At 39.5% G+C, this 144,179-nt stretch overlaps 3 protein-coding genes and 1 long non-coding RNA gene across 9 annotated transcripts in view; 2 read left to right on the forward strand and 2 right to left on the reverse strand.

Annotated features, from left to right (window-relative positions):
* Positions 1-6,828: 6,828 nt before the first annotated feature.
* Positions 6,829-27,793, forward strand: TGIF2 (TGFB induced factor homeobox 2). Of its 3 annotated transcripts, none has more exons than XM_007436602.4 (3): positions 6,829-7,113; positions 10,043-10,281; positions 24,444-27,793. In XM_007436602.4, exons 1-3 carry the CDS (start codon positions 7,095-7,097, stop codon positions 25,026-25,028), a joined length of 843 nt encoding a protein of 280 aa, XP_007436664.1. In that variant the 5' UTR covers positions 6,829-7,094; the 3' UTR covers positions 25,029-27,793. The 3 variants fall into 3 exon arrangements, with proteins under 3 accessions (XP_007436664.1, XP_007436663.1, XP_088009858.1); XM_007436601.4 differs by lacking the exon at positions 6,829-7,113 and adding an exon at positions 7,982-8,163; XM_088153732.1 differs by lacking the exons at positions 6,829-7,113; positions 10,043-10,281 and adding an exon at positions 17,417-17,643.
* A 429-nt stretch (positions 27,794-28,222) lies between these two features.
* On the reverse strand, positions 28,223-90,575 carry LOC103054262 (disks large-associated protein 4). 3 transcript variants are annotated; one of them, XM_088153731.1, is made up of 7 exons: positions 90,224-90,575; positions 47,855-48,213; positions 44,751-44,842; positions 43,881-44,290; positions 42,773-42,864; positions 38,607-38,759; positions 28,223-36,530 (listed from the first exon to the last, which is right to left on the reverse strand). In XM_088153731.1, exons 1-7 carry the CDS (start codon positions 90,558-90,560, stop codon positions 36,312-36,314), a joined length of 1,662 nt encoding a protein of 553 aa, XP_088009857.1. In that variant the 5' UTR covers positions 90,561-90,575; the 3' UTR covers positions 28,223-36,311. The 3 variants fall into 3 exon arrangements, with proteins under 3 accessions (XP_088009857.1, XP_007436662.2, XP_025027918.2); XM_007436600.4 differs by lacking the exon at positions 90,224-90,575 and adding an exon at positions 89,762-90,096; XM_025172150.2 differs by lacking the exons at positions 44,751-44,842; positions 90,224-90,575 and having other exon boundaries at positions 47,855-47,994.
* A 7-nt stretch (positions 90,576-90,582) lies between these two features.
* LOC148214261 (uncharacterized) lies at positions 90,583-117,606 on the forward strand. Of its 2 annotated transcripts, none has more exons than XR_015798416.1 (5): positions 90,583-90,721; positions 101,878-101,967; positions 104,746-104,834; positions 106,299-106,404; positions 114,830-117,606. It is a non-coding gene; the product is annotated as an uncharacterized LOC148214261 (long non-coding RNA). The 2 variants fall into 2 exon arrangements; XR_015798417.1 differs by having other exon boundaries at positions 90,707-90,785.
* Positions 117,607-123,676: 6,070 nt separating this feature from the next.
* LOC103051092 (disks large-associated protein 4-like) overlaps positions 123,677-144,179 on the reverse strand; it is a 308,223-nt gene continuing 287,720 nt past the window's right edge. The window contains exons 6-7 of the mRNA XM_088154030.1: positions 128,939-129,156; positions 123,677-123,887 (exon numbers count right to left, since the gene is read on the reverse strand). Coding sequence (XP_088010156.1) covers positions 123,677-123,887; positions 128,939-129,156 — 429 coding nt within the window. The remainder of the gene's footprint in view (positions 123,888-128,938; positions 129,157-144,179) is intronic.

The following is a 144,179-nucleotide window of genomic DNA, read 5'->3' on the forward strand; positions in this document are numbered from 1 at the left end:
TGATTTAATTTTTTTGTTTTTAGTATTGTTTAATTTTTTTAATATGCTAAAAGATTTTTTGTTTCTTTTCTGGGGAAGGGCAGTTTTTTCTCCTTTGTCTTTTTTCCTCCCTAGTTTTAGCATAAAGGGTTTTTTTCCTTAAAAAAATCCATTCCATTTTTTTCACTGTACAGTGTTCTATATAATTGGTTAGGGTGTTTTTCAAAGGACATAGTTTTTGATACAATACTTCAGTGTTTCTCAACCTCAGCAACTTTAAGATGTGTGGACATCAACTCCCAGAATTCCCCCAGCCAGTATAAGGTAATAACTAAGACTTTAAAAGAAATGTTATTTGTAATATTTTTAAGATAATACACATACAGAGAGAAGAGTGGAATCCTAAGTTAGAAGGGGACAATTTAGGCCATGAAATCAGAAATTGTTCAGTGCAGAAATCCAAAATGAAGCTATGGTGACAGATGGCTGCTATGCTTCTCTTGAAGGAGAATCTTCCACTGCTTTTCTGGATAACTAGTTCTACTGTTAAACATTTTTAACAACATTAAACATTTTAAACATTTTTAACAACATTTTCTAACATTTTTCTAAGTTTTTGCCAGACTTTTGTGCTGAAACTGAAATCCATTAATTTGTGTCCTGTGCACTCCAGTAAGAAAGCAGGTCTTGAACTTCTATGGGATAGATATCCGTCAGGTATTTGAACTGTGCCACTGTACTCCCTCTTAGCTTTCATTTCTCAAGGCTAAATATTGTCAACTTAGTTCTTAGTCTCTAGATCAGTGTTTCTCAACCTCGGCAACTTGAAGATCTGTGGACTTCAATTCCCAGAATTCCCCAGGCAGTACTTTGTTTGTTGACCTTCTCTGAATCCTTCTTAAAATATGGTGCCCAGAACTGGACACAGAATTCAAGGACGGGCCTGACCAAAGTAAAACAATGTGGAACATTGCATCCTGGCTTAAAATTGCATTTGCTTCCTTTGCAGCCCCATTACATCGCTGGCTCATATTCACTTTGCAATTCATTATCTTCCAAAGTCTTTTTCACAATAACAGCTGTCAAGCCAGGCATTTCCTCATTCTATACATGTGCATTTGATTTCTGTTTCTTAAGTGAAGATCTTTACTCTGTAAAAAAATATTGTTTTTTGTTTATTTTTAGCCCATTTTCCCAGCCTATTAGGAAGTTTATTTCTGTCTTCTAGGGTATTAGCTGCCTTCTGAATTTTGTATAATGTACAATTGTGATAAGCACTCCCTTTACCTTTTCATCTAAATAGTGAAACTATTTATGATTAGAGAACATAGGATCAAGCCTTGTGGCATTCCACTGATGAAATACCATGGATAAATACTATTTGAATACCTCTCTCTCACACCCACACACCCACAAACATACACAGACTTTTATAGGACAAGCTTTATATTTACAATCCAATTTATTGGAATCTGGATTTTGTGTGTGTCTGATCTGTCCTTCAGAACAGGAGAGTCTTAAGAGCAGTTCCTTCAAATGATGAAAGTACTTGCAATTGTGTTGGGATGCTGTTCTATGTCAGACCTTGATGCAGAGGGAAGTCTATAATCCAATGCCCTTCAGATGTGTCAAAATATTACTGTGATTGTAGCACTGGGACTTGGTATCTCTTACATGGTGGAAAAGTTTTTCTGTGCCTATAGTACAACTGGCAGTTTAGCCATTGGTTTAAGAATTCCTCCAGAAGAGAGGTGTCTCTCCAGCATGTTGTTGTCCTATCAGGCGGTGATTAAAGGAGAGAGGTGTATTCCTGCTCACACTAATGTTAACAAGATACTTACTCCAAAAGGGTAGCAACAACAAATTCTTACTATTTTTTCGTCCACGATAGTTGGTATAAGCCATTTCTCATGGTCACTGACACTGCTGACACAAACTAAAAGCTGGCAGTAATTGCTGTTATAAGCAAATTGTATTACCAGTGCCACTACGTTAGCTTTTTAGCCCCATTCTTAGAATGTTGAGGATAGTTTTCTCCAACCAAGTACCTTCCATTTATATTTGGACTAAACTTTCATGAATTTCCTCATTATGACAAACTGATGGGAATTGTGGAATTTACAAGCCAACACTTGGAAGAGCACCATATTGGAAAAGACTGAGTTCAGACAACATGTTACACTACAGTATGGTTTGTTTCTTTGACAGTATGTTGGGTTCATCCATGGTTGTTTAAACTCTCCCAGTTGTGGTTTTTTGAATAAACCTTGTTTAATCAAACTGATTTGGTAAGTGTGAAAATAGTTAGTGGTATTTCAGTGGGCCTAATGTAGCAAGAGAGATTGCAAATCAAATAAACCAACTTTATATTCCCTTTGCTTTTAACAATCTTGATCTTTACTCTCTTTAAAGAGTATCCCAAAACTTGATTTCTTTTCATTTTCTCTTTGTTTCTTCTCAGAAGCTCCTTCAAAACTTTAATATGTCTCCTCTGTAAATCCAAAATAAGAAAGTTATCCAAGTCACTCTTCTAGTTTGTTATTTGTATATCTCTTTTAATAAGACAACAGCCAGTTTCATTTGTAAATCCAGTGTGGCATCTTTTTCCATATCATTCTTGTAACCTGTCATTTTTAAATCCATATTTAAATCAGCCTCAACCTCTGTTTTGTCCAGTAAAATCTGTTTCTCTTCTATAACCTCTTTTAAATTCATTTTTATAATAGCAGACAATTTTAAGAGTAATTTCTGGGTGCATTGTTCCCAAATATCCTTGAATTCTTCCCAAATTAGATTATTTTGCTCTATTCTGTATTAGTGTGTCTCTTCTCCTTTAATTATAATCTTTAGTTCTTTCTAGTTCCCTCTAGTGTCCAACCTTCAAAGTCCCATCTTAACATGTTTTCTTCTAAACAACAGCATTTTCCCACATGAAGGTTTCTTATACTTAATTTCAAAATCTTCATATATATTTTTTTATAAAATTCTAAACAATCCACGGGAAGGATTCCTGTAATTAATTTCAAAATCTTATTTCAAATCCATCTGGCCCCCTAGTCCTTTTATAACTTTCCAAAATCAATGTTCTAATCATCCTTTTGCTGTTTATTCCAAAGTAAGAATTTTTTAAGTCCTTAAACTTGCATAAAACTTCTTTCACCAAGGATTGAAGGAAACTCACCCTGTGTAATGAGACTTGTCTTTCTGAAGGTTTTTAATATAACCCCCTCCCCTTAACAAACAATTTCCTGAAGTAATTAAGAAAGGAAGTATGCTAACCCAGCATCCTTTTGAAGGCTCCAAACCACAGCTTGGGCAGAGATGGCTTTCCCTCAGCTTCCAGAGCTCTAAACCCACCAGAGACTGCTGTCTTACAGTCTCCTCATGAGGAGCTGCTGTATCGGGCACATGTGGGCAATCCCAAATCCACCCCTTGTCTGGAGAGGAATTCTGAGGAGCCAATCTGCTGCAGTCGTTGGCTCTGCTGTTTGCCATTGCCTCCCTGGAAGTCCTGGGAAAACATTAAATTTTAAAGGATGCTTTGGTAGCATTCTTGCTTAGTAGGGAAATTAAGCAAAACTGTGTTTGTTCTATAAATACTATTCTAAAAGTATACTGTGTACTATTTTATGGAAATGAGTGAACAGTTTAATTGTGGATAAAGTTGTTACCTTTTTCATGGATAAAGGGAGCATGCCTGATTATTATTATTATTTTTCCTATTACAGGATTTCCACATTAGACATAGGTCTACAGGCTTTCAGTCAAAAGGGGAATAACTGAAAGTCTTTTTTTTTTCAAAAAAAAAAACCCGTTGATGTAATTCCAAATGTATATATTTCAATCAATGTCCTGTTCTCTGCCCTTGAGGATATCCTGGATAGCTTTCCACAACATGCTAAGCCAAAACCAAACAACTCATGTTATAGTTTAATATGACGTGTTAACTCATCTGATTATGGATTATTCAGTAAATTGTGCTTAAACAAACAATGGCTCAGTATGTTATGTGAATCTAAGCACTTTATGGATGGTGTCTATCCAGGCTTTTAAACAGCCACTCCTCTAATCTCCCAGCCACAAGTAGAACCACAGATTGGGCTGGTAGCTGCATTTACTGGCCCTTATGAACTGTACAGACTTCATTAATTTGTAGCCTAGCCTAAAAAAAGGCTTGTATCAAAAATCAAACAGGCAGATCTCAGGTTCTTGAAAAAAAGTTGAGATAAAATTTAAGAACTAATACAGGGCCTACCCTACAACTTATAAATATAGACCCTCCCCAATCTTGTCCTTACATAAACTCAGTTTTATGCATATATTTCATAAGTACCTCTACATTTTTAAAGGTGTGAATGCAAAGTGTGCACTCATGAATACCCATCTTATGCAAACATTGGTTATTCAAGGCTGTTCAGAACAAAACAAGTACATAAGTTCTGAGGTGCCAGTCAGAGAATTTCTGCATTTTAACCAGTTTTCATAGTTAATTTGATGAAAGAGAATTTGTCTTAGTCATTTTCTTTCCAAATTAAAAAAAAATATTTCAGAGAAATTATTTTGGGTGGAATATGGCAGTCTTGTTCTTGTCTAGCTAAGAGGCAGCTAAGGAGTATGTCTGTCTCGCCTTTCATTACACAACAGTCTTTCTAGCAACCTCACTAGGCTACCACAGTTCAATTAAATCTAAGGAAAGTTAAAGCCAGGAAACTTCTCATCAGCCTGTTCAGTAGTAGGCACTGCTAAGTAGGCAAGGGTGTGTGTCCTGGCCTTGATAAATTGGTGCAGAAATTCTGAGAAACTTTCTACCAGAGTCCTCTGCCCCAAATTTGGTAAAGAATTTCAAAAAGTCACTTGTCCCAGCTCTAGTTATATACATGGCAACAGTTCAAGAGCAATTTTTAAAAAGGAAAAGCCTTCATAAAAACAGTTGTGCTGAAAACCTTTCCTACTCTGCTGTCTTCAGATATTTTGCATTACACTCCTTGGTCTGTTGGTTCTAGTCTATCACTCCTGGAGGGTATCAGAGTGGAGAAAGCTGGCTTTTTTAAAAAATCCAGGGTTTTGGACAACTATATTCCTCTGGAAGGTGGACAGATAGAGTAGCATCTCTGGCTCAGGTTCCCCACCAACTGATAGTCAAAGGTCTTCTTTGATAGTATCAGATTACTTCTGATACTGGAAGTAATATATTGCCATTAATGAGCAGTAGCCATTAACAGCCTTTTCCTCCATGACTTTATGTAATTTCTTTATGGCTGTCCAGGTTGGTAGACACCACTACTTCTTGTAATAACAAACTCCACAGGATAACTGTTCACACTATGAAGACCTGGTTCCTTTCTTTGTTCAGAGCCTTCCATTTTTCAATTTCATTTGAATACTATGAAAGAGATGTTTTCCACCAATCTTTGCTTAACATTTTTCAGAATTAGGAAGCTCAAAATGTAATCATCTTTGTAGGCCACATAGTTTCCAATGAAGATTTAAAGCCTGGTGTATGAGCTCAACTTTTTTGCCATATTTTTTGCTTGAAATGGCAATATTACTTCGAAATTATACCCACTGCAATAGTCCAGCCATGGAAGCCTGAGTTCGAATGACTGGAGGATAGTTTAGAGTAAAGAAAGGGTTATGACTTTGCTAACATATACACATTTGATCAGTTTAATTCTAAAGCAAGGTTGTCCATATAAGTAGGCCTGCTACTCAATAAATAAATTCCTAGACCCTTTCTAAGATGCCAGGATAGAAAAAGCTCCTAATAGAAGAGAATGTAGCTCAGGGTTGAACTGTGGAGTCCTTGGTGCTCTGTGAGCTGTTTCTTGGTCTCTCCTTTGTGGAGACACACCAACTCTCCTTTGATGCTGGGACCTGGAGGAAGAACTCACTGGAGTATTGTTTAAATATTTTGTTAAAAGCACACACCTATAGCAACCTCATAAAACTTTAATTCACATATTTGATTCATACAAAGACTCCTTGATCTAGTACAGAAATAATGTTAACAACACTTAAGGCTGCAGTCCCAAATCACTTAGTCTGAATACAATGCCATCAAGTTTAATGGGACCTATTAATGAATACATCAAGAATTAACATTACTGTGCATTCAGTTATGACCACGGGCAAGATTTGTACTGTAGGAGTTTTCCATTGCTGCTGCTGCTGCGGTTAGATCTTTATGATTTGGGACTTCATCTTAATTGAAAGAGAATTTTAAAATCCCCTCTATGCAATATTCCTTTATACATTGTTTGTTTATTTCAATTTATTCATTTTACCATTATTTCTGAGGAATCACAATTTATCCGTCCTTCTCCGCTAGGCTAAAATGTGGTTAGCGTGTGGTTCAGTGTGTCAGTCTTGAGTGGGTTCTGCACAGGACTACAACCTTGGCGAACAGGACAGGAAGTTATTCTATTTCTTACATGATGAAGAAAGAGCAGCTTTTAAAGAAACCCTGGACCGATGAGGAAAAATCAGTGGGAGGAAACTTACAGGCAAATTTTCTTTTTGATTATATGACGAAAATCCTCGTGTTGTCATACGCTTTTGATCAGCAATCTGCATATCATTCTCGAAAAGCAGGCAGCGGGGGTGCGTGTGTGTTTAAAATGCAAACTTAGTTTGAATAAAAGTTTTTCAGGCGTGCAACTTGCACCTCCTACTCCAGGAGTTGCAGCTTCTGTTTTTGTTTCTTCCCTGCCGAGTCCCACCTTCCGCCTGCGCCCCCTCCCCCGCATTTCAGATTATCCTGGGGAGGGGGAGGAGACCCGCGCCCTCCTTAAACGGGCTGCCCCCGCGCTGCACTCTGGATGCGCGGAGCCGAGCAGTCACTGGAAGAGGCGATCTGACGTCAGCCGGAGAGGTAGTTTCCAGACTGAGCTGTCAGACCGTGTAGCAGGTTAGGTATTAAAGGCACATCTAAGAGCCCCGAGACCCCTCCTCTTGAGCGGCCTGCGCCCACACAAAGAAGCCCCATCTCCTCGTCCAGCGAGGATCAGCAGCATCAACAACTAGTGCTCGCGTCGGTCAAGCCTCGGAGACAAACACTGCCGGGAGCGCGGCCGGGAGGGGAAGGGGGGGGAGTGGGAGGCAGCGCAAGGAGGAAAATGAAACCGTCGAGGAAAAGTAAGTGGCCGAGAAGTTTCTCGAGTGTTGGGTTTTCTCCCTCTCCTCCTCTCCTTTGGCTGGATGAAACCCATTTTTGTTTTGATCGCCAAAGCGTGGCGGGAGCGCACGCAGGCTGAAAGCACCGGGCAGAGAGTTCGGGGGCGTGCAGCGCGCCTCTGTTTTGCCAAAGGCACGCGGGGGAAGTTTCGCGTGCGTGTGGGCGTAGAGAATGGAGCACGTCCTGGAGAGACCGGGTGTGTTTTTGTGTGCGCGACCGTCTCCGGCGCTTGCAAAAGCTACTCAAGTTTGCCAAAAGTGGCCCTGGGGAAGAAGCGGAGATTGAAAAGCACGAGGGAAGAGGGGAGGAGGAGGAGGGCGACGGAAAAATGCCTTCCAAGCACTCAACTGTGCCGGGGGGCGAGGGAGCGAGGAAGGGAGTCTTTTGTTCGGCCCCATTTAGGACAACGGTGAGGGAGGAAAAGCAAACCAGATCCAACTTTGTACGCGCAGAAAGAAAGGCAAGATCCTGCGACCACCTGAACCTCATTGATTTCTTTAAAATACTTTAAGAGGTTCTTTTTCTTTACTTTTGCGTGTTTTTCTTTTCTCCCAATCCCAAAATGGCAACTTTCCCAATTTTCTCTTTGGCAAACTCCTCCTCCTCCCCCCCACATTCGTATATTGCTCCCTCCCAACTCACGAGGTTTTGGATGTAATTTTATTTTCCAGAAAATTTGTTTTTTTCGCCCCCTCGCTGATTTGCGGAGCTTGTAAAATGACAGCTAGGGGGGGAGATGTGTTTGGTGTAAAACCGGGGTAACGCGTGCGGGGGGAGGGGGTGCAAGTTCCTGTTTCTTTTGGAACAAAGAGAACTCTGTCTCGGCATCTGTCACTCAGGGCAAGAGACACCGAAGGAAACTTTTTGTGTGCGCCTTCCTCAGTCCGCTCTTCGCCGCCAGTCCTTGGGGGCCCGGGAACCCTTTTATCCGGGAGGGGAAGGTCTCGGCCAACCCCCAGCCTTACCCCTTGGTCCCTCCATGGAAGGGCTTCGGAGGAGGAGAGTCGGGGGTAAGAGCGGCGATGTAACAGGCAGAAAACATGGAGTCCCGGTTGTGTGTGTGTGCGTGCGTGGTGGGTAGGGATTTAAAGAAAGAGTTGGGGGCAGGGTCGAGCTGAGGTTATCTTTGCCCTCCACTTTACTTTCTTTTCCTTTTTGGAAACTCCTGCGCCTAATCCCTGTTCGAGCCACTGCTAGTGCAAGGAATTCGGGGAGTTCGATCGTGTTTGGAAAGCGTGCGCTTCTTACTCTGTAGCAAACTTCTGACATCTTGAATTCAAACGGAAGAAAAAAGTGTTATCGGTCTCCCCCCTCCCCCCCCCCACCCCCCGTCCCTTTCCGCCCCTCTTCGGGGCTGGTTTCAGTGGCATTCCCTTTGTGTAGGAATGGACACGGCGACTGCCGCTTGTTGCCTTTTCAACTTCCTTTCTGCTAGCTTTTGGCATTGGTGGGTTGTCCTGTTTTGTTTTGTTTTTGGTTGAAAGTAGGCGGTTTGGCGGAAATATAAGCCGATCAAAAAACGAGGCTTTCGACCCGAGTCTCCTCTGTCCTTCCTGTATTGTTTGCATTTTTAATGGTTCCCCCCCCGCGCTTTTTTTCTTTCTGTGGGTTGGATTGTGCCGTTCCCATGTGCAGCTGGTGGTGGGTAGCTCAGGGCTAGGAGGAAACGGCAGCAAAAAAGAAAAGAAAAGGCTCCTCCTCCTCCTCCTCCTCCTCCATCCCTGATGAGTTACAGACTTAAAACAGAAGGGAGAATGCCTCCCTCACGTACCCAGCCACTCCTCTAAGCCCCGTGGCGCTCGGTTGCCTGCAGGAATAGGACGAGGATCCATTTGCTTTTTTAATTAGGCACAAAGTCTTGCCATTTTATCTTGTTGTGGCGGGGGGGGGGGCGCAGAGAGAGAGAGAGGAAGAACGAGAGGGAATCGGGTTTGCATTTCAATGGACTTGAATTTGCCTGCTGTTTGTATGCCCGCTTGCTGGGGCTGGATCCCTACGTGTTGATCTTTGAATGCCTTCCTCCAAACAAACTCGACCACATGTCTGGAAAAGGGCAGTAAGCTAGCCTTGAGCAAACTGAAAGTCGATTGTTTCTGCGGACCATTCCTCCCCCCCCCCAACATAGGTTCTCTCTGTCCTTCCCTCCCTTTTTTTCCCTTTTGAAGTGGTGGAGAATGCTGGTAAATGTAACAATCTGTACTTAAGGGAAGAAACTTTAAGAACAGGATGTGTTCAGTCTTCAGCACCCTCCCAAAGCAACGTGCACTTTAATAATATCTTAGTATTTGGGCTCTGTTTCATCTGAGTAGCTGAAAATTCCAGTCCATGTGGGGCTGTTTGTCTTTCCTTGAAAGGTTTTAATGAATGCATTTTAGTTTTATATAGCAACTCCAGTGATACATACGCACATACACACAGAAGAATGAGGGGAAAAACTCCTGAGGGATAAATGCTTCTTCCTGAAGACTATGCCATAAAAGGATCCAGTCATCTCACTGTGGAGAGATGGTTAGCTGGGTCAAGAGTTTGCTATAAAAGAAATGGGCCATATTTTGAAAAAAAAAGTTATTAACTTGCTGTAAAACTTTAATCTCTAAGCAAAGAAATTGCTGCCGCTGCCTCTTAAGAGTGTTCTTTATAACAGAGAAGGTGAGATTCTTAGCATTTCAAAACTGAGGAACACAGCATTCTGTCTGTTTGATAGAGAGTGATTGGATAGATCTAGTCATGATGGCTTCCTTGACCTCATTAATGTGAGATTTTACATCCTATTTTATTAGAATGCAAGGCTGTCAAGAAAAAATATGGGATTGCTCCCTACACCTTCAGAAACTGGTCACACAAGGATGCCATATTTTTGCATGTAACATACACTTCTGTTGCTTCCAGGTTTGAACCAAGACAAATCTGCCAACAGTTCCACAATGTCTGACAGTGACTTTGGGGAAGATGATGGGAGCATTTCTCAGGACCCATCCCAGCCTGGCAAGAGGAAACGAAGGGGCAATCTCCCCAAAGAGTCTGTCAAGATTCTGCGGGAATGGCTGTACGAACACCGGTTCAACGCATACCCTTCGGAGCAAGAGAAACTCAGTCTTTCAGGGCAAACAAGCCTCTCTGTTCTACAAGTAAGAAACTTCCCAGAAGGTTGCCCTGAAATTAAGGCGGGGGGGGGGGGGGAATGAGGAGGAGGAGAAAGCTGGTACAATGGAAAAGTTCCCAAATAACAGCCCTGGTTATATGCTTTCAGATTCCTGATACTAGTTGGCTTCTATTTACAGAATTTAGCACCAAAAGTTAAACTTCAGGATTCCCATGCAGATTTTTTTTGTCCTGCTTTCTTCCTTAAAAGGTATATAGCCTCTTATTACTAGCATCAGGTCTGCAAAATGCCTACATTTTGTGTATTCCGAGGAGGAAAAGCAATAATATTTTTCTGCCTCAGTAATGTTTGGTACATCCTGAAATGTGTTCTCTATCCAGCTTGATCTTTCCTAATTAAAGTAGAAGGTTTTCATTACTATTGATAAATATTCAGTGTAAACTTACTTAGGATATAAATGTTAGAAGAGAAGGATGTGTTTACAGTAGTTGGTGCTTAGGTCTAGTACTTAATAGCTTTCCCTCATTGAATTGATTAGTTTGCTGTCCAAAAGAAATCTAAGTATGGCGTTGGTAATGAATTTATGATTGGGATGGTAGAATATCTAAGATTCATTAGCAGTCCTGTGCTGCAGCATTAGTGTCGCTGGTGGAATTAACTCCCGTCCTATGCTTGTAGCTTAGTTGTGATGGGATGCTAATACAGAATGTGGTTGAATATTCAGTGATATTTCAGAAGTTAGCTTCTACAGCCAAACTATTCAGTGACTCATTAAATAATCAAACATCTGAGGCCCAGTACTCCATGAGGTGGGATATTTCAAGCAAATGTTGAGATCTGGTATGTAAGATGCATCCATTCTTTAACCCTGGCTAGGATTTCAGTGGCACAGTCGTCCATCACAGAACCTCTACTAGACTAGAAGAGGGTAAAGTGCTACAGGGCAAAATCATAGGCATTGATTGAGCTGTCTTTGCAGAACCAGAGGCATTATTAAACTCTCCTGTTAACGTTGCCTTTAAAAATGACTTTTTATGATCTTTGTGACTGGAATACAAAATAGTGGGGAGAGTAGATGTCTGTGATGAGATTTTTTTGACCAGCAAGTAATTACAAGGAATTTTTGGAACCTATAAGCGGATTTCATTTTATATCTAACTGTATTTAAGGTGTGACTTGGCCAGCCAAAGCCATATTAATTAAGGCTGTACAACGCTTCAGTTTTGAAGGCAAAAAGGAGTGTGAACGTAGCACCTGCCTGCAACATGTGCAGGGCTGTGTGGCAGCTGCAGAGAGCAGATGTGCAATCCATGAAAAAGGATGTCTGCTTTAAGGAATTGTGGAAAGGTGCTGAGTGTGTGCCTTTGCAAGCTCTGAACAACAACTTTTTCTTCACATCTGAAGGGACAGCCTTACTTTTTGTGTGCTTTCAAGTCAGTCTTGATTCCTGGTGACTGGACCGATCCATGCAGTTTTCTTGGCCATATTTTTGGAAGTGGGTTGCCATTACCTTCTCCCTAGGACTGAGGGAGAGTGGCTGGTCCAAAGCTGCTCAGCTGGGTTCATGACTAAGGCAGGACTGGCACTCACAGTCTCTTGGTTTCTAGCCCAGTGCTTTCAGCACCAACCTGGCTTTCAGAGCCTGAGTATCAGGATACAATGAATTGAAAACCAAATAAAATGGCAGTCTTGCCCTTTTAAGTGGCTGTTTTTGTGCTTGTTCTCTTCCTTTTCTCTTTCAGCTACATTGTGGCCTGAGATTTAGGGTGGCAGGATGTGGGCCTAAACAAATTGTGGGCTCAGTTCTGGGAACCAAGTGGTCCAAAGATAATTCCTTTTATTTCCTCATCATAAATTTTTCTCTATGTGTCTGTGGTTATGCTGGGGGAGGAAGGTATGTAACTTAGAAATTAAGGGAGAATGCTCTTATCAAATCCAACCCAGATGCAAGCAGTTTCAGCTGAAATGCAGGCAGTGACACCCCCTGAACACCTGATCTTAATTTAGCTACTTCTTTTTCTGAAGACTTGCATCCTGCGACAGTTCCTAATATGCCTCCTCCTTTCCTTGTCACCTTACATTTTAGCAACTATGTGCTGATCTTCACTCTCTGCAAAATAAACCTCAAAATAAGCCTAACTTTCTTGTGTAATAAGACCCTTTCAAGGCTGTCCTAAGATTGTTTTTAAAGAGTTGGCCAACATAATAAACAGCAAATACTGTGGCGGCTTCAGTCTAGTGATATGGGGATAAGAAGGCATGAATTCTACCTTGTAGGATAGGTGGGAGCTGGCAAAATAATAAGTGTACAGTTAAATGTTCTCTGCTGTGGTACAGCTTTTTAAAAATAAAGCTAAAGAAGTACATCTACATTTTGAGCACACGCCCTAGAAATTATTTTAAAGGCATTTTTCCAGATACCTGGACATTTTAATTTTCTGGGTTTGCACCAATGAATATTGGTTTGAGCCAACAAAGTAGAGACTGCCCCAAACTAATTTGATGCCTAATGGTTATGTGGATGCGTCCATGTAGATTTCTTGGCAACAGTGCAGAAGTGGTTTCTGATTGCCTTCTTCCAAGTGGTTTTGTTTTGTATTTTTTTTTAACTTCTCAGCCTAGTCCTGGGATTTTCAGCTGATCCTTGGTCTATTTTTGTGCTTGACTGGTTCAGAATCCAATGTTGTTGCAAGAAATAATTATTTCACTTCTTGTTTTATGCTCCAAAGCAGTAATTTTATGTTTTCCAGAATGGAGTGGACAGTAACTTGGTTTTCTTTCTCTGAGCAGAATCTAATGGTGTGGAAAAGCAGGTTCCATTGATGGAGGAAGAAGGGGGCAATTTCTGCTCTTCCCTAAAACACTCTTATCCTCAGGATGTGCTGTATAAAATAAATTTGCTGTTACTAAACTTTACAGAGTAGACTTCGAGAGTACAGTGAGGACTTGCTAGGAGGAACAGAAGTGAAAATCCTGTTATGTGAGCAGATTTAGGATTCTTCAGCATTGGATTCAGTCTTTGGTGCTTAACAAACATGTTACCATTTTGTAATGTAGGTGAAATGGCGGAATCTTGAGTTGGTCCATAATTCTTGTGAGCCATCCAGCCAACAACTGTATTTACTTTAATTTGTACCCTGTCTTTCTATTGTTAAGGGGCCAACATGGCTGAAAGAGGAAATGAATTGAGCTGAAACCTTCAATCCAGTTTAAACATTGCTGAACAGAAAGGTTCAGCCTCCTTTCTTAAAAAGGGAGAGAGTGGGAGGCTAAGTGAAACTCCTAAGGGAGTGCATTCCAAAGATTGGGAGTGATAGAAGGGAAAGACTGCTCCTTCAATGCCCCCAGAATGGCCTCTGAAATCTGGACAGATTCATACCAAGATAGGAGACCTGTCAGTTAGTCAGGTCCTAAGCTTCGGAGGACTTCAGAGGTTAAAGCCAGCATCTTGAATTGTGCCTTGAAAGCACTCATCAAATAGAAAGGTCTCTCCATAGGGGTATAATGTGATCCCCAACTCATGCAATCTGTTAGCAACCTGGCACCTGAATTTTGTACCCATTGAAGTTTCTGGACACTTTTCAAGGTAACTCATTGCAGGCACTGAAAATTACTTGATAGAGCCACACAAACTAAAATGCTTCAGGCACAGACTGGTATATTACCAGGGCAAAAGCCACATTTTATTTCTTACTCTGCAGTAAAACCTCCCCCCCCCAACTGAAAAGAAACTGATTAGATCATGGTTTAAAGTGCTAGCACTTCCTGATGGGTTATTGCAGGAATCCAATACTTTAATCTTGTTCTTCCAGTATTAGTCATATTATACTGGATTACAGAAACTTATGATTGTATAAAATAAAGGGTGGCCTAATTTGTTCATGATACAGATTTTTAGTCTGGCCATCTTTATAAGTCACAGTAAGTTTCAGGCCTGACTTAATAAATGAAAGTGGGTACAAGCATGCTAGTAGGATATCTGTGGCAGTGCATGGAACATTCTCCCTTGTTATGTAAATGGGAAAAAAGACTCTATTGATTATAGTATCCTATAGGTTCCCAAAGTGTAGGCTATGGTCAATTGCTACTAAATAAATTGGAATCTCTTTGCCAACTTTTAAACTCTGATTTAAATTGGCTTTCTGTAATGACACTCCTGGAAGCTGTTAGCCACAGCCTGCAATTTGGATTTCATATGACTATAAAACTTATGAAGATTTTCTCTAGCTTTTGCCATTTTGTGATGAAGAACCTTTAGAATGAAGCTTTTTAAAGCTGTTATCCTCTCTGCTAGTTGGCAAGTGAAATCTTAGTCTTTGGTGCTTGTGTGAGTTGGGTGGCTATATAAATGTGACAAATAAATACATAAATAAATTTGCATTCTCATCCTCTGGTTCTATGAAAAGGATCTATTGGGACTATAAATAAATAAAGATAGAATTAAGGTTAGGTATACATAATCATGCTATAATTTGGTTTATTTGGGTTTGACTTCACAAAATGTATGAAGCCAGCTATTGAATTTTGCAAATTATATTTCATGACAAATGTTTTATATGATCCCAACCAATTGTAACCTGTTTCATAAACCATGGTTAAGCCACAGCTTAGAATAATGTGCAGTTAGGGTTAAATTAGCTGTTTCGTGATGTGCAAGTTTATATTGGAAGACTTAAAAATGGGCAGTGTTTGAGCTACTTATGCAAACTATATGACAAAATTCTTAGCTTTTAGAAAGATAAGCAAGAGCTAGCATTGTATTATGTATAACTTGTATACAATGTATAACTTGTATTGTATTATTCTAGACTAAACTAGTAAATCAATACAGGTAGTCCCCAGGTTAAGAAAGCCCAGTTTACAGATGGCACATAGTTAGGAACGGAGCCTATTGTAGCAAAATTCAAGTTAAATACACGATGGTTCGAGTTAATTACACAATACTACTTATACAATATTATACAATAATACTGTTCTGGCTTACGTATAAATTCGACTTAAGGACAGACCTTGGGAACGGAACTCGTTCTTAAACTGGGGACTACCTGTACCATTAATGGTTTATGCTGCTTGATTTGCTAGGAAAAAATAAAGGCTGTCATCTCAAGGAGCTTACAGTTCCTCAGTCAACAATAAGAAAAAGCACAAGGTACAGATGAGGAGAAGACATGTGAATGTGGGCAGATTCTGTTACGTTTATTTAAAATTTAGCTACTGTCGAGAATATGAAATAAAAAGAGCAAGACAAAGGTTACACGAACAAGGTATGTTTTGAGATGAGACTTGAAAGGAAAGTGGGGTAATATATGACTCCTTGTAAAATCTTGCTGTATCGATTCAACTTTTAGCTTCCATTCTGCCTGGCAAATCTTTCTGTGATCTCTGTATTCCTTCACTTGCTTTCTGTTTAATTTAGATCAGGTTTTAGAATAGCTTTGGAGCTGTGATAAGAAAAATGAGCTGGCCATCAAGATTATGTACCTCCAGTAAAAGCAGTCATTTTGTGTAGGATATAAACTCAGATTCAGAGTACTGTATGATAAAACTTGGTTCTGGTTGGCCTACCTTGTTTAAAATCTCTTCTAAGATGGAAGAGATGCTCTGTGGACCTCCTTCTCCTGGTCATGTCCCAGCCACCACTATTTTGTAAATATACAAGGCTGTCGGACAAGAAGGTCCCCACTTTTTTACTCATTCGCACCTATCTGGGTAAACGCTGACAATAAGCTACTTCTTCTGTCAAGTCATGGACTGTTTCCATTGGCCAGAAGGGGAGCAGCAGTCAGTCAAATCATCCTGGTTGAACAGCATAAAAAAGATGCCATTTGTTCTTGTTAATCTTACTCCATTTCTGGAGTCTCCCATTAACCCACTGGACCAAATTAAATCAATCCATAAGATGCTTTTCAGTCAAGAATCATAATAAAGTTCATTGGATGACAGTATTACCTATATATAAATCTAACAAGACCAAATTTTGGATACAGAAAAAAAAATGTTTATCCAGTAAACCTTTGCTCATAATTGGACTAATGGGCTGATGTGATGTGCATTTTGTGTCTCTTCATGTGCTAACTTTGGCAAAGGAAGAGGGGGAAAAGGGAATGCCTTTTGCTTTTGGAATGAGAAAGAAATCTTGGAGTTGGGATGAAGCAGGCATTCCTACCAATGGGAAGTCATACTGCAGCTTCAGTGGGATGCTACTATTAATGCAGAGCTTTATCTGAGCAAGAATCCAACCAGTTAACTTGTAGAGTTAAGAGTTAATTGGCTTGACTTTCCAAGATAGCCAGGAGCCCCACAATGTTAGTGCACACAAGGGTAGTGCAGATCTCAGAGACTCATCCTAGCTGTTGTGTGTATTTAACTAACTTTGCCTCCTTGTCTCCGAGCAACTTGGTATCTCATAGTCTTGGAGACTTCCCCAGTCTGGGAATGGGAAGAAAGGGGTTGAAGCCATATCTGAATATCTAAATCCTGCACTTATTGACAAATAGTGCAAGATGAATGGATGGAGGAGAAACATTCTTTTTCTTTTAAGACAGTTTTTCTAAATGTTAATGGGTATCAAGGTGATTTTCTAAAGCTTGTGTTCTATTCTCCATGGCCAAAATTTTAGGGGCCTGACAGGCTGTCTTTCATGTAAATCTCATTGTGTCTATTTCTTTGGTTCAAAACATTTTTTTTAATACATTGCTACTGACAATCCTGTTGGATTTCAGATACTTGTTAGCCTTAATTGTTTTTAATGCTGAATGCTAAACAAAATACATTTCTGCTTAGGAGGGAGCACAAAGAAAGAGGTGTGAAGGCCAGAGGAAAAAGTGGAAAACATAATTTCCATTTTTTTTCCATCCCAGGGGAAAAAGTGTTTCATTTCTCCCCATTTTTTTCCACCTTTGTCTTCACGACTAGAGAAAATGAAAAAAAGGCAAAGAATGTTGTGATTGAATGAAGAGAGATACTCAGATTGTTTTCTGTTGCTGAGCCTTGTGAAAAGCACACAGTGCCCCTTAAAACTGCTTACGATCTGCATCTTCACGCACTCTCTCTTTTATAGCAGACCGCTCTCCCCATATAACTGGGGTCACTTGGGTGTCTGACTTGCTAAGTCGCCAGTAGCACTCCTGATGATGTTCTGAGCTTCCTTTGACAGTTTGTTCCCATCTCTCCCCACTGACCAAGTCTAGCCCTCTCAGCTGGATCTGACTGCACAAGAATGCTTACTCTGTTCTGCTCGGCATGCTGGGAGTACAAATACTCTGATAACAAGTTGCAGCTCTTACTTGTAGGCAGAAAAAGAGTTTGCTTGCTGCAAACTGTTGAGATAGTCAAGGTCACTTTTTGTAATTCTAAAAGCAGCGTAACTGGATCTCTCTCTCTCTCGGTACGGTAGATGTGTGTGGGTGGGATTGAGCATAACAGTAAGTAAAAATTCCATGTCGTGGGATGATCCCCTTGTTTCATGCAGCGGAGTTTGCATTTCAAGAATATCCCATCTTGCAATTTGTTTAGCTAGGTGGATTGAGAAATTGGTCTCCAGATTTGCCGTTACTGCTGAGACTTGAAAGTAAAATAACTCCTCTTTATTTTGGAAACCTTGTGACTTGAGAGTGCTTATAATAGGAGAATTGGGCAGGGGTGCTTTTAATATATTAGAAAAAAAGTATAGTGGGTGGTGTGGGAAGATTCCACCTTAGCGTAACATTTCGTTGGCACTGCCATCGTAGCAACTTCTTCCATAGTCACCTTCCATGAAATACTGATCTAATGCTATGGGAAGGGGTAAAATATATAGGCAATTGGCCACTTATATTATATTGTACTATCAGCCTTTAATTTCCTGCCAAATGTTGCTGGTTCATTGTCTCATAAGTGCAATGCCTCAAGAGCCAAATTTACAGGAATCTAGATTTGAGATTTAAAGCACATTTGGTAGATGTTTCTTTGGGGAAAGCTTGAGCATGTGTATGCTAGTGTCCTGATTTCTCTAAATCATTTTTTTAAGACTGCGGGAAATAAGTTTTGTTTCTCTGTAGCAAGTGTAGGCGTTTGCGCTTGTGGTATATGTGAAGTAAGGGGGAGAATCAACAGTGGGGAGCTGATGACTGCATTGATGGCTTCTTGACAGTAAAGGAAGAGGGACCCGGGATGAGAGTTCAATTTAGTTACCATAAAAGTTGTGGCATTTTCTAAAAACGTAAGCACATATTTGTAACATAGAAGAAATGAGCTGACAGCCAATTTCTTATTTTGAGTATTGGCCACATTTGCCAGGGTTGTGGATGCTTTAAAAATGATTTAGAAAGTTTATATTTTATATCAGTAAAGCACCTTTCTGCTGCCCATAAAGTAGCCTGATTTTTTTCAAGCTTCTGTGGAAAAAGAGATACTTTTGCTTTAAGAATTAAGAGTATTTTAATGAGTGGATTCTTTGTGAAGAAGCTTGAAAAAAATGGGCTGCTTCAGTGAATAGCAGAGAGGCACTGCGCTTGTCAAGCCACGTGCCTGGAAACTCAGAATGACCAGTTCATCTTCAAAACTGCATAGTTTTGAAGGTTTATGTCTTTGTGGCTGCATAATATAACGATACAAGAAGTGAAAGGGAATTTTGTGGTAACGTGTGCCCCTGAGGGAATATTTTACAGAGCTGTTGATTTGCAAAAGATATGTCAGTCTGCTTGATTTATATTTCCATAATTGTTTTCTTTGAAGCATGCATGCATTTCCATTCTGCTTTCAAGAGGAGAAAAATTTTATTGCACCCTAATATATGTATGAAACAAATTGCATAACTAGCTGCTCTGCCTCCCAAGATACTGTAATTTGCTTCTTATGGCATTACATAGGAATTCCTGCTGACTTATTGGCAGTTGATCCATAATATCACTAGCTGGCTAGATTGAAATATGATTGATTGTTTCAAAGGATGCAATTGTGCATGCTTCTGCTGTTCAAATTTGTATGTTGGTGGTTTACCACTGTAAGCAAATATAGGGATTCTGTAGGAGTTGTTCAAATTTGAGATAGCTTTGGGAGTACATAAGGAGCTGTACCATGGTTATTGGTACAGTTAGGTTTAGTATGTTGGAAGAAATAGAAAATCATAACAATTCTCATAGAAATGATATCATGCCTTTTCATATTTGCAGCCTAGGAGCTGCAGTCTCAATACATTTGGAGAATGCGAGGGTTAAAAAGAGTCTGAGCTTCAATTTGGTGGACTGATATCCTGTATCTAGGCTAGCTTTTCCTCTGACTTCTTTTTTTATTATTTTTTGCAGAAGCAACTCAGATTCTTGAAAAAAAAAAAAGTCCATTGTTCATATTGTAAATATTCATGACTCTGAAAGAAATAGTCTGAAAACTAACTTTCCATCTCATAAGGGAGTTGATGTTTGTGTTTCACTCCTTGCTTTTGGAGAGTCTTGGCCTTTTATCCATTTACTGTCCACTTGGGTGGGTTTAGTGGATTGATGTCCTGCCATCTGCCATTGGTTGGTACTCAGGTGGCTCAGAATTCTATGATGTGAAAGCAGCTTTGAGCTGGGAATATATTTGTAATTTCAGGAGCCTGTGGTGAGCACTCTCACAAAATGGCTGCCATGGAAGACTTGGCTGTTCACAAAATGGTGGCATGATGGCAGGCCAGTCACAAACAATGCATTTACTAGGTGAAATACCTCTGAGGCCAAGTGCACTATATTCATATAAAATAAACATGAAATCAAAGTGAGGAGAGTTCTCAACTCAGGATTTTCGAATATATATAGAAAACTTGCATAAGCACACTGAGAGTAAAACTAGTACATAATACAGTACAGCAAATTCAACATAATCTACTGACAAGAGAAGGGAAGAAGTTGACTCAGCTCAGACATATAATAAGATTCTGTGTGTAGGGACTGTTCCTTTGCTTTGCAGCCTGCCAGCTTCCTCTTTGATGGAAATTAAAGGAACCCTTTTAAAAAGTTAGATGGGCAGAGAATATGGTGAGAACTTAAGGGAAGGTGTTTGGGGGCATGTTGATGATCCGGATAAAATGTGTGATGAGTAATGTTGAAGTCTTCCAGAAAGTAATACCATTGATTTATATCAGCCAGTTAGCATGCTCTAACCCTCTTTTGTCTCCCTGTAATAATTTAAATTGGCTTTACTTACATCAAATTACCCTCTTGGGAGGGAAACCACCCAGATGTCATGTAGGGAAACCACTACATGATGTCTGTAGCCTTCCTCAGTCTATCTTTGAGAACTTGGGGAATGGAGATCCCATTGCATGAGGAGGGACCCATCATGGGGAATCCTGGTCTTACATACATAATATACAGAAATAACCTGCTTTGAGTGGGTGGGTGTAAAATATTTCTGTTCTATGCCAGAATAAGAACTATTCTAGTCCATACAGTGTGGTAAGAATAAACTTTGCTCCAACCAGAGGCAATTGTAGTTTTATAGTACAGGGCTCTTTCTATCAAATGAAAACTGGGCTTTACTCGTATGTATCTTAGTGGATCTGCAAATGGTACACTCGTCTAAGTATTCTGTGTCCCACAGTGACCAGTTAGATGTCTTCAGAAAGTTCATTGGTCTGGACTGGAGGATAGTAGCACTTTTTCACTATTGCTACCTAGCAGTTGGCATTTAAGATACGCAAGAGTTAGTTTTGCTGGCTGTGTTTACCATTGGTAAATTGTGTTAGCCATTGGTAGCCAGATTCTTTCCTGTATTTGTATAGTCCCTGTTTAAAATACCTAAATTGGTGTCTATCACCCCTTCTGATGTTATGTCACACAGTTTGTTTATTTATTTATAAATCAAATTTATATGCCGCCCATCTCACTACATAGGTGACTCTAGGCGACTTACAAATAACCATAAAAACAGTAAAAAAAACCTTACAAAAACTAAGTTAAAAGACGGAAAGAGTATCCTCAAGTCACCAGCCACCCTAGTGCTGCGAGCCCCCATTGGATCCCCAAGCTAGTCAGCAGAGCCAGGTCTTGTGCTCTTCCAGAAGGCCAAAAGAATGGGGGCCAATCTCATCTTGTGGGGGGGGGGGAGAATATTCCACAGGGCAGAGATGATGGCAGAAAAGGCTCTCCTTCTAGGCCCCGCCAGTCGAAATTCTTTAGCCAATGGGGTCCATAACATGCTCTTCCTGCCAGACTGGTAGCTTCATGTAAGAGTGTGTTGCAATAGCCCATATGGGAGATGGCCAGGGCATGAGTGACCAAGAGAAGGGCTTCCTGATCCAGGAGAGGGTGCAACTGGCACACAACACAAAGTTGAACAAAGGCCCTCCTAGCCACGACTGCCACCTGCTTCTTGAGCAGGAGTTGTGAGTCCAGGAGGACCCTCAGATTATATACCAGCTCTGTCTGGGGCAGTGCAACCCCATCCAGAACCAGAGATGGTAAAACCCCAGATATGGAAAAGCCCCAAACCCACAACCACCCTGTCTTACCACAGTTCAGTTGAAGCCTGTTTTTCCCCATCCAGACGCCCACAGCCTCCAGACACCATGAAAGAACATCCGTAGCATCACTTAATTCACCTGGGGCAGAGATGTATAATTGAGTATCATCAGCATACTGATGATACCTCATCCTATGGTGATGGATGAAGCCAGCAGCTTCATGTAGATGTTAAAAAGGAGTGGAGAGAACACCAAGCCCTGCGGCATGCCACAAAGCAGGGGCTGCAGGCTAGACCTCTTGCTCACTATCAACACCGATGGGGACTGGCCTTGGAGGAAGGAGGTGAACCAGCATAAAACTGTGCCACCCACCCCCAACTCCCGTAGCTGACCCAAAAGGATAACATGGTTGATGGTATTGAAAGCCGCCGAGAGGTCAAGAAGAGGCAGGATGGATGCACTACCCCCATCCCAGTCTCACCAGAGATCATCTAAAAGTGTGACCAATGCCATTTCCATCCCATATCTGGGCCTAAAATCTGATTGGAAGGGGTCCAGATAATCTGTTTCATCCAGGATCCTCTGGAGCTGCAGTCCCACCACCTTCTCTAGCTCCTTCCCCAAAAAGGGGAGGTGAGAAACTTGACAGAAATTGTCCAGAACAATGGGGTCTGCATTCTGTAACCAAGGACATTGTCTTATGAGTCCTGAATTACCCCAGGTTTAGTTGCACTGAATGAACACGAATTCTACAAAAACCTTTCCGCTATCTAAACTTTCCGCACCATTCGCAATCTTATATAATTCTAATATATCCCCTTACCCACTCTTATTCCAAGGTCAAACCCCCTAATTTCTGTAGTCTTTCACATCAAGTTGACCTTGGCTGATCTCAACAGCTTAGCAAGGAAATGCCAAGGATGTTGGCTAGATTGGCTAGATGGAAACAGTAACCTGGAAGTAGAGGAGACATCTGAAAATTGCTTAGATGTGTCCATGAAGTCACCTGGTGTTGAGCTTGATTTGAAGAAGGCTTTACTGTTGAATAAAGGAATTGCCTTATAAGTTTCTTTGATCTTGAACCAGTTAAGGAATGATAATCTCTTTGTAGATAAATTTTATGAAGCAAACTTTCTGTAGACAGTTTTTGTTTTTACAAAACCAGCCTTTGTTTGAAAGTAATAAAAAAGTTGCCAGATTGGAACTGAAGAGAAGTAGACTGGAACTTTGAAGGTGTGTGATCATAAGGTAGAATGTTCTGGCCAATACAAAGGAAACCACCAACATACTTTCTATTCACTTTTGAACATATCTGGCATGAAAAAAGGTATGCCAGGAATCTTGGAAGAAATCTTCTGTGCTTTACCCTGTGCTGGTTGGGCAGATCCCAGCTTGTAACACAGAAAAAGAGAAATTCAAATGACAACTGAATAGCCCTATTCTTGCCCCTCAAAGTAAAGACAGGTGGAAGGAATGCAGGATGTTTTAAAACCTGCACTGTTTGTCTTATAATCATGATGTTATAAACATACAGCCTATTTCTCTTCTGAGCTTCACCTGAACTGAAGTGTTTTGCATTTTCTTTTGCAAAACTTCTGTCTGTTACGAGCAATCATGAAACCATTTTCAGAGTTCTTAAAGCTTTCTTGGGTGCACAATAAATTGTAAATGGCTCTTGTTAGTTAAATGTCTTCTTTGGAACTGGTGGAGTTTTATATATCCTTGCTTTGAATGTACGCATTTCAATGTTCTTTGCCACTTTTTGAAAGCGCCTTGAAAATGTTCAGTAGCAGTCCCTTTTTGGGGTATGATGAAGGGAGAATAGTATGTATGAAATAGGGAACACTAATCACCAAGTGATAGTTGACCACAGTGTCTCTATGATGGTTTTGGAAATGATCTTTTGTATAGTCCTGCCCAGAATAGATTGGCAGGAAGGGGAGGGATGTGTGTTTGAGAGGGAGAAGGACCCTGCTATGCCTGTATACAAGCAGATAGTTTTTAAACAAAATTTGATTTACTTTTAATTAAAAATTGCATGAATTTAATACAGTTAAGTTGATTGTTTCATATAGATTTAATAAGTTCCCAATGTTTATCACAATAAAACATTTCTAGGCTGAAAATGGTTGCATGTCAAAAATAATGGATGGGTCCAGGGCAAAAATGAATAGGGTTTAACTTACCTGTTCTTATAAACAGATAATACTAAATAATTTTCCATTTATCTCCCAATCTAACCTGCCTCAGAGAGCTGTTGTAATACAGGTAGTCCCCAGTTTAAGAACGAGTTCCATTCCCAAGGTCTGTCTTTAAGTCAAATTAATATGTAATTACCAATTCTGGATCAGTATTAATGTATAATGCTGTTTAAGTAGTATTGTGTCATTAACTCAAACCAGTGTGTATTTAACTCGAATCATTGGGTATTTAACTCAGATTTAAACTGTGTTCTTAACTGTGGATCATCCATAAACTGGGCATTCTTAACCTGGGGACTACCTGTACAAGAAAGAAAAACAACGCAGTGCTGCTGAATTCTCTCCACCCTTTCCCTTAATTTTTAAATTTTTCTCTCAGCTATAGTTGTTAAATGTTCTATTCAATTTCTCTGTACAGCCGGTAATGTTTGCTCCCATTCTACTGGTAGAAAGTGGGGAGAGAGAGAGGTAATCTCCCCACCACCACCACCCGGGATTTGAGTTCACAAGGGTCTTCATCCAGCCTCAGGTACATCTAATGCCATCCTTTTGATATTTCTCTTCCAGATCTGCAATTGGTTCATCAATGCCAGGCGCAGACTTCTCCCTGATATGCTGCTAAAGGATGGCAAAGACCCAAACCAGTTCACTATTTCTCGCCGAGGCACCAAAGCCAGTGATGTGGCACTTTCCCGTGGAGCGGCTGCAGGTTCTGGACTCTTGATGGTGCCTCCTGCTGCTGCAGCCACTACATCCAAGGTGCTCTCCATGTCTGTGTGCCCCCCTGTGATCTGCCAGACTGCTCGGCCTTTGGCTGGCAATTTGACTGTGATGACCAGTGACCTGGAGAAACGGCCCATGCTCCAGCGGGTTGAGCTGGAATCCCATCCCAAGCAATCACAGATGAGTGCAACAGGCAACACGCTGGCTCTTCTCACCCGGGCAGATGCAGCCAGTCCCACCAGCGGACTCTTCAACACACCCCCTCCAACACCACCTGAGCTCTTTGGAGAGGACTTCAGCAGCTTCCAGTTGCTGGTAGAAGTGGCTCTGCAAAGGGCAGCTGAGCTTGACTCACAGAAGCTGAGTGGGCAGCTGCCTCCATCACCACAGAGAGAATCTTCTCCTGCTCTTTCCAGAAAAAACAAGTAGCTTCCTGCAGCCTCTGGTTTCCTCTCGGAGGCAGTCATTTCTTTTTTCCAGGATTTTTTTTCTGTTGGCCTTTGCAGCAAGAGCTCCCCTGTTAGAAGTTAATGCTGTGATACAGTTTCTTCTCAACCAGGAACCATAATGGTGGAAGCCTCCATTGTTTTGGCTTTATGCTGCCAGCTCACCTTGGAAACAAGGCACCCCCAACTTTATCTAAACACACTCTTCCCTCAAAGGAGGGCACACTACATCATCCTTTGTGTTAGCATCATGCTATGGAGCCAGTCAGCATCTCTCTTAAGCCACCTGGAGGAGGTTGTCTGCTCAGGGGTTCTTGACTCCAGGCCGCTCTTGAAAGGACCCAAAACTTGAACATCTTCTGAGAAGATGTAGTTGCTGGTTGATACTTTTATGACACTTGACTCTTTTTTAAAAAAATACTGTGGAGGATTTAGGCAGTAGTTTGGACTTACTTCCCCTCCCCTCCCCCCAAATTTTCAAAGCTCACTGACATGGACTAGGACAAGAAAGATGTCCAAGGCAATTTATCAAAAACAAATACTTTTTTTTTTCCTTTTGGTAACTGAAGACAAGCAAAAAGTGATTTCAACACCCTTGGCTTTCTGATGTATTTTTAATTTTCTTGGAGGGGGCAGGGAAATGCCCCCCACCCATTTTTTAAGTTGTACCATGTTGTAGCATATTGTTGATCTGGTGTGAATAAGTGGCTGGTCCTTGCATCACACCTGATGGGAGTCTCCCATAATGAACAAATGAACTGGCAGCCTTTAAAGTTTGTGGCATTCTTCTTTCTGTTGGGCAGGAGGACCAATTGAGCATCACCTTGTGAATACTGGTGCCAGTAAAAGAAACAAAAATATATGGTGCTGTTGGACGATCTACTTTAGGTGCTGGCAGAAATTTAGCTGGTTTTGTGACACAGTGTGTGTTCTTCTGCCTACTCTTTCTTACATTTGTCCTGATAAGTACAGTGATAGAAGAGAGAGAGGACTATGCCGGCAGAAGGCTAGCCGTAAGCCGTGGAGAGGGCATTTCAAAGGTGTGGAGGAGTAAGAAACTAAAACAAAATTTTCGACTGTGAAGTTGCTTTAAACAGTGCTTTCTCCTTTTTAATTTTGGACATGAACTGTATTTCTGTGTGACTTTGGAAATCTTACAGCATCTCTTATGGATGTGCTGACAAAACTACCTATACAAACAAACAAGGGCGCATTCTGACTTGGGTATTTTTGTATCCTTGCTTTCATCATGCTGAATGTAGTTGCTCCTTTGCTGATGGAGCAAGGGTGCCCTCTCATGGCCAAGAAGGGAAGTCAAGCAGAGTCAGGGCTTCCATTCCGCACGCTATTCTATCACTCCCATGTGTGATGTTCATGTGTCCCGTATATCTGTAGCCTTGATGGACCCAATAATAGTTTATTGTTGAAAATTAGAGAAAAGGGGTACACCTTGGATTTAGGTGGAGGGAAACCAAGGCTTGTCTGTTGATCAATTAGAATGCAGATCTTTCATTGAGTTATATCCTCTTTTGTCCTGAGATCAAGACCTTGCAAAAGAATGGCGTACCCTGGGTGATAGGATCATCCGCCTCTTTTTGAATAGTGCTGTTTCACTGTAAATGTAAGTTAAATAGTGATCTATTATATACACCTATATATCTATCTTGAGAAACACTAATTTTAGAGGGTGTTAGCCTAATTATTATGTTGCATGAATAGTAAAGATAAAGCCCAGCAGAACACAACCTTTCTCAGATATCTTTGAACCAGGCATAGAAGCCGGTGGTTGATTTCATGGGAGATTTTGGGAGGAGAGTAAATGGTTTGTAGGACAACTGGAACCCAAGTGGGAGGCCTTATGGCTTTTACCAATGTTGAGAGTGCCTTCCCCCTCAACCTTCCCCCTCCCCCCAGAAAGTGCAACTAAGATAAGTGAAACCCACAATTGCTGCTGGACATAGTCTTGTCCATTCCCTTCTCTTTTTGGTGCTCTTTGACCATCAGTCCCATGTCATTGATGGGACGTAGTGAACTGTGTCTAGAGAGCTGCCATTTCAATCCAAAGTTGTCTTTAAAATAACCCAAAGGTGGTTTTTTCCTCTGTTAAAAAACCCACAGAGCTGCCTTGAAAAGAGCTTAAGCTGTTCATTTATTGCTATTTTGTTTGAGGGCATTTATCAGTCTTGTGTCCAGTTCTCATCCTTATTGAATTCTGGATGGTGAACGTATCGGTCCTTTGATCTTTTTTTCAAACCCTTTTAAAAGGAAACCACTAAGGTTTCATAGAATGTGACAGCAAGATTTCATTTGATTATTCTGATTGTTTGGAATTGGGCATTATTTCAGTGTACTATTGAAATGGAAATTCCTTGAACAGCTGAGCCCCAGGTCCCTCTTAAATATACCTTCGGCTAGTAACCTACTTGACTTTAATGGTACATACATCACTGATTTCCTTTAGAATGGGACCAGTGTGATTAAGTAATACACAGGATATCTAATGGGCTGTAGAAAGTGCCTAAGCAGATCTGAAACTTTAGCATAAAAGAAAATTTAAAAATCCAGTTCCTGCAATGCGCTGCTCTTGCTATACTGCTGTACTTTGTCCTAATGATGCAAAGATATTGTTTCAGGTGGGATGGGGACTTTGCAAGAGAGAAAATATTCTTTTGTCTGAAGTTTATGGAGCAGAACTACTGTAAATAACTTTTGGATTTTTTTAATCAATAAAGTTTTTTAAAAAAAAGATACCATGCCTTCAGTACTGAAACTAATGTCTGAATTGGATGCTATGAAATTGGGTGGTATGAAAAGATTTAGTTTTAGCACCATTTTCATTTTGTTTAATAGACTTTGACTTCTACAACCTGAAACTTCTGTGAAATTAACCATCCTGGTGGTTATTTTTCTGGAGGACAGTTCCCCCAAACAGGAACAAACATTACTTCTTATAACCACTTCCAGTTTGCTCCGTTCATTTCTCTGTCAGGACATCCCATCCGACTTGACCTACTTTGTGATCTGATGTAAGAATTGAGAAAACATATCTGTTCACTTTGATGGGTGGAAGAACATCTGGTGCTGCTATCAAATGGGCATTGAAAAGATTAGTCAGTACTTGTATGAGCAGACAAGCTGAGTTGGAGATTTGTTATCCAGACCAGCTGTTTCCAGATCAACTTTTAAATTGCATAATTTATTGTGTGATTTCACTGAGGTTCCAGACAGCCTTGTCATCGTTTGGTTGGTGACTAACATTTTCTCTCTCATTCATGATTTTCTTAATGGGGATAATCATTACACAGGCAATCCCAGATCAAAAGTACAAGTCTCAGAAAATGTACATGTTCCATAGCACTTGATATGTTTTTCTATCTCAGGTGATCTTACGAATCTTGGCATTAAAGTTCTGCTTGAAGAGTTTCTTTAATTGTAACAAAACACAGGAATATTGATAATACTTGGAGCACTCAGATGCATGAGAAAGTAGGCCTACTTTGTGTTTCTAGAATTCTGGTATAAAAGTATAGAAGAAAAGGGATCTGTGCATATATTTGTAATTAATGTGCTTTAAGGAAAGTGAAAAGGGTGAACAGAAGAAAGGTTGCACAAGGCAAGACAAATCAGTAGGCGTCCATGTGTTAGATTGTTGTAATCCACTCACTAGTGTGGACGGGATAGAGTAGGGATAGATTCAGAGGCAAACAAAGGTGCTGCATAGGCTGTTCTGCAAGCTACAAAAAAATGGGAAAACTCCAATGATGCAAAGAAGAGTTACATCTGGAAATAGCCAAAATGGAAGCTGGCTCTGAAATATTTTAAGAAGCCATTGTTGATTTTTCTGTTAGTAAGGTAGGTAGCAAAATTCGGGAACAAGGCATTCAAAATTCAGAAAGTTTTTAAACCTCTCACAGAATAGTGTCACTTGTACAAAAGTATGGTCACTCCAGGACTTCCTGGGAGAGGGTTCTTTGACAAAATTACTGTGCCTTGGTTCATTTATTTACAAGAGACTATATTTCCCAAGTCAGCCATTGAAAAAGTTCTCTAAAGCTTTTGAACGTTAGCGCACAAAAGGCAGGCATAATTTAGCTGCACATGGAAAGATTGTTAATATCAGCTGCTTGTATTGCCTTCAATTGATTATATTCATTTTGTATTAATGTGCATTCCTGTTGGACTTGATCAATCTGCAATTTTTATGCTGCATTGCAATTAATTGTATTTATGCTGTTTGCAGATATGAATGTGTTTTGTGCCTACTATTTAGCATTAAGATCACGGTAATAAGTATTTATCAGGAAGCATTTTCCTGAAAATGGTTCACCACCCTGATTGCTAGCTTCCTGGAGACAGGAAGGATTTTAATGTTGGATAAAAGTCTGTGTGCAAAGACAATCACAAAATAACATACTTCTTCCTGCTCTAATAGTGTGACTATTTTACAAATTTATCTTACAGAATATAGGTGGAATAGATCTGCAGCTTTTTGACCTACAAGAAAAGGTGACACAGACCTTGAGCCTATTCAAGTTACAGATTAAATCTAACATTTAATCTCCAGGAGAACAAAAGGATCCTTACTGGAGCCTTGGCATTCTAGGTCAGAAGTCTGCCTCTTTCTAGATCAGTACTTTTCTATTATGCGGGGGTAGTTACGCTCCGGCATAAACCCTATTACTTGCTGTGTTAGCTAGGACCTTTCCAAGATAATTGTTCTACTTGCGTTGGCCTTCCACCTCTGATTTACTTGATTGTTATATGCTAAAATATGCAGAAAGTTACTGTGAAAAAGCTTTAAATCAGGCAATCCCCTCCTTTCTGCATTCTCACTGGTACCAGCAAGAAAGCCTACACCACTTCCTATTTTTGACCATGAAATGGGATTGTTAATGAGCTGTGAGGCTGACTCATTTCAACAAGAAAACTATGTGCAAGATTGATTCAACAGTAGAATCTTATTGAAGTGTTAATGAACAATCCAGGTTTCTGTTCAGCTGTGCCAATCCTGCCAAAATCTGGATGTTATTTAAGCCCTGTCCTCATGACCCCTTTTATCATACTTGAAAAAAACATTTGTTAAAGTAGTTAGCAAAAAAAAAAAAACCCACCAAAAGAACCAGAGCAAACAAAATAGATGTGTGACCCAAAATAACTTTCTTACAGAATAGGATTGGATGTGTTTTTAACTGGAAGAGGGGTGTAGAGGTATTCACTGTCCTTCTGCCCCTCTTTTAGCCACCCACAACATCGATACATTCAGCCTTCATGCCATTTGTTTTCTGGGTAAACATGCAAAAGAAAAGGAGTAAGCAAAAGTAAATAAAATGGAGGCAGGAGATAGGAGAGGAAAAATAAATTCTAAGTCTAGTTTATACCAAGACCATTCATACTCCTCTCTGCCTTTCTATTCTGGAAACCTATTGTTCCTTCTACCATGCCCATACACCTCTTCACACATTTTTTTAAGACTTCTCATCAGCTCCATCCCACCATAACTTTCTCAGTCTTCTCCTTCCCCTTAACCTGTCTGTTCTTCACATCTTTGATTTACAATTGAATCCACCTTTATTATCAAACTGATTTATATCCCCTTTCCTTCAGGAGCTCTAGAGCAACAAACACAGTACTTCCTCCTTCCCCACAATAACTCCATGAGGTAGGTTAGGCTGAGTGTGACCGGCCCAAAGTTATCCAGGGAGCTTCTGTGGCTGAGGATGGACTTGAATCTGCGTCTCCCCAAGTCCAGGTTAGCACTTTAACCACTACATCACACTGGCTGTACCTTCATACTGGCCACTCATGTTCACAATCAGTGCATATTCCCTCTTGATCTTCTCTTTTACTAAATAGAGAATAATAAGGGATGAACATATTATTTTAATTTCAGAACCCCTAACAAGAGAAAGTCAAGCTTAATCGCATACTTCTACAGAGGATTGTCTGTCCAAAAGAAGAAAACTCTGCAGTTGAATAAGAAAATAATATTTGACAATTTCTCTATCCCCATGTAAGTTGAGTTTGGTCTAATGGTTAATTAAGGTGCTAGACTTGGAGCAGGGAAACCAATGCAATGGGAAACCACTTCTGAAAAAGCTGTCTAGAAAACTGCATAGACTTGTCCATATAGTTACTAGGAGTTGAGTCTGACTTGAATAGTATATATGTAGTTATCTACTATTTCCATGGCTTTTCAGAATCTCCCTGCCCCATTGGTTTCACAGCATTTTCTGTCCCTTATAAATTCCACAGAACATGCACACTCAACACTGTAAGAGAAACCTAACCACCAGAGAAACAAATGTTCCAGAGAGTAAGTAATATTGAACACTACCAGGGACAAGCCAGCCCACTAATTATGGAATTAGAGTCTGGCCGTGGGACTTTAATCCATAACAATTTGATAGAGCTCAATATAGAATTCTGGATGTGGAAGTGAACAGGTCTAGTAATCAATAGGACAATAAAAATAGGTAATTTCCCTTATATTTTTTTTCTAGAGCTGCTTTTGGAAAGAACATTGATAAGGATACTGCTGCTAGTAGGTAGCAATGCATATGTCAAACAGGTTTGGTACATCTACAGCATAAGTAGGAAGATGTATCAAATGTTGGATTCTACGTGGGATGAGAGTTGTTCTTCAGTAAGATTTGGAGGACCTTTTCTTTCCTAATTAATTTGCATGTTTTTTTACCCATTGTACTGGTATGCAATGCTATAATTTAAACATTTTTCACTGTAATTTAAAAAGCAAATATATAACAGTGAATTTCATTTAAACAATCTTTCTCTCTATACAGGTAAATCTCTTCAGTCTGTATAATATCATGCAATTAGTGAGCCTGGAAAGACATATGAAGCCTAAATTAGCTCATTGAGAAAAGAAAAAAAATCAGGTACAAGATGTCTGCAAGAACAGAGTTTGAAATTCAAGTTCAACCTGATAAGAGAATGTTGCTTACTTTTCCCCAGATCTAAGATATTTGCTATTCTATTTTGGAAGTAGCATGAAACTAGAAAGGGATGGAATAAGTTGCTCAGCCCTTTGTTGGACCATCTTGCTCGTGTCAGTACCATACAATTTTATATTAAGGGCTGGGAGAAAATACAATTCTTCAGTTTAATTGCTCCATACTATTTCTTTGGGCCAGTCATTCTTTTAAGAACATCACTATTTGAAGCAAAGTACTTTGAATATTTATTCAGAAAAGTTAATGGCAGAGACCAAATGGTCAAGATATAGATCTATCAACCAAGTGACTCATTAGGCTAACATTCAGCTGCTAAATGATCTCAAAGCAATATAAAAAGACTGCAAATATTTGAATGTAGAAACATCTCATTTGGTGGCTAAGTTTCAAAGTCAGGAAAAACCACCACTGCTAGATCATCAGGCAATAAATAAACATGGATGTAGAAAAAGTTCTTGCAATATTTTTGTTCATTTATTAAAGACGAATTTGGTCACTCTCTAATGAATGACAAAAAATACTCTAAATTAAATGTCTTGGTTGTTTTCAGATACACTTTCCCTAATCTTGCCCATTTTAATGTTTACATCTGATTGCTGGCTCTAGAAAGTGGAGCTCATAAAGATCAGAAATTGCAAGGAGACAGGCATAAGAGCACCAAATAGATCCTTTTGTTTGTTTTACTATATTTTACAATGGCAGCAAAGCTCACATTACAAACTGTTGGGCCACAAGTCTGGTACAAGGCTTTCATTTCCTTTTTCCTAAAAAAAACCCACCCAAGCCTGCCATGAATTTATCAATCACAGTCCTAAGCAGTCTCCCCCCCCCCTTTTTTTTTCCTACCATAAAACTAAGAAATATCACTTAGGGGAACAGATTACCATTCTTCATGGTTGGGAGGAAAAACAGGTTATCAAAGTAGTAGGTACATTGCTTTTCAAATCACACAATTAGGTAAATACAACTAGACAAGCATATATGGAGCACAGTTCCACCAAATGGATTTTTCAGAGCAACTTTAACCCCAGCTCTGCTTACATTCTCTGTTGAAAACTAGTGAAACTAGATAGCATAAATGAAATACAAGGAGCAGGAAAACAAGCATAAGGCATCCTGCTCGTTTCACAGAATTATTGCTATTAAGAAATTAAGTCACCTAAGCATTTGTAGCTCTGCCACAAGGTTCAGATCTATTGGGTGTTTCCTTGAATTGCATGAGAGAAAAGTTGGACTTGGCCAATTTTATAAATTGAGTTGATTTATAGCTGAACTAGATTATTTAAAATTTTAAGGGTTCAGAACAAGACTTGGATGTATTTCCACTATGTGAATGTAGATGTCCTTAAATTCCATTTAATCCATCCCAAAACATTCAGGGCCCAGAGAGGCACAAATAAAATGTTGTTCTTTAGATCAGTGTTTCTCAACCATAGTAACTCCCAAAATGTGTGGACTTGAATTCCCAGAATTCTGGGTGGCGAATTCTGGGAGTTGAAGTCCAAACATCTTGGGAGTTGCTAAGATTGAGAAACACTGCTTTAGATGTTTTTGAAAAAGCAGTTATGTCATCCCTGGATACAAGATTTTGATTACAAAGAGGCACAGCATTGTGGTGAACTATGGATGCTTCGTGAAGAGGTAGGCCATTGGCTACCTTATCGCTAACACAGATCTGTAGATGGAATAAGTTATTTTTGTGAAGAAACCTCTGGTGCAGCTGGAGGAGATACTGAAGCAAGGATGATCAACACTATTTCAATCCCTGAAGTATACATACTTTAGCTAAGCAAGTGCCACCCACGGAAACTATTTTCAGTGCTCTTTTGAGGATCAAGAAGTGGCTACTGTGAAGTTGGCCTTTAAAACAAAAAAATGGGGGAGAAAGGTCAATGCTGTGAGTTTGAAGCAAGGCTTCTGACATTCCCTTGCTTTTACAACCAGCTGACTGTGCTTGCTTTGATCTCTCTCTCCCACCAAATATGATAGCCCATAATTACCTCCCAACTGTGGTTAGCAATGCTCAAGGCATGCTGAAGACAGGTCCTTGTGCTCACGACCCCAAGCGTTTTTCAGGACTGTTTCAGAACCCATGGTCTTTACTATTTTTATTGCAACAAACTAACGAAGCCAGTTCACACAGGGGTACACATCAGCTAAAAAAGCCCCTTTGTGAATACACCTAAGATGTAAATGGATAAATATATTGAGTGTATATAGCATGTAAGTACATATGCCAGAGAAAAGCATGTCTACCTTTTCTCTATGTGTACTTGTGGAAGCAAACACTTCTCTAAAACTGAGAGACCTGTTTTGCTGCGTTCACATATATTTAAGATTTAATCCCACTGACAAACTGCACGCCGAAACACGCACCACTGAAACTGAGTCCATCAAACAACTGCCCTAATTACTGACATTACTGCTTTTGGAAATGCAAGTAAAAAAAGTCACATTCCAAGCATTTCAAATTTTAATAGGAAGAACTGTGAAAGTCAGCCACTTGTTTCAAAAGTCAGTCAAGCACCCTCTAGCATTGAAGTAAAGTTACTGGAGAGGGGGAGGAAAATAGAATAAATCCAATCTCTTTTGAAGCCATACTCTATATGGCCAAGCTTTCACAGATTACAAAATCGTACATTAAGTGGGCAGGTAGGAATCTAACACTCCCTATGCATAGACACCGTATACAGCATTCACTGACATGATCTTTGATTCATTAATATACCAGTATAAAATTTCTTTTGGGTTCTAGTCACCTTAGGCTATTCATTGAATACCTTTTCTCATTCTCCCCAAATACATTGCACAGCTTTCAGAGAAATGTACAAGTGGAAAAGAGGTTGGTGTAAAGGGCAGAGGAGAAACTTAGATTTGGCTATTTGACTCCTGGCTCCACCAATTAGTTCAAAATAGATGTGTAGAGGGAAAGAGGAAGGTCAAAGTGAAATTTCATGACAGTTCCTCCAAAAATATGGGATACAAGGGGCCAGAATGGCTGAGAGAATATGTGGGGTATATATTTTTGCACACACTTTTACACACATCTAGCTATAGTACATGTAAAAATATATGCTGTACATACACCCATCCTCTTGGAGGTGCTTTTTTAAAGACACCATCTGAATGTGTACATGTGTGATTGGCTATGTATGCATTGGTATGTGTTAAATTTACATATCCTACTAAGTCTATATGTGCATATGTACACATACATAGAGGTAGGCAAATTGCCAACCATCTAGTATCTATCTCATTTTTTTTTCAGTACAAAAACCATTGTTTTTCACTGTAGAACGTATACCTACAACTTTGAAATAGTTTCCCCCCACCCTTTGTATAGCAGCTGGTTTCTTCTACATTGATCCTTGCACACAAAATCACATACAAAAAATTGCAAAGGGGAAGAGAGTGCAGGAAAAAGAAAAGTGTGTGCGGCAACATGTGAATCCTCCTTGCTGCGTTTTTCTTCTCTGGGTGCCCTAGATGGGAAATCCTCCTTTGCAGCACTATTCATGGGGTTGTGCAGACAAAACACTTCTCTTATTGCACATTTTTTGCTTCCAGGCTATTATAACAAAACACATTGTTTATATTCCACAGATTGTGCCCTCTGTTTACATCATTGGACTACAAGATATATTAACCCCAAAGCCTTACTGCCTCCCCCAACCCAACCTTGGCCACCCACTCCCAACCCATCTATAAAGAAAGTAATACATAACAAAACCAAAGGCTGCTCATTAGCAGAGTGCAAGAGTACACACTGAACAGGTGTTTTCTTCTGGAGCACTGTAGAAGAGTTTACTTCTAACACAGTAAATGATGCCATGCAGAGAAAAGGATGGCCAAGAGAAGAACTATAAAATACAAGAAAAAACAGTGAGGTTGGAGAGAAAGAGACTCTCTGGAGCAGAAGACAGAACATATACCCGAGGGAAGGGGGGAAGCACAGCATGGCAAGTGCTGAAGGTGGGCAGGGGGGAGTTCATTTGCTTCAATTCAGTCCATTTCATGTAAACAAGCTAATAATTCTCATTAGATTGACGAGTAAAAAGGTTGCAGTTCCAAGTGTGAAGGACTGCGTTCCCAGAAGTTTGTTCAGCCACACCACAGCCAGCGTGAAAGATGGGGAGGAGAAAAACCAAACCACAGAACCAGGAAAGGTCTATTGGGAGCCCTTGGCAGGGTTGGCTCTGGTGTCTCTAGACCAAAGAAATCACACTACTGTTTAGTGAACTTTTTTTTTTTCTTTTAATGGTGTGAAAAAAGTGTTTTCTTCCTCTTCTTTTTGCTCAAAGACGGGTCTGCGCCTCAGGAACATAGATTTCAATGCTGTCCGCACTCTCAGTGGCAGAGTTTTGTCGAACAGAGGCAGCAAGCTTGGCTGCCATGAGGCGTTTGCGAGCTTCCTGGCGTTGTTTGTCTACCGAGTCAGATGCCTTATCCCGGTTTAGCTGAGATTTCGGTTTAGCTGGCTTCTTTGGCACAGGAGGGGGTGGTTTCTTTTCTTCCTTTAGGGAGGAACAACAGCAAAAAATGTAGAAAAACAGAAATGCACTGTATGCATAATTCTCACTATTGCATAGCACAGGCAAAAGTGGATTTTTAAAAATGCAGTGCTGTTGCTTGTACATCTACGTATCAAAAATCCCATTTCTGCCTCATTTATCACTATTAAACTGACTTAAGCCAATAAAATTCAGGCTATCTTGAGCCAAATTTGAAATAACCTAACTAGCTTGAGGCTCTAGTTACATTATTCAAAGTGACAGAACCAGCATATAACATCATTTACAAGCATCAGAATTAAATTTAATCCATAATTCAGAGACACGATAATGGATTGGACTAAGATGAGATTCAAATGGAGGGAGTCTGACAAGGAGCCATGGATTTTTCATATGCTGTATTATCTTTTATCTTTATTATCTTTTACTGTTGATCCTCTGTTCTTAAACTGACAAGGAACAGAGGATCAACAGTTTTTGGAAGTAACTCCTCTAAATCAGAAGTGTTGCAAAATGCCATGACTTTTGGACATGGCTTTTGGACAAAAGAAAACTTTGATTTGGACTGGACCACTCCCAGACATCTTGAATTGCTTCCAGATCAGAAAATTTATTTGTGAAAATCACCAGCCCCTCCCAAAAAAGGTTCTGTGCAGTCTGGATGGGAAATGGAAGGTTCAGCAATTCTCTGGAACATTCTGTTCCCAAAATGAAGAGCTTTGCACATCCCTACCTTCAACTATTTTCTTCTCTTTGCTAGATTTAAAATTGTAGTCAGTGGTGTCCACAGTGGGAGTAAAAAAAAAAAAAAAAAGATGGTGATTATGACCATGTGATCATATACCAAATTGAATAAATTTTCCAAAAGAAACTACCGATTTGACTTGACGATTTGAATTGAATCAGATGGAAGTGATTCACACTCAAGGAACACATCAAACTATGTATAATATGCAACATGGGTAAGAGCAGAGTACTTAAACCAAGGTCTCTCCACGTTTTACTAAATATTTGTTGTTCTATCATTTTGAAAAATTAATAAAGTAATATTGGGGGATAATTGAAGGACCCCACATTTTATGTTAAACATTATTATGAATGATCAGAATAACACAACCGCTGGAAAGAAAACCTTGTTAATTTCAAGTATAACAGAAGGCCATTTGAGTTACAATGAGAACTGCTGAGAAAAGCAACATTTCAAAAGAGTGTGGGGGAAGGATTCCTAATCTTGAAATTATCATATGTGTGGCTGCTTTCGAAGACAGTAAAATACATGCTATAAGACAATAGTTCCTACAGTGTAGCAGGTCATCTTGAACAATTCACTCTGGCTCTTGAAAGAATTTCACAAGCTTCCAGTCCATGCAAAGCACAATTTGAACTGTGCTAGTATGAAAAGCTAAGTAGGATCAGACCTGGTTAGTACTTAGATAGGAGATCCCCAAGAAATATGAGAGCTGTAGGCTAACCTGGGAATTGATCACAACTCTGTGTTGTTGCCAAAAAACCCCATGGACATGTCCATGAAGTCAACTGGAGTCAAGTTTGACTTGAAGGTGTATTTATTTAAATGCAGTTCTACACAGCTTAAGATCAGGTGCCTATTTTTGCTCCTGAATCAACCTGTATTTTGAAGTCACCTTTGGAAAGGCCCTGTCTCTATCCAATGTAAAGCAAATGACAAACAAAGGGGTGCCCCGTTTATGGAATTCCCATTACAGAGATCTTTGTCTTTCCTCAATATGTTATCTTCTCAGTGACAAGCAGGATTTTTATTCTTGTAACCTTTAAAATATATAATCGTTTTAACAAGTTATAAAATATTGTGTTATATATTGACTTCTAAAGGATACTCTGGAAGTACGACAGTATTTTCATTTAAATTTTAATTTAAAAGAACTTCATCAAGTGTGCCTACTTGCATATAATTTCACCAGATAACTAAATCTTATTTCCCAATACATTTAGGATCAAGCTATAAATTGTTTAACATGGACAAGGGACATCCCATATACATCCATAAAAATGACATAACTTATACTCCAGGAGTTTGGTTTTGATATTCTTGACACTTACCTTCTTCTCCAATGGCTCTGTCACCTGCCAACCATTAGCTTTTAGGTGGTACAGTTCATCAAATTTCATGCTGATGTCTTCAATGGACAACTGTAAGAGATCCCAAAACCCTGCAAGGTCCTGTGCTGTGGGCCTAGGGTTGGAATTGGGGTTCTGCAGTGAACAAATAAGGCAGATGACATTCTCTTAAAATGTTGCAGTTCATTTAGAATTAACAATTTAAGACATGAATTGCAGATGGTTTTAAAGTTCATGCTAACAGTAATGAATTTCTGTTCAGGTCCGTTTATATGCATGTTTTGGATGCAACTAGCATGTACAGTTTGATGAAATGAACTTTATTTCTTTTATATCAATGTTTTAATACATAAGATAGTAGGCTGTTGTTATTGTCAATACTATTTGTTGATTGACCCTGCATCTGCCAAACAAAGTTCTCTGAGAGCAACACGGCAATACCATTGTAGCCTACTTTGAGTAAGGATCAAGGTTTGTTCCTTCTCTGTTAAGGATAACTATTCATAGCCAGAGCAGCAAAGATTCTAATACAGTTCTTGTCTTCAATTCCTTGTCCAACATTCTTCAGGAGAACCAAAGGCAGCCTTAGATTGTCACGTGGCACCTGGCAGTGGCATGAAGATAAATGTCCTACAGATAAGTCCCAAACAATAGTAACTATATATTTTAAAAAACTATTCTTAAGGAGTTTAGTGCTTCCAGCATTAGACATTGCTAACTTCTATGCTGGGGAGAAAGGCTGGATGCATCGTCCTTGGCTGCTTTGCTGGGAAGTTACAAAAAGATTGCTTTATATCAGCGCATGTGCCTTTGTGGTGATGCAAAACTACGTGCCTCTTTTCCACTCTCTTTACGGGGCATCCCCAATGATTTTCATCCATCCCATCCTGATGAAATTCCCAGGCAGAGAGCATGACTTCTATCTGTTACTTCTTTCTGTCTGATCCGGATTCAGATACAGCCTCCAGGATTGCCTCTGTACTTTTGGTTGTGACTAAAGAATTAATTTTTGCCTTCTACTTTTTGTTTTATTTTATTATATTATTCCTTTTTATTCTTTCCTTGTGTAGTCAGAGTGTGTGTGTGTGTGTGTGTGTGTGTGTGTTTATATATTTCATGGTGTTTGACTTCTGGTCCATGGCCATAAATAATACAGATTTGATTTGATAATGGAGGGAAAGTATCTTCTGCCACCATAATGAGATTTCAGGGAGAAAGAAGTCTAAAACATCCTAAAACCCCTAAAGAGCTCTGCTGCTCATCACTCACTCCTGCTTTATTAAGTACATTTCTATAAACTCTGTTTCTCCATTCTGCAATGGAATCCCCAAACAGGCCTATTACCTAATTAAGGAGTATTTTTTCATATGCGTATGCATTTTACTCAATTATATTCAGTTAGTTACATTTCAGCAGCTCAGAAATTATCCATACACTGTATTTTGTGTCCTTTAATAATATATAGTTAATAATTTTAGCAGACCCAATTTTTTGCATGTGTGAGAGAGACAGACAAAGAAATGCTTGAGGGTAGTGCAGGCCCATATTACAAGTGATCAATTATTTGTACTCAAAATAATTAATATTATGTTGTATCCTACTTTTTTTCTTTTTGCATTTTCTGATTATCCATCACATTCTCAGAGTGGTATAATTTTCTTTAGGTGATGTTTTTGAGTGTATTCATTGTTGTGAGGGGTTGGGAAGGTGCTACAGCTATTCCTTTCATTATATATTTTTACATCATTTTATTTATTTATTTATGTATCAAATTTATATGGCCACCCATCTCACACAAGGTGACTCTGGGCGGTATACAAAAATATAAACAATAATAAATGTATTATAAAACCACTTAAGGCATTTAAATAATTAAATAAAAACAAGTTCCTGAGAGGGTTTAAATCTGAACGTTATACATGGTACAGCCAATGTGTGGGCTCTCTGCTGCCAGGGGATCCCCAGGACTGATGAAAAAAACATTTTGAGAGCTTTCTGGAAGGCCATAAGGGTTGGGGCCAACCTCACCTCAGGGGAGACGATGCTCTAAAGGGCGGATGCCACAGCAGAAAAGGCGTGTCTCTTAGGTCCTGTCAGATGGAACTCCTTAGCAGACAGGACCTGCAACATGCCTCTCCTGCCAGATCTGGTGGGACCAGTAAATGTAATTGGGAGAGGCAGTCCCTCAAATAACCTGGTCCCATGCTATGTAGGGCTTTAAAGGACAAAACCAGCACCTTGAATTGCACCCAGAAAGAAACTGGAACCAATGCAGGTCACAGAGCAGAGGTGTGATGCGTGTCCTCCTAGAGCCACACATAATTGCCCATGCTGCTGCATTTTGCACCAGCTGAAGCTTCCAGATACTCTTCAAAGGCAGCCCCATGTACAGTACATTACTGTAGTCCATTCAGGAAGTGACCAGGGCATGAGTAACTGTGAGCAGAGCCTCACAATCCAGGAATGGGCACAACTGGTGCACAACACGAAGTTGTGCAAAGGCCCTCCTAGTCATGACTGCCACCTGTTCCTCGAGCAGGAGTCATGAGTTCAGAAGGACCCCCCATATTGTGCACTCAGTCTGTTTGGGGTAGTGCCACCCTATCCAGCACCAAAGATAGTAAAGTCCCAGATCCAGAAGGCTCTAAGGCCCAAAGCCACTCAGTCTTGCCAGGGTTTATTTGAAGCCTGTTACCTATCCAGACTCCCACAGCTTCCAGGCACTGGGACAAGACATCAACAGCATAACTTACTTTGCCAGGGAAGGAGCTGTATAATTTGGTATCATCAGCATACTGATGATAACCTCACTCCATAGTGATGAATGATCTCCCCCAGTGGTTTCATGTAGATGTTAAATAGGAGTGGTGAGAGTACCGAACCCTGTGGGACCCCACAACACTGACTGGTACCGGCCCTGTAGGAAGGAAGAGAACCAGCCCAATACTGTGCCACCCACACCAAACCCATGGAGCTGATCCAGAAGGATACCATGGTTGAGGTTATCGAAAACTACCAAGAGGTCAAGAAGTGCCAGGATGGATACACAACCCCCATCCCACCCTCACCAGAGATCATCCAAAAGTGCAACCAATGCCGTTTCTGTTCCATGTTGAGGCCTGAATCCTGACTGAAAGGGGTCCAGATAATCCGCTTCATCTAGGGTCCACTGAAGCTGCTGCACAACCACCTTCTCAACTTTCCCTAAAAAAGGGAGGTTGGACACTGGATGGAAGTTGTCCAGTATGGTGGGATCCAGTGATGGCTTCTTGAGGAGGGGGTGAACCAATGCCTCCTTAAGAAGCAAAGGAACAATCCCCTCTTTCAAGGATGAATTCACTACTGTTAGAACCCACCCACATGTCACCCCCCGGGCAGCCTTAGCCAACCAGGAGGGATACGAATCTAATGAGCAAGTGGCTGACCTCACAGTCATAAGGATCCTGTCCACTTCCTCAGGCCCAACTGGTTCAAACCACTCCCAATAACAGGGCAAGACTGTGCCCAAAGCACATCCATGGGACTTGCACCAAGACTGGCATCTAACTGGGAATGAATTTGAGTAATTTTATCTGACAGATGCTCTGAAAATTCCTCTGCGTGGCCTTGTAGGTGAATCTCCAGGTCCTCCCTGCCCAGAAGAGCTTGGGTCACCCAGAACAAGGCCACTGGGCAGCAATCCAGAGACACAATAAGGGTGGAGAAGTACTGTTGCTTCGCCACCCTTACCACCACAAGGTAGTCCTTAATAGTAGCTCTCACCCATGTTCGGTTGAGTTCATCCTTTGTTGACCTTCAGTGGAGCTTTAGATGTCTCTTCTCCCATTAGCTCTTCTGTAAACCATGGAGAGTGGTGGGATCCACGGAAAGGGAGAGGTTGCATGGGTGCAATCCAATCCAAGGCCACAGCCACCCTCTCTTCCAAACGGTGACTAAGGCCTCAGTTGGCCTGTACAATAGGCCATCAGGAACAACCCCCAGCTCCCTCTGGAACCCTTCCAGGTCCATCAGTCGCTGGGGGCAGGCCGATATTACCTGTATTCTCCCTGAATCCAGTTAAATGACCATCCCAAAGTGGTGTAAAACTATATACCATGCTATGGGAAGGAGGTTTATTTATACACACAACAGAGATTTGTTAGACTCACCAAGTTTTGGTCACAGAGGCCACGGAATTGCTGGAATTTCTGTGACATTAGTAGTTGTGCGCTGCCCACTGCACTGAGGACTTTGCCTAAGACTGAATATGAGAAAAAGAAAACTTAAGCAGTCAATCAAATGAAGGAATTTAAAAACAGAACATGCAAGGAGATTTAAGGTAAAAAGACCTCCTTATGACCTTTGTGCATATTTATCTTTTTTTTTCCCTTCCAAGAACAGAAATATTTTTCGCTCAGAGCCATTAATGGCAAGCCATTACAAATGACTTCTGGCTTCTTTGTCAGTGCATGTTTGGTTAGCCCTTGTTTTTTCTACTGCCAGCATCAATTCCCTGTACAGAAATGGCAGGCAGCCACAGTGCTGCAAGACTCTTTGTTTAATATAGAGTGCCAGTGGAGACTTCAGGGGAGGTGGAGAAAATTGATTTCCAATGCTATTTCCCCCAAAAGCCTCTTCGTAGTATTTGAGGCTACAAAGTGAACATTCAAGCATCCAACTTTCTAAACACAGGTTTGTGACTGAGGGCTTCTAATCAACATGGATTTCTCAACCTTGACATGTGAATAGAGTCCAACAGCCTATATTCTGTAACAAGTAAATATTTTAGAAACTGGTATGTTGCCAAAAAGAAGTTTAGAACTTCCCTGCCTATTCTCTTCCCAACCCCAGTGAAAGATTTCAGAAAAAAAAATCCTATTTAAAACTCCATGTACTGTACATTTAACTTTCTTTAGAATTATAGAGTGCTGATGGCACCACTGTCCTGGATTGATCCTAAACAAAAGAAAGATGCAACATTTCTGTCCAGAGTATCAGTGAAAGCAAAGAAATGGCACACCCTATCACACAGGAACAACCGTTTTGCTGCACTGACTATGGTTAATCACAACTGAAGTCTAAGAAAAAAAAATAGGAATAAGATATAAGGAGTTCTGCTGTTCTTCTGCACAATCCCTAGAGTATAGAAATAGCCCTCCTTCCAATAATTAGCTTCTGGGTCCAGCTTTGTACTTGTTCACATGCTAGAGGCATGGAAAGGTTTTGCCCATTTTAAGCTTCAAATCTCATCAAAGCCAGAGCATCATCCATGCTCACCTTCTTCAGAGAGATTATTCTCTTTGGTCTCTTGGTCCATCTGTCGACACCACCCTTCCAACCTTTCCGTCTCTGCCTGTAGGAGTTTCTGAAACCAGTACCCATCCCTTCGGCAAGCTCCCGATTGTGTTGGTTCTGATGGAGTGTTGGTGGACGTTTCAAGCCAAGGATCAGGAGGTGGGAGAGAGGAAGGTTCCAAGGCTGGGTCATTGCTATCTCCATAGGAGAGGTTTTTCTTGATCTCAGAGGGCATGGCTGTTTGCCTTGTGTTGGCATCGAGGTTGTTGGAGTTGTTACAGGGGGAGCAATCAGGAAGGCTTCTTTCAGATGATTTACAGGTTGAATTATTCAGCTCTTGTGAGTCAGAATCTGTATCCTGTTTGTTGGACATGCTGTGAGAGTGGCTGTTGCTATAAAGTGAAAGAGGGGCAAGAGAAAATCAGGAAAGGCAGCCCTTGCAGAGGGCTGGATCTATTCCACAGCACATAGAGACAACAATATGTATTTGTTTATGCATCTGCAGCTGAACTGCATTTCCTTGCCCGTCTTTCTCTGCACACAAATACACACACCACACATGCAGACAGACAAAATTATAAGGTTGCCTGCTTACTGCAGTAGGCCATCCAAACAAAAACTGGCACGCATCTGTAATTACATCTCCTGTTCTATTGTTCAGTTCAGACTCCCAATGATTCTCTTACATGACTAAGCCTCTTTGTTTTGGGGAGAGCGCTTGCCGTTGAGAAAGGGTTTCACTACCCGGCAGTGATTTGAAATAGGAAAAAAGAAACCAAACTATAAATTGGGAGATTGCAACTGCATGGTTTTTTTTTTCTTTAAAAAAAAAAACCTGTGTCTTCCACTTACCGCCACTCGTCCTCTACCTGTACCCCGATGGACTGGAATTTGGTGGCTGATGGAGGGAGCTCCTCTTTTGCCACTGGTTGAAGGCAGTCAACCTTATTAACAAAAAGATACAAACAAAAAAAAAACAAAAACACAAAAACTTGCTGCTAGAATTCACATTTGAAGGGAAGAGGCATGCATGCACACAAACACACACACACACACAGTGATCATGCAGACACCATACACCAAAAGGCAGCAAAATTTCTTTATTAAGATCAGGAAGAGTCTGCAATGGAGCCAATCAGATATTTAATGCCCAGCATTGACTCAGAATGGTTAAAAGTTCTGAATGGAGGTGGGGAAAGAAGAAAAATCAAGCTGTTGGCTTCATAGCCAAAGTTACACTGACTGTCCTATTAAAAAAATAACTTTAAAAGGCAGTTTCCATTCACTTTAGATTCTGTTTACTAGGTTAGTTTTTAACTGAACAATTAGGTACCTGTAATTTGAAATTTTGTCTTTAAAAGTCAAAGGTCAGACTGTTAAATAAAGGTATACTGTTAAATAAAATGATCCTACAATAAATTTTAGAGGTATGAGAACAGAAATGCAGTCAAAGTAGACTACTGAGTGGGAATATACCTATTTACTTAATATGATCTGAATTTAGAGTCAAGTTTACCATTGCAATAAGACACGTAAAAAGGAAATAATCTCAGCCTAAATGCTATTTAGATTGCTCAACAGGTCTTAGTACAATTGGTTTAGAGACAGATTTATTGAAGTTGCTTGTAACTGATATTGTAATATTTTTTTTAATTGTTACCCATGAAAACTCTAAATCTTTGGGAATGGGGGCAGGAACCCAGACTGAATCAATTCTCTGCTTGCGTAATGAAAGCCAATGTCAAAATAGCATCAAAAGCTAACGTAGATCTGCTCAACAAAGCTTGTAGCCTCCCTTAAAGCCTTTTGGTGAAGGCATTATCAGGTGCAACAAGGGCGATGCAACTAATTCAAACATGTTACAGCTTGTTTCTCAACATGGAAAGTCTTTACTATTAAACCCAGCAAACTTATCCTTCAGAGCTATCTATCAAAATATTATATAGAAGAGTAGAATGGCATGGCATCGAAGGAAGTGCAGTTATTCTCTGAGTATGCTCTTTTAAGCAAGGGGAAAGAAATTGCAGAGAAGCATTAGCTAAGCTACCAGTTAAATTTTGTCCAACCCTTCCTCCCATAGTAGACCGTTTTAGAGAGTAAGAAAAAGGAACAGCCCTGCTAGTGTTCCCTATCCTTTCATTTTAAAGAGTAATACAAATGATCCTAAAATTGTGATGCAACAAAGGGAAAATTTACTTCTAGGCACTTTTTAAAATAAACACAGTAACGTCTCCCTCAAAGTCATGTTCCGTTCTGGGTGACTTAATGGACTTCTCTGGAAGAGGGCTAACGCTGCCTTCTTCTGGGTGTCTTCTGACTTCCCCATCTAGTTTTCAGAAATGGAAAACTCTTGTGCCACAGAGAGAGGCACTTACTATAGAGAGGTTGGCAATCTAAAGCTGCAAGTTCCCTGGGTGCCTCATCCTCTAGTTGTGCGGGGGGCGGGCTGCTGGGAGTTAATCCCGCAAACACCCAGACTGCTCACTCCCATGAGAAACCTGTCCCTGTACACTATTACAGCATTCCTATTTGCATCAAGATCCTTCTAAAGTGCTGCTACTCCAGCAGGAAAATGTGGCCACAAAACTCCCTATAAAGTAGCAAGTATTAATTTATTAAAAGTGCCCAAATGAATCCTCTTTTCATAGCTGGATAATGTAATACTCTTATCATGTTTACGAGATTGCCTAGACATTTCCATGGTGTTAAGCAGCTGCATTCCTTGCAAAATATAAATAAATGATTCTTGGATAGAAAGCCCTATTAAACATGGCAGAATGCTATGCTGATCAGTTTCAATAGGCCACGTAAACTATCTTTTTCAAAATTCCTGTATTAGAATATCTGCAAAGGCAAAGCCCAAACTGACATTTTATTGACTGACAAGCAACAAGCAAGTGATGGTGTTCATGATGTGAAAAGCAGAATAACTGGGTTTTTATTTCAAAGATCTTACTTCAGAAGCAGGCTGGTTAGATTTCATAAAGCACATGCACTCTACACAGCATTTTGGGAGAGCTGAGATGGAAGTCACACATATACACGCATACATACACCTTTGATTCAGGAGCTTCCTTTTATGACTATTTCTCCCATCAAAAAGGAAGGCTAAATACTTGATTACTCTTCAATTTATTTAACCCATAAATTATTTTCTCTCAGGGGCTCACAAGTGGACACTTACTCCCAAATATAGTGTTTTTCCAAGCTTCCATGTGGTCTAATTAGTAGGGAAATTTCCTAAAAGCCTGATTAGGTAATTATGCTTGCTTCTTCTGCTGCTTTAGACTTCGTCTATGGCCTATTGTCTTTTTCTGCAGAAGCATGGCCAAACTTTATGGCAGCAACGCTCAAATAAAATAATTATCTACATTTTACATTTACCATACCAATACAGAGAGGTATCCTGCTCCTGTTTGAACAACCATATGCCTCTGCTAATGATTCCATGTATACTTAGGCCAGAAATTATCTACCCTTGTTTTAGGGCAGTTTTTTTCCAAGCTAAAACTCTACAGATATTTTGAATTACAACCCCCATAATCACTGACCACTGTAGGAAATGTAAGTAATTTAGAGAAGGCTGTTCTAGAAACACCTTAAGGGATGACTTTAGTTCTACCTGCTGTTTTTTTTCTGTGGCATCCTACACATCAGAGTGAGTATACTCCACAAGATTCCACATAGGTGTGGTGATCTAAAGGGAATATATGAGTATGAAATAACTTCCTCAGAGACAGAGCTTGCACACTTTTATCAAATTCTTCCTTAATGTCCTGTTTAATTTACCCAATGGCATTTCTCCTCAAATGGCCCCCAGGGTTTTATAAAGCTAAATTGCTCTAGAAACATGCAGTAGGTATAGACCCCAGTGCAGTTAAACAGGTATGCACATTTACAGAAATGGTTACAGTAAGGTCATCTTCTAGTACTAATGAGAACAAACAAGTCCATACTTGTATTCCTATAGACGACAGCTTCCTTTTGGGGATGTTCTCCACCTTTGGTTCTTCGTTAGTCAACGTTCCTTTGTCACTCTTCAAGGATGCATTTTTCTGGGGTAACTCAGGAGGCTCACTGGCTGGAGTGATGTTTCCTCTCGTTACGCTGGGTGGCCTAGTACTGTCTAAGCTATCTGAGGAATTGCTCAGTCCCGACTGGCTGTTGACTTCACTCTTGTGGTCCTGGTTGTCCAGGTAGTTGTCTTGTGCCGATTCAGTGCTGCTCTGCACTGTGACAGAGATGAACGGCTTTGAGGTGGTCCGAGGTGGGACCGGTGGTGGTGTCTTTTTATAGCCCACTAGGCATGCCGAACCTGCGACAGTGGAGGCAAGGAAGTATGAAGGGACAGAAGGGTCATGGAAAAAAGAAGAAAAAGCAGCAAAAGGTCTAGTGAATAGAGAGAAAAGGCAAGTTTCTGGGTTAAGAGAAGCTTACAAGCACCACTGCAGAATGCCCCAGTCTAACCAGCAACAAAGCACAAAGCAGCCCAAACCAAAGCACGCTATTAGGCAGCACTATCTTGCTGTGAAAATCAAGAGGAACATCATAACACAGACTGGAAGATAATGAAAGAAGTACAGAAGACCCTTCTAGAAAGCTATAAAGCAAGACAGACTTGCTACAGAGCCACCAGGGCAGCCTGCAGTTTTAATTCTGTATCTAAGCTCCTGGCTAGGCCACCTCTTGGTCTCTGAACCGATTAGTTGACAAGCCTCAGTGTCTTGACTAAGCTGATACTCACACCTGAAAGAGGAGAAATGCCACAAAAGATTCTGTCAGAGAATATCCATACTCTTCATGATTTGTTAATAAATACATTTACTGTGCATTAAAGCTCCAAGACTGTTGATGGATACCTGGATTCTGGAGCTAGAATCGAGAGGAATTCCACATTTTTCTTCATGCAGAACAGAATGTGTAACATATTCCAGAGATGTAGTCATATTCATCTGCCATCGTAAAGACAAACTCATTGGAGGGGTGCCCAAGCTTTTCTACCTGCCATATTCACTGTTTTCTTATTTTGAATCAGTAAATAACTGCACTTAAATATTAAGTATGTATTCAAATTTGCAGAAAGATGTTGGGTTAAACTTAGTACATGTACAGGTTGTTCCAGCTTCTGTTCGTTAGGAATTCATTGAAGCATATAATTTGATCAAAGGTGCCTAAACTTTTCTATACAGCTGTTGGCTACTTTCTTTTGTTGCATGCAATATTTAGGTTTCAAGCATCTTTTTGGCTACAGCTCTTTTCAAAAAATAGCATTTCAGAAGTTGGCATGTTCTATGAGTAACTATCAATTGATTCCAGACAAGTATTTGTTTCCTCTTATCTTGGCCAATACCCAATGGCTTGCTGACTGTCAGCCAAAATTCTTCATTTTTTCATGTTTTTTTTAAGGTATACTTTTTGGCAGGATCCCATATTAATAAATCAACACAAGAGCCAAGAACTAGTTTTCATACGTCTCTTACTTCTTTCCTTTTTCCCCCTAAGCCTTATTCTTCAAACACTATAGCTTATATTTTTAGGGTTTTAATTTCTTAAAGAATTTTATTGTATCAGGTTTTTTTAAAATGATTTTTATTGTAGCACAGAACAACAGTTATGGTGAAAGATCTGTTTGTTGAAAGGATAATAATGCTGACACTTTGGAGTCCAAAGTGCCAGCATGTGCATTTATGAACTTTTAACATATTTACTAAGAAAACTTGGACTGAAATCGAATACATTTCTCAGTTGCTTGCTATCTGAAAAGGAAGATAAATGTACATGTTCTGATACAAGATGGAAGAGTTGTGTAAGGGGCCAGAAGTATCTTAAACCAGCTTGAATAAACTGACCATTATTACTCAATTCTATCCAGTATGATAAAGCTTCCTGTCTGTAATGGGCAATTTTTAACCCCAACTGTAAGTAGAAAGCTTGGGTTAAAAAACCCACACAAGTTCCAATATTCCACCTTCATTGGACACTGCTACTATTATGATCCACAATAATTGTTTCTGCACTTTCATTCTTTTAAAAAATCAGAACTTTATATTAAGAATCTTACACATCCAGAAGATATACCTACAAGAGAAATTGATCTTGCTATAACTGCATACAGGAGTTATCAGAAAAAATAGACTAGTTTTGAAGTGTTGATACATTTGTACTCAGCACTGGAAAGAGAAAATCTAGAGTAGTTTGTAAATTTAGGGCTAATTGCTAGAGTGCAAAGAAGGACAGATTCAAGCTGGAACAGTTTAAAAAACAACAGATAATTAAGGGTATAGATTAAGAGCCAAGTCATTTATAGTAGTGAACACAACACATATGGAAAAATCACAAGTTTAATATAAGTAAAAGTAACTTTTACATCTGTCAAGGGCTAATTCACTTATCTTTGTTAAGAGCAGCCAATGACTTACTGTTTAATCATGCTCACTTTGGCAGCATATCTACTATTTATTTAATCAAACCCAGCTGAGAGTGAGAGTCTACTCCATCCAAAATAAACACTGATGTAATATGACTCCTGATTTACACTTTACACTTGAAAGTTATTCCATTTGCATGTTACCAGATTTCCAGATATGTTTCCAATATTGCTATATTTAATGGATTGCACACTTAAAAAGAAGTAAAAAAGGGAAACTGGGAAGTAGTGGACACAAGAACTAAGTACCTACTGAGAAAGCTTTGTTTAGAATAATTTTAAAGTATTAGGATTGTTGACCAATGAACACACTTTGGATTTTGAGAGTATATTTTAGGTGTCCTGATAAAATGGCTTCTGTGGTAGATATGGCCAATAATAAAATATCCATTTACTGGAAGACAAACAGCTGAGGTGGAATCTTACCACTCCTTCCAGCCTCTCACATTGGTCTCCAATATTTTGGTTTACTTGTATCTTTCAAGGCAGGTGTTAAGGTGTTGGATTAGGCTGGGGAGACCCAGGTTCGTGTCCCTCCTATGGAACTCAATTGGTGACTTTGGGCCTGTCATTTTCTCTATGTTCAACCAAGTTCACAGGGTTCTTACTAGGCTGTAAAGATAAAATGAAGGGTGATTCCATATACACCATCTTGAGTTCCTTAAGGAAAAGTTGTAAAAAATAAAAGTGTAGCCCAGAAGCATCCTTGCAAATTAAGATAATATTTGAGGGTGGCACTTCGTTTTTCATCATACAGGTACTAGCTTCCCATGTAAAATAAAATCAGTAGGGTATGGAGGCTGGTGGGTATCACTTGATTCTATGAAATGAGTCTTGCATAATCAGGTATGTTTATCAGGTTAGGTGTAGTTCTCAATCATATCCATGTTTAAGCATGCCAAACCCATTCACCTTTCATCCTGAACGATCACAATGCTTTCATACAATGTTTTCCTATTTCATCCTTTAAAATTAATATAACATATACTCTAAAGCACACTGTTCCAAGAATTTCAAACAATGACAAGTATAAATCATTTATCTCAATGATCACACAAAGGCAGAGTTTATACATCATGCAGCTTAGCCATAATATGGTTTGAGGGTTTTTGCTTATGTAAACCTAGCCAACTGTGGCTTATTCACCAACTATGATTAAGCAAACCATAGCTTATAAGTAATATCTGAAGCTTAGTCAGATAATGTTATTACATTTTCTTCTTTATATCCTTACTGGTTAAGCTATGAACCTAATCACAACTATTAGGCAATAAATTCAATCACCATTTACCTCTGATTGTTAAATGTGTTATCAATATACAGGTAGTCCTTGCTTAATGACCATTTGTTTAGCAACTGTTTGAAGTTATGGCGCTAAAAAGTGACTTATGACCAGTGCCCAAAGTTACGACCATCACATTGCCCCCACAGTCATGTGATTGTGATCTAGGCGCTTGGCAACCAGCTCGCACTTATGACGGTTGCAGTGTCCCAGGGTCACATGATCGCCATTTGCGACCTTCCCAGCCAGCTACTGGCAAGCAAAATCAATGGGGAACTGATGATTCACTTAACAACTGTGGTGATTCACTTAATGACTGGTGCAAAAAAGGTCATAAAATTGGATCTAGTCACGTGATGATTCGCTTAACTGCATTGCTTAGTGACCTAAATTCCGCTCTCAATTGTAGTTGTTAAGCAAGGACTACTTGTACCTCCTGGATAAAATATAGGTCTGCCAGTGATAAATTGCTCCTTTCCTAAATTTTCTTGGTACAAAATAAAGAATATAATGCGCAGATTATTTAAAAACAAAAAAAAGACAATTAAAATAGGTTACATGGCAGTTCACATGGGTAAATATTCATTTTTCTTTAGGGAGGTGAATGATATTCTTCATGCTGAATGGACATGATCTCAGGGGATCCAAGTATTTATTTATGTGAACCACACAATAGTCCCACACCATACCTGGTGATTCCTGCTATTTTCCAGTGATCTTAGGGATTCCTTTCTGTGCTTGCTGTTTTTAAGCATATGCAATTATTTGAAGTACAATAATTCACATTAAAGAGAACTGCAACTATGGGCAACTACTATAGGCAAGGATATGGAGCCATAATTCATTCTTGCTAATCCATATTTTAATCCAAAATCTCCTATTTTTATCACAAGTATAGTTACTGTTGTTTCACATGTAATTTGCCAACATGGAATACACAGCCAGCTTCTCATTTAAATAATGCAATAAAGTTAGTGAAAACACTTTGAAATTATGTTAATCTTTCTGGCCCCAACAGAGAGTTTTCTTGGCAACAGTTCAGAAGCAGTTTCCCACTGCCTTATACTGGAACGTTTTTTTGACTTCCTGGTCTAGCCTACAGGTCTGGTACAGACTCAAAAGATATTGGAGCCTTAAGTGTAAAATTGATCAAAGTGAATGTAGATGATTCTATATGACTCAACAACGATTTCTGAAATCTATTTCAGAAGGCATGAATGAGGCTCAGTTTAGATTTCAAGAAGTCTTCCCATGGTAATCTCTTAAAATAATGCTTTACTGATCACTAAGACCAAAGAAATGAATGTAATTTTCTAAATTTAGATGGTGCAGACAGTTGATTCTACTTCAGATGAAACCTACAATTCCCAGCTAAGCAAAGTGTCTGCCTGAGTCTCTAATTACTTGCCATTACCAATACTAAGAACTGATTCAAATTCTTCTTGATCATCTTTGATTATCTGTAATCTGCAAGATTTTTTAATGGGCCAGAAGGAAGTCCTTGTTTCCCAAACTAGATAAGAAAGATGTAGGAGTGGTAGAGTTTGATCCATGGCAAAGCTAAGGAAAAAGCCCCTAACCCTGTTTGTTTATGATGCTTCAGTCTTAAAAGGAGGAACTCTAATTAGTACATAGCACAAGATATTTCTATTTCCCATCAGAAACTGAAGCAGCTTCAGGAAGAGTGAGAACAGAAATTACATACCAACACATTTCTGTGAGGAGCTACACATAAGAAACATGGGTTGGACCTAAAGATCTAGAAAGCAAAGTTTAACTTACTGGAATTATATTCTCCCTAATATACATCATTTCCCAAGCTCTCAGCTTCACAGCTCATATTTAGGAAGAAGGGATACAGGGGTACAGAATGAAATTGGTGAACAATTCCTCTGAAATAATCTCTAGATCCAACAAAATGGATCCAACAAAATATAGAGCCTCCATAACCTCAAACAGTAGCAGCATCACAGTTCTAGGTCTTGCCTTTTCACCTCACCATTTATTTAGAGGCCACCTTTTACAATAAAATTCTCCCAATATTAACAGTACATGTCAAACCATTAAAATAAAGTTAAAGCAATAAAAAAGTTAACAATTAAACAGAAGAACAGTAATCAAGGAGTTATAGATTCAAATATTTTCTCAAGCCTCTCTTTCTTCTCAGAACACAGGCTTTTCCTGGGAATGCCCATAATAATTACATCACATATTTAGTGATGTTGGTACTGTTTGAGGGTATGGAGGCTCTATATCCATTTTGTGTTACAAGAAAGGGCTCTGCAGCACAAGATTTATTTCTGTAGAAATTTATTTCTGTAGAAATAGCATTAACCACAAAGAGGGAAAATGAATATAGAGAAAGTGGATTAGTAGCATGTTTTACTAGGACTAATGAATTCCAAGTTTAAATTTCCACTCAGATATAGGCATGAACCTCCCTTAACATATGACCGTGGCCTGTTATCTGTCAGCTAACCTACTTTACAGGGTGTATATGAGGATAAAGGAGAGTGGGAAAACCATGAACCTGAAAGAACAGCATGCATGCATGCATGCATGCATGTGTGTATGTGTGTGTGTGTGTGTGTGTATATATACACACACACACACACATACACACACACACACATACATACACACACACACACACACAGACATACATACACACACACACACACAACCTTTCTAGACCAAGTTAATCCAAGCGAAAGAATAAAATATAAAAATTAAATAAAGTATCTGGTAAAGAGGATGAGACCTATAAAACCTTATATAAAATAAATGGGTTAGTGTTTAAAGTGCAACAAAACAGTTGTAATTGTAGAAAACAAGTTTAAAAAGTAAGCCCTCAGAATTATAAATTAATCAGTAACCAAATTGCACTTGTTAGTCACCTCTCCATCAAGGGAGCAATTCAATGACACTTTCATCAAAGATCACTGTATCAATAATTTACAAATTGGTTTATGATTTCTTCCTTCCCTGATACCAAAAGATAGTAGGAACAAAAAGAAAAAAAGGGTGGGGGGGGAGGAAGGACATCATGTACTCTGTTTTTTTACTTGTTGGTTAAAAAAAAAAATTGAAATGTTTCAGTGGTAAGGGACATTAACTACATTATTTGTTATCCTTTAAACTGCAAGCAAAAGAACACAAATCTCTTTCTCCATCACTAGTTACATATACCAGTGATTATTTAATTCATACACCAGTGAACTGGCTTTGTCCCAACTATGATTCACCCTAAGCACAGGATCAGAGCAGCTTTTTTGGATGCTTTGAGAGAAAAGCTGCTGGACGGGCTGAAACAGTTACCTGGAAGCTATAAACTGTCACTCAGTGATCTTGTCTAATCAGCTCTAAGAAAAGTCATTTAAGTTAACCGGTTCTATAGAAGTAATGCATATTCTATAGCCACTTCCCACCTTGCTACATTCTGCAAGCTAGTCTGAAAATTCTGCAACTTGTGTACAATTGTACAAATTAATAAAGACTATGCAATTACATTTTCTATCTTCAACTCACTGCTTTCTCAATTTTTTAACTGCTTTTAAATTTTGTTCTATGTTTGTGAAAATTTTAAAATATAATTCTGCCCTGATAACAGGAAGCTAAAGATACGTTGAAGCCTAACTCATAAAGCTCAGTTCTTACATATTTTTATTTCCTGCTTTTAACACAATTAGCAAAGAACCTTCAATCCCGTATTTGTGCAAAATATTCTGTAATTCAAGCCTATTCACTTTATCATATGCTTTTTCTAAATCAACAAATGTACAATAAACTTTCTCACAGTCACACATTTTCAATTACACTGGCTTTCAATGTAGTCTCTAAATTAAATATTTTATTTATTTATATAATTTATATAGCTACCCGTCTCATATATGTGAATCCAAGTTTAAAAAAAAGAGGTAAGCATACATAATTGGGGTAAAACTGGGTTTTCATTGCACTTGTAGCTTACTGGCCAAAAAGGACTAGCATTGTCATTGCCATTAGCAAGGAATCCAGCACAGATACTACTAAGGTACTAAGTTAGTAGCCTATTCAATACCTTCTCCTGATAAAAAAAAGTGTTAAATAATAGCATAGCTAATCCAGCTTTTATAGAAATTGACTAGGTTTACATACCACTCTAAGCCATAATGTGATGTGTTCAGTCTTCATTTAGCATATAGTATGAACTTGGCCAATATGACATATTCAGTAGGGCTATGTGGTGAGTCAAAAGCAAAGCAATAATCTGATTCAGAAACCACATAAGTGTACATGTAGTACCTATCAGGAACTACTTAAAGGAAATTTGTCTTTTCTTAGATGCACATGGCTGCCTTCTAAAACTGATACATAATCCCAGGAAAAGTTATATTTAGTTTAAGGTGTTCCTGATGGGTGGCACATAGACACACAGACTCTTTGTCCTTAGGATCCAGATATCTGCATAGCCCTAACAGTTATTAACCCATAACTAAAAAAAGAAAAAAAAGAAAAATGCTTACCATAACATGTGAACCAAGTCACAGTCTAGTTGGAAGCATCATCAGAATAGCTTAAAGAACATAAAGCTATGGAGATCACAGCAAAAGTGGGGGGTCTGTCCACATATTACTTGCTATTCAGGAATTATAAGCTTTGGGAATGCTGGGATCTTTTTTTCACCATTGGAAGAAAAGATGAAAGGGAATTCACTTGTTATGAATCAATCTGAGCATGGTATTTCTTTAATCACCTAATAAACTCCTCCTCTTTTTCAGTTCTTCTGATCTCCTTGATGTATTCCAGTGGGAGCAAATCAGCCACACAAGTAGAACATACTGCATTTGTTATTTCTTGTTCTCAATAGGAGATGTGGCTGAGAGCTAAGATTGTAATTTGAAAAATGTGTTATAAAGCTGGGACAGATACTAGAACCCATCAACAACCTCATGTGCTTTATCTGCTTCTAAGTTGCATTGGGGAGAACTAAGCTGAAATGTGTCAATGCTTTCTACAAAGAAACAAAACTAGCATGTCAAGCGAGAAGCTTTTCCCAAACTTATCTATTTGCAGTGTGCAGGACATTTTTATATTTTATTAACCAAGGCAGCTTATATGAGGATCCTCTTTCATTTTATCCCAACAACCATCATGCAAGGAAGGCTGGGCAGAGAGACAGTGACTAGACCAAAGTTACCAATAAGTTTCCATGGCTAAGGATGGATTTCAAATGATGTCTTCCCAGTCCTAATCCAATACCAAACTCTACATAATACTGGAAATTCCCACCTGCTTTCTAAAGAACTTAGGAAACATAGCCCCTTGAGGCTTCCAACTGCAATTTATGTCTTAACAGATAATTCAACAAAGTGCACACATTATTCTAGAAAATTAAGATCAAACATAAATATTTAGGAATTGGTTAATCTTGCCTATGGCAACACTTACAGGAGCGCTTCAGACAACCATAAGCATCGTCCAAACTTCTGATTAGTATTGTATTAGCACAGTGTGTGGCAACGTAGGAGATTTCAGATGCTAGTTTCTGTGCAGTACAAGTCTTCATTTACTATATTAAAGCTGCAGCATCATGTAGTCACCTGAGAGAAATCCACTGGAGCTTACATCTCAGTACGCACATACAGACATGTACAGCATAAAGACATAAAGTGGCTTTCTAAACAATGTGTGTATTGGCAGCGTTATACTTTTCTGAGACTACAGCAAAGAAATGAAATTAATGAGACTGTCACTTTTCTTGCAGATTGCTACATTCTATTTCTATTTGGAGAAAATGGTAGTTTTTTTCAATATCCAGCACACAGAGAAAAATTGTAGAGCTTCTCCAGAGTCATTTCACAGGTCTGAAAAAATGTACTACAGGCTGAAATACAGGCTGCCAAATGCACCTAATAAATGTTTATGGAATAACAATGATCACCTTTACAAAATTAAGTCCTCTAAGTATTGTAGAGGGTTGGATCCAGAGCAGCATTTAGTGGAGTTCTGCTTAGCTGAATAAGTTAATCTTTGAGATTCTACCTTTGTAGCCTCCAATAAACCTGCTCAGGCAGTAGAAGGTATCTCCAAAGCAAAATTATTGGGGGAGAGAAAAAGAAAAGGTTTATACTTGTATGCTACCCAGAGTCACAAATTATGAGTTGGGTAATTGTATAAATCCTTTAACTAAATAAATATTGCAAAGTCTGCTTTAAATATTTCAGTAATACCCTGCAGTTATGCCTCTTAATGAAATTTGTTAGTTGGAAAAGGTGCTCCCAAACTGTTGGTTTTTTGTTTGTTTTGCCACCATTAGACTAACATGGGTCCTCTCCTACAATGTCTCCAATTAAGACATCTTGCCTTAATAGAACTGTTAACACAGCTTAGGTCCTCTGGAAATCTTTCCCAGCCTGGGCCTCTCTAGTTTTCTTCACTTTAGCTCCCCAAATTCCTCAGCTAGCATGATTAGTGCTGAGAGTTTGGGAAACTGGAATTCACACACATGGAGGATAATCAGTTTGAAAAAAAAAATGGTCTATGTTTTAGCATGTTACAAGGACCCACCCAAATGTGGTACATTCATAACTAAGCAAACCTTGACTTAGCATGATCTGCATATCAGTTGCTGAGTTAATATTAATAGCTTTCTTTACAGCAACAGATTTTTCCTAATTTGAGACTTGCAGATGGCAAGAAGCCAGGAACACTATTAAACAATGGAATGTTTTGAAGCAATAGACCCTTGTTGTTTTACAGAAGACAGACCACATGTTCAGCCCTGCTTCCCATCCCATCCATATAAATACACTGAATGCTTTGTACGCAGTAGAGAAATATCCAGCAAGAAATATACAAATCACACATGCCAAACAGATTGGCAATGACACTTTATAAAGCAATACTCATTTGGATGAAAAAGAAAAAAAACACCAACCCACAAATGACTGATTGTGTGAACATCTCCCTGTTCTCCCTGTTTATTTAAATCATGATTATCCTGTATCCCTCTCCATAATCAGCACAGGATACTTGAAATTATACATACACCACCAAATATTTCGGTTAGTAATATATACTGGGTAATAGTATAAGAAAGGAATTTATTTTCTTGAGCGTTCATAACATAATAGGAGGTTGCACATTCATCTGGCCAAAGAGGAGGACCAGGTAAAAAGATTTTTTTCCAAGAATTCCCATGACTTTAACTACCTTTCAAAATCAAGCAGCACCAAACCAATCACATCTTTACAGCCTTGCACCTATTTCGTCCTTAAGAAAGTTATTTGCTTACAGGCTTTAGACAGGAGAGTTTATAGCAGTCAGAATTAATCTGTGTACATGCTTTGCTGATCAAGAATGTTTAATACCACAGCAACAACTTTAGAGATCTACAACACACATTACTATATAGCTGCAGCTGTTTTTGAAAAAGTGACACTAAACAGTCAAAGGCTGATAGCAAGAGAAAGCTAACAAATGTTTCTACTGCCTCGGTCAATTTAAGGAATCCAGTTAAGTAGGAAATTGAACAGAAAGGCCATTTCCTCAGTGCAAAATTCCTGAGACAATTCTGTTCCTGCTTTTTTCATTTCAAAGGCCTTTCAGAATCTCCCCACGCCCCCTTTCTGGGATAATGGGATTTGACTTGGCCATTATGAATTTGGACTCTACTTTTTGAATTCCCAACCTTGATTTTCCAGTGAAAAACCCTTAAAGCTTGCTAGAATTGTTAATCCAGTTTTTTTTCTTTGAGAAATGAGAAGGAGGTATGTATGCTATCCATCTTCACCATTTTCCACTGCCAAGCACAAACTAATTTGACAAGATGAAAGTCATCCCAAACTTCTTTACAGAGGAGCGCACCAATACTTCTTGAAGCTCCATCTGAGAAGCAGCACAGAACTTGTTACACACTGCTTTAAAGCTGACACACCTTGTTCCTTCATGTTTAAATTTTAAGTAGGTTAACTCCTTCTCTTCCTTTAGAATAGCTTTTCCCAACTTCACACTCTCCAGATGTGTTTGGACTAACCATTTGTTCATAACAACTGGGAATACTAAGAAATATAGTAGTAGCACATTCAGAGGGCACCCACTTACAGGAGTCTATCTATAGGTTGGAATGCTCAGGAGAAAGTATTTCTGCAATGTTCTGAGTTTAACAGATATTCTTTAAAAATAATGTATTTTCCCCTAATGGGGCTTTTAAAAAAATGGTACACACACCAAGATGTCTGTTCCAGAGCTACTAAAGTTCTCTAGCATTCCAAACAGACACATTGTTGAACAAGCTGTTCATTTAACCAAAATCAAAATAACCCCTAAAATTAAAACCACCAAGAAAAAACAAAAACAGGCAAACTAATAAGGGGGGGGGGATGTCTGGTTTGATACTTGGTGAAATACAGAAACAATATTCAAACTATAGTGTCATAAGGCCTTGACAACTGTACTGAAGCTCACCTGATTTGAGAATATATTGGAGTCAGACACTAGTGGCAGGAAAGAAAAGTCTACAAAACTTGAGCCATGTAAACAGGTATCCTGGTATCTCCAAGGAGACCATTAGTTACCACAATAACATAATAATGAGGCTCCAGTGAACAGCTGTGATGTTTCCTAAAAAACGGAGGGGGAGGGGAAGATAGATGTTTGCTTTTTGGCTCTCAGCTTATCAGAAGCTAGAAGCCTCCCCTTCAAAAAATAAAAATAAAAAACAAGTATCAACATTCATATTTCATGCACCATTTCCACCACTGAGGAAAATGTAGTTACCAAGTAAAATATAGATGTTTCTTCATTTCTTTGGGACAAGGAGCAGCTTAGCTGATTCCCAAAGGCTGTGTGTAAGGCCTGATGCCAAATGCCTTCCCTGTGGGATGACATGCTATGGCACATTCACTGCGGTTGGTAAAAAATGCCTATTTCTGCCAACAGTTGCTCCTCCATGGCAAGCAGTCCACCATGCCCTAATTGAAGACTTTAAAATGCTACTTACGTTCTGAATGACAGGGCACACATCCAGATGTTCCCCACAATATGACATGGGCTGAACAACTTTTTCTGGCCAAGGGTTGCAGTTTATTAATTTATTGGAAGCCTCCAAGGGTCACAGGAGGCACATCTGGCAAAGCAGATGATGGTGGTGGAAATGTGGCTGAAGATACCTTCCCCTCTCCTTGAGTGCTTGGGAGGAGACAGGAGTGCAAGCTAAGTCTATTAAACTTCTCAGAGGCTTAACACCTATTTTGCCTCATTTCAGAGCAAAAGAAGTTGAAAAATGGATATTTTGCTGCCAAATTGCAGCAGCGCAATTTCAGAGGACTATAGGCATGCATGTGTTACTAAACAGAGGATGCATAGGACCTGTGGGTTGCTGACCTCTCCCTTAGAATCAGCTCCTAATGGCACAGTTATACCACATTAATCTTTAATATCCCATTCTAATTAGTTGTTCTCCAGCATAATTCATGGAACACTGTTGTAGAATTTTTCATCTGAACATTCCATTAGCACTTTAGACTGAATGGTTTGAACAAAGTATATGCTACAATTTGCTGTAGTACTCACAGAACATCAATGTTCTAAAATAAACTCAAATTTAACTTTAAGCTGAACACATTTCCAAAGAAGCATAGGAATACTAACAACTCTTCTTGGGTTTATGTCTTTCTTGTTCACACCAGAAAAGGGCTTGTAAAATGCAAGCCAAATTAAATTGCATTGCAGCTTACATACATACATTTAAAAATGTGATTTGGACCATGCAGGAGCAAGGCTATAGCACTTGTCTATAACTCTTTAAAGCAGCTCTGTCTTTTTCTATGGTCATGTGACAGCTGCAGATTCTAGAAAAAGATGTGACTGCTCTAAAGAGCTGCAGACAGCTGCTACATTTGCACAGCCCTACCTTAAAAATGCTTTGGTATACTTACTGAATACATGTAGTGAAATTAATGGATAATTGTTGAAGAAATATAATTCTAATATAGGATTGTTCAGAAGAGACAATGAAAGCTGCAACTGGAGTGAATACAAGACACTGCCCAACTGAACACACGCCTTGGCATGTGGTAGACACAATGACTTGTGGAAGTTGAGAGAAAATAACAAGCACCTTCTGGAAAATGACTGAAAATCATGTGCAGCTGTACAGAAACATAAGTTACCTGGAGCTCAAAAGACTGAAGAAACCATTTGTTTTAGGCTAATTAAGATTTAAAACAGAGTATGGATATATTGGAAAGGGGGAAAGTAAAGATTCCCTCAAGCTGAGCTCAGTTTTTGGTGACTACTTGGACACATTAGCATACAGTTGTAGCTGGGAGTTGAAAAGATGGTTCAAGAGATTTCTCCTATAACAGCTACAGCTACAACTGTATGCTAATATCTAAGCCAGCCAAATGGCTGGTACATTCCAAGAAATATAAACTGGGTTCCAGATGGCTGTTGCTTAGCAGCATCCCAGATACTTAGTTGCTTAGGGAACAGGTTCCTTGCATTCTCATTAGACAGCTGCCTGCTGGAATTGCCATTCCTGTTTAGGAAGATTTCTCGTTACCTACAACTAAGGCAATAGGTTTAGCCAGAACAAGTTATGGAATAATATTGTAGCTGCAGCAAACTAACAAGAGGATTGCGGTGTTCCTTCCAACCACAAAATGAATTTAAATCCCAGAGCGGGGTATGTTCTATTTCATCTCACAGAGAAAACAGAATGAATTTTCACAATCATATTTAATTCCTATACAAGCAAGAATAAGACTATGTTCACTTGTAACAATGCATTACAAAACTGAATTATGTTGTACCAGTAACATACCTGACTGTAGTTATGAGCGCTACTGGCCAAGCTGATGGTTATGTTGAATATGTAGCTTGCAGCTGGCCCCTTTAACTCTCAAGTAAAGTTTGTAAATTGGAAGCACCATAAGTGAGAAAGGACATTTAACCTTATCCCAACTGCTTGCTTGTCAAACTTTACTACTTCTTGACAGCAACTAGTAAACCTGATCTTGAAAAGCTAAGCAAGTTCGGACCTGGTTAGTACTTGGATGAGAGATTACAGGGAGATGCCAGGACTATAGACAAGACTGGGATTTTTTTTTTAAATCATAATGACAAAGCAATGTCAAATCACTTCTGCACCGTCAAACAGAAAACTACATGGATGAAAGCGTGAATTTAACATATTAACACAACATGAAGTTAGCAGGAGTCAAACACAAATTGATGAAGGGTTGTTTTTACATGTAGCAGTTCAACTATTCTCTATTAGCTATTTTTTTGTTTTTGTTTTAAGTCTCACATGTGGGGAGAGTTGGAAAAGAAACTGCTGTGGGAACTTCTTCAAACTTTTCATTCTTGCACACTGTGGCCTTTGTTCGAATCATGGTTTTATACTCTTAGAAGCAACAAAGTCAGCTGCATACTATATTTGTATCACTACATGTAGTTTGAACTGAGAGAGTATCAGTATTAAGAAGCCAAGGAACATAGAAACAGAACATTCTCAGAAGCATTTGGCAACCAACTTTGTCATACTGTATTAATAAGTAATATTTTCATTGATCTTTCAGTACTATATAACTATGAGGCTGCTGAAATGCTCAATGGAATGCAACAGTGTTAACAAAAACACCTGAATCTTACAATTCCAGATTGGTTCCCTAATTCATGTGAATCTTGTAGAAAGATTACATGCTGATTGTCCTTCAATAACATGGTTATAGCCATGCTTTTTTGAGACTAAAAGCATAACATATTGTTTGTAAGGTAGTTGAAGTCCCAAATATAGCTTAACAATTCAGAATAACATTCAGTAATTCTAAGGACGAGGTACTCTCCAGAATTCCCTCTGGTGAACAGTTTAACACACAGAAAGCACAGGATTATTTTTTCACTATTAACAGGCTTTTCCTGCATAAAAGGGGTCACAAGTCAAAGTGACAGGCACCTTTTGATTTGCAACAATACATTTCAGAATTGAGTTTCAAGTTTCTGAGTCTCTTTGTCATCCTAAGGTATAGAAATTACTGCTTGAGTACTTCTATGTAATGTACATAACAAATAGTATGGGACCAGAATTTTGGAAGAACCATATGGAGACACAAAAGGAAAAGCACTGGTTTGATTCTGATGTCATCATTGGCTTTTTTACCAAATGAAGCCTTTAAAAAATAGGCTACTTACTTATTCTCAAATCCTATTTGCAGTTACATGGAAACAAGAACTCAGTGGCTGAATTCCCACATTACTCCAGGCAATAATGAGGCTCATTATATTTTGGCTTAGCATGAACCAAACATCACTGTTCAGCTATGGTTTATTCAATAATTATAGTTAAATAAACCAAAGCTTAGTGCAATGTGTTCACCATGCGAATAGGACCTTATTCTGATTTGATTAAACATACACGAGCATATTGTTGATTTATTCGGTTCACTCTCAGGCACTTCACCTTGCTTCTGTTCAGAAAAACAAGAAGCCTGAAAAAAATATCTCTGTGTTGCAGACTAAAGACAAGTAGGCTAGAAAGCCAGCTTCTAACATGTGCATGTAACATGAGAAGCCAGGTGCAGGTAAGCTACTGTATGCATATTCCCCCAACCCCATTCTGAAAATTCAGCGGCAAGCTAATTTGGAGAAGCATTTTTTTTTTTTTTTTTTGCAAAAGATGCACAGTGGATATATAATGTTTCTCTAAGGCTAATATACCTTTAACCAGATTGGTGTTCTCTAGATGCACCAGTAATTAAAAGTATTGCATTTTAGTGACTTAAGTGGGATTCTTTCTTTTCAGGATTCTTTACAATTATTTATGGACATATGCTTCCTCTTCCCTATAGCAAATACTGATGTAACATAGCAGTGCCCAATTTATGTTGGATTGGGTGATGTGTTATAACTGACAGAACTTGTGATCTATAAATGTCCTTCACAAAAAAGTGCAAGGAGAAGTATTTCCTATATTGAAGGGGACAGTGTTCTTTTCAGAGTACAATACTTGTGAATAACATTTAGTAAACTTTACTATCTTACTCCCTCCTTCTCCAACCTCACATCCCATTGGACATTCTGCAGGAGATTACTGGAGTTGCAGTCCAACAAATTTGCAGAAAACAATTGGAGAAGGTAGCCTACTGGATTCCGAACCAGGTACTGTTTGTCAAACTTGGCTTTCTTTCTAGATCTTAAACAATATGGAAAACTATTGTTACATGGAGTGACATATAGCAATGATTCACTTTATTCTACAAGCCAGTTGTATGGAGGCATCATTTCCACATGATCTCCTTCTAGAAAGACATAACGTGCTATGTCCAAATTCATCCTGAAAATACTGGTGCTCAGGGAATAGACAAGAGGAGTGGTATCTGCATTTTCCCCACTACACAGCACACACACTACCACTGGCAAACAATTAAGATAAGGAAAGGGATCACAAGAAAAACATTGAGACCCATTAACACATTTGTTGTTCTATCTTTTGTTGTTTTTTAAAAGGAATGAGCAATATCAATTTGTTATTTGTACCAATAATCTCTTTTACCCTATGTGAAGCAATGCAATTTATTATTTCTTTAAATATTCAGCCATGTTATACAAATCAGGCTGCAGGGTTTTCCCATGTTAGACTGGAATAACCAGAAAAAAAAGCAATGTTCACATCAAAATAAAATTGCTATGACTTACAAGCACATCACCTGCTAGACTGTTACCAAGGTATTTTCATAACCAAATACCAGCCAAACCCAAGTTTTGTTTGCTACTGCTAAGACAGCAGCACTTTGTAGGTATAGGTGGAATCAACCACCCCACAGACTTTCACTGAGAATGCATGATAGTTGAAACGATACAGAATGTAAAACACAATAGTATCTCATTTCAGTGGGGAGAGATGGAAAGGAATATCAAATGGCAACTTTTTTATTTGGCACAGAATCTTTCATATATAATTATAAGCACAGATGTTTACGTATTGGCCCAAGGACCTAGTTCTTACTAGACACCTGCACAGACACTGGAAAGCCAGCTATTCAGAGAACTCTTTGAGAGGTTACCCTAATCCCATGAGCTACGTATCATTAAAAAGTATCATGGGCTACAGAATCTACTACATGTGGATTGGAAGAGTTAGATCAGCATTCCCCATTCCGGTGTATAAGACCAAGTCCTAGTATCCTTTGCTGTAGCACTGGCCATGTTGACTAGGGATTCTGGTAGCTGAAACCCAACACATCTGGAGACACCAAATTGGGAAACACTAGATTAGATACACAGCAGGACTCTCTCAGAAATACACTAAACTACAGCTCTAATAAAATCCATAATATTACCTTCCAGCTCTGTAGAAGATAAATGCATTAATAAACCATGGCTAGAATACTTTCATACAACTTTACTCTTCTAAATTTCCTCAAGATTGAAGAATTGCATAAGCAACTATTTTTTTACTATTCATTTCATCCTTTAAGACACGTGGCAAGTCAAGTCACATTACTGTTGATGATCTCACCACTTTACACAGGTTTTGGCAGAGAGTCCAATTCATCATGTGAGCAAACATAATGATTACAGATTCCAAAATACTAGTACATACTGGATTACTAAAAGAAAATAAATTGAAAGTGTTTTTACTGCACTTGCTGCCCTTTAAGAAGTGAAGAAAGGAAACTGCTACTTTTCTGTATGGCGGCCAAAGTCAATCATGTATCAAATGCTGCTACTGAAACGCAGCCTAACAGACACTAATGTAACTCACAATAAACATTTGTTAGCAGAGTGTCAATAAAATCAGCAATAGCATTTTAAAAAGAGTCAACTGGTTTTACATATGCATTTAAAAATTAGAAAATGGTAATAGCTCTCAAAATGCAGGGATCTCCATCTAGTACAAATCCCGGAAGCCATGACTTCATAAATGCTTCAACTCAGAACAATGCCAAATTCAGTTCAATTTAAGGTGCAGAATACACCTGCCAGAGATTTATATTTGAACTTCATTCCTTCTTCTGAAAGAGCAATTCATAGCTCTTTAGGTAAACTCCTAATATTAATGATTTTATTCTTTCTCTTTTTTATTTTTTTCTACTTTTTTTGGGGGGTGTATGTGTCAACCACTGGAACATTTTACAAGCAGAAAAGCAGGACAGATATTAAATAATATTATCTTCAATTCTGCACTGTCCAGCACTACAGGGATCAAAAAATGAGTAAAAGTCTATTTGCAGGATCAAGCTCTCCCTGTCCTTCTCTGTCAGTGACATCACAAATTGTTTCTACGGTAACTACTGCCACTGTTAAAAGGCCTGAATTAGTCAAAGAGGTGATCAGTTAGACAGCAATAGAACTGGCTTTATAGGCACACAAAGACTTTGCCACCAACAGGACTAAGAAGGCAAATGAGAAAGAAAGTACAATTTAATAAGCTCAATAATCTCAGTGTAATGAGTTTCAACAATACCAGCTACATTTAGATTTACCTAAAATATACAGGAAGGTCTTGACTTATGACCATTCATTTAACAACTATTCAAAGTTACAACAGCACTGAAAAAAATGACTTACAACCAGTTCTCACACTTATGACTGTCGTAGAGTCCCCATGGTCATGTGATCAAAATTCGGGCATTTGGCAACTGGCATGTATTTATGACAGTTGCAGCATCCTGGGCTCACATGATCACTATCTGCAACCTTCCCAGGGGGCTTCTGACAAGCAAAGCGAATGGGGGAAGCTGGATTCGCTTAACAACCATGTGATTTGCTTAATGACCACAGCAAAAAAGGTCATAAAATCAGGTGTGACTCATGACCACATTGTTTAGTGATGGAAGTTCTGGTTCCAATTGCGGTCGTAAGTCGAGGACTACCTGTACTGCTTTTATAATGGAAATGGAAATTTAGCCATTAGCAACTTAAGAGTTTAGGCACATATATATACATACAACACACACCAGTTGTAAGTCACTTTTTAAAGTGCTTTTGTAACTTTAGATGGTCGCTGAATGAACGGTCAGAAGTTGAGGGCTATCTGTAGTGCAGGGAATGGTATTCCCTGTGACACTCTATGGAAGCAAAAGTTGGCCTTTGAAGAAGCAGGATAGGAAGAATACTGATGGTTTTGAACAATGATGTTGTAGAAGACTCCTGAGAATACCATTGATAGCCAAGAAAACAAAACAAATGGATCACTTGAACAAATCAACCCAGAGTTCTCACTCAAGGCACAAATGACCAGGTTCAAACTACCCTACTTCGGACACATTATGCAAAGACCTGGCTCTCTGGAGACGGCTCTAACACTGGGAAAAGTGGAAGAAAAAAGAAGAGAATGATGAGTAGAAAGCTGGATGAATTCAGTTCCAGTGGTAATAAGTGCAGCACTGGAAGACCATGGAGTAAAATCTATCTACATGGTCACTGAGAATCGACAATGACTTGATGGCACATAATCAGTCATAATCAAATCCAGAACTACATTTCATACAAGCAATAATCAGGATGTGAAGCTCATAGGGTGGAGTAGCAACCTGAAAGCTTCAGTGTAGCTTTGAGCAAGAAAAAGCTTCATATGATACTGACTGCAAAAAATAAATACCACAAGCAATCACTTGAGTTCTTGCAACTCAAACTGCCAAGGAGTTTAGCCCACCTGACAGGAGATGACTTGCTTGCTTCAGTTCAGGTTGTCTGAAGAGCTAAAGCTTTCTGTAACTTTCAGGAAATCCTTGGGGATGGCAAATCTATCATCCGCTATTTTTTTTTGCTGAAAGTTGGTAAGCAAGTTAGTTGACTTAAAATACACAGCAGACTATTTTCAGCAGCATCAAACCTAACTGAAAACATCTGCAGGAAAAAGGTTATGGTTACAATAAATTCCAGAGCGAACAGTGCTTCTCTACATGCAAAATGCTTCTAAGTTATAGTCTATAAACTCAGAGATAATACCTTATAGTACAAAAAGTGACACAGTGGGGAGCAGTTCAGGTATATATAAAAATGACAAAAAGCAAAGAGAAGAACTCACATACAGTCTTAATTACGCTTGTTTATTCAATCCAGTGACAAAAGAGAGTGTTTCTATATCCCTATAGTATTTCATCTTATTCATGAGCAATGCACATACACTTAATCAACAGCAAATCAGACAAAAACAGAGCACAAGAAAGCTGTTTCTATATCTGCAATTTTGAGAAGCCACTTAAAAGCAGTCATCAGTTTGAACACAGCCTAATTCTGTCTTTGCTTTCTATCATTTCTCAAAGCTTGGTTTAATAAGGTATGAAACACCACTATATGTGTGGCAATATAATGACTTTCTTATAAAGAACAGGTTTGTAAGACCTGCCAGCATTAAGGCTGGGAAAATGAGGTTCTGTAGTCAAGATTACTCACTAAATATTTTAAGAATGGGACAACATGATAACCCGTTAACAGCTCTAAGTTAACTTAAGCTTCATCACGTCATCCATTATGCAGTACACTAAGATACAATTCCTGTAACTCAGTCTCCAATATATGTAACTGAGGTAATCATATATTGCTTCTATTTACCTATTTTCCCTTCCTTCTCCCCAGTACTCAGTTTTTAGACTGCTATGTTGGTTTGTTACTTTCAATTATGGTCCTTGTATACCCTGAATTGCCATACACTCTAATGGGACTGTACAAAAATAACTGGAGTGCAGTTCTATGCATGCTTATCAGGAAATAGAGTTTAATACTTCATGCTTGTATCTGACAAACCACATAGCAAAGGAACTTAATATAATAAATATAATATACACTAACATATATTTAGTCCGTAATTAACATTGCTGTAAGAGATGGGTGTGGCTGGGTCCTCACACTGCAGTAAGCATGATTTACTAAATAAATTACAAGCTGTCTTTCATGAAACTAGTTAAGCCAAAATCACGCAATGACTTAGAGTGATGCAGGATACAGAAGAATTTAATGTAAAAAACAAACCCAGATAAGATATAAATTAGAAGCAACAAGATGAAAAGCTACTTGAATGTCAAATTGACAGGATTATCTGAAACCATAAATGGGCACACAGAGCTAAATGATACATAAAACAGTGCCTTTTAATCTCTAAGTTTATCTACATCTAGACTGTAGTTTCACGTGCTAATGTGAAACCCACAGTGTAGCAGTTAATGGATGGATCGCACCGGAGAGGCCCAAGTTCAAGTCCACCTCAGCCACAGACGCTCACTTAGTCCCATTTTAAAGCACTGCTGTTGTGCTGGGAGGTCCAGGTAGCCCCCCTTGAGCTCCTGAAGGAAAGGCAGGATATAAATCTAATGAATAAATAAAACATATAAGCAAAACAGAAGCTTAGCAAGATATCATTAACTTGTATAAGACAAAGTTTTCTCCAAATTGTCTCAGCATGGTAAAGAATGACAGGATGGAGAAACAGCTCAGAACAACATACAAACAACCATGTAAGCGGGTCAGCCACAATGTCCTCAACTCATAGAGCAGGTCATTAGTCCCAACTGGATGAAGCAGGAAACTAAGTTGCCCAAGTGACAGAAATAAGACTGAAATTATCATGCTCAATTCTGTTTTACTTTCAGTTTTGCCAAGGCCATAACTCTTCAATTCAAACTTTCTCTACTGTGTCTAACTTCATTTATGCTAGAACAAACAGTACACTCAAATGATAATTATATACCAAGAGAGCAACATCACCAATCAATCAACAACATATTCTCTACAAAACATTAAAATCCTGAACCTTAAGATCTTCGCTGCTGTCTAGGGGCAGTAAACCTTTACTCTGTACTGCCATCTAGGGGCCGTCCCGATAGAATAACCCGACGAACATGGCAAACTGGGAAAGCATCGTCTTTCCCTCGGGGCGTGAAGGCATTTACAGTTGAAAACAACATCCCAATTTAGTAATAAAAGCCTTACAAAGTCACCCCTTGCGATGCGTATGGCATCCATCTCCAGCTCATAAAGAGAAGAGTCGTTCACTTAAATTTCACTTGACAGTTTCGCTTAAATCGCCCCAACTTCAGTCACACCTCAATTCGATGCTACGAATCCCAAAGTCCTCGAACCAAGGCGAGGCGGAAGAGAAAAAGGCAAGGTAGAAGACCTCCGCGACTATGGTCCCCTCTATCTTACGGCTACTTTTAAGGGCATCAAAGAGACAACCACTTCGGCCCAGAAAGGCTGCGTCTGCTCCCCGGCTACCCTGGGAAGCCTGCTGTACTCACAAGTCACAGCCACGCGGTCTGCTTGCCTGCTGTTCGCCCTCGTACGAGGTAAGCTCAGAACGGGATCCGGCTGAACCGCTTGAGAGAGAGAGAGAGAACCAGCCAGCCGGCGAAGGGGTGGAGAGAGGAGGCAGGGCGGGCACCGCCAGAGGCTCGGGGGAAACTTTCGTCCTCCCAGCTGGAACCCAGTTGACTCACAAGCGCTGCCTCACCCCTGGGAGGGCGAGGAAGGCGTTGGCACCCAGAGCCGCATGCTCACAGCCCTTTTTCCTCCTCCACACGCGCTGGGGCCGCCGCCGCGAGGAATTCCCACACTCAGCCGGCGCTTTGCTCTGCTCTACCCCGCCTCCTCTGCAACACCTCGCCGGGGCAGAAGCGTGTCCCGGGCGAAAGTCACTTTCCCCCACGCTGAACGAGCGAAACACTCCCACATCACAAACTTTCGTCGGCGAGGCAGGAAGCCAGGTTCCCTCCGCGGCAGCGAGAAGGGGCGTAACGCTGCCCTGGCTGCTTTGCGGCCTGCTGAAAATTCCTTCTCTCTCCCCCTCGAAGTCGAGTTAGTTTGCTCCTAAAAAGAGCTTGGCCTCCTTTTGAAGCGGATGCGAGGCTATTCCAATCTCGGAACAGTCAGCATACGCAACGCTTCCCACTCCCCGTATTTGCTTTCTCCTTCCCTCGCTAAGGCACTCATGGGGCAATTTCTCTGGCCGCAATGGACTAGTTCTTGGCCATGGTCGCATAACAGGTTTACTCCTACTTTACCCAACTCCGTTTCCTGAGTTCGCAGGTCCCCCTGAACTATCAATATGATCGCTCAGTTGTGATTTAAGGTATCTTGTGATACAGCTACTGTGGTAACTGCTGGGATTTTGAAGAATGTTGAGCCTGAAGGGGTGGTAGGTCCTCCAAGATGCCCCTTTTCTTTGTTGGACCTCATCAACACCCACAGCACAAAAAGATGGAAAAAGTGGAGGAAGAGTGAAATGCAGAACTTAATCTTTCCTGGAGGGAAGGTGGGGTATAAGTATCTCTTAATAATAAAATGGCCTGCCTTATGCAGGTAGCCAACACTATGTTGACTACTTGCTTGGAAAAAGTCTCTGCAAGCATTAAAAGCCTAGGGTTAACAGATCCTTGGAAATCACTGTTTATCTCACTTCACTGATTGCTGTTTTTTTTTATTTTTACAGATTCCTCCCACATCTAGATATTTATGTTCACAAACTTCCCTGCTTACCATTTGAATTAATTCTTTTCATCCTATCACACTGAGAACCCTGTGTAGCACTTTGAATTTAATGTTCAAAAGGTGCTTTAGAGCATGCAGGAGCGTGAATGTAGCACCTGTCTGCAACCTCTCACAATGCAATGCCTTTTTCCAGAATCACATGAAAAGTGTAGTTGCTTTAGGATATTACAAACCAGTGTTATATTTGTGCTCCTGGGCATTCTGAAGCACCTTTTGGAGATGAACTCTGAAGTGTTGCACAGACCTATTCTTTGCAACTTTGATTGTACTCCAGACTGGCATAAGCATGCATGAATGAAGAATGGATTACGTCTTCATTTTTGATAGCGTTCTGAGCAGCTCTCCTTGCTCTAAAGCCTGGTTCATAAATGTTAAGTTATAGTTTCACTTGTTGCATACATCACAATTGGCCAGGCTCATACAAATGCCAAAGCAAAATCAAGCCACATCAGTGAGGGGGCCCAAGTTTGCTGATGATACCAAACTGTTCAGGTTAGAAAATTTAAAAAAAACTTGTGAAGGTGGATCTCGCTAGAGGGAGTGAATAGGCCTCAAACCAGCATTTCAATGTAATCAGGTGATAGTAACATCACCAAAACAATCCAAACCAACCAACCTTCCTGTATTTGTTAATAGGGCATGAAGATGGCATGTGATGCGATCTTGATGTTATAGTGGACAGTAGGGCTGTGCAGCACATCAGATTCCATCTCCAAAAGGCACCTCCCAGTGTGAATGTAGCTTCTGCAACACCTGAATGCATCTGCCTCTTTTCCCAGGAATGTGTGGCTGTCCCTTGCCGCTACCAAGTGAGCCCAGGAAAAGACAAGTCTGCAGACAGATGTTACATGTATGTCTTTACATGCTCAGAAGTACCTTTTTTGGAATCAAATGTGAAGCACACCCAGCACTAGTGGAGAGCTCAGTGTAACCACCAATCCAATATCCAGCTGTTGTTAAAAAATAAAAAGGGGGGGGGAATAGGGAGATTCCATTCTTGGAATTATTAAGAAGAAAACTGAAAATAAAACTGCCAATACAGATGTATAAATCTATGGTGAGACCTGACTGGGTGTATTAGAATACAGTTCTGCTGTTCTGGTCAAAACACTTCATAAACTATATAGTACAACCTGGAAAAGGTTAAAATAAAAATCACAGTCAAAAGATTACAGTGACTGGGATTTTTAAACTTGGAGCAAAAGCAGGTAAGGAAACCATATAAAGCTCTATAAAATCATACACAACATGGAAAACATGGATCAATATTTCCCAACAGTGGGGTCAAATGCCTGCAGTAGTTCTTATGCAGTGATTTTGACCCATTCGAGTGGGCTGCGGGTGCCCACCCAGATTTGGGTTAGAAGTGAGTGGCCTGCCAGCATGGAGCGTATTCCAAATGCAGGAGGTTCAGGAACAAGAAAAGGAAGAGGTTTTTCACACAATACAGTGTTAACTCTGAAATTTGCTACTATCAATTGTGGTAACAGACAACAATTTAGATTGTCTTAAAAGAGTCCTGGGCAAATTCACACAGGTCAGACTATCAGTATATAACAATCAAGACCATTAGCCCCTGTCTCCAGACTCAGCATACTTAAAAAGCAGCTTAAAGGATCAAGAGAGGAAGGAGAGGGTTCTCCATCCAGGTCTGGGGTTTCTTGATGGATTTGATTAGATACTGGGTGACCCAGAATGCTGGACTAGATGGCTAGCCCTGCCCTAGCAGGGTTGTTCTTACTGAGGCTTTGCGCTGCAGCTGAACCCAGGCCAGGTTTAACTACTGGTGGGTTGTGGGGATTTTAGATTTGAATAAAGTGGATAATGCATGATCAGTATATAAAGATAGATGTTACCATTTCCATTCAAATAGTAATGAATTGCACTGCCACCTCCACCCAACGCCGGAGTATCAGCATCTTTTGGCAATTTTAATTTTGTTCTATAGAATGTATATCCTCTAAGGTGGCCAAGAAATTCAGATACTTCAACTTTGTAGCACATTATACCTTCACAACATTAAACAGATTTGCTTGGAGTAAAAGAAGAGACTTTAAGTCAGAATTTTGGACCCAAATTCAATATTATTCATTTGAATATCATCACAAGATAATATTTACAATATTGCTGAAGGATTCAAACCACTTAGTAGTTTCAGTTGATCAGGAAAATAACTAATCAACATTTTGAGTTCTCATTGTTAAAGCTTTTGGAGAATAGCTTTATAGCTGCTACATTCTTGTTCAAGTATATCAAAACCCACCCTACAGTGGGGCAAAAAAGTATTTAGTCAGCCACCAATTGTGCAAGTTCTCCCACTTAAAAAGATGAGAGAGGCCTGTAATTTTCATCATAGGTATACCTCAACTATGAGAGACAAAATGGGGAAAAAAATCCAGAAAATCACATTGTCTGATTTTTAAAGAATTTATTTGCAAATCATGGTGGAAAATAAGTATTTGGTCAATATCAAAAGTTCATCTCAATACTTTGTTATATATCCTTTGTTGGCAATGACAGAGGTCAAACGTTTTCTGTAAGTCTTCACAAGGTTTTCACATACTGTTGCTGGTATTTTGGCCCATTCCTCCATGCAGATCTCCTCTAGAGCAGTGATGTTTTGGGGCTGTCACTGGGCAACACGGACTTTCAACTCCCTCCAAAGGTTTTCCATGGGGTTGAGATCTGGAGACTGGCTAGGCCACTCCAGGACCTTGAAATGCTTCTTACAAAGCCACTCCTTCGTTGCCCGGGTGGTGTGTTTGGGATCATTGTCATGCTGAAAGACCCAGCCACATTTCATCTTCAATGCCCTTGCTGATGGAAGGAGGTGTTCACTCAAAATCTCACGATACATGGCCCCATTCATTCTTTCCTTTACACGGATCAGTCGTCCTAGTCCCTTTGCAGAAAAACAGCCCCAAAGCATGATGTTTCCACCCCCATGCTTCACAGTAGGTATGGTGTTCTTTGGATGCAACTCAGCATTCTCTCTCCTCCAAACATGACGAGTTGAGTTTAGACCAAAACGTTCTACTTTGGTTTCATCTGACCATATGACATTCTCCCAATCCTCTTCTGGATCATCCAAATGCTCTCTAGCAAACTTCAGACGGGCCCGGACATGTACTGGCTTAAGCAGGGGGACACATCTGGCACTGCACGATTTGAGTCCCTGGCAACGTAGTGTGTTACTGATGGTAGCCTTTGTTACTTTGGTCCCAGCTCTCTGCAGGTCATTCACTAGGTCCCCCCGTGTGGTTCTGGGATTTTTGCTCACCATTCTTGTGATCAGTTTGACCCCACAGGGTGAGATCTTGCGTGGAGCCCCAGATCAAGGGAGATTATCAGTGGTCTTGTATGCCTTCCATTTTCTAATTATTGCTCCTACAGTTGAATTCTTCACACCAAGCTGGTTGCCTATTGCAGATTCAGTCTTCCCAGCCTGCTGCAGGTCTACAATTTTGTTTCTGGTGTCCTTCAACAGCTCTTTGGTCTTGGCCATAGTGGAGTTTGGAGTGTGACTGTTTGAGGTTGTGGACAGGTGTCTTTTATACTGATAACAAGGTCAAACAGGTGCCATTACTACAGGTAACGAGTGGAGGACAGAGGAGCCTCTTAAAGAAGTAGTTACAGGTCTGTGAGAGCCAGACATCTTGCTTGTTTGTAGGTGACCAAATACTTATTTTCCACCATGATTTGCAAATAAATTCTTTAAAAATCAGACAATGTGATTTTCTGGATTTTTTTTTCTCATTTTGTCTCTCATAGTTGAGGTATACCTATGATGGAAATTACAGGCCCCTCTCATCTTTTTAAGTGGGAGAACTTGCACAATTGGTGGCTGACTAAATACTTGTTTGCCCCACTGTATTTCTAAAACATGTAGTTCTGAGAAATACATATTTTCACTTCTTTATAAAAAAAATAACAGTTGCAATTACTGTAATAGATACTTGGCACAGTTCAGTATGATCACCAAAGCATCTCACTATAACTAGCTCTTTAAATACATTATTTGTGATCTACCGTCAGTCAAAAATAAATCAGTGGACTTGTTTCCCACCTGTGTACTTAAGATTGCAGCCTTAAATTATTTTGTTTGTTGCTGTTTATAGTATTTTAGAATTATTTTATAAACGCCACACTGGACATATCTGAAAGGCAGAGTAGCAATACCTGTACTAATTTATGATGAAAAAGGTTCATCCCCCCAAAAGTTACCTTTTTAAAAGGAAAAGATTGTTGATGTGCACACTTCCTAAACACAAGAAGCACATTTATTTTAAAGGTTTCACAAAACCTTATCTGCACCAAGATTTATTTTAATGTAAGGAGAACTTGGATGGCCCAATTTAACTTGATGGCTTTAATGATGCAGTGCTTCCTGGTTGGCATGTGAATCTGAATACTGTAAGCCATGGAGCTTTTTTTATCACCTAGCTGAGCTTTTGGAAAATATGTAGGCACATTTATTCATGAGTAAGTCCTGAACATCAGTCTGCCTGACTCTTGAAGTGCAAATCCTGCTGTGCAAAGTCAACACACATCTCACAAAACAGCATATGAAAAACTTAGGACTTAAAGCCTCATGCTCAGAAAACCTTGCTTTACACAAATACACTAAACCTTCATCTGTTATGTGAACTAAGCAATTTTGATGTGTTAAAGAAATCAGAGTGGCTTAGAGATCTACAGAATATGAATTACTCTGAAAATGAACAGCTATAGCAAAAGCCAGAAAAGTTTCTTTAGCCAGAGATTTCAGCATATGGGCATGGTTAGAAGCCTTTCATCTTTTAAGGCTGTTTAGTGTTCTGAAAATACTTCAGGAAATGTGCTTTAGAATGCAAATTCTGTCCACACTCTGTGTCTTTCCTGGGATTGGAGAGCTGTCTTTTGCAACTGTCATGTGATTCCAGGAAAAGAAGTGACCACTTTAAAAAGCTGCAGAGAGATAGTACATTCATGCCCCCATGACTTCTAAAGCACCCTTTTCAATCAGAAGCATTGACTTGCCCTATTCTCTGTAGGTGGCCAACCAGAAGAATAGTCCAAACAAAACTACCAGCTGCACCATGTTCATTTTCTTGGTTTGTAGCTTTCAGGGTAGCAAGTTTGGGTTGTAAGAGATTACACAGAAATATTTCCAAGAATTTCTTGTAACTGTTCTGACCAGTTCTAAGCATATGTTTTAGAGTTCTTATTTAAAGATGCAAAGACCCAAAAGAAAATCAGTATTCTTTTCCTTTTTTCCCTGTGGACATTATTTTTATCTCATTAAACAAGTAAACCAGCTAGAGTAAAGGTGTGTATCATAAGAAACCCTGCTCAAGGCCTTTAGATCTTTTTACTAATGACACTTCAGATGTTGCTGAAAATCTGGACAATTAATTCCTTGAGGACAACTAAATTCAAATTCTAATTAGTATTTTTATATAATATTATAGGGTTTAGACATGAATACCTTTCAAACTGTAGATTTAATCTGTAGATTAAATCTACCATACTTCTGTTATTCTCTGGATATTATATGATGTAACATTAATGCACAGTGAAAATTGCACTTGGAACTGCATAGCACAACTGGAAGCAATACTTTCTTACCACTTAAAAAAAACTGTTAGAAAGTATCTGAAGTGCAATTTTATTTGTGAGACAAGGCCACTTTCTTTCCCACAAGGAAAACAAAAAATAAAAAAAACCACACCGCTGTCTCTGTAAATCTGAATGCATTTATAGATTGAGCAACTGATACATGTAGCGGAGACTACACCAGAAACTTAAGAACTTAAAACTACACAGTACCTCTGCATGTAGTAAGATAAACAATGCTTGGCCTATAGACAGATGACTCAAAATGCAGAAATGAACATGTCTGCTTGTTCAGCAGTGCCCAAGCAACTATTCTAATATCTCAAATCAGTTGAGCAAGATATTTTGCTGACATAAAATAAACTTGCTTTAACCATAATTATTTGTGCAGTGAAGTATTCACTGTGCAGTATTTAGTGAATATCAGGTAGAAATGTGCACCAGATTTAAATAAAGCCTTTATCCCAAAGTAGAGTGGAGTAATTTGCACATATGATTCATCCATCCATCCATCCAGGTTTCTCCACAAATTTGTTGTGCTGTGAAGAATGGCATGGTATTTGTATTAAGTTATTATGGTGGGAGAGAATACTGAATTCAACAATGGACAATTCTGTTCTCAAATCAGAGTGACTCTTGCAATCATTAGCCCCGGATCAGAGCATCTTGTGAGCAACAGTGACTCTACAGCTGAAAAGAGGTTCTTAGTTTTACTACCTGCTTGTCTCACTGTTGCCCATCTTTCATCCGCAGCAGTTGTGTGACTATTTTCTGTGAGTTGCATTAGTTAGCTGAACTGGCTTAATGACCAATTTTGGAAAATAACAGTGAGTTAATTCCTTATTCTTTAACTTCAGCCCTCAGTAATCAGTTCCACTGCATTCATGAATGGAAAGTGTCATTCCTACTGAACACTCCGTTGCTTTTCACAACTCTCCCACAACTTATGTGTCTAAAAATTGGGAAAGTCGTTGCCCATCACCTTGGTTATCATTACAAATGTCATCACATTCTGCCTCCAAACAAAGTTACAGATAATTAAAATTAGTAAGACTTTGAAGGAGTCCAGCTAGAAAACACCTGCACCAGGTTTTTTAAAAAGAAATTTGATACACTTCACCCTTTTGTAAAGGTTGAGCATGCCTGCAAATTTTAACCCATTCTGCTGAAAGCACAACAAAGTTACAGATGTTTCAATTTTTCTCCATGTAAACTTATGGATGAATAGAATTCCATTTCTCCAAAGAGCACCTCAGATCCAAACACTGAGACAGGCTCTTTCTGGAGTTTTCTGTGTCATGTGGACTATTTCCAGAGCGGGTGTTAAGGTGGTAGTCTACACACACCCATAACATTAAATACTTCAACTTTAGACCTAATTGTTGTATAGCAGGACAGCTCTAACATGCACATACCACTATGGATTTCTGTGAAGTGCATAGTTACCCTTATTAAGAAGAAAGAAATCTCCAGAGTGTGGAAGCATCAATTATAATTTTGCACAAAGTTCATTACCAGTTGAGAGATGGCAAGGGGAAACAATCACAAAGATCTCAGAACACGCAATCCTGAAAGCATCAGTGCCTTTTGGAGTTAAGCACCCATGAAAAAACGAATCTAGGGAAGGAGCTACACTTTGTTTTTCCAGTCTTAAATTAGCTGACAAATCAAGTAAAATTTTTTTCAGAGAATCTTTACAGAATCCTATGATTGTTTTCTAATTTGTGTCATTTAAAATAGTTGAACAGATTATTCCTAATATAATACTATTTTAAAAAGAGTCATTTGAGATCAGCTATGTGCAATCTATTTAGAACAAAGGAGATAAAGTTAGTTTACTGAGAGGTTAATGGAATCCTAAAAACTACATCCAGAATTATACTAGATCAGATGGATGGGCATGTGACAAGATTTCAGATACAACACTTTCCAAATGTCACATTTTAAACCAGTTTTAAATAGGACTGATGTTTTCCCTAAATATGAAAAAATGAACTTTAGAGCAACGTTTCTGAACCTTGGCAACTTTAAGAAGCGTGGACTTCTACTTCCAGAATACTGGCTGGGGAATTCTGGGAGTTGAAGTCCACACATCTTAAAGTTGCCAAGTTTGAGAAACACTGCTCTAAAGCATTAACTCTTAAAAAGCACACACTGGGGCCAGCAAGGTCAGTACTCAGTAATGGGACTGTTCTCTCTTTGCTTTAGAACCGACTGCTTTTCAATTTCAGTCATATAAACACAGTATACTGTTCAGAGAGACTGGAGGAAATGTACACCACTACTGTGGGTATGGGTATCTGGTACGGAGCATAATAGGAGGACAACATATTGAAATCTCCTCCTTTTTACAGTGAATTTAAATGAGTTTATAACCCATTTATAGTAGACCAGTCTTAACTGAGCCAGAATGCAAACAGTACATGGGCTAAGAGCAGAAGCTGTGACAAAAATCTCTGGCAAATCAGGAATGATCTCTGGCACTAGACAGCCAAGTAAGTATCCTGGCACAGCTTCAGTAATGTGTGGGATCAATGTTCTTCAGTAATGCAGAAATACTTCTTCAGACTTGTGCCAATTCTAGTTGCCTAAGTGGAATCCATTATTGTAAAGGACCATTCTCTTCTTTGGATCTTACTACACCTGCCTTTGCTGATTAAAAATTATACTACTTGAGTCCTTAATTCAAAACAGACCCCACTGATTTAATTTCAGAGGAGCAAATGCACAGTTGCCAGCAATGTCTGGCAGGTTACTTTCCTGCTATCTAGTCTTATAAACCCCAACTCATAGTTCCTAAATGGTAGCAAAAAGACAATTTTTTTTTAAAAAAAATCTGATATTCCATATAACAATCAAATGAAGTTTTTTTTAAAAAAGCAGTAAGCTATTTTAAATCTAATATATAAATTATTCAAATGCATGCTTATAGACTGAAATCCCAAGACCTGTATTATTCAAACAAAATGAAAACTAAATATTTTATGTAGAAAAAATGAGTTTATTTATAAACGACACAACAAATCATGTATTTGTTATTGCTACCTACTGGACTTAATTCATCAAGCACCAGACACTTGAACCTCCAAGATACTAATCTCACTCAGATCATTTGCTAATCCCTTGCATTATCTAACGTATCTATGTAATGCCCTGCAATGTGTTCAGTACTCCAGTTCAGGATGTTTTTTACTTTGCAGAAGGACATTGTATATTGAGAAAACTTTTAACTATTTGTTATATTTTAAGCACTGAGGTTCAATGCTCTTGATAGAACAGGCACTGTGGCAGTCCTGCTCTGTTCCTTGTCAGCTACTAACAGAGCTAAGTCCCAACATTCATGGCAAGAGTCTACGTTGAAAGCCCTCCCACAGCCAGCAATGGCTGTGATGCAGCCATGCACAAGTTAATCCTGTGTGGTGTTGGTACATTTCATCTTATTCCATAGCACAGAGACAGGAGCATTGATGCAGCTTCCAGGCTACTGAGTTCAAGTAAGAACATCAATTAAGTACTAATATACAAATTAAATCTGTGCAAAGCAGTTAAAGGGATGCATTGCAAAGGACACTATCTGTTTTGCATACAGCAAAAACAGCTGACATTATTTTCCAGCAGACTGATTGGAAAGAGGAAACAAGGGATCAGAGTTCCTCAGTTTATAGAAAACAACCTGTTCTCCATGTTTTGTTTTGTTTTTTGCTTTCACTCGGTGATGTTTAAGGAACTGCTACGGTTAGCCCAAAAAGCACAAGTAAGGCAACGAGTGTAATTATATTCTTCTATGCATGGTTTGATATGAAGAAACAGCTGCAAAGCAGGGCAAAACACTCAGGGTAACACAGGTTCAACCATTCATCCTTCAACTTCACAGCAAGGACCACAGCAAGACTTCACAAATCAAAGCCTATTACTGCATAAATCCAGCAGAGAACAAACTTGAAAACTAGTTTGCAGGAGAACAGAAAGAAATCTCTTTGGCATATTCTTCTAGCAATAGCCCCTGAATTATTTATTGTGCGTAAGGGGTGAAAAGTAAGAAATGCAACTGCAGTACCACATGGCAGGTGGTATACTCTGCATACCTCTTCAAAGCCATAAAACCCAACCTGTTCATCCCAACATATTTTAATGCCCAAGATGAAGATCAAGATAATGGAACCTCCCTCCTCCATTTGTCCTAGAGACTTGCAATTGAATTTTATTTCATTAGCTGTAAGGAGACAGTATTCTTCCCATTTTCCCTGAGGGCAGTAGACTAGCTAAAAGGGAAGGTGTGCAGGGCAGGCCACCTGGAACATAAATTTTTACTTTCCAACAGAGCGGAACAGCCAGAGAACTGCCAACCATGATGGCCTTCTCACTCTGTGCAGTGAAAGACCATGCCGATGGCCGCCAGAAACCTTTTTTCTCCTTTATGTAATAGAAAACAACCAACAGTTACATGGTTGCTTATTTCATTTTATGTAATCACAAAAGACTTCGTTAATGTGATAAATTTCTATTGACCAGAATTCTATCCCCCTCTAAAATACTCTATGATAGGACATGGTAGAATCTATGAAGAGTTGTATAATCAACACAGATATTTCCTCTATTTGCTTTAAAAAGTGCCTACACTATTTTGTACTTCCTACAAAACAACAGAAGTTAAAACATTTCTGCTGATCTACTGTGAAGTACTTGGAAATTTACTAGTAAATCCACATTTACGCTCTGCCTATCTTTGGTTTAGGGGATCTAGGAGATATGAAAGAATTTGTTCATTAAGCAGACAGGCTTTAGCAATTCCACTTGGAAACATAAGAAATTATGTTCTGCATATTTACATGTTTCATCTAAGCCTGTGGATGAATCAGACCCCCCAAAAATAATGTGTGCTCAAAAATTTGTGTAAAGCTCAATTTTCTTAAATGGTTGCAAGTGATAAAGCTATTCTGAAATGTGATTTATAATTTTGTAATTAGTGTAAAAAGATGATGGGGACACTGTTAATCCCAGTGTTTTAGCATGTGCTTCTATTACCACCTGATTCTGTGCTGCAAGCCTTCTGAAATGCTCTTTAGTTGAATCACAGGTATCCTGTTACTACCACTTTAAATTAATAAGAAATTTGGGAAGTTAAACAATAACTACTGTTTTTCTCTCCCAATCACCTTTGCATTCCAAATCACTCTAAAGGATTATTCTATTCTTCTCTCCTAAGAAGGACTTCTCTAACATGTCACTTAGATAGAATTAGATTGATTAAATATGCCACACATCAGGGACAAAGTTCCCATTATTTATTAAAAATGCATGATTAATGGATCAGGGAAAATTCTCACTCCTTGTTAACTAGCACATTCACAAACACTACTTAAGAATATACTTAAACAAAAAGAAATTAATGATACTTAATGTTTTCCTTGAACACCTAATAGCCATAGTGTTAATGGCAAACCACTTCTGTATCATCAAAAAAACCTACATGCATGTGTCCATGAAATCACCAAGAATCAAGCTCAATGTGATGGAGATTTTATTTAATATCAACACTGTCAACAGTTCTGGGCAGAAAGCTCATTTTATAACTAGCAGGAAAAGTCTGATGCAGTTAATCCAAATGAGATACATTTGTGCTTTGGAAAACTTTGCTTGCTCTTCTTTCCAGAAAGCAAAAATCTAAGTTCATTGCCAGAGGGGAGGAAAAAAAACCCCAAGCATTATTAAAAATATTACAGGTTGTCCTCATTTAGCAACCACAATTGGAACCATCAACTCCATTGTTCAGCAAAGCGGTTGCCAAGTGAAAGCTTATGATCTTACTTCAGCTTTCCTTTGCTTTCCAGATCTACAAAGGTTGTAAATGTGAGGATTGGTTGCAAAGTTACTTTTTCATAACTATCATAATTGGGAACGGTTGTTAAATGAGGCAGTTGCTAAATGAGGACTACCTGTACTCTGGTAGGTAAGTTGGGTACTGTTCTAAATCTGTCCAGTTTTGTTTGCTTTGTTAATATCTATTATCTATTTACTGGTTTGGTAAGCTGTCAAATATTCCTGGATGGAATTTTATAGTTACTGTGTTTTTATTTGTTCTTGATAAGTAATAAACATTACTAAGTTTACCATACATTACACATGGACATGTATTAAACAAAGCCAATCGATACCTGAACCTATGTATGCATTTGTAGTGCTCCGCTGAATGGAATTCAATAATATTATTTTGACCCATAAGGCTGGGGAATATCAAAATGCTGCTATGGTGAGAAAAAGAAGAGGGGAAAAATCAGTAGATGTTACTCGCTGCAATTTGATTTTTTTGAGTTTTCTACTATGTTTCTGCTGGTGACATAAAATTGTCCTCTTTTTTTCCTTGTATATAGTTTCTTGGTGAGCATGAAACCCAAAACATGCACAGCTGTTGAAAAAGGTCATCTCTGCAAATCACTCATTTGTTATTAAATATCCATCTGAAAATTAATGCTTGGGTATAGTTTAGGAGTGGGCAAGTTGTAGCCCTTAGACCTGTTTCATGCAACTCATGGTCTAATTTCAGAAGTCCTTTTTCTTTGCCACAGACCACTGTTTAAGGGAGAGAGAAGGAGGTCTCAAAGCCAACCTATAGCTAGGCTGGGAAGAAGCAGTCCTGATCCTGCCTAATCATTTCTTTTAGCATAATGAAATGTGTTAAAACCTAGAATGTGCAAGTTGCCTACTTTTTTTTTTTTTAGTGCTCCTTAGTAGTTTTAGATCTATGCTAGCAAAGGTGTTTTTCCCCCCTTCGGCTCTGGCTGTCTCTTAGTTGCTTCAGCCCCAAGATGACAGCAGCAAGCTCTGTTGCAATTAAATAAGGAGGCCCCACTCTTGCTATGAAACAGCCTTTTTTAAACAGAAGTTCCTCAGATCTCAAACAGTGGGAGTGGTGGTAACCTTGTATCTGATTTCTAGCTGATCAACACTAAGTGCAGGTCCAGGGTCCTGGACCCCAGGACACCTTCAAATTTAATATCTTTCCCCTCCCAAATCAGCAACGTCTCTTCTCTGTCCTCTCTTATTGTCCCTTGTCTAGAAGTGCACTGGCGAAATAAAGATAAGCCCCAAATAAATTTGATTCTGTAGCAGCCCACTCAAAAAATAAAAAAATAAAAAAAGAAGAGAGGAAAAGAGGTATCGAGCCCTGGTGAAAAAGGACTGGGGGAGAGAGGGAAAAAAAAGAGAAGGTATGCATTGCTGGAGAGCTGGTACAGCCAAAAAACAGACTCAGGAGAAACCTGGGTATACATAAAAAGTACTCCAGGGTATTCTATTCTATAGTCCTCAAACACAGGCAAACACCAGAATAAAATAGAATGTTCCTCCCGTATAATGTCTCCAAAGATACTAGGAAAAACAGAACTAACCTAGTTGCCCCTTCTCACTCACCTGTTTTATATGCAGCATTTTGCTTTGATGGCAAGAGGAAGGCAAATTCAATCATATGATGAATCAGGGTGTATCACTTTGGATTCTGCACTGAGAGATTACGTCAACCACTTCTGCAAAAACTAGATCCCATGTTAAATATTCTACTTGGTCTGTCATTCTAAATAGGCAATTGACAGAGCTCCGAATAAGAACCAAAAAGGAATTTATCTTGACACTGATTCCTCTTCTGTTTTGTTCTATATACAAGGGCAACACTACCAGGTGTGTGATTTATTAAACTGGAGTGGTTTGGGAGAGGTTCTCTTTAAATTATGATTCACTATTCAGATCAATAAGCAGCAATGCCTAAGGTATATAGTTAAGCTTCTTCACTCTTCTATAGAGACAACAGGATCTTGGCAGAGGTTCACTTTTCTCTTTCAAAGGAAAAAGAAATTAGACTTTCTGAAGAGAACTTGTCTACTCATCATTTTAGTAAAGCTAATGCTTGCATTGTGTTTTAGAGAACAAAGTACACTTCATGTACTTTACATTCTTAAAATAGTTCTTTAAAATAGCCCATTATTATCCTTATTATGACTGTGATGGAAGCTTGTTTAAAACTAATAAAATTGTGAGGTGATATTTGAACCAAAAGCTACACAGATCACATTCTTTGTAATTATTTTCATTTTGCTCTTTAATATCAAAAGGGTACCCTTTACCCTAAGGAAAGGTACATATACCAGAAATCAATTCTAATCATCCTGTATCAAGAGTTTAGAATGACAATACCATGTAATTGATTTTTTAAATGTACTGTTTGTAATTCTCTTACTGGAAAGGTTTTTGTAGGCCACTCCGAGTCTCCATAGATTAGATCAGCTAGTCTCAATTGGAGGTCCACGCAAAAGGTCACTGGGGTTCCAAGAGAGACTATGATTGAAAAAAAAATTATTTTTTGAACTTTGTGTACAATGCGAACACTTGTAGTAGTAGGACTTTTACATGCCACTACTAACTACTGGCCTGCCATTTTGCTGTTATTGTAAATGTTTGTAAAATGTGGAGTGTGTAGGTTAGAAGCGATTCATATTATGAAGTTTTGGGGTTTTTTGCTTTTTTTAATGCAGGGGTTCCCTAAGATCGGGAAATTATTTCAAGGGTTCCACCAGGGTAAAAAGGTTGAGAAAGGCTGGATGAGAATGGCATATAAGTCCTGATAAATAAATAACCATCTTTCTTCATTTTTTAAGCAGACATTTGTTCAGAAATGTTTTCCAATATCAAATATGATACAGCATGTATCTTGTTTGCCCTATAGTCTGCTGAATTTTGGGAAACACAAAAAATCAGTTCCAGCATAAGAAAGGTTAGATGAAAAATGTTATCAGTCACTTCACTTAACAAATAGAATCACCTGCCTCTTGTGTTGTAGTTACTGCTTACTTTACACAGGTCTAGATCCTTCCAAAACTGGAGGCATTTGTTTATATACTAAGAACCTATTTTTAGTTTTACATTTTAAAGGAATGGAAAAAGTGAGATGTCCTAAAGGAAGGAATATTGTGAAAATTAATGTGTTAGCATTTTGGAAAGGAATAGATAATTCAGTGAAAATAAATATAGGGTTTATTTAATAATTATTTAATATGGCTACCCTTTGTGGATTTTAGATTCTTCTCTGTCTTCTGAATTCTCCTATATTAGCTTTCTCAACTAGATGCCTTTCAAAAAATATCAAGCAGCTATAACTCCCAACCCATGTGATGAAAAGTTGGTTAATAATGCAGGGAGTTCCATTCCAAAGACATGGTGATGACACTGGCATTAATAGAGACATCAACTTAAATACTCCTTTCTTTTTTGAAATAGTCTAACTTCAGGGGAAAAAATTATCCTAACCCCATGCCTTTCCTGAGAGAGTCATAAATACAGTATATAATTTAGAAAACAATCATATCCACTTCTCCAAGAATCCAAGTTTGACCAAACATGACCCAGCCAGAGAAAGAAACACATCATTAGTTTAAAAGCACACATACCAGTTAGAAAACAAATGAAAAATACCAGGCACTGAATCTCAAATTTGATTTGTTAATCTTTTAGAAAAGATATTCCTATTAGTAGTTAAAGCAGTGTCAAGTATTCTGAACTTTTGGATAGACATGTAATGTGGCATTCCCAATTTTAGTTAAGGCGAAAATAGGAGATCTAACAATGACATGAGGGTGAATTTGATGTGATACTGATATGTTACCTGAACAGTCTTTGGAATGCTAAATTAGAATCAAATTTGGATCAAGTGAGAATTTACTTGGTTTTGCAGTTAGCAAAACATTTCCTTTAGCTTCAGTTCTACTAAATTTGTGCATTGTTTCTACCAAATGCCTGAACTTTGGCAGCTATTTTAAAAATCCCAATAGCTTCAGGAACCTGATATTTAGCATTTTTGTGTTTAGGACATAAAAGCTGAATACTGTCTAAATACACCAAAGATATGCATTCAGCCTTGTAATCACCCTTGTAAACACGGTCAATATGTAAATAAGATAATTTTTTGGGTTCAGATTTCAGATATAGATGCTGAACATCGGAGTAAATTCAGGAGCAGGGGACAGAACTGGAAAACAGGAGTCATCCCAATAAACAAATACCTCCGCTCTGTTAATGTTCTCTGGCCAACTGGAATTTTTCCTCACACAGGAACACTTAAGCTTTTGCCTGGTCACACTTGCCATACAAGAGACTTCTAGAATTGTAGTGCCCCCCTCAGCTCACATGGACATGCATTCATTATCTGGAATGATCATGTCTTAAGAATTAATTGCCAGTTCATGCTCACTGCCTGATTTCCTCTTCCTTAGAATGAAAATAAACTCATTTCCTAAAATTTTTGTTTGGCTCATAACACATTCTAAAATTGCTCCTTGCAGAGAAGTTTTATTCCCCAAAGACCCATTTCACCATGTAGCAATTTGTTCCCTCTGGTAAACTTCCCATGAGGAAAAACTAGCCCAGGAATTGCTAAGCAACATAGGATTCTGGCCAATTAAAGGCTCACTGGTTCAGAGGCTGCAGTACTTCAGACATATTCTTGTAAACACAGCAGATCATTACTACTCCTTCAGTTGTAGTTGTCAGGAACTAGTTCACATATACAAGCTTTTGGGATGAAAATAACTTTTTAAAAGGGCTAATTGGAAGATAAAGTTAGGTTTTCCTTCAGTAACTGAAATAGATCAGAATTTTTTTTTTAATTCCAAAGAAGTAAATGTGACAGCTTAAAAACTAACACATTTATTACAATCTTAGTTTTCATGGACCAGAGTCCAGTTCATGAGATACGTGAAGAAACAGCCCTAGGCATTCTTATGTCATTCTAAGCTGGATAGAGATGTCAAAGAGCAGCTTTGTGTAAGGACCATTTATATCCTCAGAGAATTATTCATGAAGAATAATATCTGGCAGTAGAGCAAAGGAGAAGTGGAAAGCAGTATTTGAAAACTAAATTCTCCGGTGGGTGAAAACAGTGAATAGGTTTTCCCCCCACAAATCTACACATACTTATAAATGCAATTCTAACAGTTATTTATTAATGAACACTTAAGAGTCTGAGCAAAAGGCTTAAAGGCAACATCATGGTCAAATAGATTAGAAAATGATATTATTTTGCACTTAGACAATAATTTCTTTTTCAGACTCTAATGTTGCTTTACATTTGCTTAGTGTATTAATACTTAAGGAGGAATCTCTAATGCAGTCCTGTTAGGTTCCACCAGGAAAAAAGTTATGGTTTTATACCACACCTTCCTATTTAAGCAAAGTGTAAGGTTGAAAGGATTCAAGAGTCAACAAGGCTTATTAAAAAAAAACTACCTTCCATCTTTTCTGGCAACCTTCAGCAACAATCCCCAAGAGGGCATTTTTCATAATCATGACTGTACAAATTTGCTGTTTGGGTCAAGAGAAATTAAACGTCACCCTACCAAAAGCATGCTGCTGAAACTTCACAGCTTACATGACTGAGAAACCTAGCAGTTGCCTTCCCAAGGCAAATCTAGCTGGTTAGCCCCCAATCTGTGTCATTTCATCACTCAAAGCACAGACAAATGCACACACAACTGATGCTTAGTATGGCACAGCATAAATATAGGAAAATGATATCATATCCTGCCATGATCTGGAATGCCAATAGTAGGCTAAATATATCAGAGTCAAAAGGGACAACATTCTCATTCAAGCACAGAGCCATGCACTGAGGAAGAGGGGACTCATACGCCCCCCCCCCCGAAGCAAGCCCCTCAAGCTCAGGATTTCGCTGAAAGTGCAATAGAATCGGCAGGAAGGAGGTGGGGAAAAGCAGTAGAAAAAGAACCCTTTCCTACGTACACGCGAGCTACCCACCACGCCCGCCCACTTACTCCCAGCAGTTTCGTATCTGAAAGCCATTCACTTCCAACAGGAAACGGGGAATTCTCTGTGGTACTTAACAAGACACAGCTAGCGTATTGCATTGTTATCTGCACACGCACGGAAAGCACTGAAATGACAGCTCGAAAAACTGAAAAAAGGGGATACATATAATTACACTAAAAGCACAACCTCGAGCAGTGCATGGTCGCTTGCGCAGCCAATCCTTATTTTTGCATGCCATAAGGGAGAAAAACCCACAAAATTCTGTACACTCACATTGTTTAAATAGTTCCAGACACAAAGCCATGGGAGACACAAAGAGGACGGGGGACTAGAACGAGAAAACGGGGAGAGAGAGAGGGAGAGGGAGACAGAAACGAAAGAAACCGGCCTTCTTTCCGCCCGGGAAGGAAAAAGAGGAATGGCGCTACGGCAGAGGGGCAAAGCCGGATTCCGCTCTGCTCATTGAGAAAACAACAAACAGGTCCCGGTCGAGGAAGGAAGAATGGGGCGGAGGACGGGCGGCAGGCACAGCTGGGCCTGCCCCGTGGCGCTTCAGACCGTGGCGAGGGCAGGGAGCGGCAGCTACGGCCGCCGAGAACGACGATCTGACCGGTGCTGAAAGAAAGATACAAAGTAAGAGAAAAACGCCGCGGTACACAACAGGCTTCGCCGGCGCACACTCACCCTCCTCCCTCACTCACTCACTCAGCCAGCCCATCCGCTCCCGTTATGTACTTTCAATGGGAGGAGCATCGGGGTTGTTAAAGCCCAGCGCCGGCCACGCCCACCTCCCGGGCCGCGCCCGGCCACAGCGGGAGAAGGGGAGCGGGCGCTGGCCGCGGGCGCGTCGCGCAAAGGCAGAGCGGGATGGGGAGCCGGGAAGGAGGCCGGGCGAAAACGGCAACCCCCGACGGCTGCCAATGGAAGCGAGGGGGCGGGCGCTCTGCAGCACCGAGCCTCGTCGGCCGTGGCAAAGGCGGGCAGGCCGGTTGGCCGAGCTGCTGCACCAGCTGCGAGCGTCCTCCGACTTCGCGTGCGCTGCTAAACCAGTTCTAACTAGTATTCCGCACATGCTCACAAAGCCCGTTCCCCCGTCTGCCTCGGCCTGCTTTACTCAAAGCAGAGGGAGGGAGCGTAAAGGTCAGCCAAGTCTGGCGTGAAAACGGCGGCGTGCAGCGCGGAAGCCCGAGCTGTAACGGGGGAAGGCTCGCGCCAACCTCCGCGCTCCGCAAGGTTTCTCTCTTTTTTTTTCTCCCCCGGGGCGGATGGGGGAGAACCGCAGGCAGATGGATAACAGGTGTGCTCGCCCCCGCGGAAGGGGGCGCTCGCTCAGGGCGAGGGCGGTGCGATGGTGGGAAGCCGCGTGTTCGGAGGATGCTGAAATACCTCCGGGTCCGAGGGAGGGAGGCGTTTTGAAGGAACGGATGGCTCGATTGCTGCAAGGCCAGGCTGCCGAAGGAATGCTCCCGGGCTCTTCCACGTCACCACCTTGGCTTCGTCCCCATCTAAGTGGCAATGCCGCCAGCTTAACTCTCCCCCCCCCCGCGTCAGTCAGCTGTGAATTCTAAATCGTTTCGATTGGCGCTGGATCCTATTTCAGAGTCTGGCCAGCTTTAGACACGGCTTTGGAATGGAAGGCGACCTTAAGACACGCACACTTTGGTTGTGACAACTATTACTCCCTGCCAACGTGCGCTATTCAGCCCAGCTGGGGATGAGGAAAGTTGATGTCTAAAGCATCAAATAGTCGGGGGTGGGGGAGTTGCTTCCCCAACAGCCTAGCAGGGGGGAACCCCCCCAATACAAATGGGATTTTGATACTAGGGAGCAGAGTGCCCCCAGACATTTTAGTTGGGAATTCTTGTGGGGTTTCGCATTCAGCCTCTCAGCCCATGAAGAAAGTAAGATAAGAATACAACAAAAATGACTTAGTTCCTTGACCATATCAGATACCACTAGGCGAAGCCATAAGCAAGGAGGCAACGGAGGCCCTAATAGTCGATTCCTGCCTTCTGAATCTCAGGTGCATCCTCAAACACCAACTGTTGCTAAATGGCAGGAGACAACCATCACACTGCTGCCCATCCTCACAAGCATCCCACAGGCATCTGGTTGGCAGCCATGACTCAGAAGGCTGATTTATTTTCCCCTTTCTGAGCAGCTGGACACATTTCTCATCAAAGCCCTCTTCTGCAGTTACCTTAAAAGGGCCAGTGTTTGGCCCAGGGGTATTTTTAGAAATAAAGATGAAGCTGGTGCTTTGCAGCATCCCACTTCCCTATTTAAATGAAAAGAATTCTCTTAAAAGTCAGGGTTAAGTTTAGGTGCTTTTAGATGTAGTATGTTATTGTGTAATCACTCTGCCTTATTTGCTGATTTTTTATGGGAAACCCAGGCAATGTTGTCTTTTATTTGTAAACTTCCCTTCGTGCTTCTGCCCTTTTTTTGTTTCTTTTCCCTTACTGTTAAGAAGGGAAGGAAAAACACAGTGACTTTTGGCTGCCCATCTGGAAACACCCTTACTAAGTGGCAGATCCATACTTGCATACAGACAACCACCCAACATGAAACAGGTTGTCATACACAACAAGCAACAGGACAATGATGCTTACATGGGAACCAAATCCTGCAACAAGCCCAGATGTCTGCTTTGCCCCCACATTTATACCAATAACGCCATTACAGGCCCCAACAATTTACATACAAGATTAGAGGGGCCTTTACATGCTCTTCCTCTAATGTGACATAAGCCATCATCTGCCACTGATGCCTCTTCAGATTCTACATAGGACAAACAGGCCATACTTTATGCAAAAGAGTTAATGGACACAAGTTTGGCATCAGGATGCAAAACAAGAATGAAGTAATTGAGCATTTCAATCTCCCAGGACAATCCATTGCAGACTTCAAAACAGCTGTTTTAGATTGAAGAAAATTTACCCACACGATTGAGGGAAGGACTGCTAAACTCACATACATCAGTCTCAAGCCACCTCAAAATGTCTCAACAAACACAATGGGTTTTTAACCATTAATTGACAAGGTATTTGTAATTTGTCTCACTTGTAACCTGTATCAGTGTAATCACCTGTATTCCCCTCCCTCCTCCCCATCCTAATTTAAATCCTACAGTTTAGCCACTTTGTGCATCTGATAAAGTGAGCTGTAGTTCATGAAACCTTATGTCTTTTAATAAAATTCGTTGATCTGAAAAGGTGCTACCAGACTCCTTCTGATTTCAAACTGGGGAAAACAGACCTAAAAAGTGCCTCGCTCGGTCTAATGCTTATACTGCCTAACAGTATTTTGTCAAGAGCTTCCAGATTAGGGCTGTGAAAAAAAAATCAGTTTGGATATTTGATTCAAACATGATTTGATTGAATTTCTGAATCAAGTTGACTTTCTGAAATGGGTTGTTGATTCACATTAACTGTTGAAGCAATTCAGATGTCTCTGAATGGTTCCAATGATTTGATAGCCTTTGGCATATGTGCAGAAAGGCCTTTTTCCCCAAGTAGAACTGACTTTCCAAATGGAATCTATGATAAGAAAATTTTATCCAGTTCTGAAAAAAGTATATCCATTTTTAATAGTCCTCAATGTTTTGCCATCACACCTCCCTTTAGTGTAATCTTAATGTACACACCTCCCTTAAAAATCCAAATACCAAAATGAAAACAAATGAACAATGAAAACAATACAATGAAACTTTGGGAAAGGTGGACTTATTGTAACAATGTAACTAAGAGTTGCCTGTGGTGAGATGGGCAGCCATATAAATTGATTTAATAAATAAATAAATAAAGATTCTTCACAACTCCCCAAGACTCTGTTTGCATCTCCCCAAAGGAGGTACACCACACAGTTTGGGAAACTCTGCCTTAGATTATATTAGATTCTGTATACAGTTGTTTGAAAAAGAAAGTACACCCTCTTTGAGTTCTATGGTTTTACATATCAGGACATAATAAAAATAATCTGGTCCTTAGCAGTTCTCAAAAGTAGGTAAATACAAACTCAGATGAACAACAACACATGACATATTACACCATGTCATTTATTTTACAAAAAGAAAGCCAAAATGGAGAAGCCATGTGTGAAAAACTAAGTACACCCTTGACTGGTGTGGGTCACTTCAGAGTGCAGGAGCAGTTCTCTGAAGATGCCGGTCACAGGTGCTGGCAAAACATTAGGAAACAAAACCTCCAGAATACGGCCACACAGCCCAGAAGACCCAAACCAGTATGCCGGCCGTGAAAGCTTTCGACAATAAGTACACCCTTACTGCTTCCATAGGTATGAACAGGATAAGTAGCAGCCAGGTGCTGCTAATCAAACACCCTTGATCAATTGATCATCAGCAAGTGTGACTACCTCTATAAAAGCTGAAGTTTTAGGAGTTTGTTGGTCTTGAGCATTGAGGTGTGTTTTAACACAATGCCAAAGAGTAAAGATGTCAGCAATGATCTTAGAGAAGCAATTGTTGCTGCCTATCAATCTGGGAAGGATTATAAGGCCATTTCCAAACAATTTAAAGTCCATCATTCTATAGTGAGGAAGATTATTCACAAGTGGAACATATTCCAGACAGTTGCCAATCTTCCCAGGAGTGAACATCCCAGCAAATTCACCCCAAGGTCAGACTGTGCAATGCTCAGAGAAATTGCAAAAAATCCAAGAGTTACGTCTCAGACTCTACAGGCCTCAGTTAGCATGTTAAATGTTAAAGTTCATGACAGTACAATTAGAAGTAGACTGAAGGGTTGCCAGGAGAAAGCCTCTTCTCTCTAAAAAGAACATGGCAGCACGGCTTAGGTTTGCAAAGTTGCATCTGAATAAATCACAAGACTTCTGGAACACTGTCCTTTGGACAGATGAGACCAAAGTGGAGATGTTTGGCCATAATGCACAGCTCCATGTTTGGCGAAAACCAAACACAGCATATCAACACAAACATCTCATACCAACCATCAAGCACAGTGGTGGAGGGGTGATGATCTGGGCTTGTTTTGCAGCCACAGAACCTGGGCACCTTGCAGTCATTGAGTCGACCATGAACTCCTCTGTATACCAAAGTATTCTAGAGTCACATGTGAGGCCATCTGTCCGACAGCTAAAGCTTGGCCGACATTGGGTCATGCAACAGAACAATGATCCCAAGCACATCAGCAAATCTACAACAGAATGGCTGAAAAAGAAAAGAATCAAGGTGTTGCAATGGCCCAGTCAAAGTCCAGACCTCAGCCTGACTGAAATGCTGTGGTGGGACCTCAAGAGAGCTGTGTGAAAACAAATGACCACAAATTTTGATGAACTGAAGCAATGTTGTAAAGAAGAGTGGGCCAAAATTCCTCCACAACGATGTGAGAGACTGATCAAGTCATACAGAAAACGATTACTTCAAGTTATTGCTGCTAAAGGTGGTTCTACAAGCTATTGAATCATAAGGTGTACTTAGTTTTTCACACATGGCTTCTCCATTTTGGCTTTCTTTTTGTAAAATAAATGATGACATAGTGTATTATGTCATGTGTTGTTGTTCATCTGAGGTTGTATTTACCTATTTTTGAGAACTGCTAAGGACCAGATGATTTTTATTATGTCCTGATACGTGAAACCATAGAACTCAAAGAGGGTATACTTTCTTTTTCACACAACTGTATTTCCTCTTTTCTCAATATTTATAAGAGATGGAAACAAGAGCTCTACAAGGATGGAGAAATAAAACTCCAATAAACGGGAAAAGGAGCTAAAATTCTGGATATGAGATAAGTGATGCCGTGACCGCCCTCTTGTGGTACCTGGAGGCTGTGAGGGTCTGGATGGGGAACAACAGGCTCCAGCTGAACCCTGGCAAGATGGAGTGGCTGTGGGTTAATGGCTCCTCTGCATCCAGGACGTTGTCATCGTTGGAGCTGGATGGGGTAGCACTGCCCCAGACAGACCCAGTGCGTAATTTGGGGGTCCTCCTGGACTCACGGCTCCTGCTCAAAGAGCAGGTGGCAGCCATGGCCAGGAGGGCTTTTGCACAGCTTCGGGTTGTGCACCAGTTACGCCCTTTCTGGATCGGGATGCCCTTCGAATGGTCACTCATGCCCTTGTTATCTCCCAGATAGACTACTGCAATGCGCTCTACATGGGACTACCCTTGAAGAGTATCCGGAAGCTTCAGCTGGTCCAGAATGCAGCCACGTGAGCAATTTTTGGGGCCCAAAGAAGGACCCATATAACACCTTTGCTCCGTGAGCGGCATTGGGTACCGGTTTGCTTCCAGGTCCAATTCAAGGTGTTGGTTATCACCTTTAAAGCCCTACATGGCATGGGGCCAGGTTACCTGAAGGACCACCTCACCCCCACGATTTCAACCCGTCCCACCCGATCTCACAGAGAGGGCATGCTCCGGACCCCCTCGGTAAAAGAACTCCAATTAGTGGGCTCCAGAAGGCGGGCCTTCTCTGCTGTAGCCCCCACCCTTTGGAACATCTTGCCCCCAGAGGTGAGACAGGCCCCCTCACTCCAGGCCTTTTGGAGGGATTTGAAGACTTGGCTCTGCCATCTGGCCTGGGGCGGGGAGGGAGGATGTCAGAAATGGGGTTGGGTAGCCCCTTAGCGGCCTGGTGTGGCCTCTATCGGCCTCTTGGATCTTTTAATCTCTTTTTTATCTCTGTGTGGTTTTTTAAAATAACTTTTAATCATGTATTTATGATTTTAATTTGATGCAAGCCACCCAGAGTCCCCCATTGTGGGGAGATGGGCGGGGACAAGTCCAATAAATAAATAAAATAAATAAATATACTGCTGGAGAACCAATGTGCTCTAGAGTTGGACTAAGATCAAAGAGACCCAGGTTCAAATCCACCTAAATTCATGGAAACTACTTAGGCCAGTAATTTTATTAGCTCAATCTACCTTATAGGTTTGGGGGAAATTGGAGGAGGGAGCACTACTGTATTCATACTTCCTTAAGTTCCTAGAGGAAAGGTAGAGGATATAAATCTAACAAGTACATAATACTGTGCATGTGTGGCTTCTATAGTGGGACTAATGTGTTTTGCAATATATTTGGCAAGTAAATGTTCTGAAATTAGATGCTTTTTCAATTTTTCTGTATATGTTGCAGCCCAAATCTGTGCATTTTATAGATTTTCACTGAATATCGTGCCTAACTAGAAAGCAGTTAGTTGAGTTAGTGAGTTAATTAATATGGACAAAAGGAAAAGTTATTCGCTATCTATTTTTCACATTAAAAAAGAGCGTAATTATAAAATTGTAGAAGAACATATTGAAAAAAAAATTATTGGAAGAAGGAAAAGCAAGAGGGAAAATTTTATTTAGCAGGAATCTGGCTAATACCCATTCAGCTCTCAATAATATGAATGCACCACAGGGTTTCAGGTAAAGCATATAATTATACATTCTGTTACATTTGGTTGATTCCATGCTTTCATTTAGGCTGAAATACTGTGTCACTGAGATGACACTGTGGAGGCCATAGTGTTCAGTGGATTTTACCTCCTGAATTTAAAGAGTTCCAACTTCGGAGGGCAAATCTGACACAGAAAACCTCTCTGGACTCCAGACTAGAGACATGAAAGGGACTACATTCTAACCTTTCTCAATTATCCTTCATACCCCACCAAAGAAAAATTTAAACCGTGCCAGCTTTTTTTTTTTTTTTTATGTCTTCAAGGAAGGACAAAAAGTCAAACAAACATATGTGTGCCTTTACTTCTATTATTTTGCCCTATTCTAGGAACCAACCTTAAACCTCTGAGGTTTAAGTATTCGGCAACAGGATTTAGAAATGTCCAAGCATTTTTATTCGAGCATTTCATTTCAAATACATCTACTGCAAGGAAAAGTTCTCCCAAATCAACTTATAAATTATATTTATAAAGACACAAAACAATAGTAATTTGCTAATAAAACAGTCATAAAGATAAAGACATTTAAAGCAACTCAGGACTTGTAACAAATAAATACATTGGCTTTTGCAAAACATTTGATTTCATGCAGCTTTCCATATTGTTTGTGCATGCACGCACATGCACAAACACATCTGCTGAGACGGCCAACAAACACTTGTGCCCGCAGATGTATGTGGAAACAACTGGGGAAAGATTTTGAAGCAGCCACACTGAACTTTCCAGAATGAACAGCTGCTTTAACACCGAGAAGAGATGCTTTGCTTGTGGCATCTAAATAGTGCCTCTTATAAATGCTTTGCCCAGCCCTACAAACACATAGTAATTAATTGCAGTAAGGCCCACTGAGATGAAGACAAATGTGTTTATTTTATATTTTACAGAAAGAGAATCTATCATGATTAGACAATATTCTGCTTTTAGAATAGATAGGTTTCTATGATGGACTATTTTAAAAAGAAAATAAATGAGTCATGAGCATATTTTTATAGTTCTGTTTGGAAGCAAGATTAATGTTTTTGATACTTAGTCCACTGTTGCAAGATTTTTTTTAGACAGCACTGTCTGCCTAAGTTTATAATTGGCATTTTGTGTATTTTCAGTGTAACTGCATGTATAATATAATCATCATGATCATCATCATGAGAGAGCCCAGAATGGTTTACAAAGGAATAAAGGCAATTTTAAATAAAATAATTAAAAGCAAACCAACAGTCCTTAAGAACAATTAATACCAATTTTAAGATAGGCTGTTTGGAGACATTTTACTTGAAACAGAGCTATTCTGCTCATGATCACTCATGCCCTTGCGACCTCCAAATTGGACTACTGCAACATGCTTTACATGGGGCTGCCCTTGAAGAGCATTTGGAAGCTTCAGCTGGCGCAGAATGCAGCACATGGGCAGTTAATGGCATTGTTGGTTTGGTGCATGTGATACCACTGCTCTGTGAGTTGCATTGGCTTCCAGTGTGCTTCCAGGTGCAATTCAAGTTACTGGTAGTTACTTTTAAAGACCTTCATGCCTTGGGACTAGGTTACTTATGGGAACATCTCTCCCCAATTGTCTCTCCCTATCCTACCTGATCCAGAAGGAGGGGCACGCTCTGGGTGCTGTCAGCTAAGGAGAGTCAGCCGGTAGGGCCCAGGAGGAGGGCATTTTCTGCCATGGTGCCTGCCCTGTGGAACATCATTCCACCTGAGATTAGGTTAGCCCCACCTTGCTAGCCTTTTGCAAGGCCCTATACCCTTGGTTTGGGGCCTGGGGCCTTGGAGTGTGATACAGCCTATCTCTTGGCTTTGTTGACAATTATTTATGAAGCTCAGCTATTTTTTTTTATATATATATTATATTTTTAAATTTTTATCTATTTTATTGTAAGTTGTCTAGAGTCACTTCTGTGAGATGGGCAGCTATATAAATCGAGTGAGTGAGTGAATGAATGAATGAATGAATGATTCCAGCTTGAAATCCTTCCAAAGTGATCAAATAGCCTGCTTTGCACTTAAACAACTACTTTATGCTCAAATGATGGTGTTTAAAACATGACATAGGGTGTTTCAAATTCAAGATGGTTTGAATTTGAAACATTTTGCACACCCCTAATTAATACCAATATCTTAAATTGTGCCTAGAAAGCAATTAGCAACCAATGTAGATCTTTTAATATTGACACCATATGATCCTCGTATCTTGTACTAGTTAATAGGCTTAGCTTCCACATTTTACACCAACTAGAATTTCAAGGCTTCTTTTCAAGGATAGTTCTACATCACACTGTACACTGTAACACACTGTAACAGTAACTGTAACTATACAGTGTAAGCACATTGTAACAGACAAGTTGTGATATAGGAAAGATATGGAAAACTGTTGACAAATCAGGAGCAGGCTAAAGCACAGAACAATGGCTAACATTTTCTCCTCTGAAACTTTTTCTTTTCCTATTTTCTCTTTCTTCTTGTCTTTCCCCTTGCACAGGATAAGGGACAGAACCTGAATTGCTTGTAAAATACTTTTCAGTTTGAGACATGGGTTTCATCTGGCCTTAAGGCTTCTGATTGCTCATTGATTGATTGATTATATGTCATCAAGTCAGGGTCAGACTGCTCATACCTACTGGAAAGTAATAATTTTCTTCTAACATTTTGGGGAGCAGGACTGAAACTCTCAGAGTGAAAAACACCCCTTCAATGTGATTTCAAGAAAACTGAGATGGGCTTTGTGGATTGGCAGGCAGTTTTATTGTGGGAAGGAAAGGTATTTTTGCTTGAATTGCTTGCCGTCAAAAAGCCTACTTGGTGTTGTGACTTATTTATGATCTGTAGTGATCACAGTATTGCTCTGCAGAGAAGTGCAAACCCTGGGTTTTAAACACAGCAAATGGAGAAGCTATCTGATCTCTTGCAAAGCAAATACTCATGTTTTGCTTCTTGGACATTCTTTGGCCTCATCAGCAGAACTAATAGACATTCATCAATCTAATATAGTATTAAAAAATTGAACAGTAAGATAATAGGTTCTGGTAGCTATCCAAAAAATCTTTTATCAATATGGACCAGAATGCAGCAGCTTGGAATGTAGAATTATTAAGATTCTTTCCCAACCTTTTCCCAACAGACAGGATGGACTCTATTTTGTCTGGGAATTATGGAAGTCATAGTCCAATACATCTGGTGGGTTCCCAGATTGGGAAGTTTGCCTTAAATCCTACTGAAGGAAAATAAAAGAAGCAAATTTTGTTTGTTTGTTTTAAAAAATAGTAGTCATGGATGTTGATTGGCCTTCCATATAGATATTTAAAGGTATATACTACAATATAGGGAACAGCAATATTAGTGTTTCCTATGGCTAAAGAAGGAAACTTTTCAAATATGTATTTGAAAAATTGATACTTGCCTTTTGTAGATTCTTCATAATTCTAGCAGGCAGTTTGGACTTTGGGTAGTTTCTTGACCATGTATGGTGGCTCCTTGCATATTTTTAATATGTGAATTTAAGAAGGATTTAAATATAGCTCTGAATTAAGCTGAAAACATCTTAATATATAGTGGAGGTTAATATCTTAGGATATCAATACAGATTGACAGTTGCTCAGTGTGAGAGACAAGCCTCTGGCAATAGCACATTAGGTGAGTACACTGAAAGACCTTGAGATGAAATGCAAGGAAGTGGAAGTGATACTTGATAGGCAACCCTGATGGTAGAGGCTGATTAATGCTTTCACATTTCAGAGAACATTTTAGGAAGAATTTTGTCCCCAATGCTTCTGCTGAGGTTTTGTGAGACTCACACACAAACAGGTAAGAAGGACAAACTAAATACTTTTAACTTAGGTTATCTAGGCCTTTGGGAATGAGTCTCTTCTTTTGGAGCAATAATATTCCTCCATTTGGTTTTAAGCCATTTATTTTTTAAAAAGTCAGTTTACTATTTGGACGGTAGTGTAGGTATAGGTATAGACAGGGGTAATGGTCACCTTGGAGTCTGCAGGAACAGGGGACTCTGGTTGGGTCTTCAGTCTTAAAAAAATGTCCTCATCATGGTCTGTTGCAGGGCTGATGTGGTGTGTACCTATAGAGAAACCAAAACACTTGCCTAGGGCAAAACACTTCCCTAAGTGGTGACAGAGCAGCTGTATTACTCTCTAAGGTGACAGCTAGATACAGAACACTAATTCTTTACTGCCATTTAGTGGCCCTCTGGACTCTTGCAGCCCATCTGCATCTGGTAGGCTTAACAGTGGTGTTACCTGCCAGTCCTCTCCACATCAGAAAGAGAGCAACCACAGCTGCAGATATTGCCATTCCTCCCCAAGGCATTTGTGTGTGGAAGCCTCAGGCACCAGAACAGGTCTGCACCCTGTTTAATTGATGACAAATGTTAGGACTCCAATTCCTCAGTCCCATCCGAGAGCTTTGCCTGGACCCAGGGGGCTGTATTTATGCTCCTGGGCTGAGTCCTAATAGAGTTGAAGACAAAGTGTTGAACTTTATTAAGTCTGTTAAACATCAAATGATATAAAAAGTGCCAAACTTAATCATATTTTTTGTCTGATGTTTGTCTGTTTATTGTGGTTTTCCTCTCTATTTTTAGGAGTCCTGCTGCAGTAATAGAGGATAAAGTATTCCATAACTAGTAAAAGTACACACACACATACCACTGTTGTTCTCAATTGTAAATATTTAAAAATATGGCCAAGTCAGGGTTCTTTGCTGCCAACTGAATGATGGGAGTTGTAGTCTATTTAAAAGGAGGTTTTTTTTTTTTGTGGTAATCAGGTAACCACCGTGTATTAATTGTGTTAATAAGAATAACTGAGAGGCAGGAGACAAAAGTTAACTAAATCAAAGCAAACCGGCAAGAAAGCATTGTATCAGTCAGATGTGTGATTGTATCCAGAAATCTCTCCAGCAGTAAAATAAACACCTTGTAAAAAAATAAATTCCTTCTTTTCCCTGCAGCCTCTACATATTCCCCAGATTTTCTGAAGAGCTCATTTGGAGGGGTCATTGGAAGAAAAAGGAGAGGAAATCTATTCACTTAAAATTGCTGTGAGTTAAAGATGGATGAGCAATGTTCCTGTGGTTTGAACTCAGTTACTTATATGCATCTACTGGGATGATTGCATTATGTGAAGTGCTGCAAAATGCTTTCATGTTTTTCAAGTAATTATATATTTATAATCTTATATAAGCAATAACAAGCCAAGACACAGCAGCAGATAATGACATATGAACATCATGAAAGACATGATGAAATAAGAGATAAAGAAAAAAAACATGGGACACAAATAAACAGAACTCAATACAGGGGGCATCACCAAAACTTGGTGGGATGGCACACAGGACTGGAGCATAACTCTAGAAGGCTACAACTTATTCAGATGGAATAGAGTTCAACAGAAAGGAAGAGGTTTGCATTGTACATAAATTATATACCTGCACAAGGAATTTACAACCTGGAGCATGGAAATACTGTTGGGACTGGATAAGAATAAAAGTGTTGTCATGGAAGTTTATCACAGACTTCCTGGACAGACAGAAGTTATGGATGTGGTCTTTCTGTGTCAGATGACCAACTTTTGAAGATGTAATCATAATGTCAGTATGAGATTTCAAATATTCAGATGTCTGCTAGAGACCAATCTCTGCGAAAAGTCAGGGATCCAACAAATTCCTGATCTTTCTTGCTGACAATTTCATTTGTCAGAAGGTGGAAGAAGGAACATGGGTGTCAAGTAGTTTCTGATAAACACAGAAGAAAGATAGATCAGATCCAATGGCTTGAAATCCTGAAGGAGAAAAGTCTCCAGAAAGGAAATCTGTGAAACAAGATATTAAGAGCACAATTGCAAATAATTGCTACTAGGAGGAAAAATGAGAGACATCTAAAGGGACCAAGGTGGATATACACAGAGCTTTCTTAAAATTACTGGAAAGAAAAAGGGACATATAATCAAGGAAGTATACAGTCACTACAAACTGTGGTGTAGTCACCACAAACTGTTGAGGCCATGTCAGAAAGGCTAAAGCTGAGAATGAGGTGAGGCTTGTGAGAAATGTCCAGAACATAAAACAAGCTTTTTAAAGTAAATCAAAAAGAAAAAGAAATGTACAGGTCTGTTGCAAGGAGCTGAATTAGTAAGGTTGAGAAGGTAGAACATTTTAACTTGTATTTTCTCTCAGAAGAGAAACAAAAGATTAGCTGGCCATTGTTGTGATGCTGGTGGAAGGAGGGAGCTGCAGCTCAGGATAGACAAAAAGGACCCTTAACTGAATGAGTTAAAGGACTCATAATTAAATGAATTAAGATTCAAATGATTTCAAGTGTTCAGGGCCGGAAGAATTACATTATAGGGTTTTGGTGGAACTAGCAGAGGTGATCACAAAGATCAAACATCTTTGAAAACTTCAGAAAACTGGAGGACAGCAAAAATGGGAAGAAAGATTTGGGAAATTGCAGATATGACATCTACACTGGGCAAGGTCTTCAGGCAGATTATTAAATAACATGTTTATAAGCACATGGATGGAAATGCAATAATTAACAAGATACAGTATGAGCTTGTCACAACAATCATGCCAGGCTAACTTTAAAAAGATTCCTATGGGCACAGTGTCTCTTGACTTCCAGCATTTTCAAAGACTCTCATGATATTAATAAAATGGGCAAATTGATGCAATTGTTAGATGGGATGACCTCCCCCAGTATTCACAAATGGCTTCACATTAGCCTGGAGAACAATGTTGGGTAGAATGCTACAGTGCTCTGTTCTGAGTCCTGTCCTGCTCAGCCTGGATGTAGGGGTTGAGGGGGTAGCTATTACACAATTATGACAGGTAACACAGGTAGGAGAAGTGGTTAATATTTTTTATCTATCTATCTATCTGTCTGTCTGTCTGTCTGTCTGTCTGTCTGTCTGTCTGTCTATAGGCTGCCCTTCTCATATACATGACACTGGGCAGCTTACAATTAAAACAGAATAAAAACAGTAAAAGACAATCAGAGCTAAAAACAACAAAAATAGCATAAAACTAGCAGCCTAGAAGACTCACAACCACTCAAACTAGCCATGACACAGGCTCACCCATGCTACCAGGACTCCAGGCTCAATGGCAAAGCCAGAGTTTTAGTGCCCTTTAGAAGGAAGATTCAAAAGATCTAGACAGGCTTGAATTGTGGGCTAAAACAGGTAAAATTGGGAAGAAATGTAAACTCCTACATCTAGGGAGTAAAAAAATAAAAATAAAAGGTACAATATAGGATGGTGGCACCTGGCTTGACAGTAGTATATATATTCCTGGGTATTCTAACAGATCACAAGTTGAATATGAGTCAACAGTGTGATGCAGCTGCTAAAAAGGCAAATGCTATTTTAGAATGTATTAATAAAAGGATAGAGTCAGATCATGGGAAGTAAGTGCCCTTGCTCTATTCTGGCTTAGATTGCACTTAGAATACTGTACCCAGTTTGGGGCACCATAGGTTAAAACAGACATTGACATATTGGAAAGAGTTCAGAGGAAGGCTACCAAGATGGTGATGGGATTGGACACCAGGTCCTCTGAGGAACAGTTAAAGGAATTGGGTATGTTTAGCCTGCAGAAGAGAAGACTGACAGGAGATGTGATAGCAGTCTACATATATATAAAGGGATGTCACATAAGAGGAGAGGATGGACTTGTTCCAAAACACAGAGCCCCCAAAAATGGGCTGAAGCTACAGGGACGTAGATTCAGGCTAGTTATCAGGCAGAATTCATGATAGTACAAGCTATCCGCTATTGGAATTGGTTGCATCATGAAGTAATATGTTCTCCTTCACTGAAGGTCTTCAAACAGAGGCCAACTACCCATCTGCCTAAAATGCTTTAGCAGATCCTGCATGAAGACAGACATTTGACTGGATGACCTCTGAGGTAATGGCCAACCTTATGATTCTGTTAAGTAAGAAACCAATCTGCTCAGTTTCTAGATCTGTTATTAGATCTCTATTATCCCAAGACTTGTGCTCAGTGGCATCAAGCCAGCTTATGTGTAATTTCATAAAATTTTATTTAGAAACAATAACAATCTCCTGTATCTGAAAATATCTAAATAAGAAACTGACAACATAGTGTCCTATCAAAAGTATTGGAGATACCATCTACAAAAGAACCATGGGAGAGATAGCTGTGGATTGCATGGCTGGCACCAATCCTATTTTTTGGCAGAACTGAAGTACAGTAAACCAGTGCAGTTGGTGGCACATCACATTCATGCTTTATGGTAGCTCCTGCATGAATGTACTATAAAAATGATAGCCACAGACTGGGATGATGCAATGTTTAGGCTGCCATTGTACAAACTGATCAAGTCTATTGTAAGAAGATTACCTGTTAGCAGCTGCTGTGTATTCAGAGAGTGAAATGCTTACATGTGGGCTGCCATAAGTATTTGCCAGCCTTTATGTACCTAATTCATCTTATCTGTAAAGAGTTGTTTTGCTGAAGGATGCTGTGGTTTAGTCTTAGTACATTTCTATGTTAAATACTGTAGTACATTTTCTTCTAAACAGACCAAAGAGGAAGACAGAACAGATGATGCAAAAACACAAGGCTATTCAGGTTTTATTACAGAAAAAAAAAACCACTCAGAGACTGAAGTTATTGATTTATAGTCAGGTTGGAATATCTCTAGCAAATCACAGTTTGCCTCAATTCACCAACAGGGATGTATAGTAGATGAAATGTTGTGTTGTGCAATAAAACATCAGAGGTAGTATTTTCAGCATGCTCTCACATATGGCCTGCAGCTCTTTTTTTTGTATATGACAATATACATGATGTTATTACTCTGTTCCCTGATTTATTTTGCATAAGTCCCAGAAGACAGTTAATAACAATTATGCATTATATGTAGATGTTCATATAACCATAAGCTACACCACACAAATTGCATTATCCCTTGCCTACTTCCAGAGAAAGCTATTTCTGAAGACTGAATCCAGGTCAAAAAGAAGACAATCTTACATGGAATACTTATTGCAGCCACAGAATGAAATCTGAGGTCATTGCTAGATGATATAATTAGCAATGGACCTCGATGGGATTCCAGCTCTTCACATACCAATCTCTAACCTGTGCACTGTCAGTAGCACATGATTCTTTGCCTCCTTTCTGGAAATTTTTGGGGAGAGGACTTGTCCTGATGTTGCTTTTGCTGCTCAGCCTAATTACGTTCCTTTGCTTAAAAACAAAAGCCCCCTCAAACAACACCCCACCCCCAATACAGAAGCTCAGACAAGAGAAGGTTAGCTTTCTTTGTTAAAGCCAGGGATTCAAGGAATCCCCCTGCCACTTTCTCCATTTCATCCTGCTTTCCACTGTTGTTTTTCTTGGCAGATGGGCACCCTTAGAAAGAAGGCAGTGGACTATAGCCGTGCATTACGACAGACTCATTTCTGGATACGAAAGGGGTTTTGGAGGCTGATCTATTGCTTTGCAGCAGGCAAGTTTGTTCCCTTTTTTCTTTCTTTTTATGATAAAATCAGAGGGGGCTGAAAGCCTAGTGAGCATCAATATGTGTGCACATTGGCATTTGTGGGTGTCATGTTAGAGACCCTACGTATAAGCATGAATAAAGGTGGTCAGTCTTTCACATTTCTAGGTAAGATACTTGAGTTAACTTTCATATATACAGTCAGGTCCAGAAATACTGGGACATCGACACAATTCTAACATCTTTGGCTTTATACACCACCACAATGGATTTGGAATGAAACAAACACAATGTGCGTTAACTGCAGACTGTCAGCTTTAATTTGAGGGTATGTACATCCAACTCAGGTGAACGGTGTAGGAATTACAACAGTTTGCATATGTGCCTCCCACTTGTTAAGGGACCAAAAGTAATGGGACAGAATAATAATCATACATCAAACTTTTCCTTTTTAATACTTGGTTGCAAATCCGTTGCATTCAATCACAGCCTGAAGCCTGGAACGCATAGACATCACCAGACGCTGGGTTTCATCCCTGGTGATGCTCTGCCAGGCCTCTACTGCAACTGTCTTCAGTTCCTGCTTGTTCTTGGGGCATTTTCCCTTCAGTTTTGTCTTCAGCAAGTGAAATGCATGCTCAATGGGATTCAGGTCAGGTGATTGACTTGGTCATTGCATAACATTCCACTTCTGTCCCTTCAAAAACTCTTTGGTTGCTTTTGCAGTATGCTTTCGGTCATTGTCCATCTGTACTGTGAAGCACTGTCCAATGAGTTCTGCAGCATTTGGCTGAATGTGAGCAGATAATATTGCCCAAAACACTGCAGAATTCATCCTGCTGCTTTTGTCAGCACTCACATCATCAATAAATACAAGAGAACCAGTTCCATTGGCAGCCATACATGCCCACGCCATGACACTACCACCACCATGCTTCACTGATGAGGTGGTATGCTTAGGATCATGAGCAGTTCCTTTCCTTCTCCATACTCTTCTCTTCCCATCACTCTGGTACAAGTTGATCTTGGTCTCATCTGTCCATAGGATGTTGTTCCAGAACTGTGAAGGCTTGTTTAGATGTCGTTTGGCAAACTCTAATCTGGCCTTCCTGTTTTTGAGGCTCACCAATGGTTTACATCTTGTGGTGAACCCTCTGTATTCACTCTGGTGACGTCTTCTTTTGATTGTTGACTTTGACACACATACACCTACCTCCTGGAGAGTGTTCTTGATCTGGCCAACTGTTGTGAAGGGTGTTTTCTTCACCAGGGAACGGATTCTTCGGTCATCCACCACAGTTGTTTTCCGTTGTCTCCCGGGTCTTTTGGTGTTGCTGAGCTCACCGGTGCGTTCCTTCTTTTTGAGAATGTTCCAAACAGTTGTTTTGGCCACGCCTAATGTTCTTGCTATCTCTCTGATGTGTTTGTTTTGTTTCTTCAGCCTAATGATGGCTTGCTTCACTGATAGTGACAGCTCTTTGGATCTCATCTTGAGAGTAGACAGCAACAGATTCCAAATGCAAATAGCACACTTGAAATGAACTCTGGGCCTTTTATCTGCACATTATAATTGGGGTACTGAGGGAATATCACACACCTGGCCATGGAACAGCTGAGAAGCCAATTGTCCCATTACTTTTGGTCCCTTCACAAGTGGGAGGCACATATGCAAACTGTTGTAATTCCTACACCGTTCACCTGAGTTGGATGTACATACCCTCAAATTAAAGCTGACAGTCTGCAGTTAATACACATTGTGTTTGTTTCATTCCAAATCCATTGTGGTGGTGTATAGAGCCAAAGATGTTAGAATTGTGTCGATGTCCCAATATTTCTGGACCTGACTGTATATTTGCTTAGAAAATCCTATAATACATACACCCACCCACAGTTATATGAGGTATACAATTCATAAGACAAAAAGTAAGAAAGAGAACTCAGATGTTCGTAATGAGAGAGATGCTTGTGTCCGAACGGTAGCACTTCTTTTGCATGGATGCACTTTGAATGAAGCGTCCCACTGATCTGTTTTATAATTGTGCCATTCCCATCTTTTAGCATGAACAAGCTTCACCATAAAGTGTTGGAGAGTATAAAGACGAGTTTTTTCCCCACTGTAACTTGCTTTACTGTTATTTTGTAAATAAAACTGCTTTGACCTGCTCAACACAACCTTTTCAAAAACAGCTTTGGACTTTGAAACAAACCAACCATCTTCCATCCAAGCAAACCTATTCAGCTAGTTGTTATGTGCTCCTTTTTGCTTTATTTTCCACAATCTATAATCCCAAAGTCCTCATTTTTCTGAACAGATTTTCATTAACTCAGATCAACAGGAATAGGCTTCATTCAGAAATCGTGCCTGGTGTTCAACTTCTGTTTGAACATTTCTGTTCAAGGGGAGCCTACCTCCCCTCTCCCTTGGATTTATTATAGTCCAGGACCAGCAACACATTTACTAATACATAAATGCATGAAATACAATTGCAGAGTATATAGACCATTTAGAAATAATAAGCAAAAGCACAACAGTCTCTTAGTGGACTTTATAGACTAGCGCACAAAATCTAGCTACCTTGTAAATTGTATCAGTTGGAATATCCACCCCAAAGTAAGAAGCATAACAATTATCTGAACCACTATAAAGAGGTGATAAAAAGGATAAATTAACTCACTGTATAATCTTTATAAAAAGCACACGGTCAGTAAAAACATAACTATTACAATGCTTCCAGAACCACAGGCAAATACATTTATTTAAAAAGGCACTCTTCCAGCAGCTAACAAAACAATAGACTAACCTTAAATGTGTCATGGGAAATGTTCTGATATTTGGGCTCAGTTAAGGTGGTAATCAGCTTGTTCCTGGCTGGAATTCAGCCTCCAGGGGTTCACATCCTTTCTAGGTAATTATTTCTACTGCTAAGCAGCTCTTACTGTTAATTGAACTATAAAATACCTTCCTGTAATTTTAAAATTATTAAGTCTTGTGCTCTGAGATTATAGAACAGATTATGCCCTTCCTCTGTTGATACCTCTCCAAATACTTTGTATCCTCTCTAAATTGTCTCTCAAAGTTTTATAACACCCAGTTCCTACAAACTCTCCTCACAGGACTTAAATTCCAGGCCTCAGTCAAAATTTCATCATGATCATCACAATCATCAACAGCTGTGTTCTTTCCTCCTGAGATATCTTAGTCATATTTCATCCTTTTGCCTCCCTATGGTGCAATTAAGTAATTTTAGACTTCCAATTCAAAGGGCTTTGTATTGCTGTGTATATCACTTCATTTGTTTCAGGATGATAAGCATCTGCAACCCTCCTGTGAATTCTTCTGAGTGTGTTTCTGGACTTCTGCCCCATAATGCTGTCCTATCATGACAATTCTCTTGGTTCTGAAAGTGGCGCCGATTCATGTACACCAGAAATTGCGGGAGACTCTTTTTCCATATCTAGAATAGGATCTCAAGATAAACACTTCAACTGACTTGGAGCTGCTGCAATCCATGAAGTCAACAGAAAAGTAGTTCCTGTGGGTGTGGTCCCACCCATCTGTGGGGGAAAGTGTTTAGCAATGAGTAAGAGGATTAAGGGTGGAAGAATAGAGATTTGGCAGTGGACTGCAGTCAGACAGCTGTTTTGAGAACACTTAGTGTCCCTGTCACAGCTAGCTTAGCCACATGACAAGATTCTGTTATCAACCAAGAACTGGGAATAGGATCTTCTAAGGACCTAACATTATTAACTAGTCCATTGCTCCATGTTACTGTAAACCTGATACTTAGGAACATAATTCTTGTGGATAGAAAATATGGAAATAATTAAAAGCACTGCTGCTGACTGGTTCTTGATACCAAATAACTGAAGAGCAAAAATAGCAAAATAGAATATAGTTATAGTCCAGCAACTCCATTTCCTTTAGTGCTTGGTACTGAAAATCTCCTGCAGTTTTGTTTTGTTTTTTTAAAATTTCCAGTTCTCATTCATTTTGATGAAAGAGAATTTTATCAGTTCCAGGTCTTATTCATTTTGATGAAAGGGATCTTGCTTTAGAAATACTTTAAAAAGGAGAAGACAATCGTGGTAGAATGCAGTATTCTTACACTTGCTTAAATTTGCCTTAGCCAAGGGGTATGTTTGAGGCCCTGGTTGTCACTATGCTATCATCTTTTTAGCAGTCTGCAGTCTTCCCCTCCTAATTTCCATGCTTCAATGAAATCCCAAGGAAAGCATAATTAGAGAAGTCTTCCCTTTGGGCTGGTACAGTAGCAGTACTGCTATCACCACAAAGGATAAGGGGTAATCCTGCCCTTGGGAAGTTTTTTTTTTTCCTCCAGAGAAATTCAGGGACACTGCTTTCCCAATTTCTCTGTTCACAACACAACTCCATGTATGCATGCAGAGGGCTTGTTTTCTTTGTCCTTGATACTGAGTAGCAGTTCTTCATGTTTCAGAAAGGTAAGCAGTTCTTCACTGAGCAAGGGAGTAGAAAGGACATTACACACATACATACACACAGCCCATTCTGCACATAACTCACACCTTCAGACTTTCCAGTTTACACCTTCTCCCTGTAATATCCATGCACAACAATAAGCCATCCCAGTAGTGCTCTTCTTCACTTATTTGTTCATAGAATTCCTTCAAATATTAATGCCAAACTTTACAATGAAATCAGCCCTCCTATAGGAGTTTTGAGAGGTCGGTATCTTGGTTTGGATGGCATCTGCCTGGTTTGTCAGTGAAAAATCTCACCTGGTGTACAAAGGACAAAAAATTCAAGACTTGCTGGGAGAGTAACAATAGTTGAACTCTCAAAGAACATAGTATTAGACCAGTCTAACATTGTTTAAACAAGATGTGCATGCTGGCTGGGGAATTCTGGGAGTTGAAGTCCACTCATCTTAAATTGCTAAGATTGAGAAATACTGATGTAGGGAAAAGAAACTAGACATCCACTCTACTCCCTCCTATGGTCCTGCAGCCTCTCTTCCAGTGCTAATTTTTTCCAACCCAGTCTCAAATACTGGACCTGAGTCCAGCTAAGAGAAAAACAGTGAGATGAGGGGAGATGCTATTGCAAGGTGAGTGGTAGGTCAGGAATGGTACCACGTGCAATGAAGCTGCTGTATGAAACTTGAGTTGCCCCTCAGTGCTAACACGGAGCTTCAGTGAAGCACGGTCAACAAGTCACAGAGCCTTGCAGGGTCCAGAGAAACAAGGTTTTTTCAGGAGGGGGACTGGTTATTCCAGTTCACAGTTAGAAGTAAATCTTTGCTTGCACCCTGTTCCCAATCTTTGCCTGGTGATTGGAAGGATGTGGTTTACTGGCTGGCTGCCTTGCCTTCAGTTTTCCACAGCAGTTAGGTTACTTTCACAGATTACTGGGTGAGACCTTCCTGTAGAATAAGCAACACTGTTCTGCTCTCCCTAAGAAGTGGCTATATGGCAGAACTCAAGGGGAGAGTTCAGCTTTTCTTGCCAGATTGCTTATGGTCTAGAATCAAGTTGACCATCCTCTGCTTCATTCAGCAAGATTTAAATAAATGATCCGCCATTTATAGCAATCTGATTGTAGTTATAAGGCAGAGTTAATATCTGAGATCACAGTTACAAAACCATATGCTTGTATTTATTATAATTTAAGCAATTTGGAAGAAAAGAGCAGGTGTGATATTGCCAACATGAAGCACTAGTCCCACTAATGTCAATGGGAGAGTTAAAAATGTGCTAAACTTTCTCACTGAAGACAAGGGGTCTTATAGTCTATCCTAAAATAATCTGATACATATGTTTAGGATTGCAGCCATAAGGCCTGTTGATTCAGAACTATCACTGTGTTCAGTGGCACTTCCTCCCACCAAAGGATGACTTGGATTGCAGCCATAGAAATATTTCATTTTGTTTGGATAAAACTGAGTTTTATGAGTCACATCATCCCTGCAGTGTGGAGACTCTCTCTCTCTCTCTCTCTCTCTCTCTCTCTCACACACACACACACACACACACACACACAAATACAGAATACAAGAGGGATGGAAGATTACTTTTAAGTGATTCTGAATATTTCCTTTGTGGCAGCCTCCTCAGTCCAGTGATCTCCACAAGTGTTGGATGGCAAAATCCAGAATTCCTGGCTAGTGTGGCCAATGGGAATTCTAGAAGTTGTAGTTGCAACAGAGCTGGATGGCACCATGCTGGAACAGTTCCATTAAAAAGCCATGGCTTAGTATGTAAGAATAAGAGGGAACCCTTTAAAGGCAATTTTAATTCTGGAAAATCAGTTTACCAATTCTGTCTCATCCTGTTCTGAGCTACTCTCCCCACAAATTTCTGTTGAGTTCTTTTCAAAATTCTCTTTCCAGGCTCGTCACACACTTCCGAAGCCAGGCCAAATAAATTTCTTAGCTACTTATACTCCAAGTACAATTAAAAAAAAAAATGACTTACTGTTGTTGCTGGGAAGTGTCTGGCTGCCACTGATGGTGCTAGCTGGGGGTGGCGAAAGGGACTGCACAGAGACTGTGTCCTCTTCTTGGGAGCAACCTGCCTGGATAGCTCGGAGGTAGCTGTGGCTCCGGGAACGGAAGTAGCTGGGAAGAGGCAGGTCCAATACTTCCACAGCAGTGGATTCTGCTTCACTGTAAGCCGACTCACACATACCTTCATATTGATCATTCAGCTCTTCTTCTGTTCCCTGCAAGAACACAGCTGGTCATTCTTTATCAAAAGTGCCACTGGATCTCTATATTTCACAAGCTCCCTTTAGTTTAAATATATTTCTTATATTTATTTCATATCAACTTTTCATTGGCAAAAGGCTGCCTTGCTTTTATTATTTATTAATTTGGGGCAGCAGAAGGCCACAGTAGGCAAAGCTATAGCATCATGACATCTCTGAGATTTGAGCAATCTTGGGATTTGAGGGTTTCGTCCTGTTGAAGGAGATTGATACTTTCCTCAATCTTCTAGTTGTATTAAGCCTATCTGAGGTTTAATACACCAGTGTCCTTCTATTTTATTTTGTTTTCAACTGAAAATCAGTGGGGAATAGCCTCTCTATTGTTCAGTGATTTGCTTCTGAATCTTAGAGGGCTCCAGAATCTACAAAAAGAGGATTTGGACAGGCACTGTATGGAGTACATAGGTTGCAGGTTACCTATTCAAGTCCTTACTGAAGACGCTTTGGCTTTTTGGCGCAAGGCAAGATTTTCTTTTTTTTCCAATAGGGGTTGTACAACTTGTGATCCAGAAAGCTACAGATTCCACATTATTGTGGCATGCAAGATGCTTGTTTTTGTATTAACATTAAGGCAGCAATAAACTAAGGGGTTCAACAAGTATGCATTGGATCACCATATATATCTTTTGGGTGAGATACAGCTTGATGGCTCACCAACAGGAAGGGACGTATTAAATTAGCTCACAGCTATTATAAAATTATTTTGAGGTTCTCAGTAGATGAATCCATGGAATGTTCAAAACTGAGAATGTTATTGTGTTAAAGCAATGACATGGAAAAAAGAGATTTTACCAGGAATTTAAAACTCTTAAGCTTTCATCTATAATCTCTGGTGAGAAAATCTAAATCTTTTAATCCTGGGTCATGTCTATAGTTAGAAATAGTAAATTCTATCCATTTTATTAAAGCCTGTATTTTTAACCTCTAAATGTTCAATATTTTATAGACTAAATATTTATAAATATTTATAGATTAAATATAGAATAAAATATTTTATTCAAATTATTTGTTGTGCTACTACAAGCTAGGGCTGACATTTCCCACTCTGTTCTAGCTGGTCTTTACCTTACATTCTTTTCAGCTGTAATTCTTTCTTTCAGAGATGATTATTTGGGATATTTGTCATTGAAACTTGGCATTGATCAGCAATAGTAATATTTAAACTGAAACAATACAGTTGCTCTCTTGACCTTCCTTGCCACCTTTCTCTTTTCTTTCCTGGTGACTTTGTTTCCTTCTCATACTTCATAAGTTGTCATTCAAATGTATTGATCTTTAGTCATATCAAGCCATATTATGAAAATATTTTGTTGGGGCTTCATTGAAAGGCAAAAGGGAAAGGCACTAGAGCTGAAAAGGCCACAGGGAATGTCAGAACTTTATATAATGGAAGGATGGAGGAATAAATCCACATTTCACTTTTTGTAAATTTCACATTTTTTTCAAGCACAAGTTCATCCCTTCCATTTTCATATGCTTGTCTTTTCTTAAAATTTACACGAAAATGGACCAGCATCTTCCAACTCATATGCACAATTTTTCATGCATTCCCCTTACCATATACTTTCTTCTATAAATTCTTGCACATCATCTTCCTAACATATGCATTTTTAAATAGAAATTTGGAAAAATGTGAATATTGAAAATAACTTTCTGCATCTTGATTTTTGTTTTTGCTCTCATCCCTAGCATAAGGTAGCTTCAATATATTATGTAAAGGGACAGTAGAAGATTGTCAGATGGACGATACCTGCTCTTCTTGTGTAAATATCTGTGGAATAAATGAGGATTGTCCAAATATCTGGAAGAGAGAGTTGGAGAAGATTAAAGCATAAGGGATTGGGATTTCACTGCTTCACTACAGAAGCATTTGACAGGACCACAGAGTGACAATGGTAACCACGGAACAGTTTTGACCTGTGACATCCACATCCAGAAGAATGAGCTGCTCTTCCGACAACTAATCAAGCACAGCAAAGACAAAACTATACAGAGCCAAAAAAAGACTACATCTCTAGATACTATTGATGTTTCAACAAAACCAAGTCTACATAAGGCAATTAGCCTACTCTCTAATTTCCACTAACCTGATAGGGAATGATATTAAATCTAAATGCAAATAGTATTCTGGAATTTTGGGTACACAACCAAGATATTTGACTCCACAATATTGGTGCAGAATTTCTCCTACACACTTAGAACTTTTATGTTCTAAATGTTCTAGACCTGCCTTTCCCAATTTTATACCCTACATGTCTCCAGCCAAATGGCACCAGGATAATACAGTTTGGAGATCAACACATCTGGAGGACATCAGGTTAGGGAGGCTGCCCTGGAATGGATCAAATGAGAAATCAGAGTAAGTTCAAATCAATTCTACATTTAGAATGGGTGTGTTTGCATCATGGTGTCATTTTTCCACCTTTAATGTACTGATGCTCATCAAACCACCATTGGTTTAATTTTCTGAATCTAAACTGAAAGACTGAGTAGAGATATTAAAGGTATTGACCATTTTAGCTGACACTTCTACCATATTTTGAGTGGGGTTGTCAAAGCAGACAACACACTGAGCCCAATGTAAGACAATATGGACTATAATCCCAATTATGATTAAAAATATACTCTTAATGTTACTCTTAATCTCTCCACAGTCTGGCTACTGTTAACACATGTATCTCATTCCTTTCCTTTCCTTTCCTTCTTTTTTTTCTTTTTTTCTAACTATATCTGCACAGAATTAACCACACATATCTATGAAGAAAGATGAAGGCAGCAAAACAGAAACTAATTAGAATATCTTGTTTTCTGAATTGTTTATTTTTACAATCTGATTCTATGCATCTGAGTTGCATAGCATTGAAACCTTAGATTGATTAAAGACCTGAGATGGACTTGGCAGGAGTATTTGCTCAGAACATGGGAATTTAAAGATCATATAATAAACAGCGCCGGCCTCCAATTATTAAAATGATGGATTAGATAAGCTGAACTTTTTCTCCCTTCAGCTTCCCTTAGAACAGGTATTCAGGGATAGACCTATCTACCTATACATCTGAAAAGGCCTATCTGTACTTTAACAAGAAATAAATGCAATCTAACAGCTTTATAGCATTTCCATCAACTCCACCGTCATGGCTTCAGCTAAGGTCAACCCTAACTATTTTTAAGTGAAGAGGTATTTATATAAAACCCTGAATGCTTTCAACCAGGAGTGGAGTGCATATTCTAGCAATGGGTGATGTTAGTCTACCTAAACATATAAATCTCATTGTGGAATCACAAAACATGTAATAAGATCTGCATGTACCCTTCTTAAAATGTTCTATATGATTTCTCAATGACTATTTTCAAATTCTGGAAACTTATGTTTGAAGAAATTTTAAAAGTAAAAATAGCCTACCTATTTTCCTTTTCTGCTTTTTGGTACATTTAAACCTACTTTTTGGCAATGTCCCTGTAATACATTAAATAGAAAAATGGTTGCTGGATTTAAAACTTGTCAACTTTGTTTTTATTAGTGGGTCTTCCAATTAGTTCATACCTTTTTAATCTTTTTTTCCCCTGCTTAATACTTACATAATTTCATCCTCTTATAATCAGCATCTCATAAGAGATAGTCTTGCTTGGTCCAGAGGATCTTGTCAATTGTATTGGTATGCCCCACTTGACATTAAGCCTGATTATTTTGACAAGTTGTATATCCCTATCAATGAAAAAAGGACAATTGCAGTTTATAACTCTGTGTTATCACTGCAGACCCTATATTTGAGATAAGCTTCAAATAAGGTAGGATAAAATGTGGAAACTGGCACATAAAAGATGGATGGAAAATGATGAGGGAGAAGTGCTTGTTTGAAGACTTCTTCCCTGTTTTAACAACTTGGGAACAAACATTGGACCCAAACATGATTTATGAAGAAGAGAAAGATAACCTCAGTGAGCCATTCAGAAAAGTACTGGGGTCAAACCAAGTTCTTCTTAGTGCTATGTTAATCAGATTGTGATAGAAAACTCCCTGCTATTCATTGTCTTTTGAGTAGAAAAACTGTTTTCAGGTGTCTGTGCAGAAGATAAGAAGGTTCTCAAATGAAAGCTTATTTATGCATATGGTTAACTTCTTTTTCCAAATTCCAAAATTTACCCTGCATTTTGAAACAGCCTAAGAATCTTCTTGTTTAAAATGAGAAAGTTTAATGTGGGTAGTCAGAAGCTCCTTATCACTTTTATAAAAATCATGTTTCATGACAGGATCATTTCAATTTAAGCATTTTCCTAGGAATTGTCTTTTACTTTTTTAGGTGGGCATAGTTTGTAGAATATTAACTGAACCTCCTTTTTTTTTTTTTTGAGGCCTTCTATAGTTCTTTTCATTGGACGGGGCCAGGGCAAGCATGAAATCTATTTCACTGACATTATTTATGTATATTTTATTTGATTACATTCCAGATATATATATAATAAATTTCTTCTCTCTCTCTGATTCTGAACATTATAATTTGGAGTACATTTTGATCTTAAGAGCTAGATCCAAGGCTTTTGGGGACGTCCAAGCACTGCAGGTTGTGTCCCTCTATCATAAGCAAGTTCACAATGTTTCAATAAAGGTAGAAGCAGAACATCTGCTTTTCAATTTTAAACCCTAGCTCATGGGTTATCAGGAAGCTGACTCTATGGTTTATCAAGTTTGCTGCAAAATACATTAGAACACTATTGTGATACATTTTTAACAAGCAAAACAACATAATTACAAGTATAAGTGGAGACCTAGCTCCAGGCTTGAAAAGGCCCCTGAAGTGCATCCTGGTGGATTTTACTTGTTTACTGGTTGTCCCATGGGACTCTGCAGACTCACCTTGAATTGGCAGCAGAAGGCAGCAACAGTATTCTAATTAGCACTATATAGCAGTCACCATTTTAATTTCCCACAGTGCTATGACATACTTAATGTCCTATTACTCCATGGTAGGTTTCTATCTATAGTCAGGCACACAATGTAGTAGGCCCAAGAACAATGTATTAGTAGAACAGGTAGGCAGTCTAAAGAAAAATATTTATTCTCAGGAGCTTATCCAAATTTTAGTGAAAAGCCTGAAAAGATACATAATTTGGGAAATACTTTGACATCATTGTTTGGAGGAGTAAGCAAATAGTTATGCTGGTCTCTCCTGAATCCTAGGTGAGACCAACATAACTATTAATCTTAAAGGAGAGTCAATACAAGAAATTCATTTGTGAAATGAGTTGGATGTTCTTCACTGAAATCATCCAGGAAATAGACAACATTTGCTTCTCATTGGACAAAAATAATATGGCCTTTCTTCAGGATTCCAAGAAACTTCACAAAATATTTTATAGAAAAAATAATTTGAGAAACAGACAAATGGAGGTTTTGGACAAACATCACAAATACAAGAAATGCATTCATATGTCATATTTGAATCTTACCATGAGATCTTATTTTGCTGTCCATCACCCACTGATTCTCTAACACAGTTGAGACAATGTTGGTCTCTCAGTTCTATGCATGAATAACTACTGTTTGATGATGTCCTTCCTCAGCATGTGACAAAGTATAAGTTTATATTCAGGAAAATTATTATCTGGTCACTACTCTTGTAAAAGTTCTGAATCAACTGAGAGATCACCATGACATGTACCCTTTCTAGGTTTTCCTTTTTTCATAATCTCAATATAAACTAAATACTACAAACCTAATAACCATGTCCAAAATCTCTCCCAGAGCCAGCCCTATCTTTAAGCAGAATAATGTAGTTGCCTCAGATGGCAAATGCCAAGGGAGAAAAACAAGTAGATTGGGTGAGATGTTAGAGGACATGGTGTGTATCATGCATATGCAGTGGAGAACACTGTCTCCATAGAGGTATTAAAATAAGATTTGACAGCCCAAACAGTAATTTCTACGGTCTCTTCCCCAGGGCTTATTTAAAGTGCTATCTACTTATTTCTGAGCCAGCAGAAACCATGCCAGCCTAATATTTGCTGCACCTAATTCTGATTAGATAACCTAGCACAGGAAGGAAGAGATTGGTGGATTTCCAAAGTGTTGTTTTCTTCCCCACCAAATGTTGCTAGCTGGTAGCAAAACATCCATTGTTTAAATGGGCTGGGAAGGTAACAAGTTTTGATAGATGGCTAGATGGGAGGATTTAGCCAGCTGAAAAAAGTCACTTCAGGTTTTGCACAAGTTTCTCATAGTTGATCACTTGAACTGGGAGGTGTGGCAGGAGAAGCAATGAAACTCGACTCTTTATACACCAAATCCCATGGAGCTGATTCATGGGATCAGAGACATGGCAGATAAGGAGCCTAGTCCCCCTGCTTTTTCTGCCACCCCTCCCAGACTACTAGAAGGACAAGCAGGGGTTGGGTGACTCTTTATTCATTAATTCTTTGATCTGATGGAGCTGATTTGTGGGATCAGATGTGTGTCCAATAAAAATCCAGCTTTCCATGTTTTTTCCATGTTCACCATGCAACATCCCAGCATCTGTCAGTGAAGCCCCCAAAACAGCTGGCAGTCACTGGGAAGGCTGTGTGACAAAATGGGAGCAATCCTGCTTCATCACACAGCCTCCTAGCAGTTGTAAACTTTGTGGGGAGCCTACTTTTCAACATTCATTCAAAAGAGTGCTAAACCAGTGTTTAAAAAACAGCCTAATTGGTAACAGGTTTGTGTGTGTATGTGTATGTGTGGTTGCTCAGTGCACTTCACTGTGCAGGCCTATCTCCTTCACACCTCTTAGTTGTTAAGTGAGGCTATTTTAAATACATATTTAGAGCTCTTCTGAAGCACATTAAACCCATGAGTAAAAGTAGTGTAACTTATAAGTGAAGTCTCCCTCCCCTCCACATGGTGCAGCCAAGGATGAGAAGCACTGCGTAAGCTGATATTCATGCTGATCCTGCCTTCCGACTCAAATCTTTGAGCTAAGGATTAGCTTGAAGATCTTCCAGGACCAAGGGAATAGGCTGGTTTGAAAGATTCAGACTCTCCCGCTGCCCAAAGTAGAATGAACCTGGAAGATCATGCCCAGGGACTGAAGGGAAAGGAGCATGCCCACACTAGTGACCAGGGTGATTCCTTCCCTAGGGATTGCCTGACTATGAACCCAATTGAATGGTCATAAAGCATGTTATATTGTGCTCACTTCAAAACTGCCATGGCTGTTGCCTGCTTATGGGGGAAAATACTACTTTAAAACTTGAAGAGCTACAGGAATAGATTGGGGAAGAAATGAAGGCAGTGTCCTGAAGATCCACAAAAAAAGAGAGGCTGCCTGGTCATGATCATGTTGTGGTTACAAGTGGGAAAAGATCCAAAATATTAGAAGAGGCACAGCAATCTCAAAGTTTACATGTCTAACAGTGCTGAGGATTTCAGGATCGTTAAAGCAGCAAGAACAATCTGGTCCCCTACCAATATTTTAGAATATAATTCCCATGAGCCCAAGTAGCATGTCCAGTGATAAGGATTATGTGTCATGAACCAATTCTCAGAGGATTAATGAGATGCAGAGGAGGAGGAGACTACTCTAGTAGGACTACTGTATATGAGCTGCACAAATGTGAACCACCACTAGATGGCAGCAAAGAGAGTTGTATGTATCTCTTTAATGCCATCTAGAGATCATCTGGATTTTTGCAGGCCAGATATGTCAGCCTTATACTCTCAAGACACCACTGACTCAAAGAGGTTGTTAGAGAGAAATGACACTACTTCTCCCTGGTGAGAGCACCACAATTTAAGAAAAGAGCAATGAGGATGATCAGAGGACTAGAAACTAAGTCCTGTGAAGAGAGATGAAAGGAGCTTATGTTTTAGCTTTGAGGGATATGATAGGGTTTTTTCAAATACCTGAAAGGATATAACATAGAAAAAGGTCAGGGGATGCTTTCATTCTAGAGTGCAGGACATAGAGGGTAATGGATTGAAATTATAGGAAAACAGAACCAGTTCCTAATAAGAGCAGTTGGCAGTTACCCAGAGTGGTGGTAGGCTCCCCTTTTTTGGATGGATTCAGATGGAGGCTAGACAGCCATCCGTCTGGAACACTTTAATCTGTGTTCCTGCACTAGCAGGTGTTGGCTTAAATGGCCCTTTTCGGCTATGATTCTAAGACAGCCAAGAAGCTTCCAGCTCCAATCAGCCTGCAGATAAAACTTTTGGGAACTTAAGGGAGCAACGTTCAGGCCAATCTTTGTCTGATGGAGGGCACATCTACTATGTGGAGTTGGCCCTGATGGCTTTGCTCTTCAAACTCATCTTACTGTTTCTGGACCACTACGTAAAGTATTCTCGACACTATGCCAGACAGCACTCCTCTAGCAGATCAATGGAAATGTACAAAATACAGCAATTTGCCTAAGCATTGTCTCACTCTTCACTGCATGGTGTTTGCTGTCTGGAATAGATGGGTATGGAAAGCACCAAGATCTTATGATGTTTCAGCTACTGCAGGGAGGGAGTAAGTTCTAGAAGTTGGAAAGATGGATAAGGAAGGAATTCCCTTTAACAGGAAATCAGAGGAAGCATTGTGAAACTATATTGTTGCACCATTGGAAGACACAAAACATCATGGGGACATGCAGGATCATGTTGATCTCAGATCTCAGCATGCTGTTTGCTTGTGAAAGAATTATTACTTGGAAAATATACAGAAGTAACTGGAAATATGGAAATATAGTATGAAGATTTTGAAGAAGCATACAAGCAAATGAAGATTGTGAAAGTAGCGGAATCTACTTATTTTAACCTTATCAAATTCTGTTTCACCTATTTCCATGCTCTGTCATTCCAGCCTGTTTCACTGTGTTATTTTGCTCATGTTTATGGCTTCTCTGAATCTCAATCTAAATGACTGTCCACAGCACCTGATTATTAGTCTGATTCTGATCTTCCCTGGTTCTACATTCAACTTGATTACTGAACTGAAAACAGAACCCTGGCCTCTGCTACCTTTTCCTCTTAATAAAACTGCTAGATATCTATAATTTCAAGAAATTTAACCCCCAAAATCTGAATGGCACCACGTGACTTACTACTGCATTAAAAGATAGCAAAATAAATTTACAATCTTTCCTCTTTCTAATTGTACCTCAGATGAAAAGTAGCTGTTGGAAGGAAGAACAGTCAGTGCCATAGTAGTAAATAGATGTGCTGTTTACACTCTTTCTGGCACTTATGAGCCATAATTTCATCAGAACACTCCTAGATGGTGTCTTATTGGGGAAAGCAGTGCCCATTTAATTTCATGGACTTTGCTGGCTGACTGCTGCTGGCTTGATGGCTGTAAAATGGGTGGAAGCAAATTTAACAGGAGAACCTGTCAACTCAACTTGTTGGTGTTCTTGAAACATGGGACTGTTCACTGATCTATTTGAGATCTGATGCTGGATTAGAAGGTAAATGTTCTGATCCAGCAGGAGTCTTCTTATCTTGGATATTTCCAAATAAAGACCCCATCTTCCTCATGTGCTTGCCATGCACAACCAGCAAAAATGTCTGTCATACAAACTTCATTTAGGTAGGTTCAAGAGAAGCTCAAGGTTTGCAAAAGTGGGATAAACTTTAGTGGGAAAAAATGTCTGAAAAAGTGGGGGGATAGGAAGACCCAAACATAACCTAATAGAGATAGAGCATTCTCAGAGATTAGAAAATAATGAATCTGGAATGGGAAGGAATATCTGAAAAAGGGCAAGTCTAGACAGAATTCCGAATTGGATCTCTCCATGCTGCAATTCTATGCTACAAATATCATTCCCATTCTATTATACTTGTTGACTACAATTAATGTAATTATTGTTACTTTTAGACAGTGCTTTGTGGAGAAACTAACATGATACAGACAATAGCTGTGATGGATGACATTTGCAAATTCTATGTAGCCCAACATCTTTCTGTCCTCAGATACTTCTGCAAGCTTTCTAAGAAGAATCTGGAAGCTACAATTCTCTTTGGTTACTGTTCCTCAATAGCTGGTTTTGGGGCATCTTGGCTGCTGCACCCCTCCCCTTTAATCTGGGTCTACTACTCATGAACAACCTGCAGTTTGATGTATGTGTAATATGGTTAGATGAGAAGACTCATGTGAACTGTGTATAAGCAGGTATGCCATGCAGGAAATAGATGAGCTGAATAAGTATACCCAAAGTATCTGACTATAAAGATAACCTCACATAAATGCACTTTAAATATATTTGTTAGTTGCATTCTCATCTATATAGTCTGCTGTTGTCATCTCTTGCAGCTCTTTGTGTAGTATTAATGTGTGAAAAGAAAGAGAAGCGATTCAAATAAAAATGCGATAGGAAATGAAAGTATTCAATTTCACATCTGGGAGATGCAAAATCAGCTTTTGGTTCTCATTTGCACTTTTATAGAGTAGTCTTTCACAACTTGGAACTCTCCAGATTCACTTCCCATAATTCCCTAACCAACATGGCCATTACTGAGAATCCTAGGAGTTGAACATATATCTGGAGACCACCAAGATTGGAGAAGCAACCTTTTTGTCAGCCTTGAAGAAAAAGCTTCTCTCTTGTCTTGCTTCCTTCTTTGAAAATGGTTTTTGTTGTGGTTGTGGATAACTGTTGCATGTTGGCTCTCACCTGGTTGATGCAGCTGGACTCATTCAGGTTTTCTGAGATCTGATTGTATTCTTCCTCCCAGCTTGGGAATTTTGGAGGCAAAAGGATCTCAACAGAATCAAGACGATCCAGGCTTCTGTGGAATGAGGATAAAGAGTTTGAAATAAGAAGAGTGATTTCATCAACAGTCCTGGATATGGTATTGTCAGAGACCATTGCTCCTAGTACCAGGTTTTGGGAGCTCTTGAATAAGATGTAACCACTGTGTTTCTTTCATGAGTGAGTTTATTTCTTCTTCCTTCTCCTCCTTCAGTCCCATTATCTATTATCAATGGGGAGAAATTCATTTAGTTTCCATTTGAGTGCAAACTTTTCTAATTAAACATTTTCACACCAAAACATGAACTGAAATGCAGCTATCTTTCAAAATGTGTACTTCAATTATTTAAACAATATGCAAGTTACATACAAAGATGTGTTGATCTCAAGCTTAGTTTGGTCCTCTTTTGGGAAGGCCTACTAGAAAAAAATGGAACCAACCAAGCCAGAACAAACATCCAGTGGCCACTGAGTGGCAGTCAAGTTCTACATATAGGCTGCACATCACTGAACAACTTGCATTTGTCAAGTCAAAGAATGAAGCTCCAGGAGAGCATTTGCTTCCTCAAACTCATTTGGATAAGTATGTATCCAAGACTCCAGCAACTCTGTTTAAAACCTATCTCCCTGAATTGCAGGAAAGCATTGTGGAAATGGCCCTCACTTATAGCACATGGTTTGTATAAAGAAAGTTCTAGGTTCATCCTCCAGAACTGAATCTCCTGTAGGGCTACTGCTAGTCAATAATAGAAAATATTGAACTAGGTAGATAATAGGTAGCTTTTAATGCCTCCATATCTTAAACCCTATGTAGGGATAAGATAACCAACTCATTTTCTCCATTGTACTGTAGCTATCTTTATTTGATTAATCCCAGATACTGCCCTCCCCCGACCCCTTTCCCAAGCAAAAATAAGCTAGCTAGCTGGAGGTTATTATCCAAATATATTTGCTTAATTTAAGCTTCACATAAAAACTATTGTCTATTCTTTTACAAGCCAGAACATCTACTTCTGAATCTCTTTTTCCTGGTTGTGGTGATTATGGATGGGAATGAGAAACAGGAACCCTGGGGTGCAGCTAGTCAACACATGATTAAGAGGATTCAGATTCTAGAAACTTCCATTCATACTGGAAATATTTTCCTGAGCATGTTATGTGATTCTTAGTTAAAATAATCACGGAGATTTTTAATTTTTTAATTATTGCTTTTGTTATACTTGAGCATACATATCTGGGAGAGGTTGTATATTCCCTTAGATACAAAAAACAGGCAGGTCTATCTGCTGTTCTGCCTGCCTGCCTGTATACCTATTGTGCTCCTGTTGGAACCAAGGATAATAGATCTGGGATATTCACATATTATAAAACAATTTGGAGTGAGAAGAAATCCTTGTTGATCTATTCCAAGTCATCCAGTGAGCTACTCACAGATAAAAGAACGACTGAGTATAGTTTATGATACGCAGAGCTGGGATTCTCAGAAGCAAGCAGAAAGGACAAAGCATAATAGGCCCCACTAACCATCTTAAATGAGAATGAACTCCTAATGCAGGGTTCCTCAACCTTGGACAACTTTAAGACGGGTAGACTTCAGCTCCCAGAATTCCCCAGCCAGCAAGGCTGGCTGGGGAATTCTGGGAGTTGAAATCCACCCGTCTTAAAGTTGCCAAGGTTGAGGAACTCTGTCCTAATGCATACAATGACACTTCCTTCTTTAGGCCTGTGTTCAAACAGTATACTTTACTTGAAATTTGCTTCAAGCATAGCTCCTGGTGACATTGCAGACTTGCCATATTATTTTCTTCTCCAGAAGTGGTTTGCATTGCCTTCTTCTGGGATTCCTTTTTTTTGAAAAAAGAAACTCACCGTCTTGTAGTGATGAGCATTCGGGCCAAATGGCCACAGCCTAGTTTTCTGGTGTCCTGATGTTTTGCCTGCAACTGTGGCTGGCATCTTTAGAGGCAGAGCGAGCTGCTTTGCAGTGTGCCAGAGTGGTAAACTAGAACACGGCCATTCAGTCCAAAAGCTCATCATTGCTTGATTAACCCTGGCTGTGAAACTCTACATCAGTCTAACTCTACATCAGTCTAAGTCATTCACAGTCTAAGCCAGTATTGTCCAAACTTGGCCGCTTTAAGATGAGTGGACTTCAACTCCCAGAATTCCCCAGCCAGCATGGCTGGTTGGGGAATTCTGGGAGTTGAAGTCCACTCATCTTAAAGTGGCCAAGTTTGGACAACACTGGTCTAAGCAATAGCTCTGGAGGGTCTTCCATCCAAGTACTAACCAGGTACCTGCTTAACTTTTCCAAAATCTTCAAGGTTGACTAGCTGCTCCTACCTGTTGTGACTTTTAAAATTTTCTAGGTACACACAACCTTTTCAACCATAAACTAACCAAAAAGAATGAGCTTACACATCAAATTAAGTCATGAAAATACCAAGCAAAGTTAAAACGAATTTTGCTTAGCAGGTTGTGTAAATGCAGCTGCTAAGCCTTTAACTTGTTAAGTCTGTTGTAAAAACAGCTAATAAATATGCTTAAGAAGAGAGTGTGATTAAACCAATGGGATCCGAATCAGGTTTATTCAAAAGTAATTCCCACTGAAAAGTTCCATAATCAGATGGAACAAACTGCAGTGTTACTTGTGTTGTATAGGATTCTAAAAATGGCTTCTGGCTCTTTCCGGTTACGGATAGCAAAATATAATGCGTGTGAAGAATTATGTGCTACTTTTTACAAGCTGGAGCTCTTAAGTATATGTGCTTGCAAAGGCTGCCAATTAAATTTTTTGACAGGAGAAGCTCCATACATACAGTAGAGCATGAGAACTTAGCATGGCTATGCCACTGCACATGTATGGCTCTGTATGATAATTTGATTTTTCTGAATTGTCAAATTGATTTGACAACTCAATTTGACTTTTAGAATCTCAATTTTGTGATGTTATTGAATTGGCTTTGAATCAAATCCCTCAATCACAGCTTTAGGAACCCCTTTAAACTGATCCATTTAAAAACTGAACCAAAAGTCCTCCCTGCATGGCCAGCAGATGGCACTACATTGTGTACTTCATTTTTCTGCAACAATCAAGACAGGTGAGTTTCTTTATTGACTATGCACTGCAATCATCAACAACTCTCCTGGAGCCCTGTTGATTGTATTTGGTTTACACAAGCTGTGTTTTGAAACAAGATCTTTTTTTCCCACAGAGTACAAGAGTAGAACCATCAAAGATGGAAGCTAAGTATAGGACTTTTACTTTCTAATTTTTAAGTCATTGTTCAGTTGTTATACTTCATCTTTGATTACCTTGAAGCCACTATGTGTATCTTGTGCTAGAAAAGTTGGGATAAGATTATTCTCTCTCACTCCCTAACCCCATCCCTGTCTTACATATATACATGCATGCATATGTAAAAATATATACATTATGCCCATCCCTGCTTCATGAGCTGCCAATGGTTACCAGTTGGCTTCTGGGTGCAATTCATTATTACCTATAAAGCCTTACATGGCACAGGGCCTGGTTATTTGAGGGACTATCTCTGCCCACCTAGGAAGAGCAAACAGAGTGGGCATGCCCCAAGTCCCTTCAGTCAAGCAATGTCATCTATCAGGACCTAGATAGCACACCTTCTCTGTTGTGGCACCTGCCCTCTGGGAACAACATTCCCAGAGATTCATATGACTACCACCCAACAGTTGTTCAAGAAATTTTTAAAAACATGTTGCTGTTCCGAGGCATGGGATCAGGGTAGATGCCAAGCATTTGTTAGTTTTTGTTGATTAGGGGATGTTTGGTTGTTTTACTCCTTTGGATGCATATTTTTTGTTTGATCTTTTTTGTGTGTATTGTAAGCTACCCAGAGTCCTTTAGGAGTTGGGCAGTTTCCAAACCAACCAACCAACCAACCAAATAAATAAATCAGGCTGATTATAGCTGTATTGGGAAATGGCAGCCACAAAGAGGCTGGGTCCAGTACCCTCCATGTAGTAAATATTGTTCATGGAGTGGTCATCTGCTCATATCTATCTGTGGCTTCACAATTCATTTTTACTTGTTCTGAGTAAGAGCAGTGTTCCTCTGGTAACTTCATTGAAATTCTGAATCAACGCCTTTCACATTCTCATGCTTCATCAGTGAAAGGCAACTCATCCAGGTTTAACTCAAACTTTGCAAATGTCTACCTGTGAGAAAGAATATGTGTCCCTCTTGCCATTGCTAGATACCCTGAATATCATCCCATTTGTATTGACAAAACGGGAGTCTTGAGTAATTTTGGGGGTGGAAGGAAATGGGTGTGAGAAATCAACCATCCCTTTCTGCTAATAGCTGCAGGTGGATCAATCAGTGGCAAGGAAAAGCGTGCAGGGCTCCTAAAAGTTTGGTGGGTGACAAAAGGTTGCCCACACACACTCCAGGAAAAAAAATAGTCATTCTTGCCAGAGGTCAGGACACCTAAAATGTCCATTCTTTTCTTCTTCTGTGTCAGAAGTCTGAATCATCACTCTCAGAGGCCTCCAGGGTTTCTTCTATCATTCACCAAGTTTTGCTTCCCTGGTGTAAAACTTCCTAAAAGTGACTACAGTTTGACACGGAATCAATTAGGATGTTATATATGTAATCAGTTAGGCAGAGAGGTAGTGGGCTTCTCTTAACTGGAAGTGTTCAAGTGGTTAGCAGATATCCATTGGTCAGGAATACTTTAATTTGGATTCCTGCACTGAACAGGGAGTTGGATTAAATGGCCCTTTCAGTTCTAGGATTTTAGGATTCTATCTTTTATGTGGAGTCCTTCAGGCATCTCTGAAGATATTACCTAGCCGGGTAATGAAACGTTTGCAAGAAAACAACCAAGCTCCCCAAGGACTCTACAGTTCAACCCTGAGCTACACATATTCTCTTCTATTGGTCTATCTTTTATCCACTCCTGCCCTCATGTTCTCCTTCTAGACCCCTTCTTTCTACATGAAATTAGGCATATTCCCTCCTTTTGTCTGAAATTCGCTTGAGCCATATTCACCACATCCAAAGATGTTATATTACTAAAACCAGGAACTCCTGAAGTTAGAAGGATGTACCTGTGAGTGGTGCTCTGCTCGCCCAGTGACTGCTGAGTGGCCTTGAGGTAACTTTGCCTCCGTGCTGCAGTTTTTGGAGATGGCTTGGGGCTGGTTTCTGAGTCCTCACTGTCATCATCACCCATGGCTTTGATATAACTTCCGCTTCTCATGCGCCGACATGGGATTTCATTGTCTTTGTCCCGAGTTAGCATATTATTCCAGTCTCCCTGAGGCACCTGCAAAAAAAACAAAAAACAGAATATGGTAATAGTCTGTGGCAAAGAAAAGAAAAGGGACAGGAAATGGAGCAGCTAGGTTGCTAATGAGTGGTATATGGGAGAGGCTTTCTGAAAGTTGCCTTCATTTTCCAAAGTCCATTTGTTTGACATACAGAAGAAGACCTTTTTTTATGTTGCTTTCAAGCTATAGAATTAATTTTCTCAGAAGGTACACTTACCAGCCTCAGTCTGCTTTTTGGAAAGGGGTGAAGACCTTCTCCTTTAGTCAGAATGTGTCAGTTTGTGTTAGCTTCTAGTGATTTTAGTGATTTTCATGATATTTTATGTGTTTGTGCTTTATTTTTATTATGCCTTGATTGCTTTACAGCAGCAAGGTGAGATAGAGATAGAAAATCCTCCTCCACTTTCTCATCATCTGAAAGATAAGAAGGACTACAAAATAGCAGGCTAGCAATTCATTAATTCAGCCTCACCAGAAGTAATGAGTTTCTGATGAAATAAAATCACACAGGTACAGACAATTTCATATATAGCAAGCAATTTACAGACACTGCTAAACTATACATCCCTGAAACATCTCCTTCTTAAATTCTGTAGTCTTCAGCTAAAGGCTCACAGACTTTGTGAGTATGTTATTTTCAGGGCAGTGATTAAAAAATCATCTGAGGCTATGGCTCATAGACCAAATCTGGCACATGGTCTTCTGATCTGACATTACAAGGCTCTAAGGCCTATTTCCTACTTCTCAAGGCATTGCATCTTCAAATGAACACGTGGTTTTCTAATTGGAAAGGAAAAGCTGCTGTTACTGTGTGTGTGTATATGTTTGGCGGGGGGGGTGGGAGAGGATGTTATATATGTAAGTCAATTTATGTAATAGAATAGTTCCTGACATGCCCATTTTGGTCTTTGGCCCCAGTTACAACATGGCTCTTAGGACAAAAAGAAGCCAACCAACTAACCTCTCTCAAAACTGTCTTAGGCTACAAAGCTATAATCTGGATCTAGCATAATCTTTATAAATGGTAAATACCAAAAGGAAGCATTTTTAGTTTGTGTTTACCATTCTAAATTATCTGGCTACTGAGGCAATGGTATAGCCATCTTACCAAATATATCGTTAAAGAAACTGTTTTTCTTTTCCCTTTTTGAGATGACAGATATACCACCCTTGCTTAGCATATTAATAGAACTATCAACTGACCAGACTAAAGGTGGTTATGAGAGAAAAGTAAGAGCAAATGTATTCAGGAGGTGGCTTTTTAAAAGATTCCATTCTTCTGAAGTTTCTAAAAGTTCCACAATGTAATAAAATCTTGGCGTTCCCAAATTTAAATAGTGGTTATCTTCATTAGCTGCTGAAATCTGATAACGTGAGGTACTGTTGAAATTCAACAACACAGATTTACTGCATGTTGTTAATACTTCCACAAAGTATTACAAAGTCTTCATAAAGTATTAATGTATTTAAATGTTTATCAGTTTCGATCCCAACTAGTTGTTTCTAGACAACACTTGCAGAAAACTGCCTAACTTGATTTTCCCTGCTCACAGTGGCAACCATGGAGGATAGTGTCAAAATCAGCAAGATAGAGAATTGAGCATTGCAATGCAAACCCGGCCCCTTCTGATGCATGTACAGAAGGGCAGGGCTTGCGTTGCAATGCTCAGTCCACCATCTTCCTGATTTTGACATCCTTCCTACTGTCACTGCTGCCTGCCTATAGAAGTTGTCTGCATGTTTTCCTTGCAACGTTCCACTGATGAAATACATAGTCCCACAGCTCTTAAACACACTATGCCCACCAGTGTGTGGAAGCCATGACTGGTCAAAAGAACCAAAATAGTCAGAGGAAAATGGTATTTGTCAGGAAAAATAATGGCAGGTGGATGACAACTCAAAATCAAATCTATTTTGCATTTCTAATCATTTTTGACATGTGTCCTGTGTTGTGAGAGTGAGGCAGCTGACACCCTGATGAAATGTAGGTCCAGCCTGAAGATGAAAACTGGAACAGCAAAACTGACCTGCCTGGGTTTTTTTTTTTTTTTTGGAATGGATTCTTTAAAGCTCATGCCCACATTGATCTGCTTTCCTCTTGGCCTTGGTATGGAAGGAAAACATGTTGGTTTGGAAGCTGCTCCCTCCAGAAGCTGCCCTTTGCCAAGCCTCAGCAGCAAGAAGGGAGCCAGTTTGGTGTGCTGTAGTATTAAGTCACTAAGCTAGAAACCAGAAGACCTTGAATTCTAGTCCTGCCTCAGGCATGAAGCCATTTGGATGACCTTGGGAGAGTCACTTTCTCGGCCTTAGGAAGGAGGCAGTGGCAAACCACTTCTGAAACCTTGCCAGTAAAACTGCAGGGACAACACTGACTCGAAAGGCACACATACACACACACACACACGCACACACACAGAGCAGCAGCAGCAGCAGCAGCAGCAGCAGCAGCAGCAGCAAAATGTTAGCATTGCTTTCCTCACAGAAAGTAATGTGGGTCATTTTCAGGGCAGTGATTAAAAAAATGGCAAGGTACCTTGGTGATAGCTGGTTGATTGCTTTCTCTGTGGGCCACAGGCAGCTGCAGCTCAGGCTTGAGGGGAGCTGAAGCCTCTCAGCAGTCCCAATCAGTGCCTGTCATCCTGTTCCAGCAAGTGGCCCAGCTCTGTGGATGCTGGCAGCATGGGAGGCAGCGAGCTCAGGCTCAGCTGGAGGTCCTCCCAGAGCTGTGACACTTCATGGGCCACTGCTTGCAATTAATGCTTTCAGGAGGAACAAGAGCCAGAGTTGGCAGGGAATGATGTGGAATGCATGGGACTTCCTGCAGTTTTTTCTAAATTGGAGGATAAGCTAGGCGTTTTTGGAGGGGGGGGGGTCCTTTTTTAAAAAAACTCAAAATCAAATCCATTTTGCATTTCTAATTGTTTTTGGCATGTTCCTGCTTCCAAATGGCATGGTACTAAAATGTAATGGTGCCAACAAAGTTTTGGGACTGCAGAAATGTTGCTTCCCCTTGCCTTCGATGATGATGTATTTGCCTAAAGAGAAGTTTAAACCAGCCTTCGCCAACCTGGTATCCACCAGAGATGTTTGGGCAACAGCTCTCAACATTCATTGCTAACGTGGCAGTCCACCCAATCTATCTGAATCAACTTGGGATCCCTCCCTTCTAACTCCCTACTGCCACATTAATAGGAATGGAAGCAACCTTTGGACAAGAAGCTGGTCAAAATTCCAGTCCCAGGGACTAGAAAAGAATGCAAGGCTGCACTCTGCACACCATATTCACCTTCCTTGTGTCTTGTAGTAGCAGTGGCTGCCTCTAAGAGGGATGGGAAAGCAGCAGTGGAAGAAACAGACAGGGGGATGCATGAATGTTGTCTTGTCTTCTGCTTCTCTCTTGTAGAAAGGGGGGGGGGGGAAGGTCCCAGTGACAAATGCCCCTAATAACATGTCAGTATCTCTGCTGGGATAATTAGTTTTGACCTAAAGCTATTGGCTTCCCCGTGAATTCTTAATTTCAGATTCAGAAAAGCTGTTTGCCTGGAGATGAAATTCAGCTTTCAAAGGCAACACTTTGCATTCCTGACCAGGGAAAAGTACAGCCGCTAGAGCAGTGTTTCTCAGTCTTGGCAACTTTAAGACGTGTGGACCAACTCCCAGAATTCTCCAGCCAGCATTCTGAGACTTAAAGTCCACACGTCTTAAAGTTGCCAAGACTGAGAAATGCTGCACTAGAGCATACAGAGGAATCGACTGAGCCCTGAAACTCTTGGAAAGAAGCAGAAGACTCTGCTTTGCTTCCCACTTGCTGTTTTGGCTATTTGGGAGACTAAAACTTAGAGCCTTTCTTCACTGGTTAATTACTAGACCTTGGCAAAGAGCTTTGTGCATGAAAGCAATGGACTTCTCTTCATCAAGGCAAAGAAGTGGCAAATTTGCCTCAATTGGACACTTTGCATTGCTTTGCATGACACGTGCATGTGCAGAAGCAAAATGGCTGCTTCCTTTCACTCTTAGAAGTGAGCTTCTAATACAATATGAAATCAAGAGATAAATTGACTGCAGAGGGATTTAGTTTTCAATGGTTTTCACATGTACAATTAAGAGAAAGATTTAAGGTAGATAATAGGACATTTCCCCTTCATGGATCACTGCCTTGTCATGGCGAAGGGGCTTGCGTAACTCAGTGAAGCCATGAGCCATACCGTGCAGGGCCACCCAAGACGGACAGGTCATGACAGAGAGTTCTGACAAAATGTGGTCCACTGGAGAAGGAAATGGCAACCCACTCCAGTATCCTTGCCAAGAAAACCCCATGGACAATGTTAAAAGGCTAAAAGATATGACGCCGGAAGATGAGCCCCTCAGGTCGGAAGGTGTCCAATATGCTACTGGGGAAGAGCGGAGGGCATTTCCAAGTAGCTCCAGAAAGGGTGAAGCGGCTGGGCCAAAGCCGAAAGGACGTTCAGCTGTGGATGTATCTGGAAGCGAAAAGAAGGTCCGATGCTGTAAAGAACAATATTGTATAGGTACCTGGAATGTAAGATCTATGAACCAAGGCAAGCTGGATGTGGTCAAACATGAGATGACAAGATTGAACATCGACATCTTGGGAATCAGCGAACTGAAATGGACGGGAATGGGTGAATTTAATTCGGGTGACCATTATATCTACTACTGTGGGCAAGAAACCCTTAGAAGAAATGGAGTTGCACTCATAGTCAATAAGAGAGTGGGAAAGGCAGTAATGGGGTACAACCTCAAAAACGACAGAATGATCTCAGTGCGTATCCAAGGCAAACCATTCAATATCACAGTCATCCAAGTCTATGCCCCAACCACTGATGCTGAAGAAGCTGAAGTTGACTGCTTCTATGAAGACCTACAACACCTTCTAGAACTAGCACCAAAAAGATGTCCTTTTCATCATAGGGGACTGGAATGCTAAAGTAGGAAGTCAAGGAGTAATCGGAATAACAGGCAAGTTTGGCCTTGGAGTACAAAATGAAGCAGGGCAAAGGCTAATAGAGTTCTGTCAAGAGAACAAGCTAGTCATAGCAAACACTCTTTTCCAACAACACAAGAGACGACTCTACACATGGACATCACCAGATGGTCAATACCGAAACCAGATTGATTATATACTTTGCAGCCAAAGATGGAGAAGCTCTATACAGACAGCAAAAACAAGACCAGGAGCTGACTGTGGCTCAGATCATGAGCTTCTTACTGCAAAATTTAGGCTTAAATTGAAGAATGTAGGGAAAACCACTAGACCACTCAGGTATGACTTAGATCATATTCCTTGTGAGTACACAGTGAAGGTGATGAATAGATTTAGAGGATTAGATTTGGTAGACAGAGTGCCTGAAGAACTATGGACGGAGGTCCGTAACATTGTACAGGAGGCAGCAACTAAAACCATCCCAAAGAAAAAGAAATGCAAGAAAGCAAAATGGCTGTCTGATGAGGCTTTACAAATAGCTGTGGAAAGAAGGAATGCGAAAAGCAAGGGTGAAAGGGAAAGATATAAGCAATTGAATGCAGATTTCCAGAGAATAGCAAGGAGAGATAAGAAGGCCTTCTTAAATGAACAATGCAAAGAAATCGAGGAAAACAATAGAATGGGGAAGACTAGAGATCTCTACAAGAAAATTGGAGATATGAAAGGAACGTTTAGTGCAAAGATGGGCATGATAAAGGACAAAAAAGGCAGGGACCTAACAGAAGCAGAAGAGATTAAGAAGAGGTGGCAAGAATACACAGAAGAATTATACAAGAAAGATCTTAATGTCCCTGATGTCCACGCTGGTGTGATCACTGACCTTGAGCCAGACATCCTAGAGAGTGAAGTCAAGTGGGCCTTAGGAAGCATTGCTAACAACAAAGCTAGTGGAGATGACAGTATTCCAGCTGAGTTATTTAAAATACTAAAAGATGATGGTGTTAAAGTGCTGCACTCAATATGCCAGCAAGTTTGGAAAACGCAACAGTGGCCAAGGGATTGGAAAAGGTCAGTTTATGTTCCAATTCCAAAGAAGGGCAACGCCAAAGAATGCTCAAACTATCGTACAATTGCACTCATTTCACATGCTAGCAAGGTTATGCTCAAAATCCTACAAGCTAGGCTTCAGCAATACATGAACCGAGAACTACCGGATGTACAAGCTGGGTTTCGAAGAGGCAGAGGAACTAGAGATCAAATCGCCAACATTCGCTGGATCATGGAGAAAGCACGAGAATTCCAGAAAAATATCTACTTCTGCTTCATTGACTATGCAAAAGCCTTTGATTGTGTGGATCACAACAAACTGTGGCAAATTCTTAAAGAGATGGGAGTACCAGACCACCTTACCTGTCTCCTGAGAAATCTGTATGCGGGCCAAGAAGCAACAGTCAGAACCGGTCATGGAACAACCGATTGGTTCAAAATAGGGAAAGGTGTACGACAAGGCTGTATACTGTCACCCTGCTTATTTAACCTATATGCAGAGTACATCATGAGAAATGCCAGGCTGGAAGAATCACAAGCCGGAATTAAGATTGCAGGGAGAATCATCAACAACCTCAGATATGTGGACGATACCACCCTAATGGCAGAAAGTGAAGAAGAACTAAAGAGCCTCTTGATGAGGGTGAAAGAGGAGAGTGCAAAAGCTGGCTTGAAACTCAACATTAAAAAAACTAAGATCATGGCATCTGGACCCATCAATTCCTGGCAAATAGAAGGGGTAGAAATGGAAGCAGTAACAGACTTCATTTATTTGGGCTCCAAGATCACCGCAGACGGAGACTGCAGCCATGAAATTAAAAGACGCTTGCTCCTTGGGAGGAAAGCTATGGCAAGCCTAGATAGCATATTAAAAAGCAGAGACGTCACCTTGCCGACAAAGATCCGCATAGTCAAAGCTATGGTTTTTCCAGTAGTAATGTATGGCTGTGAGAGCTGGACCATAAAAAAGGCCGAGCGCCGAAGAATTGATGCCTTTGAACTGTGGTGCTGGAGAAGACTCTTGAGAGTCCCCTGGACTGCTAGGAGGTCAAACCAGTCAATCCTAAAGGAAATCAACCCTGATTGCTCATTGGAAGGATCGATAATGAAGCTCAAGCTCAGATATTTTGGTCACCTAATGTGAAGAGAGATCTCTTTGGAGAAGACCCTGATGCTGGGAAAGATTGAAGGCAAAAGGAGAAGAGGACGGCAGAGGATGAGATGGTTAGATAGCATCACTGAAGCAATGAGCATGAAACTGAGCAAACTCAGGGAGGCAGTGAAGGACAGGAAGGCCTGGCGCGATATGGTTCATGGGGTCACGAAGAGTCGGACACGACTTAACGACTAAACAACAACAACAAATAGGACATTTGGAACCGAACAGCACAAGACAGAATTTGAAATTGAAGTATGTACAAATGATGAACATGTAATTGCTAAAATCTATAAACTTTTGTTGAAATTTGAAATGGAAGAAGAACAAGTGAAAGAGAGTATGGTAAAATGGGCTAAGAAGTTTGGACATAATATACTGATGGAACAATGGGAAAATATGTGGCTGAAAGGACTGAAATTTACATTGTTATAACTTAAAAGAGATTTTAAATAAAATGATGTACTGTTGGTACATGACTCCAGAAAAATTATCTAGAATGTATAAAGGTACTTCAAATCTGTGTTGGAAATGTGGAAAACGTGAAAGGTCATTTTTATCATGCCTGATGGACTTGTAAAAAGCCAGAAAAATTTGGGTTCAAATACACACAGTGATACAAAGAATTTTAAAGATTAATATTCAGTTAATACCAGAACTTTTCTTGCTGGGACTAATGGATAGACAACTAGAAAAGAGTTATGGAAGATTATTTTTATATGTGATAACTGCTGCAAGACTATTATATGCACAAAAATGGAAAGACTTTGAAATACCCACAATGGAAGAATGGCTGTGAAGATGACAGAATTAGCAAGATGGCAAAATTGACTTGTCTGATTAGAGAAAGGACAATAACCACATTTATTAGTGACTGGAAACTCCTTATGGACTTTTTGCTGAAAAAAAAAAGTGATTTATGAGTTTCATGATTAGAAAGGGTAGATTATGGAAAGAAGGAAATTATGTTGTAACCTTAGAGACAGCGGATAAAATATAAATGCACTTGTAACTGCTGTTAAGAAGATTGGAAGCTGCTTCTTTATAGCTTTTTTCTTTATAACTTTTTCTTTTCTTTTCTTTTTCTTTTCTATCTCTTTCTTTGCATCTTTTTTCATTTACTTATTACTTTACTTTCTTTACTTTTTTTCAAAATTTGTATTTCTTTTATTCTCTTTAAAAAATCTTTTATATATATATATCCTGCTTCACAAAGCTGCTTTATACTTACATTGAAGCAAAGCAAGCTCCCCCTGCCCCCCATGCTCTACATAGCCTTATTATTTCCATTGTCCAGAATGGCCTCACAAATCATTTTTATCCCAGTCCTCATGACACAAGCCACATCCCATACCCAGTCCATGATTGATGTGCATTTTCCAGTTGTTTTCTATGCCACAAAATATTCAACAGCAGCAAAATATGGAAAAGACTGATGACAGACAGGCTAACTCATATTTTTTCCAGCAGCTCTTTCTATTGTTATAGCTAGATTCTGCTAAGGATCACAAATCATCATCAATATCATCATCATCATCATCATCATCATCATCATCATCATCATCATCACTGTTTATTTTTTAATACAATTTTTATTAAGAATTTTAATTACAGTAGTAAAAACTAATATAAACTAAACTTAGAGAAAGAAAATAGAATGGGAAGAAAGAACAGAAAGTGCAGGAAAAAGAAAAAGAAAGAAGTAAAAGAGAAGAAATATATAAAGAAATGACTTCCAATCTTCATCACAAGTATAAACAATTTAATAACTCTTCACTCCCTGTAAGTTTAAACACATAGCTCTTCCTCCCATATCCCATCCCTTATCTATAAGCAAATCCACAAAACATCAACTTTTCAATCTTGGTGTCAACAAAAAGTCCATAAAGGGTTGCCAGAACATTGAAAAAAGGTCTTATTTTAACCTTGATCAAATCAACCAACTTTATATTCCTTCCTTTTACTTCTAACAGTCTTAATCTTTAATTCAATCAAATATTGTTATAGGATTTGATTTCTCTTCAATTCTTCTTTATCCCATTGCACAGATTTCTTCAAGGCTCTTAACAAGCCTCTTTTATAGATCTAATAAGAAAACATTTTCCAGGCCATTCTCTTGGTTTATCATTTGTATTTCCTTTTTAATTTTTAAAACTTCAGCCAGTTTCTTTTATATATCTAGTAACATGTCCTTTTTTCAAATCATTCTCTTGGCCTGTCATTTGTAGTTTCATATTCTGTACTTTATCTTGTCAGATAAAATTTGTTCCACATCTGTCATTCCTTCATTTAAATCTTTTACACATAGTCTGTCCATAGAAGCAGACATCATTACTGACAGTGTTGATATTGGAGTTATTAACTACTAGCTCCATTCTTCAAAAATCTCCTTTAATATTTCCAATGTAATAATGTTTTGTGTCATTTTGTAAGTCCCAGTATTAACTGACATCAGGCATATTTTTTTTTCTTCTGCTTAAAATATTTAGTAACCTTTAGTGTTCAGTTTCTAAAATCATCCCTTATCTTTTGTTATGACTTGCAATAGCCAGGATAGCCAAAATAAGTGTGTTTCCCACAAGAATTTATTTTTTTATAGTTAATTTCAAGATCTTATAGTAAAAGTCAATATTCCAAATTTATCTGGACCCTTCACCCATTTATAACATTCTTAAATCAAAATCTTATTTAGTTTTTTGCTGTTTATTTGAAATCCTTTAAGTACTTAAGTTTGTAATTAATTTTTCTTTTGTTCAGAGTTGAAGATAAACTCAGCCAATGAAGACTTTTCAGATGTGTTGTTTTGAAGGTCTCTAATAGCTTTAAGGTGGGTTAAGAGACAATTTCTGAAAGTGATTAAAAAGTGAGGTTTGCAAACTTAGGGTCCTTTAAAAGTCTCTGCCACAGTTGCAAACAAGATGGCTAATCCTGTTGTCTCCTGGTGCTCAAACCTGCAGAAAACTGCTGTTCTGTGGCTTCCTTGTGAGAAGCAGCCATCTAGAGCACAAGAGGGCAATCTCCCATCCTCTCCTTATCTGGAGATGTTCCTTGGTCTTTGCTGCAGTTGTTGGCTCCACTTTCACAGAGCCTTCTTCAGTTTGTCATATCTCCCCCAGAAGTCATCATAATAATTTATAATTTATTAAGCTTGCTTGCTGCCCAACTCTCAACAACTCCGGGCAGCTAGTGAAAGTTCACAAGAAACATCATCGGATACTGAACCAAGCTAAATAGGGTCAAAGGTGTTTGGTTTTTGGCTGGGAGGCCAACAGAAAATCCCTGGAGTGAGAACTAGACAAGAACATTAAAAGATCTTGGAAGAAAGCAATGGTAACCCACTTTTATATTTTTGCCAAGAAAATTGCCTGGACATAGAGGTGGATATGCAGTCCTTTGGAGTTTAGCTTGAGGGAGTCTTTAACTTCTTTTCTTTTTTAATGTATAATCTTTCCTTTGTCCATGAATGGAGGTGCAACCTAGTTACCCATGGTGAATTCTACTTCCAGCAGAAGAGGGTTTTATATAATCTGAACCAGGACTGTACATTTTAAGGGACCAATTCCCTCCAGTTGCTAGCCAATATGTCACAATTCAGCTGAAGCAACTTTATATTTAGCACACCAGTCAAAATTGCTTTTATAGTCAATATAAACATGGCCTTTATTTGTGCTCTCAGCTATGTTAAGACATCTGAGTATGTTGCTAATGGTGGGAGATAGACCAGAGACACATGGCTTTTGTGTTTTCAGAGATGGGGCAAAGGGAAACAGCCATGCTTTAACCTTGAATGCTAGGTGGAACCCAACACAAATGAGTCCCAGTTCTAATTATACATTCGGAGCATAACCCCCCAACTTGAGTCTGATTTTAAAGTGCAGAAGCCATGGCTGAAACATCTGACCTAAATGTTTGTTTTTCCTGCTTCTTCATCCCTTGTTTTTTGCAACTGACTCTGAAAAGGCGTTTGAAAACTGGCACTCTTTTATGATAATTTATTTGGTTCTGATAAAGTTATTACCTAGCTATGGACTTTTGACTTCATATTTTGTAAGGATTTCTCTTTTAAAAAGACAAGCTAAGTGAGAGAAGTTCCTAGTTACAAATACATGTATGTATTTCTTAAAACAGCACACTCAGTGTGCAGGGCTCTTTCAGAATACAGAGTACAAGAGGATCACAACCTTACCCCAAAGAACATATCTAAAATATGATACAGAAGAAATGAGAAAGGAAAAAAATGTAGACGGAAGGATTATATGGCAATTTTGGTTAGGCTGAGTTACAAACAAAATAAACGTGAATGGGAAACAATCCTATGAATTCTTAACTGAGTATTTGCCCCACCTGTCTATTTCCAAGCAAACATGTAAATGATTGTGATGCATGAATCCCAAGCACTTTCCCCCTTTCATTTAAGACTAAGACATTGGACACTTCCACATAGCACAAAATTCAGTCCTCATACCTTCTGCAACATTTTTGCACTGCCACATGAGTGTCCTTAGTACCATCCTTACTATAACCCTTCTTCCCATTTAGGACTTTTCCACCCCACAGCCTTAAACTGCTTGAGTTGTGTGCATAAACTAGCTGGAAGTTAAGAAATCTCTTTTCCAATTACAGCCTCTTCCTCTATTTTGCCCACTGAGATGGCCTGGTATTCTGTCCAGACCACACATACCATGGTCCCCAGGGGGAAGAGATGAAAAGATTGAACTGGAAAATACCATATTATTTCTGCATGTTTGAAAAAAGGAGAAAGTAGATGAAAAAGGCACAGCTGTGAGGTCAGCTTGGGTGTATCAAAGTAAGAAAAATCTTTTAATGGAAATGAGATAAATTGTATGGATATGTAAAGTAGCAAATGATTCAGCTCATTGAAGACTTTAGTGTGGGTGGCTAAGAGAGCCATGCAGGATGTCCCAAGAGTACTATTTTAGCAGCCATTCTTGTTTTAAACTGGTGGTGAAATGAATCTCCTTTCTTGGGACCCAGTTTGTAGAGCACTGACCATGAAATTAATTTGTACCACATGAGATTCTGCATTTCTAAACAATACATGTTGCTATAGATAGCTTACTGCAGAAGTTCCAGTCTTTTTTAGGGTGGTGGATTAATTTGGAATTTTGAAGGGCTGTTGTGGGCATGCTCACAAAATGCGAATGTGGCCAGGCAGAAAATAAGGTTTTAGCAGAAAACACCCATTAATCAGAAAACAAACTGGCCATTCAGCCTTACTCTTGAGGGTTTTTTTACCCAGTTTTCCTTGTTTAACTCTCTGGAAGATGGCCACCTTTCCAACATTTTTATTTTCCAAGGATGCCTTTGGGCACCCATACATTTGATGATGGAGTCTGGTACTTTGCTTTGTCCCATTAGACTTTCCCAATTTTTTAAAAATGCAGGAGGTGGGGAGGAAAAAGACAACCCTTGAAAACTGAAGCTGGGCAAGAAAGTTGGTGAGTGCAAAGGGAGATGTGTGCAGGCAGATTGGTGCTTGCAGGCATTCCACATTCTTCAAAGAACCTTGGATTTAAGTGCTAGTTTGATTGCCATAGATGAGGAAGAACATGCATTCTGTGTAAGTTAGGGAAGTTAGTTTGGTGCCCAGGACAAAAATTGAAACACCATTGAAACAGGTTGCACGTTAGAATAGAAGGTTGCCTCTCTCATTGGTTTTTACAAGTAGATTTTGGCCTTTTATACAGTGGATGCACACTGTGCTGACACCTTCATTGAATAAAACAACAATTTATTTATGTTGTCTGAAAAATCATCCCATTTTCCCTTCTACTCATGATCATTGTTTATAAAGACTCTTTTCCAACCTAGATGCCTCCAGAGATATTGAGATGCAACTCCCAAAGTCCCCAGCCTGCAGTGCATAGAACTGTTATTTGAGTATATGAGAAGAACATTTCCATTTTCTCTTCATTTCTCTACATTTAAGCCATTCAATTCTATATGAACTAGCTTTCCTACAGAGATCCTGTTCCACCAGGGGTGTCTGCAGGGTATGGTAAAAAAAAGTCAAGGTGGTGGCTGCAACAAAGCTCCACATGTTTTTTATGTGTGTCAAAATGTGCCCCTGCATTCCACTTTAATTTTGTGGCCACATTATATGAGAAAGACAACTGGCAGATGTTTTGAACCACAAAAGCCAACTATATTTTTGACTGAGTACTTTCTTACTGTCTTAACAGCCTTGTTTGTATGCCTTTAATATGTGCCCAGCTGACTAATCATCTCCGTGAAGATTCAGTTTTATTAGGTATATCTGAATGGTATGCTTCTCTGGCAATGATTATTTACTTATTAATTACATCTGAGGTTAACAAGGAAGTTGGAGAGGAGAGTTTTTAGGGGCAGAGGGAGCTCTGCCTTGTGCAGAGAAGGAATCTCCATTGCTGTAAATGTGCCAAAAGCATTCTGTGATCCCCTAAAGAATGGGAAAGGCAAATGAGTGGAAAATCTATCTTGCAGTGTAACAGTGCTCACACAAGAGAGATTTAATTAAAAGAGGGAGTTTAAGGATAAGCAACTATCTATATTATATAACTCCCCCTGTTTCCAAAGGCTTAAATACTCATTTCATCTATGTATAGGTATGCATCTATGGACCTGTAAAGAAATATACATAACACCCTAAGTAAGGTATGTGTGTATATGTGTATAAACATTGCTTATAAATACTTCTATATTTAAATACTTGGAGTATAACTCCAAAAAACATATAAACAGTCCCCTTGCCAAGCCATACCAAGAAAGCATATTAGAGCACCTTTCTCCAACCAGGTGTCTTTCATATACATTGGATTTCACTTCTTGTAGTCAGTTGCCACAGCAAAGGTGTTGAAGACCAACATATGTGTAGGATACCAGGCCTGAATTAAAGACTTAAACACAAGATAGACATGTGGAATCTTTACATGCTGGCTGGGGAATTCTGGGAGTTGAAGTCCACACATCTGAGAGTTGCTAAGGTTGAGAAACAGTGCTCCACGCAGACAAGATATTTACTAGTGCCCTGCAGCTCTTCAAAGGGCCATTTTGCTCTGTCAAAGTTTTGGTCAAAAGTTTCCTTAAAGTAAAATTGTGCTATGAAGTGGAGCAACCAGTTGAAGCAGATTGACTCTGCCTTAATTCTTTGTCAAACATGAGAAGAAGCACATTTTTCACACTGATCTGCACAATGCTAATGTTTACAGTTCAGATTTTAAATGGATGTACAGTTATTGGGTATTTTTCCTTCTAGGCCTTTCTGAAATCGATAGTTCTGGGAAACAGAGGACTTCCTAGAAGAATACTAAAGAGTGTTTTCATATATTGTGCAATGCAAGCCATTCAGTTTCAGGCCCTTTCCTCACTGCTTTTAAAGTAATCTTTATTATACTATACTATATATTTATTTTAATCAATAAAATAAAATTGTAGATACAAATAATAGAATGGATTGAATAATATAACTTCAAACTATAACTTCAAATAATCATTAAAGAAAAGGGGGAAAAAAGCAGTGAAGAAAGGTTCTAAAGTGGAATGACTTGCATTTCATTCATAGACACACAAAAAACTCTGAGTTACAGTGGTCTCCACCCACCCTTGAGTTCTCAGAAAATTATACTAGCATGAAATGTGCTGTCCCATTTGCAGATGCCTCTCCTGCATCTCTTGCCTCTGTTTCACCTGAATTCCCTCCAAGGTAACTGCTGACAAAGCCTAACAGATTTTATGTACCCTGGGCTGCCCTTAGTGCTGCAATACAGAGGAAAATTCTACTTTAACCCTGGTACAGTGAAAGATAACTTAAGGCTGTTTCACTTGTGGGCTGAGGATGAGATAAAAGCAGTGTCATAGGGCCAAAGAAGAAA

The sequence above is a fragment of the Python bivittatus genome, unplaced genomic scaffold (genome assembly GCF_059951505.1).
Source record: "Python bivittatus isolate LINGU-HERP-01145 unplaced genomic scaffold, Pbiv_v1 ctg000700_np1212, whole genome shotgun sequence".
NCBI lineage: Eukaryota > Metazoa > Chordata > Lepidosauria > Squamata > Pythonidae > Python > Python bivittatus.

Excerpts from the sequence above, each read along its gene's own strand:
- TGIF2 (XM_007436601.4), top strand. The coding sequence starts at position 8,133 with ATGGAAGGGCTTCGGAGGAGGAGAGTCGGGG. Across the intron at positions 8,164-10,042 it reads TCGGAGGAGGAGAGTCGGGG|GTTTGAACCAAGACAAATCT; the intron begins GTAAGAGCGGCG and ends TGTTGCTTCCAG. Across the intron at positions 10,282-24,443 it reads CAAGCCTCTCTGTTCTACAA|ATCTGCAATTGGTTCATCAA; the intron begins GTAAGAAACTTC and ends TTTCTCTTCCAG.
- LOC103054262 (XM_088153731.1), bottom strand. The coding sequence starts at position 90,560 with ATGTGCGGAATACTAGTTAGAACTGGTTTAGCAGCGCACGCGAAGTCG. Across the intron at positions 48,214-90,223 it reads CGATGCTCCTCCCATTGAAA|GTTCGGCATGCCTAGTGGGC; the intron begins GTACATAACGGG and ends CCACTGTCGCAG. Across the intron at positions 38,760-42,772 it reads GCCTCTGTGACCAAAACTTG|AACCCCAATTCCAACCCTAG; the intron begins GTGAGTCTAACA and ends TGTTCACTGCAG.